At 40.3% G+C, this 124,474-nt stretch overlaps 12 protein-coding genes across 13 annotated transcripts in view; 5 read left to right on the top strand and 7 right to left on the bottom strand.

Annotated features, from left to right (window-relative positions):
* Window positions 1–233, top strand: part of kcnn2 (potassium calcium-activated channel subfamily N member 2) — a gene marked incomplete at both ends in the record, with an annotated part of 21,540 nt that extends 21,307 nt beyond the window's left edge. For both annotated transcript variants that reach the window (XM_080046405.1, XM_080046406.1), the window contains one exon: window positions 1–233. This exon is cut by the window's left edge and continues 43 nt beyond it. In XM_080046405.1, the coding sequence (XP_079902531.1) occupies window positions 1–233 (233 nt within the window).
* A 2,597-nt stretch (window positions 234–2,830) lies between these two features.
* Window positions 2,831–8,658, top strand: drg1 (developmentally regulated GTP binding protein 1). The gene is made up of 9 exons (XM_080046440.1): window positions 2,831–3,046; window positions 4,380–4,503; window positions 4,658–4,833; window positions 4,945–5,014; window positions 5,211–5,380; window positions 6,104–6,234; window positions 6,998–7,165; window positions 7,295–7,417; window positions 8,299–8,658. The coding sequence occupies exons 1-9, from the start codon at window positions 3,008–3,010 to the stop codon at window positions 8,396–8,398; spliced, it is 1,101 nt and encodes a 366-aa protein (XP_079902566.1). The 5' UTR covers window positions 2,831–3,007; the 3' UTR covers window positions 8,399–8,658.
* A 6,093-nt stretch (window positions 8,659–14,751) lies between these two features.
* On the bottom strand, window positions 14,752–24,611 carry stard7 (StAR related lipid transfer domain containing 7). The gene is made up of 8 exons (XM_080046169.1): window positions 23,707–24,611; window positions 22,976–23,139; window positions 22,796–22,845; window positions 21,653–21,763; window positions 21,008–21,090; window positions 18,887–18,986; window positions 18,701–18,785; window positions 14,752–16,970 (listed from the first exon to the last, which is right to left on the bottom strand). The coding sequence occupies exons 1-8, from the start codon at window positions 24,159–24,161 to the stop codon at window positions 16,810–16,812; spliced, it is 1,209 nt and encodes a 402-aa protein (XP_079902295.1). The 5' UTR covers window positions 24,162–24,611; the 3' UTR covers window positions 14,752–16,809.
* A 9,583-nt stretch (window positions 24,612–34,194) lies between these two features.
* Window positions 34,195–46,295, top strand: slc20a1b (solute carrier family 20 member 1b). The gene is made up of 11 exons (XM_080046888.1): window positions 34,195–34,462; window positions 35,640–36,353; window positions 37,193–37,333; window positions 37,786–37,871; window positions 38,183–38,279; window positions 41,614–41,733; window positions 42,970–43,218; window positions 43,310–43,931; window positions 44,097–44,282; window positions 44,418–44,502; window positions 44,690–46,295. The coding sequence occupies exons 2-11, from the start codon at window positions 36,002–36,004 to the stop codon at window positions 44,843–44,845; spliced, it is 2,094 nt and encodes a 697-aa protein (XP_079903014.1). The 5' UTR covers window positions 34,195–34,462; window positions 35,640–36,001; the 3' UTR covers window positions 44,846–46,295.
* A 183-nt stretch (window positions 46,296–46,478) lies between these two features.
* LOC307265242 (uncharacterized protein) lies at window positions 46,479–49,752 on the bottom strand. The gene is made up of 12 exons (XM_080046889.1): window positions 49,614–49,752; window positions 49,143–49,202; window positions 49,029–49,055; window positions 48,723–48,773; window positions 48,573–48,608; window positions 48,450–48,470; window positions 48,310–48,345; window positions 48,169–48,207; window positions 48,004–48,036; window positions 47,686–47,724; window positions 47,566–47,604; window positions 46,479–46,623 (listed from the first exon to the last, which is right to left on the bottom strand). Exons 1-12 carry the CDS (start codon window positions 49,666–49,668, stop codon window positions 46,610–46,612), a joined length of 450 nt encoding a protein of 149 aa, XP_079903015.1. The 5' UTR covers window positions 49,669–49,752; the 3' UTR covers window positions 46,479–46,609.
* Window positions 49,753–50,465: 713 nt separating this feature from the next.
* pcyox1 (prenylcysteine oxidase 1) lies at window positions 50,466–56,671 on the bottom strand. The gene is made up of 7 exons (XM_080046319.1): window positions 56,481–56,671; window positions 56,159–56,304; window positions 55,262–55,468; window positions 54,578–54,752; window positions 54,277–54,488; window positions 54,008–54,160; window positions 50,466–53,450 (listed from the first exon to the last, which is right to left on the bottom strand). Exons 2-7 carry the CDS (start codon window positions 56,268–56,270, stop codon window positions 52,780–52,782), a joined length of 1,530 nt encoding a protein of 509 aa, XP_079902445.1. The 5' UTR covers window positions 56,271–56,304; window positions 56,481–56,671; the 3' UTR covers window positions 50,466–52,779.
* A 1,552-nt stretch (window positions 56,672–58,223) lies between these two features.
* fam136a (family with sequence similarity 136 member A) lies at window positions 58,224–60,288 on the top strand. Its single transcript, XM_080047336.1, has 3 exons — window positions 58,224–58,550; window positions 58,658–58,798; window positions 59,373–60,288. The coding sequence occupies exons 1-3, from the start codon at window positions 58,464–58,466 to the stop codon at window positions 59,559–59,561; spliced, it is 417 nt and encodes a 138-aa protein (XP_079903462.1). The 5' UTR covers window positions 58,224–58,463; the 3' UTR covers window positions 59,562–60,288.
* Window positions 60,289–61,847: 1,559 nt separating this feature from the next.
* gmcl1 (germ cell-less, spermatogenesis associated) lies at window positions 61,848–69,901 on the bottom strand. The gene is made up of 15 exons (XM_080046902.1): window positions 69,581–69,901; window positions 68,551–68,732; window positions 68,329–68,448; window positions 68,119–68,215; window positions 67,922–68,019; window positions 67,685–67,797; window positions 67,532–67,597; window positions 66,099–66,183; window positions 65,861–65,951; window positions 65,632–65,772; window positions 65,210–65,279; window positions 65,008–65,083; window positions 64,766–64,911; window positions 63,967–64,054; window positions 61,848–63,850 (listed from the first exon to the last, which is right to left on the bottom strand). The coding sequence occupies exons 2-15, from the start codon at window positions 68,728–68,730 to the stop codon at window positions 63,710–63,712; spliced, it is 1,512 nt and encodes a 503-aa protein (XP_079903028.1). The 5' UTR covers window positions 68,731–68,732; window positions 69,581–69,901; the 3' UTR covers window positions 61,848–63,709.
* A 2,483-nt stretch (window positions 69,902–72,384) lies between these two features.
* Window positions 72,385–79,017, top strand: ggcx (gamma-glutamyl carboxylase). The gene is made up of 15 exons (XM_080046875.1): window positions 72,385–72,566; window positions 72,835–73,035; window positions 73,138–73,296; window positions 74,502–74,667; window positions 74,735–74,813; window positions 74,911–75,017; window positions 75,113–75,276; window positions 75,381–75,682; window positions 76,033–76,164; window positions 76,476–76,627; window positions 76,708–76,877; window positions 76,980–77,110; window positions 77,206–77,353; window positions 77,724–77,928; window positions 78,033–79,017. The coding sequence occupies exons 1-15, from the start codon at window positions 72,542–72,544 to the stop codon at window positions 78,190–78,192; spliced, it is 2,301 nt and encodes a 766-aa protein (XP_079903001.1). The 5' UTR covers window positions 72,385–72,541; the 3' UTR covers window positions 78,193–79,017.
* A 31-nt stretch (window positions 79,018–79,048) lies between these two features.
* On the bottom strand, window positions 79,049–84,644 carry snx24 (sorting nexin 24). Its single transcript, XM_080046874.1, has 7 exons — window positions 84,464–84,644; window positions 83,197–83,280; window positions 82,595–82,699; window positions 82,236–82,330; window positions 82,051–82,080; window positions 81,786–81,850; window positions 79,049–81,645 (listed from the first exon to the last, which is right to left on the bottom strand). The coding sequence occupies exons 1-7, from the start codon at window positions 84,530–84,532 to the stop codon at window positions 81,575–81,577; spliced, it is 519 nt and encodes a 172-aa protein (XP_079903000.1). The 5' UTR covers window positions 84,533–84,644; the 3' UTR covers window positions 79,049–81,574.
* Window positions 84,645–85,090: 446 nt separating this feature from the next.
* loxa (lysyl oxidase a) lies at window positions 85,091–90,449 on the bottom strand. The gene is made up of 7 exons (XM_080047147.1): window positions 89,584–90,449; window positions 89,207–89,315; window positions 88,615–88,752; window positions 87,107–87,263; window positions 86,058–86,153; window positions 85,778–85,893; window positions 85,091–85,669 (listed from the first exon to the last, which is right to left on the bottom strand). The coding sequence occupies exons 1-7, from the start codon at window positions 90,209–90,211 to the stop codon at window positions 85,663–85,665; spliced, it is 1,251 nt and encodes a 416-aa protein (XP_079903273.1). The 5' UTR covers window positions 90,212–90,449; the 3' UTR covers window positions 85,091–85,662.
* Window positions 90,450–99,320: 8,871 nt separating this feature from the next.
* mpx (myeloid-specific peroxidase) lies at window positions 99,321–107,519 on the bottom strand. Its single transcript, XM_080047084.1, has 16 exons — window positions 107,473–107,519; window positions 107,254–107,319; window positions 107,024–107,111; window positions 106,631–106,806; window positions 106,303–106,435; window positions 104,666–104,795; window positions 104,366–104,572; window positions 103,909–104,272; window positions 101,762–101,922; window positions 101,391–101,649; window positions 101,131–101,301; window positions 100,784–101,021; window positions 100,292–100,500; window positions 100,095–100,132; window positions 99,865–99,918; window positions 99,321–99,461 (listed from the first exon to the last, which is right to left on the bottom strand). Exons 2-16 carry the CDS (start codon window positions 107,315–107,317, stop codon window positions 99,453–99,455), a joined length of 2,301 nt encoding a protein of 766 aa, XP_079903210.1. The 5' UTR covers window positions 107,318–107,319; window positions 107,473–107,519; the 3' UTR covers window positions 99,321–99,452.
* Between the last annotated feature and the right edge of the window lie 16,955 nt (window positions 107,520–124,474).

Genomic DNA, 124,474 nt, shown 5'->3' with positions numbered 1-124,474 from the left:
GAGGAGAGGACATGGAGAAGAGGATCGCGCTGCTGGAGACAAAGCTGGAGACTCTACTGAGTAACTTGCAGGCTCTGCCAGGACTCATCAGCCAGGTCATCAGCCAGCAGCACAGGGACTTCCTGGAGGTGCAGCTCCAGCCTTATGACAAACACAGCCCTGAGCGCTCACAGTCAGTGTCCAGACGGAGGTCGTCCTCCACAGCGCCGCCCACCTCCTCCGAGAGCAGCTAGAGTCCAAGGGGAATGCCTCCACTGAAGACTTTTGCCATCATATGGCCGAGTTGCATTTATCGTAAAGCCTTATGGTTTCAATAAGTATTATCCACATTCTGATGACAGAATCCAAGACACTGGGAACAATGCATTTTAATGGATAACTTCATGCTGTTATTTGTTTTTTATTACCTCAAAAGATGTTGTTATCCTTGCTCTGGTGACATGACCACAAATAACGGCGCTTCCCTCAGTAAAAACTAAAAAGGCCTATCGATGGGGGTACGACGACATATCTACTCCGTCTCTATGCAGAGAAAGCCAGTTTTAGGTGGCATGGTTACCTTGTGTGAAACTATTGCACTAAAATAGTGCTTCTCACAGACTTTGTGCTTCCGCTGGCTTGATTCAGCCACTGTCTTCCTCAAAGCAAACTGAGAATCCACAGAGAAATTAGTCAGGGAGCATGTGACAGTGATATTGAGGAAAAGTGCTGTCTTGGATGGACTGGAGTGAACTGACACCAGGAGGCAGATGAAAATCGCTCCCACACACTGTCACTCAGAGATAACTTAAAAAGCTTGTAATGAGGAGGAAAAAAAGCATATATCTTTTTAGGTTAGAAACAGCATCAACTATAGCGGTTTTCTTTTGCAGAGTGCCCCTGTAGAATGACTATTTTTGGGGTCGACGTTGCAAATAATTTAATCCTCTAGTCAAAATGAATGCATCAAAATCTGTACTTGCACTTACTTTTTAATCAATGCACTTCAATGCTGACTGACGTATGATATAAAGATGCGTTGCTCATTAAAAGAAGAACATTTGAGATGTTTGGGCATGGGTTTATTGTTGTCAATTCTCGAGTTGTGGATAGTGTTGATGAATCACGTCCAAGCCCCTTTTCTGTTTTCAAAACAATTAAGCATTAACTAAGGCCTGCAAAGGTCTATGGAAAGTACCATAAGGTCACAAACTCAGTAATTACCCCTTGTCTTGCTGTGTCTCACCTCCTGTCCCTTCTTCCTGTGCTATTTATGCTTGCTGTCACATCAGCTGGGCAAAGACAAATGCTGAACAACAACTCGCAGACACCTTATCTACCTTTTAAAAAGAAAATGCCTATTTTTATATTTTGATGGGGACAAGCACACCTCCATACAACTGAACAATAAAGGATGTATAAAGTGACAGATTCAGCATATCTAGCATATGGTTAAGTACTTCTTGGACCGGAGTTAAGGTACATACATAAAGTCGTCTATCGGGTTCTTTCATGAACTTAATTATAGAATAATAGAAATTGCATTATTCTTCAGATCGCATTTATTTTTTACAGCAAATGTTTTAGATTAAACTGTCAGCTGAGCTGGAAGAGCAATACTGGTGAATCTATCTACGGTGGCTGGCATTTATTAGGTTTTTAGTTTAAGTTTCAATGTTTAAAGTCAAATTAGGATATTTTAATGTGACTGAAATATCCTCCTTGGCCTTACAGTCGAACTCCATATCAATTGTGTGAAAAGCCCTGACAGGGCCAACCCTTTATACAATAATATTCACTATATTTGTTAATGCAGCCTTATCAAGGTTTACAGAGCATAGCATGAGTCACGGGAGAACAAGTCAAATCAGCAGCCCACTCACTAATAAGTCAATCGGATGGTCAACAAAAGGACATATGTTCACTACACAAACTTCAGCAACATAGAAACCAATGAGAGATTATAATGTATGCGACTTAAACAATAAACAATTAAACAATAAAAATATACAATTTGACAAGCCTGCATCCTTTTCATTGTGTGAAATTTTGTATTAATTATAATAATGATAATAATAGCTTGGATTTATATAGCGCCTTTCATGAAACCCAAGGACGCTTAACAAAGACATAAAAATTATGGCACGTTGAAATGTGTGTTTGTGTGTGCCCTACAGGTAAGAAGAATACATCGACATCTGATCTAACTGTAAGTAAAGGTGCATAAGTATTAATGGCAAAAAAAAAATGCAAAAAAAAATGTTCCCTGTCACAGACATTATTTTGTTGTTACAGCTTGTCGGTGTGTGTTGCTTTAAAGAACTTTATATACAGTTAGGTATCAGTGTAGTTAGTATTTGTGGGCTATTAGTGTGGTGTAGTATTTCATTGATTCCCAGCCTAGGGGTCAGGCCCATCACAGAGATCACAATATAAATCTGGGGAGCTTGTGAGATGACTAATGGGATAGGAAAGTGTAAAAAATAAAGTTATTGGGCTTCAAACTGTTATTTAGGCTATAAGAAACCACTAGAAAAGCAAAAAAGGGCTGTGTCGCTTTGATGGAACTATTAGCAACTAAAATATCTGAAACCTGTGATGATGAGGGCCTCCAACACAAGGGACATGAGCCAAAAAGGTTTTGAGCCACAGGTTTATGCAGTAGGCTACATTTCAAAATACGTCACCACTTCCTAGATGTAGGAGGAACTACCAACTCTGATTATGTAGCCCACGTTTTTATATTTGGGTTAATAAATAATGTTCATGGACGTATTCAGGCTGCAGCTGGATACTATTGGCAGCTGGACTCTACTCTGATCGGGAGCAGTGCGCCACGTCAAATTATGTTCTCGCGAGAATTCCAGCGAAGGGGCGCACAGCGTAGCGGCACTTGCGTGGTGTAGCCTGTAGCCTAGCCTAGCTGGTGTGGCTTTTCTAAACAACCATCTAACTCTGCCAACTTCCATGTAAAAAGCTGTCCAACTTTTTTTTCTTCGCCAACGTTGACACCAGAACCTCCATCATCATGAGTATACTCGCCAAAATAGCAGAGATTGAGAGTGAGGTAAGGTTTATTAGAAGTCAGCCGGCTAACCCAATGAAACAGTCACGTTTTGGCTAACGCTAGCCAACGTTAACCCAGCTCCCACAGCTGGGCCTCGGATAACGTTTTACTATTCCTTGACACATTACAGCATGTATTTAAAACGTTTGCTGTAGCTTAATTTGCTATACGTGGTCATTCTACTTATAAACCTGTTATGAATTAAATGTTAGAATTTAGAGTCTTGCTATCTCACATGGGATAGCACTAGCAGCATGGACACTAGGTTCACTCTGGTTGGCTAGAAATAAAATAAACAGTCACAAGTTTGCTGTTGTGTTAAATATCCTCCAAAACCTAAACATTTATTAATATGTTATCGTATTATGCGTGTTGGGCAACAACGTCTGTGTTGACAGATTCTTCCTTGAAAATCAAAATGTATTTATTTTAGTAATTTGAAATGTTAGCAATAGAACTGCAGTGTTGGAACAACTCTGTTAGAAATGGAGATAAGTGGCTTACTGTTATAGTTTAGATTATTTCAATATTTCTTTATTGATCAAACAATTGTTAGCAATACCATTTTAAGTCTCATGCTCTCTCCAACAATGAAACATACAAAAAAAATACTTATTTTATAAGATATTATTGTAAGACTGCTGTTGTCCAAGTTCAGCAGTGTTACATCAGTCTTTAGTATTTAAGTAGATATTTGTCCAATGCAAATTGGAGAAGCTGCAGATCAACTCTGGAAAAACATTTTGCACAGAATGACGATTTTTTATTTTTTTTTACTCACCACCTATTACATTATGAAAGGATCTCTTAATTGCCAGTATGGAGAGCAGGAATGATTACATGCCCTTAACATTTGGGAACCTATTTATCTACCTATTGTTTTAAGACAGACTTTGAAATATTGTGAACCTATTCTTGGAAGTGTCCCCTAGAATTGGTGACTGGAATGAATACCAGCTGAGATCCTTGTTCCAGTTCTCAGTGTTATACAACATTGTATATTTGAGTCTTTAATGACATCTTTAAATGTTCAAATAACTGCATATGAGCGATAATAATTGTTATGGCAACTATAATGGTAGCTCATCACATATTTTATTGAGATAATATTAATGATGCTTTAGTATCTATCTGTGTTATTGTGCTGAATTTTTATTGCAAAAAATGAATGGGAAACACCCATGACAATCTGCTAGTGTGCAAGCGCCATAGTTTTTCTCTGGTTATTCTTCTTTTATTTCTACCTGACTGCACTCACTGGTTCCTAAAAAAACTATTGTGTGAAGAACAAGCACAAAAACTAATGCTGTGTGTTTGTTTGTGTTATCTGTAGATGGCCAGGACGCAGAGGAACAAGGCCACATCTAACCACTTGGGTCTGCTCAAGGCACGTGTTGCCAAACTGAGGAGGGAACTCATCACACCAAAGGGAGGCAGTGGTGGTGCAGCAGGAGAAGGTAAGATCAGGATTTTTACAAAGTACAGGTTCTATTCTCTCCTGGGCTTCATTACAAACATGCTTTGTAACACCTTTTCTGTCATGTAAAGCATTGGAGTGGATATTTTGGGTCATTCATGTGTCTGATTCTTTCCTTTTATTTTGTGTTTTAGGTTTTGATGTTGCAAAAACTGGTGATGCTCGTATTGGCTTCGTTGGTTTTCCTTCAGTGGGAAAGTCCACGCTGCTCAGTAACCTTGCAGGTGTGTACTCCGAGGTCGCTGCCTACGAGTTCACTACTCTCACCACAGTACCTGGAGTCATCCGCTACAAAGGTGCCAAGATTCAGGTACAATAATTTTTTGCTATTCTTAAAAATAAATGAAAATGTGTTTTTCAGTTTGTTATGGTGGTTGGTTTGATAGGCGCTTATTTTACTAACTTGTGCATTCCTCCTCAGCTCCTTGATCTCCCTGGAATCATTGAGGGAGCCAAAGATGGCAAGGGCAGAGGCAGACAGGTCATTGCAGGTAAAAAAAAAAAGAATTATGTTTAGAGCCCATGATTATTTTGTTTTTTACCACTCTCAGAGCAGACAAATGAACGAGCTTGCCCTAACCAAGTTTTGATATCCCATTGGCTTACAACTAATACTTTAGCAAACACTGTATGCTGCAAGATTTTTTTCTTTAACCAATATCTGCTTCTCCATCTTCACTGTTTTAGTGGCTCGAACTTGCAACCTGATCCTGATAGTGCTGGATGTGTTGAAGCCTCTTGGTCACAAGAAGTTGATAGAACACGAGCTGGAGGGTTTCGGCATTCGACTAAACAAGCAACCACCCAACATTGGCTACAAGAGGAAGGACAAAGGAGGCATCAACTTCACAGCCACTGTATGTCTCACAGGGAATGACAGCCGTTTAAATACAGGAAATGCAAACTTCTCACAAGTGTCCGCCCTTAATGAGTCGCTGAATGATTTTTTTTAAATGTGTGACAGTTTAAAAAAAAATTGTTATCGGTTGTTATTATAGTGATTATTATAACGCGCTCCAACACTATGAACTGTCAATTAAAGGATTTCACTTTATACTGCCATTCTTCTTGTACTCAGGATTTTAGTTGTCAGGGATATCTGCAGTTGATTGTCATTTCGTTTTGATGATAGTAATTTTTCTGGCAGCTTGTTTTTAGTTTAAGCTAACACGTTAAAGCCTTTTTAAAACCAGTATGTGTATAAAGAAGTTTTCTCATAATTAGGACTCATGGATTGTGATAGCAGGGGGTGAAATGCTGCCCGCTCAGGTGGACATGCATAATATTACACTAAATAAGTTACTCCTTCACATTAATTCTTCAATCCTGCAAAATATTAGCATTTATTTAGTTTTGGGTAAATCCCATAAAATCATTGATTTTTATTAGTAAGTGATAATTTATAATATACTGTACTTCTTTACATAAATGATCCGTTAATGCAACTGTTTTATATGTAAAAAGTGTTTCCGTTGTCATTGTCTCTTTGGCTTGTGCATGATTGACATCATGCCTGTCCCCCCTCTCTCTCTCTCATTCTCTCTCTCTTCCCCTCCCCCTCCGCCCCCTACTCTCTCTAGTGTGCACAGAGTGAGCTGGATGGTGACACTGTTAAAAGTATCCTGGCAGAGTACAAGATCCACAATGCCGACATCACTCTGCGTGGCGATTGTACTGCCGATGACCTCATCGATATGGTGGAGGGAAATCGGTAAGCTGCTGAGGTGCCAGAATGGGCCTGCCTTAGTCATTTGCAGTAGGAGTGGCCTGTTGAAATCTTCACTCACATTTCCATTCCCACCACACCAATGCAGATACATTTCAAAATGCTTTTCATGTGTCATACAGGGCTCCAACCAGACTTGCTTTTCTGACCACTTACTATTTTTTTCATATAGAGTATGTGTGTAAATCATGAAAGACATTTTAGCAATGTCATACCTTTATTTCTCTTACTTAACAGCCTATGGCATTACCATTCGTCAATGTTATTTAATGTAAAAACTCAAGAAATGCATTCTAGGAGATTGATAATGTGGTCTGGGGCATGTGAAATGGGTCTCACGCTCCACTTTGTCATATGTCGGACAAGGATCTCACTTGGCAGGACTGTCTTTCAGTATTTTTCATTGCCATGCACCAGAGGTTGCAGCAGCATAACATCTCTGCATCTGTAGAGAAACGAAGCATTCACGGGGTCTCTCCTGCATAAATGCTGTTTGTGCCTTCTAAAGGAAAGGACCTGAATGAAAAGAGAGAGCATAATGCATACTAATATTACAATGCAATACATATAACCCTGTCAAAAATAACCAAAATATACCACTTCACACAGTTAAAGCTTGTAAGCATTAAGATGTTATTGTAAATGAAAACCGAAAAGACATTGGTGTGAATACTAAATACATCCATGTTTGCTGATTTATGTAGCAATTTCATGGACAGCAGCCACTTACAGTGTCTTTCCCTAACAGAGTCTACATCCCGTGCATTTACGTGCTCAACAAAATCGATCAGATCTCCATCGAGGAGCTGGACATCATCTACAAGGTTCCCCACTGTGTTCCCATCTCAGCCCACCACCACTGGAACTTTGACGACCTGTTGGAGAGGATGTGGGATTACTTAAAGCTTGTTCGCATGTAAGAGATTTTTTTTATACAGTCACCTATGATTAGCGTGAAAGGGCAGTTTGGAGGAATTAAATGGTGCATAATAATGAGTCAATGTGAAATCTGAATTTGACTGAGATTGTGTGTGTCAATTTGCAGCTACACTAAACCCAAAGGCCAACTTCCTGATTACACATCTCCTGTTGTGCTGCCTGACGAACATACTGCAGTCGAGGATTTCTGCTTGAAGATTCACAAAAGCCTCCTCAAAGAATTGAAGTAGTGAGTACAGTGAACTAGTTTGAAATCTTATCATTTTCTTCTGTGCCTTCTCTCCATGCTTTTCTTGTTCTATTTTATTTCTTAATGCAAATCAGTGACATTAGGATATGTCTTATAAAGAAAATGCCTGTTACCCACAGACATTCGAGAAATCAAATCATTGTTTAACGTGTTAAAAGGAGGAATGTTTAGTTATGATCATGCTGGCTTTACTATTTTTATAAATATATATAACTAGTATTATTGGTTCTTCACTTAGACAAGACTATTGTCAATTTAAAATGTTTCTGCTTCGGCTGGAATTGTGAATTTCTTTTCACTTGTATGTAGATCTCACTCGCACTCAAGTTCATTTATTAACAGTTTCTTTAAGGGTGACATGGCTTCTTTACCAAAAGGCAACGATAGATCACTTACACCAGAATGACAAGTGGTCATCAAATGGTTTAAAACAATGCTGTCGCTTTAATCACAGCCATCGCCTTCTTTACGGCAGGATACGCCAGATAAGCATTAATTTGAGTGTTTGAATTAGGATCTGAGATGATGTGTTGCACCACCATCTCCAAATGAGATCGTCAATCAGTCGATATGTTAGTGCTGCCGAGCATTACCTATCCTCCAGGGAATAAATGGGTCAAACGGTGACATGCGATTAGAAAGCCTTTGTAACTAAAGGATGCCATTTTACATTGTAGGTTACTTTAGCTTGAATGATGATAGTATAGATTGAAATCTGTATACATTTTCTGGTGAAATTTGAGGAGTGGATTGGAGCAATTTTGAGAAAATCTTGTGATTCTGAGTGTGGTGTAAAATTTAAATTGTGCATCCTGTTCACTGGCTTTATGTACAATCCTTTTGTTTCTGTTCTCTTTCAGTGCGCTGGTATGGGGAGCATCTGTGAAACACAACCCTCAAAAGGTTGGCAAGGACCATGTCATGGAGGATGAAGATGTAATCCAGCTGGTGAAAAAGTAAAGGGAGTCTTCACTGCATGGCCTGTGTTATCACAAAGTGTTCTGTGCCGTTACCCAGTAAATCACCAAACGTATCTATTAGAGCGTCTGCGTAACGTGGCTCACAGGTTTCTTGCTATAATTAAAACAGCTAAATGAATTGAATGTAAGTGTCACCTTCAAAAGAACCTACCATACTTAACACCATGAATAGTTCATATTGAATATCGGTTAAGGCTTTCATTGAATTATAAAAGATCTGTACGTTCAGAATAAAGAACATTAAAGAATCTTGCTGTTTGTATTCTTGTGCAACATTTTAATTTTCTTTTTCTTTATCCAGCTTTATTTCCTCCCTCCACATGAATGTTAGCTTGTGTGTATCAAGTGTAGCATTCACTTATTTTTCACTTGTTTAATGTGCTACATGTGGTTTGGTCACAGAAATGTTGCATCATTGAATCTTATGCTCCATCACAGTTACACAGTGGTCTTCCTTAGAAACACACCAGCACTAAGTAAAAGCTTTAACTGCGGCCACTTCAGAAAGAAAAGTCAGAGGAGAGGGGAAAAAAAGTCTCATTTGAAAGCCCTGTCCAGCTAAGTGATTTATGTGACATTGATGATGAAGGCAGTTATTCAGGCTGGTGGCCCACCCCCTCTCTCTGCTAGGGACGGCCACTCAGGTTAATCAGTTCATTCACTCAGACGCAGTCTGGGGACATCATACCCCAGCTGTTCGTAACTAACAAGACTCCACTGAGCAAAATAAAGAGCATTTCATCAGAGCCATGAGCACTTCTTTGGAAGCTTGCATTATCTGATGTCGATATGTTGCGGCCATTTTGTTTCTGAGCACCTGATGCTAAGCAGTGATTGCAGTGGATGGCGCCAGCGTGTGCACAAGCATATAGATAGACTATGGTATGATCTAGACAGACTGGAAATTTGAAGCATAAAAACTACATTTCATAGATGCTAAATAACGCTGCATACAATTCAGTTTAGCCTTCCTAAAGGTATGAGTCTGTTTCATAGCATACAAAAGCCTAATATAAGGTACTGGCATTTAAAATTCAAGCTTTGGTCATGTTACCCGACCCTTACATTTTTGATAGACAAAGATACTCAAAAGATACACAAATGTTGAATGAAAAACAGCAGTTTCAACAATATGTATCAATGACCAAAAAGAATAATAAAGCATACAGTGTGCAATAGAAAAGTAAAACGTTCACTATTTGTTCCCCAATGTAATAAATCTACTTTCAAGGAGAAAGAAACAAAAAATTATCTTTTCCGCTCATACACAACATTTAATTGTTACAAGTGCTATTGTTAATTATTGGTGTCTGACCGAACAACGTTAGTCTTAGATGTTTAACAAGGATTTAGATATGTAGATTCAAATTAAATGGACATATACAATGCTTATGTGCAACACTTACTACAACACTATAATGGTCAAAGAGCATGCAATTTAGTTTATTTGATGATTATAGACTATGGTTCTGAAAGAATAGCTACTTTTTAGGAATAGCTGCAGTGGTTGGGGGTATAGGCTCGTGCCTCCCCGTCCCGCAGCAGAAGGATCAACCCTCCTCAGACACCAGCTCGCCCCCAGCCCCACCCTCCTTTACCCTGTAAATTATAGCAGCACTTTAGCTAATGAAAGAGTTGAAGACCGGCCACTAATAAAAGCCATTAAGTGAATAAAGCACTTCCCCCTCTAACAAAATTAAAGAATCTACCCATTTGGAGAGGGAGGACTCTGTATTAATATTTATGAAATGCGGAACCCAGTGGCCCCCCCAAACTCCCCAACCCACGTCCAATCCCTGCCTGACCAAGTCCTCCTCGCCGGTGCACCTATCCCAAGAGAACATGGCTAACCCCTCCTAGCTGGAAGGAGGGGCAGGAGATGGGGACTTGAAGGGTGCTGAGGACGCAGTCAGGACAGTCTGCCTCCAGTAGAGCAAGCTAGAAGACCACCAAGACAGAGCTCAGAGCAGAGCACCCTCCGACGCCTTCGTCACCCACCAACGGGCAGCACCTTACATCGACCAAGGGGCCAACAGATGGAAAGGTGGGTTCATCTTGGAAAGACCAGAAGTGTAGAAGTGACTTTCCAAAAACAGCAGCTTGAGGTAGAGTAAGTTATAACTAAGTCTGAGATTTGTAGAGATGTTTGTTGGGTTGGTCACTGTGACCTTTAGTCTTGAAGAATATTTGATGTAATTTATTTTCTTTCTTTTTCATTTAAATGAAATATTTTTAATAATAAATTAGTAGAACATTGAACCCTTTAGTCAAATAGAGGATGCGATTCTGAGATGTTTGAGTTTCAACTGCAACTCTTCAAAGATCATGGTTGCCGTGATCCATGTCGATTTTTGAAGAAACAGAAAAAAAACAAGGTAAGGATGCATAACTATGTATCACAATCATCTGTGCATTAAAACCATCACACCATCTCATCATCAAACTTCATCCCTTTGAAACATCCTCATTGTTCTGAAAAAAAGAAGTCCGCCAGCACCCACCATATTGACCGCCACCACCCACCATATTCACCCAAAGGACTCCCATTTTCGTGCCATTTGGTCAGTGCACATGCAGGGTTTCTCATTGGTGCATCAATATGCATTACGGTGTAATTTCATCACACAAAGTGGTTCAGTTTGCCAGAGCTCTAAGTTGATTATTGCGGCCGTACCCTCTAATTTTAGTTAGATGTCCCAGGGGAGCTGATAGGGACACAAGAGAAGGTAACGAGATTGTCAAACCATTTTGGAGAAACAGCTCTCTTTGCTTAAGGGTATGGTGACTCTCGACAGTGCACTTAGTGACCGTTAACATAGTTAGGACTGGGTTTTGGTCTTAACTCAGTGAAGACAACAAATGTCCTCAGATGGACAACGGCAATACAGAAATGAGTATCATTATTGAGCCCATTGGTATGCTTGGCCACCAAGACTTTTGTCTTAGTCGATCACATGTAACATTTCAGAGAGTGGACTCTGTGTGATGCTGTGGCTCCTAACAAGATCACTGGCGAATTACACAAACTCTGTTTCCATTGATAGACTGATAGAGAACTAATTTGTCTTAGCCTGCTGTACATTTTTTCGTGAAAATGTTTCATATTAAAGTTTTTGTGTCTTAAAATAGTGGTAGAATTTTCCTAAATCTTTTGGGAAGTCGTGTCCGCTGGAGTTGGGCGCGAATTATGGAAGGGTGGGGTTTGTCGCAGTTCGTGCGCAGTAAGGGAGTAGCCCATTTTTCCCGCAGTGAGTGTGACCTATGACTAATCGTTTTTTTTACTCTGCAGATGTTCTTAACTGGACCAATTCCTTTCAATTCATTATGTAAACCAATGGTGCAATATTACTAATTTTTTTCCTAAAAATCAATCCATGAGCACGGATCCCCTCCCTCACCCCTCTGGACTTTCCCGACTCTTGGACTGCAGATGCTAACCAAACCTTGGGATTGTCCTTCAACTACAAAAAAAAATACTTTGACGAATTACAATTTTTTTGAGAAGTTTTGATACTTGATGAAACAAAAAGACATATTCTGGTTAACCGTTTTTCTTCCATTTCCATTTACAACAAGTACCAAGGCTTACGAGTCCCTCGGACGCTTATGTTGGGCTGGGTTCCCAGTGATCTGCATTGGGTTTTGTCTGTCTTTGCCCAGGACCCCATTGTGCTTGATCTAACCATGCAGTGCATCTTCTGTCCATGGTTGTACCAAGCACCTTGGAGACTTGTGAGCACAATCTGCCTTCTGCTGTGAACTCCTAAGCAATTTTTTTTTAAAAACTCAATCAGACTAAATCATCTACTTCTGCATGTTTTAAATGTATAAATCTATATTAACTCAGCATTAAAATAGGGAAATCAAACCATTATTTAAAGGAAACTAATAATTTGGGATACGAACAAAACGAGCAACAACCAAAAGGTCATTCAAATACTTGATATGATAAAAACCTATGATAAAAGACCTGATAAGCCTTTGGCTTCTTCCGTCTCCCTTCGGACAACACAAAGTATGATGTATGAATATTTGCAAGAGAAAATTGTGTATTGTGTGGAATTGTCCGAAAGAATAATAAATAAATAAATAAATAATTGTATCACTTCCAGGTTTTGTTTGTGACTCTTATATTGTTCTATCTCATCATGTACTTACTAAGATGTAGGACTATGACCAATAAATATCATGTGAAAATCCTGTGTGTTTTATTGTTAAAAGTAAAAGTATGTTGAATAAATTTCAAAAATATATTGAGCCCCACTCTCTCTTGCATTCTCTTTTTCAAAGGGTTTTTATAGCATCTGTGTAGATAAAAGTCATTTTATACAAGCTGGTTGGTGTCGAGATGGCAGATTTGTGGAAATGATCAATTACTTTAAGTGGTCAATGGCTATTAAACATGGTTGATCATTGCAGCCAGTGAAGGTCATACATTAAAACAATGTGCACTCTGTTAAGACCGCGGACACGTCACTGATCTGTAAATCAAACCCTGAGACATGAAAGCCCATGTGTTTTAGAGTATACGTTCACACTATGATGGAAAAATCATATGAATTATGTTCCCATCTGTGCTTATCTACTTATATTTCAGTCTATGTTTTACTATAAGTCAAAAACCAAATTGTGCATTTAACTAATACATTTAAAATGATTTAACCACTTATTGCTTATTCATTGTGGCGTTCGTTAAAGCAGTTTTTACCAAGCAGATGAAAATGTACACATATAAAACATTGATGTCTTTTGGGTTTAAATCATTGTCACGAAGACCACTAATTGATCATGTCTTGTTATTTTGTATTGAATGACAAACTCTATCCAAGAGAAATATGTAATTATTTTAGTCAAATCCAGAATATATTTTCAGTGTTGGTTACAACTTTATTTTATAGGAATGAACTCTCACCGTGGATGAGGTGATGTCATTCTTCAAATGTAGCTGCCAACACGTATGCAGTTATTTTATTACTAAAAATAGAATTTATAAAATGCATTTAATTAAAAAATATCAATAACCCTTTTATTTATTTATTACAGGCGACTTTACATTGCACATTAATGCTTTGTTCTATTCAAGTGTCTCACATGTCAAAATACATTTCACGAAAAAGCCTTTTGGAGTCTTCTGTTGGACTGCACGGCATCTGAAATGACCATCAAAAAGACCAAAGCAACAAGAATCTGAGATGCAGACAATATGGCAGACATTTCTGTCTGGTAAGCACAGCCACACCTAACGATTAATGCTCGGTGAGCCAATTAAAACAAACCCTACAAGCAGACATTGAATAACTGGTAAAGCCAGAGTAACATACAGTGTCTACAGATCAAAGACAGTCATTTAATTGCCAAACAATGTTGTTGTGAGATAATTCTATATTTCAAAAAGTATCATCAAAATGCAATGCTATTCCAATGCAAACATTGCTAAACCTAAATGCCAGAACTGATTTTATAAGTAGTGTAGTGTGTGTGTACGGTTGATTTGTCCCCCACAATGCACTGCACAAATAAAATTAATGAGCTATTCACAGCCAGAGAAACAAATATGCTGTGTGGGTGGTGGTAAAACAACTCCAAAAAAATATTAAAAACATAAATACAGGTGCATTTATAAAAAAAAAAGTGAGTATCAATGAAAAGTAAATCTTTTCTGTAATTTAATTCAAAAAGAGAAACTTTTTATTGTTCTAGATTCATTACACATGAAGGTAAATTCATCTAGAATACATGCATTTTTCAAAAAGTCAAAATTTCTTTATTGTAAATCCTTTTTTTGACTGGTTTTATGCTAATATTTTGAGATACTGAATGTTTTATTCCATGAGCTGTAAGCCGTCATCATAACAACTATACAAAAGAAAGGCCTTACTTATTTCACTTTGTGTAATGAATCTAGAATATATGAAAGTTTCACTTTTTGAATGAACTTTTCAATGATATTCAAATTGAGAGATGCACCTGTATAATGTGTTTTGGTGACAACAGTTAAAATGGCAGTAGCCTTACAAGTTTGACAACCATACATCACTCATTTCCTCAGTATAGAATGTTGATTTGTGTGTACTCACTGACAAAACTGTATTATGATAGTAAATACTGTATTAAATTGATATGTGGTGGATGTGGCACACAGCTAGTTAGCTGAGCAGACGGTGCTTTGAGTAAGCAGTCCAGCCTGTCACTGACCTAAAGCCCAGATACAGAATACAGATTATCCTATTAGACTGGCTGACCGTGGCTGCACCAACAATGCCAATCTCCATTTTCTCTTCCAAGACAAGGTCAAAACCATTAATGCTCTACAATCAACTGCTGTACACGCTGTACATTACACACAAAGATCTGTTTATTTGATCTGACAAAACACAATTTATAATCATTCTTGAAATCCCAGGGTAACAAGTGAATTATTTCATATCCAAACAATAATTTTTCTTCAGTTACTCCACATGGTAGCTAATCACAGCAAGCGTATGCGACAACTCTTTTAGATTACTGCAGGTGGCACACAGGTGTCTACAAATGACAGATCATTAACATGTTACATTCGCAATCGAAATATGAGCAAATGCTGCATAATGTTTGATTGGGTTAAAGTCAAAATGATCTCAACAAGTCAGTTTTGTTTGACTTCACACAAGATTAACAAAAAAAGCATTTCATTTCCACCCACACACTTTCAACATATATCATGTATCTCACGTTGCCATTTATTTTAATTAGGAGGACATTCTTAACATAATAGGATTAGACACATTTTTGGAGATCCCATTGGACAGCTCTATCTTAAGTTACTGCAGCTCATTCACTCTGTTGTACCACCTACAACAAACATGACATAACGCTTTAGTACAAGATGAGATGTTTCCTAACACAAATGGATTTCAAGATATTTGCACCAGATCTTCAGGCTGTAAACAGTGTACTTTTTAATTAGGCGGTGTTTTATTCCACTTCATGTGGAGCTCCTTGTACATTCATAACACCTCCTGCAAACAGCTCAATACAAAAGAAACAAAGATGATTTGAAAAGATGAATTATGGACATTCAGTAGGAACCACATTAATAACAAAGCATGAAGAATTAAAATGAAGAAAAACATATTACAGAGCTTGTTGCAGTCTGAAGAATTGGGATTTCCAGTACTCAATGGTTTTATGAATGTACAAGATCAACAGTAACACTTATAGAAAACACAACTTGCATAGTGAAAACTTTAGTCTTCTACAACTATTGTGAACACTAGGATAACAGGAGCCGAAATGGGACATTCATATGAAATGCAAAGGGTTTGTGATGTGGCACAAGTAATCTATAGTTCTGTAAAAGAGCATTGGTTTATTAAAATGCTTGTCTGTAGGGTTTAGTATAACTAAACTAAAGCAAATCAGTACCATTCCATCTGAGTATGTATGTGGTTGTTATAAGACACTGCCCCTAATGCTGAAGGACTGGTTTATCTTCAGAAGGCTGCATTGTCACGATGCCAGTTTCGAACAAACATGGTGAGATGGATAGCGTGAAAACTACACTGTGCTGGCAGAAAAACAATGCCATCCCCACAACAACAAACTTTTCTATTTCAATCCTAGGGACCCATTTTCCAGTAATGGCATCATTTTGTTTTTTCATCCATCCATCCATCCATCCATCCATCCATCCCAACCCAGTCATTTAAAGATCAATAAGTCATGCTGCAAGGAAACAGGAAGACAGTTGCTTTAAATCCATGAAATGAGACAAATTTCAAAGTTCAGCAAAGACACGTCATTTCGTCATCTGTCCGTGCAGAAACATTGGCTGTGGGTTTTATGTGTCTGTGATAATGCCAACTAGAAGCCAGTCATGGTTACCGCTCTATGTCAAATAACATTTCCATACATCTCGTGGAAATCACACCACAGACTATATGATAAAGTGGCTGCTTGGGTTTGAACAGCGTTTAAAGTCTAGCCTTGTTAAACAATGGAAGAAAAGACATAGAAAGTTAAAAGCAGTGCTTTGGCAAAAGCACCTCAGGTAGAAATGTTGGCTTAATGGATAGACACGGTACATCTTTACCGAAGGCTGCAAAAAAAAAAAAAGCCACGTGGCATTGCCTGGCTAAGCACAAAATAGTTCCCATGCCAGCAGTCCTGATGAAAAATTCCATGGCAACATTTTCTCAAAAGGACACTAATTAGGTCACCAATACAAACCATCGTCCTTGTGACATCTCCTCTACAACCAACATAACCGTGTCTATGGATGGACATTTGATGGAGTTCAGAAGTTCCATTTGCAGTTCAGGCTATGTACCCAAACAAATTGGTTTTGGAGGGTTTGATTCAGGTGCAAGTGAAAACACACCAACATAATCCCTGGTCTATAAAGTATCCATCTCAAGCGTAGATCTGTCCAGTACCACTGAGGCGCTCCTGGTTCGACTGGCGGTTGCCTTCGCTGGACTTAATGACGACGCCAACATAGTCGTGGACCCCCACCTCCAAATTCTTGGCCCTCAAGGCAGCAGTATGCAGCTTCTCTAGAAAATCCGGCATACCTGCCAGGTACAAAGCGAGAGCCCCCTTATTATCAACACCAGGGTAGTACAAGTACAAGTCAACATACAAATTAATTAAATGCATATACATCTGAATGTTATAGCAAGCAGCTTTATTCCAAGCAGTTCCAGCTTGTGAGGATTGGCTGCTTAACCCATTGATGACGGCTGCTGCGCGATGCCACATTGTATCTCCTGCCTGATGCTGCGTAGCGCAGCATTGTTACTTTATCTAATTTTCATGGCGTGCGCAACATAGAATGCACCGTCATTGGTTCAAATACACCCGAGGTGGGTTGTTGATTTTTTAAGACCACGTGACCACCCAAAAGTTGTGTGGTTTCTCAAAAATCACGCCAATAAAATAATAATAATAATAATAATAATAAAATACGCCAGCTGTGTCGGCGATAGTGTATTACAGAACAGTTAGTGGCGTTCGGAGCGCAGAATCAAGGTCTACTATAGGCTACTGACGAAAATCACACAACACATTGCATCTATTTATTAACAATATTTATGAATTTAGGCTATATTTTGCTGCTCCAACTCAAATTCAGCCCAGCCAGACGATAGTTAAAGAGATCCTATTATACTACTTTTCTGGTCTTAATTTCTTGTTAAAAACTGCTATAGAGCAACCTGACACGAATCACATCACAAAAAACTATGTAGATTTTTGGGACACTCTTCCTCTTACCCTAGCCAGCACAGCAGTCTCTCTCTACACACTGCTTTGAGCTTCTCCGCCCCTCCCCCCCCTGCTGCAAACCCCACTCCGTTGTGATTGGTTACCTTCCTTCCAGTAGCGGGAAATTTCAGGAAATTTCCAGGAAGGTGGGGGCATGCAGCCGGAGCTTGCCTGAGCGGCAGCATTACCATACATGGAAACATGACAGAAACGACCCGAGCGTGACAGAGAAAACCCGGAAATTTGAACAAGTTCGGCTCGACCGGCTGCCATAGTTTTTAGTGCTCTGCATAGCCACCCCAGACGGTCAGCAGGGAATACGTCGAAATGCATGTACGTAATTATTTGATACTCTAGTATGGTTAAACATGACTATAAATCATTATAACAACGTTTATAGGTCATAAAAGTCAAAAAGTATCATAGGTCCCGTTTGGACCAGCTGATCGGCTCCCGACAGCAGCAGTCAGTCTACGTTCCAGTTGTACTGGGAAGTCGGATTTATGGTGCCAGTGATAACTGAACTAAATAAAAAAATAAAGCTATCTTCTCCTTCCTAAATCTGTCTATCTTTATCCCTCCACTGCACACTCAGTCACTACTATCCATGCTAAAAGGAAGCAGGATTATAACCTCATTTAGCACATTCATTTTAAATATTTTATATTATTTTTTTATTTTTTTCTCCCCCATCTAATTTTGACGATTTCTAGAAAAATGTGTTGGTTTGTAAGCGCTAAGGGAGCATGTTTAAATAAAACCTGTGAACCTTAACTTTTAAATGTATTTTATTTCATGTTTATATGTGCTACACAGGCTTAGATATTAAGGTTTTGGTAGACTTGACAATTCATACTATTTTTTCAGAAAACCCTCAGGCATTAAGGACATGCATCCTAGATTGCCATAGTCATCAATGGGTTAAGGCATATTGTGAATGGATTTTCTTTAGGTTTTGGACTACTGGTAGGACAAAAAATTATCCAGTTTTTTTATTCTAAATCATTTTATGCAACCTTAACCAGCGAAAAGAGCTCACCACTTGACACCATCCAGTTCACACAGTAACGGGGAAAGACAGTCTGAGGGTTGTCACTGTATGTCAGCAAATAATCAAATCCATTCTGTAAGGAAAAAAAAAAACACGCAAACTCAGTGTCTACAGAACACAGGACCATGGATGCAGATAATCGTATAGCTAAATTCTATCTAATTCAACACAAACCTCATCGAAGGACTTGTGAGGGCGGATGACCATCTTCGACTGGTACGAATGGACTCTTACAAAGTCCTGAGTCTCTGGGACTCTGGGATGCTGCACGGCTCTATACAACACAGTTACAATATTCAAGATAAAAACAGTCAGGTTACTTCTATAGTACTTCATCAAAAACAAAACTATATATTAGGGCTGCACAATTTATCGAATTTTAATCACAATGACGATATTGGCTTCCCACGGTAACATGTACATGAATGTGTGATATTTTTTAACGTGCGCTACGCTGCGAAGCAAATCAACCACTCCCCAAACCACTCGCTGAGCCTGTCCATGCGGCTCTGTCTCTCGTCTTGCCAACAGTACATGAAAACTCCAACCTGGCAACCCCAGGCTACCCGAGAGCTGTCAATCAAAGTCCAATGGCTCCGCCCCCAAAGTGTGAATAGCCTCGTTCGACTAGGACCCGTATTGTTCAGACCTGCGCAACTATGACGCGCGTCTTGCTGAGCGCACAACAAATTCTGCAAAAATTATGTGCGCTCAGCAAGCCGCGCGTCATAAATGCGCAGGTCTGAGCCAGACGGCTCCTAGTCGAACGAGGCTAATACCTTTCCTCCTGCGCAGAAAGCACTCCACAAGCGAGCGGAAGCTGCTTAATGCGCGAGCGAGAGCAGATATATGTGCGTGTGAAATCACATGCGTCCCCTCGAGAGTCAATTTCTTTTGTGCGCCTGATTTATAACCCGATACTAACTCTATACAGTCAGTGCCTATATCCCTACGTTCCGATTGCATAATAATAATAATAATAATAATAATTGATAGGTTTTATATAGCGCTTTTTTGCCTAGGCACTCAAAGACGCTTTACATTTCCTGGTTCATACTCTTTCTTTGTTTCTTTTTTCTATTCTACATACTACATCCAACGATAAAAATGGTCTAGTTAGAATGCAGTAGGCATACACTTGGGACATACTTTTACTTATTTATTTTATCCTAATATTGTGCCTTAATCTTGCCTCTTGCTTTTATATCCGTCGCATCCCCGTTTCTTTTCATATGGAGGCTCCGTCGATGTGACGTCACTTCAGGTGCGCACTAGATTGTGGGTCAGAATTGCCCAAATAGGATACTGTTTTTTAACACTAAAAATCTTGGCTGGATGTAGTATCCTAAATCTGGCCACAAGAATCAGGACATCCTAAATCTTTTTTCTACCATACTAAATAGTATATATAGTATGGGTATTGGAATGCAGGGTATGTCACCAGAGTACACATGACCTGAAGCGAAGATGAAACCTTGCATTGCGAGTAAAGGCATGAGGCAGCAACGGTTAACTAACGTGGACTGCTGCTGAGTGTTGCCCGCCACTTCCTGTGTCTGCCCTTTCAAATTAAATTCTGACATGGTAGAGACAAGGCACAGCTCCTAATATAATTATTGTAGTTATCCATTTTGGGAACAATTCTATTTAGTTCAAAATCAAGTTTATTCACATCCATCACAAGGAAAAGTTAAAGCAGTGCTCTGTTGGTTCAATTTTGAGTTAGGTTTTGGTACAATATTTTGATTTGGGCGACTGTGGCTCAGGTGGTTAAGCGGGTTGGCCAACGATCCAAGGGTTGGCGGTTCGATCCCCGCCCGGCCACCTGTGTCATGGTTGTTGTGTCCTTGGGCAAGACACTTCACCGTGCCTTGTGTGAATGTGTATGATTGCTGTGTGTTTGAGGTGGTGGTCGGAGGGGCCGATGGCACAGAATGGTAGCCTCGCTTCCGTCAGTCTGCCCCAGGGCAGCTGTGGCTACTCTCGTAGTTTACCACCACCGGTATGACTGTGTGTGAACGAATGGAACCTGGAACCCTGTAAAGCGCTTTGAGTGCCTTGAAAAGTGCTATATAAATCCAATCCATTATTTATTATTATTATTATTAATTTATTTTGTTATGTTTACGTGACAGTCCAATACAAACATTTGTCACTAAAATTAATAAATAATCGTTGTAAAATATTGTGATCTTAATATTGATGAAAATAATTGTGATAATCATTTTGGCCATAATCGTGCAGCCCTACTATATATGACCCCATTCCATAAACACACTATTCCTAAAGTCTCACCTGGATACCAGGACCATCAGGTTGTTGTCTAGGTCAACATCATAGCGACGCACATACACATAGTCCCTCGAGTACATAGGATACTGTGAGGAGAGATTAAAAGTTAAAAAACAGCTTACAGTTTTAAATAAAAACTCACTTTAAGTGCACTATGCAGTTTCAGGGGAGGGGAATTTGTTTAGATATGCAAAGCCTGCAGTTAGTTTACGAAACATATTTACTTTACATGTAATTCTTATTATTGAATAATTCCATCATCATAAATAAAAAGAAAATTATTTTGAGACACTTGGAACCAAACATAAGATTAGAATATGTAAATAAACAAAACTGTTTGCCCTGCTGCTGTAAACAACAGCTCTCTAACTTCAGTGTTCCAGGGATCCAATGTTTCTGTAAGTAAAGTTTGTATATTCAGATATGAGAATAAACCTTTTACATTTTCCACTTCTTTGAACACCCAAAGTTACAGTGCACCTTTAATATCTCACAAATTGGCTTGCAGTAAGTCTTGACCAAATGATAAACCAAGGTTAATCATACTTTGCTTGAACAACAAAACAAAGAAAGGGGTGTGGTCCCCATGTATACACACTGTGTGGAACAAACAGCCTCTTCATATCATAGCAATCAACAGAAACTTACAGGAAAGTGTGTAGCCCAGTGCACAATTTCAGAGCCTGTATTGGAATCTCTGTCCACCACTTCAAGCTTGATAACCAGAGAATCCCACTTCTTCCTGTACTCAGTATCCAACTGGGGGAAAGGAGAAAGCATAAGTCAAGGGTAAGCTGCTAAATATAGCACACAGGGTGAGTGTTTCCGATGCTTTTGTGCTGCACATATACATTGCAAACATGTTGGTTGTGCAAGAGCAGGTTGGTACTGGAAATGATAAACAACCTGCCATAAACACAAACCACGAAAAAATATGAGACATTACTATTACATTTTCAACTAAATTACTACCAATACCAGTTGGATCCACTTGAAAATTGTAAATACTATTTTAGTATTATGAAGATTTCCCATGATTTATAAGTCAGACTTTAAGATCATTAAAAATTATGCTCACTTGATTGATTATGTGAACCTTAAAGTTTAAAATCGTTGAAGGCCTATGAAGGCATGGTTGTTGGGAGGTGGGGCAAGTTAGTCCACTATATGGCTTCATCCAGCTGTTAAGGCCTGTAACTTTCTGAAGCCTGAAATAAGCTGCATTGTCTTGGTTATATTTGGCTAAGTTTATGTATAATGATTGAAAAAAATATGAATTAAAGAATATGTGTTGGAGGAAAGCGTGTGTTCAGTCAGATCATGTGCATGCATGTGATCCCAAGGTCACACTACGTGTACAAATAGAAACACCTGCATAAAATAATTTAACAATGTAGCCACCTCCCTCTCTCTCTCTCCCTCCTCCCACAAGTTTGTTTTGTCCGTGCAATAGCCCCGTCCTTGTTATGTTATACTGTCTTTATATGGCGCTTTGCCACTGCATGGTATCAGCTCAACTCGGTTCAACTCGCATTTTTGGCGTTTCCACCGCGAAAACATGGTATCTGGTACCTGCAGCGGCTGCTTTTTTTGGTATCGCCTCGCTCTAGGTTCTAGTGTGTCATGGAAAATCTATAATTACATTAGGATGGTAAAGAGTGTTGCTACCTCCTCCCTCCTATTTTCTTATAGTAAAGCCCGTATCTCAATAGAGTAAGTTTCCCATTTCCCTTAATTCAGTAATTGTGACTGCGTGTCCATAGGAGCAAATTAGGATATTTGTATTTATACCTGAACATTGAAGAACTGTCTTGGGGTGACATCAGAGTACGAGCCCAACACTGCAAAGTGAAACAAATATAATAAAAAAAAAAGGTTGCCAACTTGACGAATCATACCGATATTATGAATGTGTCCTTGATCAGTGTTTCAAAGACCTGTTTACACATGTCACATTGTGATTTGGCTGACCTCTGTATTCATAGAGGGGACTGTCGGGTATAGGGCGCTTCCACACTTTGAAGTCATTCTTCTCCATCACAACTTCCCAGCCAGGTTCCATGTGTCCGGCAACTGTCCCCGAAGCTGTGATTACACTTTTCGCAGCGTCCAGTGCCTGCAGCTCAAGTCCACACCTTTTTAAAAAAGGAACGCAAATAACAGGACAGTTTGTTCAGCCAAGTGCACAGTTCACATTACAGATAACAGTCACAACAAAGGCATATTAATAGCTGCCTGCCACACACATAGGGACGAGTGAAAAATGTAAATAAAAACTATTCTAGTGTTTTAGTAAGGTGTTGCCAGAAGGTGCTGCCAGAACAGCTTGAATGCTCCTTTCAACAAATCTCTCTAATTCTGGGATGTGGATGAAGAGCATCCACAAAAAAATATTATCTTATTCACTGGCTGATGGTGGAGGCAAGAGGGCTGTCTGACATGTTGGACCGATATTCCCTGTAAGTGTTCAACAGATTTGGGATATGGTGCATGAATGTATATTAAAATGATGATGATATGGTTTCAGAATTAAAATTATGTGAATTGCTTGCTTTGGAAACTCATAAATTCATATTATTTAATTTTTCAAACCATGCAGTTACCATCCTTGCGCCAAAAAAACCTATAGCGTTTCACTCATTTATTCATCTTTTTAAACACACGTGCAGCCATTTTTGCGTTAGAAGAAATATTCTTCAAACCTGCGTATTTCCTCGTCTTGGATCTTCTCGTTCTCCCACATGAAGACCCCGACCAGGGCCGCCACGAGTCTCCCGTTGGGGGCATGCTTGCTCTGAAATCTGCGCCATATGTTTCCGACCAGGGTCCACCTGGTTCGCTCGGAGTACAGGTTGGAGTACAGCTCTGCGATCTGGCAAGCGCGCCGCAGCCTCTGTCCGGTCACGAAGCCGCAGTGGTCGGCGAATATGGAGAGCAAGCCCTTCCTCTTCGGAGCAGACCCCGCAGCCTCACTGGCACCCACACTCGCCCTCTGGAGCCAGGACAGCACCAGGCCCATGCTCCTGTCCAGCCACGGGAACCTCTCGAGCTCCCCCCTGCCCTTCTCTACTGCCCTTTTAAATGACTTGCTACTTTGAAGCCTCATTGTGTTCACGCCGATCTCGCAGATCGGACGACGAGGAACAGAGTGAAACATGACGGCTGTGTGACCGTGACAAGCCCCCAAAGACAAAATAAAGCCCAGCGAAGTTCAGGAGCTATACAAATTTGGCAGACAAGGCGTATTGTTTGTGGAAACGCAAACCATGCATAACCTTTAAATAGATTATACAACGGACTTTTTGTTAGCAAAGGTCATTATTTCTGGTTGTAACGTAATGTACAGAATATTTGAGTTATCGATAGGCTATGTCTACGAGCACGCGACATGGAAGGTTAGCATTAGCTAACGGTATCTATCTGAGTTGACTCCCTACTAGTGCGACACACGACAACCCAACACCGCCTAGCTTATTTCTGATTTGAAACTGTACTACATCTACTGTAGACTAAATCGACTACTGTAACACTAACATAAGTATCTACCTGTGTATCTTTCCTGAAGACAGTCGTTTTAGAACTCTTGCAAAACATTTGACCTCCTCCTGCTCACACGCCCACTCGGAAGTTCCGCCTTACCAACTGCACAGCGGGCGTTCATTGGACATTGGTATTACTACGGCAAATCTGATTGGTTTTAGCGGGTGTCCGCCTCGGCGCCACCTCTTAATATGTCCGTGTTCTCTGGGTCTCTACCTTTTTAAACTATCTATGGTCTCTACCATGGGGTCTCTATTTCTCAGGTGAACTCGGATCAGTGTTTGCATCGCTGCTGCTCAGGGTAACTGCTATGGTTTAGGCGGAGAGTGCAAGTTTTAAACTTCGTCCTGGATCAGTGTACAAGGAGATCCATACTGGGGAGGCAAAGTCAGTGTCGCCCCCCAGGGGTAGCCTACCTGCAAAAACTATCGATGGTAAAAACCAAAGTCACGACTCGCACGCTCGTGTTTGAGTTGGACAGTTAGAGAACATGCATTATTCGATAATAGGAGGTAGCCTACATTTCCGGGAGAAATCTCGTGACAAATTGTTCTTCATAAATTAAGTCTATTTGTTTTCAATGGGAAATTAGCACTTATTCGGTCTACTTCATAGTCTAGAACCTGATCAATATGAGATTTAGTAATAGGTTAAAAGGAAAAGGGGAAGAGGTTTGATAAAATACAATTAAGTATGCCTAGCCTATTAACTCTCACATTGGAATAATAATTATACAAAAACAGAGGCAGTGAAAGAAAACATGTTATACAAATGTAAGTACAGTTATCTACGCCAGATGACGCTGTTTAACTATCGAGAGAGAACCTGACACGATGTCGTAGATCAGTCTTTTTTTCAAGAGTTTTTTGTTTAAGGATAAAATAACTTAATTTAAGCTTAAAAATACCAGTGAATTATGCTCAATTGTTTTGATATAATATAGCCTATCCTACGCACTGCAAAAGGCTCCGTTCGTTTCCCTATTGGAATCTATGGAATCATCCCCAACCCTATCACTGAATCATTCAATCCGCCATTTAATCAGATATATTTTGCAGATTTACATGCCATAAACAATTATAAACAAAATAGGCCAGTGGTAATAAAATATCTAAATATTTACCCAAGCAATTTATTTTATTATAGCCTATCTTATCTTCTATCTTTTTAAACCACACTGTGATTACAAGTGTGTGTAACTATATGGGAATTACTTAAAGGTGCTGTAAGCGGAATGGTTCTTTTAGCTAACTTCCTGTCAGTTACTGCAGTTAGCAGTCCCCTCGCTCGTCCCTACGTCACCACATTAATGCATTGCGGTCTTCAAGCAGTGAGTTATCTAGCATCATCTCAGATCCATAAAGGTGCCAACACACTGCACACCGCCGCGCGGCGAGCTTACATAGAAAGTCAATGTATTTTGCGCGCCGCCGCGCGAATGGACGGCCGGCGGCGAGCGGTTCACGCGGCGCGGCCGCCGCAGGAGTTGAAAATATTGAACTTTTTGCCGCGCTGCGATAGCCAAACAGCGTTGAGCTCCTCCCGACGTCACTCACTTCGGGACGATGGACAGAGGAAATTAAGATGGATGAAAACATAATAGTCACAGTTTGCTCACATAAGTTCTGTGAATAGCCTATGTGTCTGTTGCCTGCTGTGTAGCCTACAGTTATCAGTTTTGCTTTATGAACCAAGTTAGCACCGGTTAGCTTGGGTAAAGCACCATCAGCACAGTAGACTGATGCTCTCAGCACCAGTTAGCACCAGCGCCAGCATATCCCCAGAGTAGGAGAAGGCTACTCTGGTCAGGCGGCCGGCGGCGGACACAATATGACCCAATATGATTCGCGCGGCCAACCACCGCGCCGAGGAGTGCAGTGTGTTGGCACCTTAAGTGTGATAAAACATGATAAAAACCATCAAAAGAGACTTTTCAGACATGAGGATTTTTACCTGCCCCGCCATTGTAGGCGCATACACATTCACCCATCTGTTGCTCTGGCGTGCACCAGCAGTGAGACCATCGAGTGTATATAGTAGGCTATATTTCAGTGAGATGAGTAGGCCTACAGGTTTGTAGCATTCTCTCTTCTGATTGGATAAAAATGTCGGGATACTACAATAAGTTTATTTGCCAATTACATGCAAAGCAGCTGACTGAGAGATCGGCTTTATGAATCGCGCACATTATGTAAGTGATCACTGTATGAATAAAGAGCGATTTTACACTTAAATTAACTTAAATAAACCGCTTACTTCACCTTTAATTTAACCCTTCAAGATCGATCCATTTTATCTGCGGTCATGTGCAAAGCGGTGGAGTCAGATAATTTCACCATCATATGACCATGACAACACATGTGGCTCGATCACAGTTTACAAAGGTTAAAAGCAAACAAAATCAATGTTTTTTTATGACTGCTTTGCTACAGATCGCCTATAGCTTATTCTACAAAAACAAACAGTGTGAATTTCAAGTTATTTTCAGACACTGAAAGTCCCTCGTCTGCTCTTTTATTAAGTCGGGATCACTCTTCTGCAACTGACCTGGAGTAAACAAGGAGATTTGAATTTACGGATTGAATTCGGGGAATGCGAGTTGAGTGGATTTGAAATGTAATCGCCACTCCTTTCCCCTGTGAAATCATGCATTCGGTTACTACGACAATTAGTCATTTTAGACATTGCCAATAGACTGGGGAATGAGGAACATTTTCCACGATCTTCAAATAGGTGACGTCACGCAGGGACAGATAATGGAGAGAGTGAGCTGCTCCTAAATAACGAGTAGGCTATAGTTTGATGTTATCACAGCATTTTCCCGTAGGCCTATCGACAAATCCCCTTTGGCGTTAGTGAATTCTCACTGTTATAGGCTAGGCCTACTCATTGCTGTCCATCGCATAACACGTTTGGGCTGAACTATGACACAACACAACCAAACACATTTGCTATGCTCATTGAACACTTCCTCCCACACCTCTCTCTGAACATAATAAAACAACAATCACCAAAGAAAACCATAGACATAATATTTATGTCTATGAAGAAAACAACTTGTGTTTAGAGGTTGAATGTTGTTATCATTTCCGGTCGGATGCGCTTGAATGAATGACAGGTCTACTGCAGTTAACTTTACCAACACTGCCCGGCTGTTTTCTTGCATTGTTTAGATGTAATGTTTCTTTTTATAGAAAGCACTAGCCCTATTATTGGGGTCAATGTCTCTATAGATAGTAGTGATGGCTAGATGAAGCTTTTTGAAGCCTTCAAGCCAAATGGTTAACAAAAAGATTCATATCTCGAGGCTTCATCAGGGCTTCATCAGGGGCACACAATACAAACCCCTCTGCTGGTCAAACAGTGTTAAACAGCCAGATCATTAACTCAATACTGTCCTGCAACAGTGCAGCCATCGGAATGACTGACAAGTAATGGATCAATACATCTTAATAAATGCATTTCATGTACTCATTCATATAAATGGGTATTTAACATGATAATGATAATACATGGAAATCTCATAAATCTATTAATACATATTTCATAATGATATGAAAAATTATTTTCAAACTGTCGCAGTGTTATAACAAAGTAAGGGGCAGTGAATGTGCTCGTGCAACTTCCTCATTCATAAATATGTCCTCATTGGTGTAAAATCACCTCTGCCAATAATCTGAATTATCCTCCTGAGCGGAGAATTACAAATATTAATATTACATTTTGTACATTGAGCAGGCAAGTCTTATGGAGGCATCCATGTTTTTGGAATGTCATCAGGTGCATTGTTTAGAATTTAGAATTGTTCTTGTCCTTGAAGGCCACTGCAGCTTCTGTTATTATTCGAAAGGGGTGGGGTCACCCACTGAGCGTTGCATTCTAGAACTTTCTAGAACTTTCTTGATGATGTCATATTACACAGTGCCCCTTTAAAGGTGCAGTGTGTAATATGACATCATCAAGACATTTCTAGAAAATTCGAGAACATTCTAGAATGCAACGCTCCCTGGGTAACCCCACCCCTTTTGAATAATAACAGAAGCTACAGTAGCCTTCAAGGACAAGAACAATTCTAAATTCTAAACAATGCACCTGATGACATTCCAACCATGACGCTTCCAACATGGCGGCGGCTGTGCCTTGGTCCAAGGTATGGAGAAATATGGACTTATATGAGACCCTTTCTAAGGGGAAAAAAATAATTCTAAATTTTTATGCAATAAATTGAACGTACTTATGGATATTATAATTATTTTCTACAAAGTCTGCTAGGAAATAAAACCCAAAATTCTACACACTGCAGGTGTAAGGATTTGATTCATTTTATTGAGAAACAAAATGTGTTCCAATGTGCTGGGGTCTATGGCTGGGGTTCAGACAATTTCTCCTTTTGGAAACATCTTCTCCTTCTTTGGAGAACACTCTTTGACATGGTACAGATGAGGCAGGGGGTGCATAAGAAAGAAAGTCACAGCAAGTTGATACGACATGCACGTCTATATCACTCACAAACCAGCAAATCGCCAACACAAACCCGCAAAGTGCGAGTGGATCCACAATACCCGAAACACTTCTTGAACAAACGAGGCTTCGAACGTCATCAGTCACGTGATTCGCCGTAAACGATACAAGCCTCGATACCATGGCTCGATACTAGTCTTCCTTATACCAGCAAAATAATTTTCATACTTAAGTACTTTTAATATAACATAATGTTCTACTTTTACTCAAGTGATATTTTTTATAACTGATGATTATAATTGGTGACTTGTAAAAGAGTCAGTTCTCTGATGATGATACTTTTTTAAGACCACACGGCCAGGCTGGTGGAATTTGTTTTCAGTACATCTTCTTGGTACAGGTTCCAACTTTACATTGAACATTAAACATAGATACAGACAGGCACATTACATAATACAAAAGGGCCACGCTTAATCCTCAACGTTCAGATTTTAGAATGTTAATTGCAGTGGGAATAAAACTGTTTTTGAACTGGGTTGTTTTGGAGGCAATTGTCCTGTAACGCCTCACATAAGTATAGCTGGAAGGCATTGTGTGTAGGGTGAGTGGGATCAGAGATGATCTTGCGGGCTCTGCGTAGTGTCAGTTTGCGGGATAGTGATTCAAGGGATGGTAGGGGGGTGCCAATAATTTTGGATGCCCTGTTGATGCGCTGTCATTTCTTCCGGGAGAGTGAGTCGAGGCTGCCAAATCAGACTGATGGATGAGGTGAGGATGCTTTCAACGATGGCTGTATAGAAGTTTTTTTTAATAGATGTGTGATATTGAATCTCTACCATACTCATGTATGGTTTTCAGCTACTCTTTGGACCACCGATGGGCTGTAAAGCCCACTGTAGCATATGGTTATTTGTGATATTGGACTATATACAAAAACTGATTTTTTTTTGCATTAGAGCAAAGTTACAACAGCTGGGCAAGGGGTGTAAAAATGGTACTATCATGAGCTACTGTGGTCCCCTCTTCCACCCAAAACATTACTGGAGCCACAAAGTGTATTTAATCATTTAATTTAACTGTTGCACCTTAACATAAAGACCTGCTCTAAATATTTTATATAATATATGTATTTATATTCAAAATTATAGGCTATTAAATTAGTGTCTGTTTATAGATTGTATTTGTCCTCATTTGTCATGTATTCTGTTAATAACATTTTCAGTCTGTAGACCAAAATAAAATTAATATTTATTGCAAATACATTGAGTTTCAGCCCTGAGTCAACTCTAAGGAGACATTTGTTTCAGCTATGAGCTTCTTAATGCCCTCTCTCAGGTGCTCGGAGGTGATAATGAGAATCTGTTCAGCTCTGTTGGGGTTGTTGGACCAAACTGGAGGCAGCGAATTACGTGACTGAGCTCATCTACCGGTAGGCTATTTTAAGAGGGTATGTTGATAGCTGTTAGCCTAGCTCCTGGCGGTCATGCTAATGTTGCTAATTCGGTGTACATCACGGTACTTCAGCTAGATGGGAGTATCTCCCTCCCCCCAACCAACCCGGTATGCGTGCCCTTTTTTGGTACGAGAAAGTGAGGCGGAGTCAAACTCTGACAAGATGGGGGCCCGCATAAGCCAAGAAAAAGGGATGCTCCTCGGTGAACTGAGATCGGCCATGACGCTACATCCATTTTATTACACTATCTATGCTCGATACGCGCTTCACCAAAAATTTCCGGGATTACTCGACACACGCTCCGAAGCCTCGGCACGTTACGACCTTTTATATACTATCTATATGGTTACGACCCATCAGCTCTAGATCAGGGGTTTTCAAAGTGTGAGAGAGTGAGCCCCCCCTCAGAGAACAAATTTCAGCAGAGCCCCCCCAAACATTTTTTTTCAAAATCCCTGTGTGTTTTGAAAGATCTTTTCATTATTTTACACATTTTAAACAACTCTGTTCCTATTTTACACATTTTAAACATATATTTTAAACATTCTAAACATCTTTGTGCATTTAAAAAAAAAAAAATTTAAACAACTTTTTGGTTTTGCTTTTTTTAAATACATTTGAACATCTTAATCCAGTGGTTTAATCCTGCTTCCTTTAAGAATGGATAGAAGTGACTGAGTGTGTAGCGGAGTGAGAAAGATAGGCAGACAGACTTGCCCAATTTATGACGACTGTTAAATGTCATTCACACACCCAGTGTTTTTTCGCTAGTGCCTCCAATTTCCTGCTGGGTGAAAATAGTAGCCAGCAGAGAACCAGACCCTCCTGGGGTATGCCCCACCCCCCCCCCCCCCCCCCCCCCCCGCAGGATTTTTTTTTACCTTTTTAAAGTGAAACGCATGAATCTGGTGCACTTTGAGAGGAAAATTAAGAGGCTAAATCTGAGGAATTTTGTGTGAACAAATAATTTGGAGAAACTGGGTCGGATGAATTAGAAGCTATTGAAGAAAGACACATACATTTTCCATAACAATATTAATTAAAATAAAATATTATGCAGGGTCCTCTGGGATGGGCTTGGTGCTCTTTTTCTTTAACGAGACATATTTCTCTGTAATATAGTGAATGCATTTAAATGCAGTGAGAGGAACGAAGCAGAAGAACTCTTGTCCAGCTATCTGTATTTCCACAGACAAATCTGAAATAGGCTTTAGACTATACACAGTGCATGGGCAACTGAGGGCAGCCCCATTTCCAAATGTTTTTAAATAAACTCAACACGCACTGTGCATGGACGTGAATGTGACGTGATCAGTTAACCTCGGATTATGTCCCAGATTATCTGATTCAATTATTAGGTTATTAACTATCTAGACCAAAACATTGTATTCCTTTTTTTGTATGATAACTTACATTTGCTTAATATGATGTTAATATATCGACTGCTCTAGATAATTAGCGAAAGATATGTAGGCCTAGATATATGTAAAAATCTAGCATGGAATATGCTAGATTTGAGACACGACTCACACAATCAGTTGTAATACGCCACTATTCCCAATGTCTGTTTTTATCATGTTTTACCACACTTATGGATCTGAGATGATGCTAGATAACTCGCTGCTTGAAGACCGCATTGCATTTACTGTATGTGGTGGTGACGTAGGGACGAGGGAGGGGACCGCTAACTGCATTAACTGACAGGAAGTTAGCTAAACTGACCATTCCGCTTACTGAACCTTTAATCTATGGTACTAGGCTATGGCTTAGGTTTCAAAAGAGAGGTGTTGCGCTATATCAAGAGATAGGGTTGGGGTTAGAAGAAGTCCTTCTAATAATCTGATATGCAAATAAACCTGGACTAGCCATAAACCTACAATGCAAGTAAAGCTAGGCCTACGTGTAAGCCTAATATTTGATTTCTAAATGCTGTGGAGTAGAAGTAGAAACCTTCCTTAGCCTATACCAGGGGCGTCACTAGGTTTTAAGGACAGGGGGGCTTAGCCCCAAAGAGATGCACAGAATGTGAGCGAACGTTTAATTTCACCAGAGCCGGCCCAAGCCTTCAGGGGGCCTTAAGCGAAATATGATTAGGGGGCCCTTCTCCAATTGTAGCGCTGCTGAAACTATAGATCTTTGTTAAATATCATTCACACACCCAGTGTTTTCTGCTAGTGCCTCCACTGAGCAGCTGTGCGAAAATAATAGCCAGCTGAGATCCTTACCCTCCTAAGGGGGTCCGGGAGTTTGCCACCCCCGGGAGATTTTTTTTTAAACTTTTTTAGAGTGAAATGCATGAATCTGGTGCACTTTGAGAGGAAAATTAAGAGGCTAAATCTGAGGAATTTTGTGTGTGAACAAATCATTTGGAGACACTGGGTCAGATGAATTAGAAGCTACTGAAGAAGGACACATGGATTTTCCATAAAATATTAATATAAAATTAAATATTATGCAGGGTCCTCTGGGATGGGCTTGGAGCTCTTTTTCTTTTACGGAACATATTTCTCTGTAATATAATGAATTAATTTAAATGCAGTGAGAGGAACGAAGCATAAGAACTCTCGTCCAGCTATCTTTTTTTCCACAGACGAGGCTGAAATAGGCTATAGACTATACACAGTGCATGGGCAACTGAGGCAGCCCCATTTCCAATTGTTTTTAAATAAACTCAATACACACTGTGCATGGATGTGAACGTGACATGATCAGATAATTTCGGATTACCTCCCAGATGAACTGATTACATTTTTAGGCTTTTAAATATCTAGACCAAAACATTTTATCCCTTATTTTGTATGATAACTTACATTTGCATAATATGATGTTAATATCAAACACACAAACTAAAAAAATAATATATATATATATATATATTGGAGGTGGCCCCCCTGGCAGCATTAACAACAACAACAAAAGAAAAAAATCCACAGCTCCGCTCCCGGTACACACACTGCAGGTACCCAGGTACTGAGTGCAACCTAGGTTGCAGGGAAAACGTGGACTGGATTTCAGTGTAGGCGTGCTCTATATGAACAAGTGGAATGGACTGGATAACGACGAACTGACTCTGACTCTCTACCGCTTCCACTATGAAGTGAAGGGAAACTAAGATTCATGATCACATTTAAGTTAATAATAGCTGGTTTATTTATTTAAACTCATAGTCTGGACACATTATATTGATTTTTTTTTTATAAATAAACATACAATTATTTAGGGGGGCTTAAGAATATTTTAGGGGGGCTGAAGCCCCCCTAAAATAGGTCTAATGACGCCACTGGCCTATACTAAAGTAAGGTGGAATAACTAAAAAAAAAAACATGTAGGTAGCCTTTAATAGCCTACTTAAAAACTAACCTATGGGTAGCCTACAGTTACATTTCCCCAACTATGAACGCTACACCATACAAATGAAATGTGTACAGAGGGAGGCAAACAGTACTGTAATATTCCCTGCAGACTGCAGTAGGCAAATGTTGACTATGTACCGGTATAGATTATGCCCGGGTATCTACCTACATAATATGTTATGTATCGTTGTATAAGAAGAATTTGCTGTGAAATGCGATCTTCTGACCAGCACAACTTCCCATCCATGACGCATCTTGCATCCTATGACCTTTTATAACGCGTGCATCTTGCTGACAGCTGGGCGGTGCTTCCTGAAGGGTGTATCCAATAAAAAAAAAGATTGTCCTCCCCCCAGTTTACCGGCACTATACTTCTACACATGCGGCAGCGAGGCGCTCTATCAAACTGAGACGGTTCTGAATTTCAGAAGACGGATTTGTTTCACATCAGCTTATCGGAAATAGCTGTTTTTTGGTTGTTTTCAAAGTCACTTTATTTTTCAACGAAAGGCAGCTTTTGAGGAGATATAGATCTCCGAATAAGTGTAGTTTTCATTATCCCGCGCGCGCTCTAGTTGGTCCGTACGCGCGCTAATTAGCTTACTGGCTAGCGGGCGCTATTCTTCACAAGACTGAAAACTTCAACGTGTGGTGAGTTTAATCATTTAATCTCTGAGAATGTACAGTGACCTGTGGTGTATTCCACTGACATCCGTAACTAAGAAAACAATATCATAAATTGATGTAACCGCAAAGCTAATGTTAACGTTAGCCGGAGTAATATACCATTGTGCTTTGCGTTGAACACCATTGATAAGTGTACAGCTTGCTTGGTATTTTAAGCGACCTAACGGTGTTGTAGGTTAAACATCTTTTATTTCTAGGGTTATGCTACTTGTGTATTGTTAGACGCCGTTACACCAACGCTAGGTTTACGTAACACTTGGCTCATGCCAGGTTAACGGATTTAAAATAACTCCTTTACTTTAATGTTAAGCTAACGTTAGCAGTATTGACCATCTGTCCAGAAAACACTTGGCAGGTCATTAAAATTGGCTCGACACATACACACACGACAATGACTGCACAACCCATCAGCTTGTGTTGCCTAAATCGAGTTACATCCGGTTTCCTCCCCTTTTAACGAATAACTACGTCGAACATAATTGAAATTCAGCATAATGGACACATTTGCTATTATAGCGGCTATAACCTTTTTAAATAGGTCCATGGCAATGACGACAAATGTTATTGTTAATTTTGTAAGTCTAGACCGGTCGAGCTATTTCTGGTTTACGGTCGCGTGAAGCTATATGAACAGACCGCGCTCGTGCTCAGGGTTTGTGTTCTATGAATGGATGACGACACGTGTGCACACGAAAGGATTATAATGTCGCCTATTGATAAGGCACTACTTATCTAGTGAAGGCCTTTTAAGCCAAGGGTACACGGCAATAAAACGTGCAATAAGTGACATGCCTTGGTCATATTGTAGGACGTTGTTGTCATAAAACCTCTTTCTTTCCTGCGACATTTACCAAAAATGGCTTCCTATCGGGTATGGTTTTAAAGGAAGGCAGCTAGTAGAGGTCGTTCTTCCAGTCCACGCGTTAAATAGTGGTTCTCCACGTTGCTTTCGTGGTTTTTAACTAATTTGGTATGTAAAGAAGTGTATTTCCTCCTGTGAACCCCTCCAATCTAAGATCCGTGTATTTCACATGTTGTCAAATTGTTTTCTGTTTCCTTTTTTATTGACAGCCTCCACATGAAGGAGGGATAAAGTGAAATTGTTACTAAAGCCAGCCTTTTCTTTCTTTTGTCTTTTCAGAATGTACCCCTGCTCATCTGCAGTTACATTTGCACAATGGCAGTCCATTCACTCTGCTTGATAGCTGAGCAGCAAACAAACAGCAACAGATTTAGTATCATTACAGGATAGCAATACGCCCACACTATACCTCCGTTTACCTTAATTGTTTTCTGGTTACTGCTGGATAAACACATTACAAGTTTGCACTGCTAATTCTCAAATCATCCTGTTAACACAGGTTGGCCTAAAGAATAGCTAATTATTTATTTGACAATTTACCTCTTATTTTACTAGCTGCTGTTTAGAAATAGCATTATTCAATCTTGAAACCTATTCATTCCCTTTAAGATTGTGAAGCAATTCCTCTTTAGTCTGCAATCATGGTTTCAAGTACGACAGTGTCTGCAGTAATACTGGCCGGCACAGTAGCAATAGCAAAGCAGGGGCCCCTGACAGATTACATGTGGCTGCTGATTGTCGGCTTCATCATCGCCTTCATCTTAGCCTTTTCTGTGGGTGCCAACGATGTGGCCAACTCTTTTGGCACAGCCGTGGGCTCTGGGGTGGTCACCTTGAGACAGGCATGCATTTTGGCCACGGTGTTTGAGACACTGGGCTCTGTGCTCATCGGGGCTAAAGTGAGTGAAACCATCCGCAAGGGCATCATCGACGTGGGCATGTACAATGGCTCTGAGCACGTGCTGATGGCTGGATCCATCAGTGCCATGTTTGGTAAGTATCTCTCCAGCTTATCATGTACATACTGTAACTTCACCTGCTCTTATTAAACGCTGTCAACAGAACTTTGTTGCATGAGGCGCATGGCACTGTTTGGTTCTTACGGCTACTTAAAAAAAAAAGTTGATATTAAAACCACTGGCTGCAATACATTTTGTACATTATTGAATCAATTCACATTTATATTTGATAATTTAATTGAATGATGTCATTACTTTTTTGACAGATGGAAATGTTTTCAAGAAAATATTTCACATGAAATGTCTTTGTTTTTAAATGCAGTTTTACTGTGGTTGCGTTCCAAATCGCATACTCTTTCTCTTTTACTACATCCGACGATAAATATAATCTAGTTAGGATGCAGTAGGCATACTATTGGGACATACTTTACTCTTTATTTCATCATAACGTTGTGCCTTGATCTTGCCTCTTGCTTTTATATCCGTCGCATCCCCGTTTGTTTTCACATGGAGGCTGACGTCACTTAACGTGCGCACTGGATTGTGGGTCAGAATCGCCCAAATAGGATGCAGTTTTCAACACTAACAATCTTGGCCGCATGAAGTAGGACATCCGGGTACTTCTAACCATCCTAAATCTGGCCACAAGAATCGGGACATCCTAAATCTTTTTTCTACATACTATATAGTAGAAAGTATGCGATTCGGAACGCAACCTGGTTTTTTCCCAGTATGGAAACGCTTTCTAGGCCCCCTTTTTTTAATGTTTTAGCTTTTGCCGGTTTAAGACCGTTGTTTATAAATGTATGTAAACCTGAATAATGAGAGTCAAAATGTCTTGTCTAATGTGAGGATATTATTTATTATGATTAGGTTCTGCCGTGTGGCAGCTGGCCGCCTCCTTCCTCAAGCTCCCCATCTCTGGAACACACTGCATTGTTGGTGCTACTATCGGATACTCGCTGGTTGCCAAAGGCCAGCAGGGAGTCAAGTGGTTAGAACTCCTCCGTATCGGTAAGTCAGACACATGGAATGGACCGTACGGTTTGGTGGAATTGCATTGGGGACTATATTAAAGTTAAAAGCGGGTTGTGACTGCTAATGCATTATCATAAGGGCGGTGTTTTGTCTGTGCTGAGGACCTTCAATGTCCAGGTAAACAATCCAGTGTTAGAAATGTATGAGTGTGTTGGAGGTTTTTGAGCTAAATCCACATCATGTTAGAAAAAATTAAATAAAAAAAACACAAATTAATCAATCAATAATCGTCACTTCACCGGGGAAATTAATATAGTTAAAACGGTCTGCTTGCATAGCCTGAGCAGAAGCCGACGCAAAAATGCAATTGTATAGGGAAAAAAGCTGTAGTGCACTTACTGAAAGAAAATAATGTAGAAAGCTTTGGGTTTTTGTGACAATATATTTAATTTCCACTAAATTGCACTGCTCATTTCTTTCATTTGCAGTTGGTTCCTGGTTCCTGAGTCCTCTTTTGTCTGGCATAATGTCAGGGATTGTTTTCTACATTGTGCGCAAGTTCATCTTACATAAGGTAAACTGGCTGTAATCCAGCTGTGATGTGTGTTAGTGAGTGAAGATTCCTTCCGGAGTCTTAGCTTTTTAGGTCAGTTTCATCACCATACTAGTCCATTCTCAGAATAAAATTGAGGAAATGTTTGTTTCAAGGCAAGAATCAAGCCACTGTTCTCTGAAACAGTTCCTTATTCACAGCATACAGCAAGGTTTGAATTACCACATTGCCCTTGTTATGCCATCAACTGTAACCTGATGATAAAATAGGACAGTTCTTTTCATGCAGTGGAATTTGTATTTCTGATTCGATGCTCTGATTTGTCCCCGCAGAAAGACCCTGTGCCAAATGGATTGAAGGCCCTGCCTGTCTTCTACGCCATGACTATGGGAATCAACCTGTTTTCCATCATGTTCTCTGGAGCACCGAGTGAGTATCATTGTTTGAGTCATTTTCTCTGCATGCCTTCCCACAGCCACAGCTTAAAATAAACTGCTCCCTCAGACAACCGGATGCCCACACATATTCCAGACTGAACCAGACTGTGTTGACCATTTTCACAGAAGCCATTTTTGTTTTAACATGTTTTTTTGAGGGCTGTCTTGCTTGTGGTTCTGTGTGGGTCATAGCCGGAATGAAGTTTTAGAGTGGAGCTCAACAGGGAGATGGAAATAAGATTTCACTTTACTCTTGACGTCAATGTCTGCCCTTCAGACAAAGGAAAAGAGAAGTAAAGAGGGTGCTTGAAATGTTCTTAGTGTCGGCGGCCCGTAATTGCATTGCTCAGAATTTGTTTTGTATACTTGTTGGCTTAGTCTCCCAAAATCTCTTTATTAAATGAGCAACTTTTGCTCCTCTGTTTTCTTTTCTCTACAGGGCCAAACAGTTCAAGATGTTAGCTGGCCTGGGCCATTAAATGGCTGCTACAGGCCAGATATGGTGCTCTGATGTGTGCATTCACATCAGCAGCATACTCAAAGAGGAGATCACTTGGCGTTCCAGCATAGCTTGTAGCCCTGCATAGTCTGGCACATTCTGCACAGTTGTGTGAAGTCCGTCACACCTCAACACACTGTACATGAGGACCTGTACTTTGGTACCTCACATAAAAAGGTGCAGGATTGCATTTCAGACATGTTAACAAACTCACTGCATTTTGTGTACCGTAGAACAATGCAAATTGTCACCACACACACACACACACACACCAGCTTATTCTTAAAGCTTTAAGACGGCAGGATACACAATAATTTATTTTCACAATTTCATATAATGAAACACATCAGGACTCAAAGCTCATAAGTATCAAAATAATATTCAGAAATCCTATTTATTTCAGGCTTAGTTTTGGATAGTGTATTACACTGGCAAACATGACAACAGTTCATCATTGCTGATATATTATGCAGCAGTGGTATCTGCAGGCAACTGAGTACAGTATGTTTGGTTTCCTGTGTTGGGACTCAGTGTTCCTGTGATATAGATCCTATCATAGTGGTGCAATTGGACACCGGGCATCCCACAGCACATTCCTATACTCAATATGTACACCAGTGCCAGAGATCTCAAGCCAGCATGTGTATGCAATGTGAGCCAAAGAATCTGATGGTCAGCTGTCGATCCTTTTACGGATGAAGCTAAGTGTGACTTTACACCTTTTGTAATCAATCAGCTACTGTCACTCCAGTTCAGCCCTGTTCATTGTAAAATGAAAATCAACCAAGAAACATAATTATTATACAGTCCTACAGTCTAATCTGGATATGAAGACTTATGGCTTTCTAAAACGGAATACAATCACTGTTGACTCTTTTAGGCATCTCAGAGATGCTAGGAATTTTCCCTACATCCGCTGAATTTGCCCTGAAATACAATTTATATTGCTGGCCCTCAGATAAAAGCCCGTTTCAAATTCAAGTCCAAACAGGATGTTTGCATACCAGTGTGAGTGTCATAGTGACGGTACATTTTGATCCCCTGACAATAGCCTCAATTGAAGAATTTCAATGCCTTTAGCTGGATACCAATTTTCTGCCTGTGTTACCCTCTGAAAAGAAAAACAGAGTGGTGTTGTTTGCTCTGGGTACACCAAACAATATTCAGAAACATGAAAACTGATGCCAGAGCATGATAGTGAGCATGTCTTATTTCATTGTCTTCACAGGCTGCTTATGTTATGTATAAATACTTATTGTGAGGAATGAATGTTGGGCTTTAAGCATAATGTAGCTGTCAAGTAACCTTAATATTCATGGTAAATGCTACACTGGGTTCTAGACAAACGTGGGGATAAATAATCATAGGGCCCTTGCCAAGTGAGTCATAAACTGCCACTTTGACTGTCATTGTAATTGAGGCTGGTGGTGAGATGCACATATAGTAGTGGAAAAAAACAACAAACCATGTTATTGTGTAATGTGGGCCACGGGATACAGAGGTTTCAGGGAGGGGTGTGGAACGCAGCTGTGGTTGACTTCAGTTTCCTGTGATGTCCTATTCATCCCACTGCATGGCTGTGGTATAAACCCACCCTTTTGTGTGGGAGTGTTTATCAGACTGCCAGACATAGGCTAGTTCATAAATCCCCTTTTATTTTATTTTAACTTATTTTAAGAAGTTCCCTTAACACAAGTCACTGACAGAGTATTTTTGTGAATGCTGTCCACTTTTTTTTATTTTGTATTCACCAGTGTGTGTTACTGCACATCATTTCTTGCTGAATCACACCTTTCTCTGGATGTCCATCAACATGTGAGCTAATATACACCAGTCAAAGACAGCCACCTTCCTAGTTTTTCCTTTTGAGCCTCACCAGACCTGGAGCATGTGATCTTCCATTGCGTAACTAAATAAACAGTTAGGTGCTCTGCAGTCTTATGCTGCAGCGTGACTTGGTAGAGAGTGCACTGTGGACTCTGTCCTCCAGAATGAACACAGCGACCGAGACACGTATCGCTTTAGCCTTGGGCCTAATTTCCTCTTGTTTACCTTACACTTCCCAAACCGTCCCAAGCTAGTGTACATGTTGTTTTTTAAATCACTATGCATGGCCAGGGTGGTGGTGTTGGCCTTTTGTTTTTGTTTTCTCCTAACCACTGCTGACTTGCATCTTCTGTATGACAAAGATTACTGCTTCTCCAAGGAAATTCGCAATAGTTGTTTCTCCCAATATGTGCTGCATTGTATCTACATTTTCTGCATCAGCTTCACTGCAGTCTTGGCAAGAGGTAGCTGTTATTGCTACAGCAAACAGCTCCTGTGAATGACTCCCCCTTGTCCCTTTTTCCCCCTTAACAAATGTCGCCTTTTAAGGAACTCGTTGACCATTTGCAGTGTTGGCTGGACATTTTGGGGTCATGTTGACATCTTTGCTCTTCCACCTTTTTAGGTGTGTTGCATAACTGTTCACATCTAGGGGTACACATGCTTTCCATATTTACCTAATGATAAGACCATGCTGTCATGCTTGTAAGGTGAACAATTAGAGCCAGAAGATGACACACATGGCCAGATGTCAGTGAAGTTATTGCTATTTCCCTAAAGTTAATTTTCATGCATTGGTGCCATTCATTGTTTAAATAACAGGAGTGTGTTCCTCTTTTAAATATCATCCTGATATGACTTTACTGATCAGTTCAGTGTTTTAATGCAACTTTCTGTTGTCCACAAAGAAAGGTAGCACCAGCTGCCTTGTTTTTTAAATCTGCCTTTCTCCATTTGCCTTTGTCTGTGATTCTGTCCGTGGCACCTGGCGTTTCTTCAGTGCTGGGATTTGACAAGGTCCCTTGGTGGGGCAGCCTGCTCATCTCGTTGGGCTTCTCTCTGGTGACCGCCATTGTGGTCTGGTTTATTGTCTGTCCTCGCCTCAAGAAGAAAATTGAACGTAAGTCCCATTTTTATATTTTGATTTCTGGCAACATGTTTTCCAATCCATGACACTAGTTTCTGCTGACGACTGAAATCATGGTGTCCTCACTAAAGCCATCGGACAAGCAACGGATTTGGCATTGTACATGTAACCTCAACCTATTCACATGGAGGGCTCATATTAGTCACACTTATCAAAATCATGTGAAAATATTGTCACCAGTTTCTTATATAATCCTATATTTTAAAAAAAGTATAAATCCTAGAGTCCTCTATATTTACAGTCTAATGGTGTGCTTCAAGTGCAGACAGAGACATTATTAATTTTAAACTTCAGTAAATCTTTTATAATTCCCTCTGTTGTTAATAAAATAGTGCTTTTGTGTTAAGTTGTCCCTTATTATGCCATTAGTCTAACCCTCGCTGTGTTAACAACCTATTAAGGCAGGTAGCAGAAAAGCTGTATCTGACACCACCTCGGACATAGGTCCACAAATGTAATTCCAATTAGTTTCAAATAGAACCTTCTACAAAAACTTTGATTCAAAACTTTATTTTAAAAACGTAGATCTTTTAGTTTTCCCTGCCTGTTGCAATAATGATAGTTTTCTTGACAGAGATGGATCTAATAATATGTTTTGAGATATATTTGAACACACCTGTCAAGTGTCACCTCTTATAGGAGAAGCAGCGGGTTTATTTGACCAATCATGCTCTGTGTAGCTCAGCCACCATCCAGTAGACAAGCAGCCTAATTGGGTCATAGTGATCCAGTAATTGGTTTTTACCTACTTGACCAAAATAAACCTAAGTTAAGTTGACTTAAGGTATTGAGGTGGCATTTACAGTGCATGAATGGGGAGAAGGCTGAGGGTGACTGACAGTTCTTGTGTTATCCAGTTTTGATGATGTAATGTGGCCAGCTGGTCAGACAAAAAATATTTTATTTGCAAGTATCAGATTGACTTAAAAACCACAAACAAATGTGATGTAAGCCATTGGCAGTGTTATATTCTTTCATAAATTAAGCTCCTAGCCGTAGTGTAAATATATTCCTTGTAAGGTCATAATCCATTTATCTGATTATGTGAACACAGCAGCTTACTTTTGGAAACAGACATATTGTATTTATAGAACAAAGGTAGGTGACTCTGCTTATGCAATTTGTACAACTGCATGTCGCTTAGTTTGAAAAAAACTAGTATGTGTTGACATGACCCAGGCAATATCTCACTCTCTCTCCCCTTTTTAGGAGACATCAAGTCTTCCAGTCCCTCTGAGAGCCCCCTGATGGAGAAGAGGGAGCCGAGAGAGGCCCACTGTCCAATCCTGAAACCAACTGCCAATGAGACCTCTACGCCTACCACCCCAGCTGTCAATCAAACCCCCTCTGCTCAGCCCCAGACTGCCCCTGAAGAGCGCAGAGTGGCATTTGACATTGGCGATTCTGATGAAGTTGACATTGGAGATGCCGATGGCACAGACGACAGCAGTGAAAATGGTAAGTGCCCAGAATCAGTTCTTATAATTTTATGTAAATAAAATTATAAAGATTAATATAACTTGATATTTAATTTTCTCATATTCTGCAGCCCCGAAACAGGTTCAAACAGACAGTCAGGTCCAGCACAGTAATGGCTCCACAAATGCTGCCAATCAGATAAAGTTCAACAATAACCAGGCACAGTTTAACAACAGACCAGCACAGCTGCCAAGTAACGGTTACAGCCAGTACCACACGGTCCACAAGGACTCCGGCCTCTACAAGGACCTACTGCACAAGCTCCACCTGGCCAAGGTGGGTGACTGCATGGGTGAGGGGGGTGACAGACCTATTCGGCGAAACAACAGTTACACTTCTTACACCATGGCCATCATCGGCATGCACGGAGACTTCAAGTATAAAGAAGGTGACTTCCGTGCCAGCGAGGATAGCGAGAAGGCCCCAGGGTCAGGCGGTCAGGAGAGGAAGCGTGTGCGTATGGACAGCTACACAAGCTACTGCAACGCTGTGGCAGAGCACACTACCCCCGAAGGTCTAGGAGAGGGTGAAGTCACTCTAGACATGACAACAGAGGTCGCAGGTCGCAGCCAAAGCTCTCTAGATGAGGACGGGCTCGAGGCCGACAAGCCAGAAGTCTCAACTCTATTCCAGTTCCTCCAAATTCTCACTGCCTGCTTCGGATCCTTTGCCCACGGAGGCAACGACGTTAGGTATGCAAACTCCTTGACAGGTTTTTTTTTTTTTTTTTCCCCATCATCAGGTTGATGCATGGCAATTTAGTTTCTCTGGCATGTTGTTGGGGACATTTTCAAGGTTCAAATCAAAGTCAGAATATTTGCTACTGTTGAAATAACCTCATGTCTTTTCCTCTGCAGTAATGCCATTGGACCTTTGGTAGCGCTGTGGCTGGTTTATAATACCAGCAATGTGTTTTCAAATGAGCCCACACCCATTTGGCTGCTGCTGTATGGAGGCGTCGGCATCTGTGCTGGTCTGTGGGTGTGGGGCCGCCGAGTGATCCAGACCATGGGCAAGGACCTTACCCCCATCACCCCCTCCAGGTATAGAGCCTACAGACCGCAGAACCTGTTTGTCCTTAGTCACCAAACCACATCCTCCTCAGACATTACCATCCTGTGAATGCAGCAGGCATGCTCAGACACGGCTAACTAAGGGTTGTTTTTATTCCCCTGCAGTGGTTTCAGCATCGAACTGGCCTCAGCCCTGACTGTCGTTGTTGCCTCTAACATTGGCCTGCCTGTCTCCACCACCCACTGCAAGGTAGGCTGCTTAAACACTGTGGTCTGGAAATTAGACTAGACACGGGGAATGAGACATACAGTAAACAGGAACCCAGTCTGGTAGAATGTCCAAATGTGGGGCAACTTTCTCCTAAAACATTGTTGTTTAGCCCTGCCTACATCTAAGAAAGAATTTGGATTTGATCTGACATCTGCTGTGCTTCCAGGTGGGCTCTGTGGTTGCAGTAGGCTGGCTGCGATCTAAGAAGGCGGTAGACTGGCGTCTGTTCAGGAACATCTTCCTGGCATGGTTTGTGACTGTGCCCATCTCTGGCCTGATCAGTGCCGCCATCATGGCCATCTTCATCTATGGCATCCTGTGAGCCTTCGGCTGCGCCCCAAGCAGGGGAGGAGAGAGATACCGCTCCAGTGCGCACCAGGAGAAGAGTTGGAAGGCCAAAATATATTGCTTACCTTAAGCCAACAACTTCGGAAGGGAAAAAATGGAAATGTTTGAAAGCACGCGATATGGGTCTGTGGTTCTTGGCTGCATCATTTTCAACCTAGAATTTGCGGTTTGTTCCAGTTGGGCTTCATTTCTTTCAGTGGGAAGATTGCATTTCTTTGTTCTGACTTGCTTTTGCATATCATCATTCTGTAAAGAGTTTTATCTAAAAGCATCAACTGATTTTTATTTATTTTTTCTAATTCTCATTCTTCCATTTTTTTTTTATTACTTTGAAATTATGTATATACATCCATGCTGTTTTAATCTTGTGTTACTAGTTAGAAAGAAATGAACAATTAAAATGCAGTATTAGCCTTTTTGCAGATCTAGTCCTCCAGTCATAACACTTGCTGAAAGTAACAGATTGTGAGTATTCTTAGGTAAAAAGAAAAAGGGTTTTGGTGTGTGTTTTCCCTTAATTTTAAGTATTTGGTCTTAATCAATTTGGCTTCCATGTACACCCCCCTAAACTGGAACCTTTTTTGTTTTTCCTCATTATAGATCAAACATTGCTTTTACCACACTGTAAATTCAGGTCGGTGACAGTGTTTTCTGCTATTCTTAAAATTTATGTGATCACGTTCACAGCACTGCAGTCCTGTCTTCATGACAGTATCTGAATAGTTTACAATGGTGGAAACACTAATTTGACACACTGGCAGAATGATTTGTGAAATACTGTATCATTAGCATGAAAGTCAGCACACAAGTCTGTGGATTATCTGCAATCCAGTTCTTTCACAAGGATATCCTGAGTCTCTATTCTTAATCAGTGCAGATATGGCTGCCTGAAATTACTTGGTTACTTGAATTTGCAGAATGTCAACTAATGGAAAGGCCTGCTCTCAAACAAGACCTTAAGTCTCCTGTTAAAACTTGATAACATCATCAATGCTGGTTAAATGCTTTAGTCCTGCTTCAGCCTTGTTTTTGTAATTCACCGTGTGTTGGCTACTCCCCGGTTTGTTTTTTCTGTGGAATTTGCACCTGTCCCGACATTTGGGTCGCTCTAACGTTCCACTTTCTCTCGGCCTGTGGAGCCGAATAAGGTTATACATCACGACGAGCAGGAACCTAAAACTGGAAGATATCTAACGGGGTTGGTTTGGAGCTGATCTGGTCTCTTGTTTGAATGAGGGTGGACACATCACATTTCATACAACAGGCATGTGGTCATTTGGCTGCAGAACTAAATGCATTTCAGACCTATAGATGCTGTAGTTGCCTTAATTGTTTTATTTTCCCTTAGGTACCAAAGAAATGTTTTTTTTAATGCACATCAACATACTCTAGTCCACATCTGTGGATAAAAAAAAACAAACAAAACAGTTGAAAATAAAAATGGGAAAATACTTGTGGTGTTTTTTTTGTTACATATTTAAAAAAAGGTTTTGTATATAAAGTATTGGAAATTCATACCGATTTAAAACTATTTGGTGAAATAATGCCATCGGAATTGAGGACTAAAAAACAGTTCTGAAAGACTACAAAAGAAGAATTATAGCACATGACATTAAACAAAAGAGGACATAGTTGGTACAGATAGGTGGAAGAGATCCCTTTTATTAACAGTAAGCTCGGTGCAGCTCAGGCACCGGGTGATCAGTGGGCGTGTGGATCCGCATGCTTCGGGGCTTCCTCACTCCAGTACATCTGTGACGCAGGGACAGACAGAGACAGGATTCCTTTACGCTAGCTTTACATTGAAAAACACCACAATTCAGTAGTTTTCCAGGGGCACGGCACATAATCACATAGAGCTTTTTCTAACGTGACTCACTCACTCCCACTCCTGATGAATGACTGCACCATTGTGTGATGTTATTGCAGTAAAGCACAAAGCAATGCCTATCTATCCCTAAGGATTTTCTGCTACACATAGATTTTTCAGCTCAGGACAATGAGTTTTCTGACCAAAGATAATCAAAACATTGACCTTTTATCACTGCTTTTGTAAACCTTGGATAATTTGATCAACTTTAAAAACTGTTTTTCTGCTTATTTCCTTGGTCCTAAAAATAACCAGAAGCAGATGATGCTGTGTAAATCAAGCACAATAGGGCACCTGGGGACAGACATCTCGGTGTGACCCGGATTCTTGTCCTAGTTTTACTAACAAAAGGAGAAGTGTGTTCAAATAAACAATACCCAACATCTTATTTTTGAGGACAAGCAGAAAACCAACTTATTTTGTCACCTCTAGTGTGACTCATATCCCTGTAAAACAATTGTTTTGATTCTGTACTTTAAACTGGATACACAAATACTTGTAGAGTTTTTACAAGCTTGTAAATCTGTAATTGCTCTTGAGGCAATTTGAATGTTTACTTGATGTTGAACCCCACCCATAAAGGTTTTCAACAACACTGTTTAAATCTAGCTAGACTGCCTCCGACCGGCTCTGTTTTTTCACTCCACTTCTTATTACATAACCTTCAATTTAACTTTCACTGTGTTGCTCAAAACAGTTCACCACATCCATTCTAGCCTGAGGTAGGTACTGGGAGTCCGAAAAAAAAATGTAATCATTGTTAGATCCGATCATTATTATAGTATGTGTGGAACATTTACAAATTCTTTTTTCAATTATTTTACCTTGATCCTGATCCTTGGTTGAATCCTGAATGACTTCCTCTGCACAGGAGAGACAAAAAGGGGATTTAAATCAAGTAGTTATAGTGAATAAAGTTAGTTTTAAGTGTCCATTTAACTTACCAGAGCTGCTCACAGTCTCTGCCTTTGCCTCGTGGTGCTCTGGGAATATCATTTAAATGATAATAATAAAATAAAAAACCAAAAGTCATTTGGAATTCATGAATATAAGGATAACGGAAAAGATCACAATCGCAGTATTATTCAAAGCTCATAATGTAGTGTTTGTTTGTAGTGCTTGTGTAGATTAGATTCACATTACCTACCCCGTCTCTGTCTCCCTGTCAAAACTAAATAAAGACAGAAATTGCCTTTGACAGTGACAAAAAAAAGATATATACAGCTTTAATGTGCTGGAAATAAACAAAGTCACAAACTCACCATCTGCCTCCTCAGAGGACTCAGACTCTGGCTCTTTGGATTACAAGGTGGAGAGAAACATCAGTCACAATACTGTGGTATTTGACATGTCAGTGTGATCTTTTCAGACCATCTCTAAACTTTATGTTGTTGCCATCTACAGGCTGAAAGTGGAACCTCTCATACCTCCACGAGCTGCTGCGTCAGAGTTCCCAACTCCCTCTGCTGGAGGAGGATTTCACAGTTATGTAATCTCAGATACACAAATCTCACTTTAAAGGACACCAGGATGTTTTTTTTTGTTAGTTTTTGTTTATTTGTACGCACCTGTATTGTTTTTCCCAGCTTCAATTCGCTCCTCCACTGTTAGAAACATTTCAACAGGTGATTTTTAATTATTTAACACATCATCAAGATGTGTTCAGGTGCTCATCATGTGATCAACTCATGAGTCATGTGTAACTCACCAGATCCATTTTTAACAGCCTCTGTGTGTAAAAAAAAAATGTAATGACCAGTGTTACCAACTGTGCAAACCCAGAATCAGTCCATATTAGTTTTGAATAAGGTCAAAGGTCACATGCTCTTACCAAGGTAGCGTCCCTCCTCATTCTGCTCCTCTGTGACTTGAGAGGGGAAGAAAAAGGTAGAACATTTGATTTACACACAGTACTGAACAAAGCAGCTCACCTCATTTGTTATCTTTTATGGTGACTGCGTTTGACTTTAGTGAAACTAACCGTTCATCTGAGCGGCCTTGTTCTTTTGAGCGGCCTCAAACTCAATCTGATCTGAGAACACAGAGAGATGCAGTGTGCAATAAGGATACGGTGAAGAAATGTAGATTAAACATAATTCCAAAATAAAGGGGGGCTCGTAGGTGGCTTGAACAAAGCAGTCATTCTCTGCAGTCTCAGTGAAAGCTGCTTTTCTTACAGCCAGGTGAATAAACAAAGGCCCACAAACACACACAACTACAAAATACAACAGTAATAAAACATCAGTTTCAAATTCAGCTGATTCTCAATCGTTTCATTGCACTCTACCTATTTTCTGCAGTTCAGTCAGTCCATCTGCATGTAGAAAACATGAATTACATCAGTTTTGTGGCACCCTTTGATAATTATTATTGATAATTGTTATCAATATAAATTCCTCACCCTGCTGTGCGACTACCGGTACTCCCTCCTTCTCTGCTGATTCCAGAGATGCTGAGAGAGCTAGAAGTCATCACAAGTGCATCGGTTATGCTTCAAATAAATGCACAACTGAACATCACATGCAGTTACTCCTTCAATAAGCATTAATGTGTTTTACGTACAAAAAACAAAACAAAAATCTATTTACTATTACATTTGATGAGAAAGGTGACAAATATATGCATTATTTAAGACTTATCTAAAGAACTACATTGGATTATGCATTCTTTATGATTATTCGTTCTTCTTTATTTTTAGCCCCAAAATTAATGAAAAATTATAAACAAATAAAAACCTGGTCAGAAATAAAATGTATCCAAGATTTTGACCTCCCAGCCTCTATCAGTGTAGATCAAAGAGTTTCAAACGATAGCCACGTTTAACTTTTCTTGAAAATAAAAACAATAGGACAAATCTAAACTATATTCTTACCAGTGTGAAACGCTGACACGGCGAGGAAAACAAACATGGGCACCAGGAACCTCATCTCTGCTGCTGGTTTTGGTCGTGGAAGATTTTGGTTGTCTGTCTGAAATTGTGTTGTGTTGTTGTCGGCTTACCGCCTCTTATATCTTCAGTCACATCACATGTCTTGCATGGACAGGCGGCTCTGGTACCATTGTCCCTCCCTACCTGTGAGGACAGCTGGGTGGCACATCAGCACACAGACATATCCTTATTCGACCCGTCAATGCCACCCATTGTTGGCTCTCCAGTCACACGGTGCCTTCATTTGGGATGTTACTGTGGGGGTTTGATGAAGAAAAAAAAAGGAAAAAAAGGAAGTCCTTACATCCAGGCTGAAAACAAACAAACAAATGCGGATTTATCTTTTAGGAATGGAAATGGTGATGTTACCGCACATCCTTGGCTTATGAGCAAAGCTTCGCAAGGTCACTCAGTGAGACAATTCCTCAATTAATCAGTGAGAAAGCAAACAAGCTGTAGCTATTAACAGTTTTACTGGTCTCCTCAGTCTTTAAAAAGGACATTACACTCGTCTCACCAACTTTGACAAATCAAAAAATCCATTTTAGATGATACTGTAAAAATTAAAACAGATTTGAAAAGGTAAAGGTAAAGATATAAAGAAAGAAAATAAATAGATTCTAATGTAAAAACAAGACTTAAAAGGTCATCAGTATCACGGTCAGAATAAGTAAGTTTGCAATTCGGTTCTTAGAAAGCTAGAATACTACGATATGCCTTGAGAAGTAATTCAAAGAAAATTTAAATAAGACTACGAGGCAGACTCAGACTCATCACTTTATTGTGATCCTGGGGATGTCAGTGCTGTTTTGAAATCAGATTAGACCCGATTTCAAAAGTTCAGATTTGTACATAAAAGTCTTCTTTGATTTGTGAAGAAGAAGCTGATCTAAAAACTCCACATTATTGTTATAGTCTTTTGCAAAATATACATTTTTTAATTATTATTAATATTTTTAAATACAGTATGATCCAAATCGAAATACTTCTAGAAAAAATCTAAAAAAATACCCTTCTAAAAGTGCTTAGGAAACAATTAGCAAACTACAGAACATTGGAAGTGATTTAGGAGGGTACAGTTTAAACGACATGATGTGATGAATCTCATATTTTACAAAGAAATGACAGAAATTCATTATATTCTTTACAGTTTGGTCCCGGTGGCCTGGCTCTGATGACACTTTGTCAAAAATGACACAGGAACAGGGAAACCTGAAGGACAAATGATTTCTAAAATCATAGGGAGACTTAGAATTCAATTAAGACTTTATCCGATGACACCGATATCTTTAAGGCACAAGCAGTTATGAACGCTAAAATCATACATATGTTACCTTGTCACTGTGATCAAACTGTCCAATTAAAGTCTTATTATTATCATCGGTATTATTAAATTGTAAGAAAAAACACAGTTAATATTTCTTCATCAATTACTGATCAAATCAACGGAGGACATAAAAAATTAGTTGATAAAAGGACATCTTTGAATTAGCGAAGCAAGAACTCGGCTAAAGGGTAACGCTGATCTCTTAGATTTCATAGCTGTACCGTGTTCACAGTAGCAGCAATGCACAATTTAAAAAATAGATATTTTCAAGACACTCAGGCAAACAGAGGAACACTTATTAGGAGTGTCCTTCTAGCTGGCAGTGCAGCATGGTTCACAGTGATTACAAAACTCGGCATAGCACAATATTGATCCACCTTTCCATTTAACTTGTGCTGCTATTGCTGGTGAATAATGAACTGTGGCTTTTATAGGTGCGATTAAAGTCAGCGTTCCTATTGGTTGTATTCACCAAGGTAAAAGCTGAGATCTGGGAGAGCAGAGGCTAAAAAGCTTAAGTGGGATGGTGGAAAGAGACGTGAGTGATAAAAAATAATCGTACAAACGAAGACAGACAATGAACATATTACGACTTTAAAATACTACATTTAAAGTAGTAAATCTGTCTGATTGTCCGTCTTTGTCGCCCCTTCAACACTTCTTTGCGTTTCCCTAGGTCTCAGCTAATGACTTTGGTGAGCAAAAAGATAGGAACAAAGGCCGAAAATACCACAATAAAATATACACTGACCGGCCACTTTATTAGGTACAGCGGTTCAAATTTCTTGTTAACACATAACTAATCAGCCAATCACATGTCAGCAACTCAATGCATTTAGGCATGTAGACCTGGACAGTACAACTTATTGAGGTTGAAACCGAGCAACAGAATGGGGAAGAAAGGGGTTTTAAGTGACTTTGAACATAGCAATGTTGAGGGTGCCAGGAAGGCTGGTATGAGTATTTCAGAAACCGCTGATCTACGGGGATTTTCACTCTAAACCATCTCTAGGGCTTACAGAGAATGGTCCGAAAAAGAAAAAATATCCAGTGAGCGACATTTGTGTGGACGTAAAATGCCTTGTTGAAGTCAGAGGTCAGTGGAGGATGGGCATACTAGTTTGAGATGATAGAAAGGCAACAGTAACTCAAATAACCACTCGTTACAACCAGGGTATGCAGAATACCATCTCTGAACGCAAAACACGACTAACCTTGAAGCAGATGGGCTACAGCAGCAGAAGACCCCACCGGGTGCCACTCCTGTCAGCTAAAAACAGGAAAATGAGGCTACAATTCACACAGGATCACCAATATTGGACAATAGAAGATTGAAAAATCATGTCTAGTCTGATGAGTCTCGATTTCAGTTGCGACATTCAGATGGCAGGTTCAGAATTTGGCGTTAACCACCTGAAAGTATGGATCCATCCTGCCGTGCACCATTAACCATGCCATGTTCAAAGTCACCTAAACCTCCTTTCTTCCCCATTCTGATGCTCGGTTTGACTTCAGTACATTGTCTTGACCACGTCTAAATGCATAATTGCATTAAATTGCTGCCCTGTGATTGGCTGATAAGCTTTTTGTTTTTATAAGCCATTGAACAGGTGTACCTAATAAAGTGGCCGGTGAGTGTAAGTTGTAATAAACTGCAAATTGTCCTTGGGATCAGAGCACCCCCCCAGATACCTGAAAGAGAGTTGGGATTTGCCCTGTGTTTAACGTAGTGCAGCAGGAGTGTGGGCGTGGCTCTTATCTCCAGTAGTCCTCCCTCCCTCTTCAGAGTTCCCCTCTTAGTCTGGTGTGCAGGTCCTCCTGGTCTATCTTGCTGGCCAGTCCGTGCCAGTGATGATGTGCAAGCAGGGCAGCGTTCCGGGCAGAGATGGCGCTCATCTCCATGGCACTAGCCGCCCACTCCAGGGCGTTGAGATAGTACATGCGGTTGTGCAGGATGAAGGGAGGGGTGTTGCGGTGAGGCGGGCGGTACGACGGATAAGCCAGCCATGGAGTCTCGGACACCGAATCCCAGGAGAGGAACATCTCCCCCAGCTGCTCTTGGGTCAACGGCTTCGGGCTGAACACCTTCCAGACCGTCTTCTCACTGGCAGGGGGGCGCTTGTAACCCGGAGGGATGTGCACGGGGTCCAGAGAGCTCAGGCTGTTGATGAAGGAGTCCTTGCAGTCGGTGGTGAGGACGTCGGACACAGTGAATTTGGAGGCAGGCTGTGCGCACCCGAGGTAGGACATGTTTAGCTTGCCGTGGACCAGTGTGGTGACGGTCTGGTGGTACCGCCCGGGGAAGTGAGAGCGAATCGGAGGGGAGAAGCCTGAGAAAGTGATGTCGGACTTTCCCTGGTGAAGCGCCGTTGCTATGACCACTATGTCGTACAGAGAGTGTGCCGAGCCCGAGTCGCCAACATAATTGACCTCGTAGAAACTGTTTGTGGTGCCTGAAAATTGAAGATAAAGAGGGAAGTTGAGACAAAATATTTGATAAAAACAAAAAAAAATTAGCCTGGTAAGACTAGCCTTATCTAGCCCAGATTCACATTTGTTTCTTTCCCACAGATCTGTGTGGACTTCTGCAATCTTCGTGGGGAGAGGAGTATGGTCAGAAAATGACTGAGCCAATCAGGGCCTGCTTTCAGACCTAACATTATTCCATTATAGTGGAAGGCAGCTTCTGATTGGTTCTTGCAGCCTTGTGAGACCAGCCATATCTCAAGAGCTTATTCGTCTAACCATGTTGAAGTCAACGACAACAAGAACCAATCAGAGGCTGCCATACACTAACGGATGGAAAGCGGGGAAGGCCCAGTCCGACTGGAGGCTGGATTGACAACTACATGAACCCATCAGGGCTGCCTTTCACTCACAGACTCCTCCCTATGGAGATTGGAGAAAGGCCAGACTGATCTGTGGCAAAGATACAAATGTGAAGCGCAAGATCAGGCTGTTCTCACCAGGCCAATAAAAATGACCAAAATGAAGGAATATGAAAAGGTACCTGTCTTGGATGGTCGAGTCTTGTATGAAATGGAGGTGACTTTGGCAGGGATGAGCTCACTTTTGCTGTGGTACAGCAGTCCTGAGCACACTCTCTTATTGCCTCCATCTACTGCCCACAGGCCTGATTCTGCTCCTGCTATCGACACTACCCCTATAAGACAAGACATACATTCAATGTTACCTCTACTTCACAGCCATTTCAACAAAGGCCTTTTATTATTAGACACATGGTGAAACAATGCAAACATTTACATAGTTAAAACGTACCCACAAAGCCATTAATGCGTACGCTTTGACCGTAGTTGACCCGAGTGATGGGTGCGACAATATCGTTGAGGAAGACCTGTGAAAACCCTTCGGCGAGCATGGCTTCCTCCAGTGTCTGATTAACCAGGGTAAGAAAGGTATCGCCTCCCATGGCATGCAGAAGCCTCTCCACATTGGAGAATGAGTACCCAAACTGCTGATACTGGTACGTCCTAGGAGCAAAAGGATTTACATGAGTATCCAACTCTTGTTTTGAAATAATGAGATAAAGGAGCTGTGACAACTACCTTTTCCAGCTCACCTCATGAATTTGTCCAGAAATCCTTCCACCCACATCCGCATTCGTAGAAGGTTGAACCCGAATCGCCAGAGCATGCGAAAGAAGTTCACTATAAACCAGTCACTCTCTTCAAAAGTGAGCTCCTTTCCATCAAAGATTGCCATTTTAGAAGGGACGTCTTTCCTCTGGGGAATACCTGGGAAAATGGAAAAAGAAAAAAAAAAGATACATTAGCTGGTTTCAAATATACTGGACTCCTTGATAACTGCAGTGCAATAAATAAAAAGTGAACACATGTTGATGAAGGATGGTTCACACAGCTTGTTAAGAGAGAGAGGAATATCAATAACTAATATTTTTTCTGGTGTATAAGGCACCACTAACCACTTACAACAATTTCAACTCCTTTATGAATACATCTGACTTGTACTTGCTTTTTAAAAGGTCATTTCTAAAGAGGTTTAAATACACATTTCAGATTTTTTTCATATTTAACTAAATCTGCCCAGTGTGTTATAAGTTTAAATAAGAGTCTCCGTCTGACTATGTGACTTTGATGAAGATCAAACCATATTTTATGAATGAATTATGAGTTAATGTAGGTCATTCCCAAAAAATTGTTAAGTATCTTTTCACCCACACTGTATGGTTTCAGTTACTTAGGTTTGTGTGCTGAGTCTGTTAAACTGAGGGTGGGTACGTTACCTAATCTCTCAATGAAGTGCTTCATGTGCAGGTTCAGAGGATGGATAACAGCACCTCCCGTCTCATACTCAAAGTCTCCGAACTTGTGCGTCGCTAGTCGCCCGCCGACATCTCCCGGTTCAAACACGTCGATCTTCACCCCGGCTCCAAACTCCTGCCTCAGGTAATACGCTGCCGCAGTGCCACCGATGCCTGCTCCCACCACCGCTTTAAAGGAGCAATAACAACAACAACACAACACAGTCAAGAATCTTCACAGCAGGCTCAGCTAGAATCATTCCAAAGTGGTGATTGGATCCAATTCACATCATTTTCCCTTTTCTAGCAGAAGGGGAGGAGGAACATTTTAATATCTCACCTTTGCCCTTTTTTTTTTTTTTAACATTTCACTTATAAGTGAAAGGTATTTTCCTGATTGTATTCCTTCTCATGTTTCTTTGTGAGCTATGTAGCTAAAATATACACCTCATACACACTGTATTCCTGTTAAACTTTTGTACTGTGGCTGCAAAATATATTGAATTTCACTATAGATTTAACCTATGTTAATTGGTTATTATTATTTCATATAATAGTTTCATATAAACTGAAAGATGTCCATTACATTTACCCGGAGCTTAACGTGATTTCTACAAATGGCTTAAGAAGTAAATGTTGGCATTGTTACTTAACAAATGACTTAAAAAAGGTATTATTATTTTATCAGACCTGTTTGATGATCATCTTATGACAATGCACATGACAATGTCTGATCATATCTTTGTTTTTTTCACTAAAAGTACATTATTAAAATGCCTGCTTGTATACATATATTTTAATTGTGCGAAAAGAGTGAGGTCTCCGTCTCCCCCACCAGAAATGTAATTTAAAACCTCACATGCACCCTGAATGGCTTACCTATATTTCTCGGCTGCTCCCTCAGCTCTGGGGCTGAGGCAAGGCTCCATCTCCCCGTGTGCCAGAGCCCCAGGAAGAGCAGGGCTCTAAGGGACAGGGTGTGTGGATTCATTGTAGGGTTTCTAGTTCTCAACAGCAAGGAGCATCTACACAGGAGAAGTAAACATGACCCACGATCAGTTCAGCTAATGACTTCCGTCTCTGACAGTCCTGGTCAAAGGTTACACTCACGCAAACAAAAGAATAACAACGAATATGGTGACATGACATATCGTACGTGTATGTAAATAGTTAAGTGGCACAGTGAACTGCGTGGACTCACTATTTCAAAAGTCACTACAGGAAGGCTGCTGTTGATCCGGAAGTAGCCCCAACAGAGTCACCGACACTCGGTAAATACAAAACTTCGCCCTAGATATTCAAATAGAAAAGTGAGCTGTTGTATAAAAAGGCCACATGAAACTAGAAGTGATAATAACCAACTCAACTTGTTTAACGTTTGAATTAGGTAAGAGCAGCGTCAGCAACGTAGAGAACGTTTTCCGGACTAGCTTACGTTCGAGTTTCAAAATAAAAGACCCCCAAAAAGTTAGTGTGACAACTGAGATAAACGTGTGCAATGTGTCTCCGGATGGACTGCATATAAGATACCCTATATTTCCCTCTTATTTTATATCACTTGACACTTGCTACTTGTTAGGGAGAGTGTTCTGAGATTGAGGAAGCTGCTCAGGTGCTAGAATAGGGTTGAACAAGACTCAGTACACTCCATAATCTATGTGATTCCTTTACTCTACACAGCAGAAGAGTAGAGTCTACAGTAAGTCCTTAAGACAAAATAAAAAACAAGACCAAATAAATAACAGTTAACATCCAGTACAATTAAGTTCTGCCTTGTGTCATGTCTATGTGTTATTCTATGTCCTTCTGTCCTGTGTGGATTCACTACGACCATGCAAAGATCCCAAATGGTCCTTGTCTAGATGTTTTCGGTCTGAGCTTGGGGACCTTTTGGGCCCCAAATCAACATGCCAGTATGCATGCAAATGAAAACAAGATACACATTTACACAGGCTTGTGAAAGCTCTAAAAATATATTAAACTAGATATGGATTGAAAGTAGCCTGGTCCAACCAGATCATCATACTTCATTTCATTTGTACAGAAGACTATACTGACTACTGAAGTGAAATGAAAATTGAGCGGAAGTAGGTAGGTGGGCGGAGCGAGGCTAGATTGAAAGCACACATGCCATTTGTCATATAAATGCAGTGCCCGTTTATCATAATTTCACACTTATCACTTCATTAATTGTATGACACACTTCCAATAGACATACTGTATTATCTTACAGTAATTTTCCTTTTTTAAAACTACTTAGCCTACTATGGCTGCAACTTCTATTTGTTTTAATTAATTGATTATTGTTATTATTTAATGTATTTATTTTTTGTTCATGTCACATCACATATTCCCAAAGCAACCGTTAATGTAGTTAATTTACAATAGTTGTGTTTGGTGTTGACCAAATTAATCCTTGATCAGAACTATTTGAAGTCAAGTAATTGATTATTTGAATCATCGATTCTAAAGGTGTTTAAAGGCTGACTGCAATTTTTAAAGGATTTGAGATTTATTAAAGCCAAATAACACAATATTGTCTAATGTATTAGTAGCCTTTGTGGGTTGGAACCTCTTTTAGTCTATGATTGGAACAATATATTATTATTATTGATAATTAATATCATACTATAGTTAACATTTTTAAATAAACATTTTGGTTCATCATGTTGTTAAATAGAAAATGCAGAAGCATATTATTATATAACATATAATAATAACATGAGAATATATTTTGGAAAATGCCCAATGACACTTTACTTTGAAAGGTCAATTGAAAAAGGAAGTTCTCATCTCTTTTGTCTTTTAATTATATTTTCTATTTATTTCCGGAAAATATTTTTAAAAACAGTGTGGCTGCGAAATCCGGGTTGTTTTGTACCCAATCAGATCAGTCTAAAATCGGGAAAATCGTGGGGGTCAATTCTAAAGTCCACATAAAACCATGGACCTATAAAGAGCATAAAACGGAAGATGATTATTTTTTTCTTTAAGCCGGTTGCGGAAGTAAAGCGGAAGTCTTCTCCTATAGAACCATGCTTGAATGGAGGTGACCTTATAATCCAGTTGTAAAGTAAACCGTCTAGTCTAGAGCTTTGGCGTGGGCACAGCGTGAGTCTGGCGGTCTGGTTTGGATGCTGAATTCGTTTAGAATTTCACTGAAGACGTTGCAGACTGAGCAGATATGGCAGAGGCACATCAGGCACGCATGCAATCCCAGGTGGAAGAAATGGTCCAAAGCCTGGAAAGGGACCATATCCGTAAGATGCAGGTAGGTGTATTATTTGTGCAAATATGAAGCGTGTGTTTCTATCACATGTATGATCATAGATGGACTGTATTATGGTGCTGATCTGTGTGTATCTTCTCCTGCTGCAGGGTCGCATGTTCAGCTGCAGCGCAGACTGCTGCGAACGCTCCTCTGACTCCATGTCCCAGGTGCACCACTGTATCGAGAGGTGTCACACTCCTCTGGCCCAAGCTCAGGGACTGGTCACCTCTGAGCTGGAGAAATTTCAGGTGAGCGTGGTGGTGGTGAGGTCTTCAATGTGCAAACTCTGTCAATAATAAGAATGAGTGGGACACCTCACAGGTCTTTTTGGCAGTCAGGTCAAATATTATATTTCATTCTGACATTACAATAAAGGTGGCTTAATTGCCTTTATCAAACCTCAAACATACCACAGCCTTGGTCCCTCAAGTCTACTTGCATCTTTTATTTTTAAGGTTTGAAAATATATAATATATTCAAAATTGCAAACTTTGCATGGAAAATAACAGGGATTTATGGGAATCAACAGAAATAAAACTGAAATGTTGGGGGTAATCTATACTACCTGTATTTACTTGTCGTATACAGACAAAAATATAAAACATTTTAGTAGTCAGATAGGCTAGTAAACATTTGTAATACACAAATTTTAAGTTGCATTTTTTGTTCCATATATTTCCATATAGTAGAACTTTAATGGATTATTACATTAAACAACAAAATAACATACATTTTGAATTAAAACAAATGTATTCTCTGAACCCACCCCAATCTTTCTGTTTATTAGTCAAGCCGTGTTTTCTCTCCCCTCTGCCGCCTCAGGATCGCCTGACCAGATGCACGATGCACTGCAATGATAAGGCCAAGGACCTCTTTGACTCCGGGGCCAAGGAGCCAGAAGTCCGCTCGCTGATGGAGCGCTGCGTGGGAACCTGTGTGGATGACCACGTCAACCTCATACCCAGCATGACGCGAAGACTCAGAGAGAATTTGGACTCTATACCACAGTGAGGAGCTCCTGGAGACAGCCTGAGCTCATTATACACACAAACACACACGCAGCAGACAGCAGTGTCGCTCAACTCAGCCAGTTCGACCAGTAACAACAATGAATGAAGGGCTGGAACATAGACCATGTGATGCAAAAGGGAAAAAAGTTTTACAGTCAGTGACTCTGAATGTTGGTGATGCCAAGATTCCAAACTGTTCACTGTGAGATTTTTTTTTTATTATTGTACATGTTAATATCAACAAACCTTAACCTCCCTGGAGACATGCACCTGGAAGTTCTTGGCTTGTTAGATTTGACTTAATCTGCAACAAGAAAGAAATCCAGTGATGCAAATTTCTGGTGTTGCATGTGTAATTTTTTTTTTTAAATAAAAAAGGAAAAATTTAAAATGCAGAGTATAGCATCCAGTCAACATGGTTAAAGAAGCCCCCCCCCCCCCCCCCAGTATGAGCCCTCGCATCCCTAATCCTCCTCATTTTACTGTGAGTTTTGTGACCGTATGACCTCCGAATGTTGAGGTATATTTATATATCTGGATTAAAAATACTGTAGATGTACCTGTTTGTGAACTGCATTGCTTCCATAATATCAGTCACACAAGCTCTACCTCCAAGCACTGAGACAGGTAAATGACAAATGCCTGTCATGCTTATGTAACACACGTTTTAATGACCCCAAATTTAAGAAATATCTTAATACTGCTACATGAAAGGCAATAGGTGGCATTCTGAGTAACAGAAGGAGGACAATGTATGGAAACAGATGAAGAGCTGATCATCAATGTGCATTAAAGGTCCCATATTATGCAAAATGCACTTTTTCAATGTTTTTAACATAAATATGGGTCCACGGTGTACCTAGAGACTGCCTCACCCTCCCCCTTTCTGAAAGGCTCTCCAATATACTCCAGTCAGAATTCTCGCCATCTATGACATCATAGACGGCACAGCCACCTCCCCCCACATTAGTAACCTGAAACTTCCACCGTGCAATAGTCTATGATAAATTATTAGCTTTGGGACAAGCATCAAGATTTTGCTCATAATAATCTATTTGTATTAACCGCAGTAGTCTAGTAATGCCTCGTTTTTAACAAGACACAGAATTGGAAGCTAATAGTGTAGTAGTCAAACTTTGAAGCTAATGTTTTCAGTGGTATTTTTAGCCTTTAGCTCCCGAGGTAGCTTCGCAGTAGCCTCCATCTTTTGCTGCATTTTGATTGTGAACATGCCGTTTCCATTAGCTTGTGGCTGTCAGTGCATCTGTATGAACATAGTCTTTCATGTAGACAAGGATTGGTCATGTAAAACTGTTCAAAGTATGGCTGAGCTTCTGCGTTAGCCATTTTGGTTATTCACGGGAGGGTAAACACTGTCACACTCCGCAGTGTGGCTCTAGTAACCAATCACAGCAGGTGGGACCACAGGTTGCAGACACCAAAATAGGCTATCCTGAGATGAGCTGAAAATCAGGGTAGAGAGGCTTGCTACAATAAATGATCTGAACGGGGTTTTCAGCAAACAGCTAAAAATAATTGTATTAGGGACCACTAAGACCATATAAAATAGACAGAAAAGTGCATAATATGGGAGCTTTAAGCTAAGTGTTTTAATGATGCAGCCAATGTGGTGAATAATACTAATTCATGATTTAAAAAAATGCCTATTGAGAAGTACATAAGTGCAGGAAGTCAAAAAATAAAAAATATATCTTACATGGAGAAATCCTGAGAATAAAAGTCAGCAGATGGAACAAGGTTAATAGTGTTATGTCAATATATATATATATATTTTTTTTTTTCAATTAAAGTCAACTGGACTAACGGATGTATGATAACCCTTGACATAACTTTCGAGACTAAATGATTGTTTAAGCACCTTCACATATAAACAAGGAACAAAGGGGGAACAGCCTTGAGGCACACATTGACATAATTCAGTTACACCTTACTGAAACCCTGTGTAATTCTGAGCCGTTTAGTGGGAAATATATTGTGTATGACTAGTAATTGAAGTGTACTACATGCATGCAAGAAAGGAGTAATCATCACAGGATGAGGCATGACTACAAAAATATGATATTGAGCAGTGAGAGTAGTCTGAGTGAATGCATGTGACACTATCACTGATATTAATAGAATAGAACTGCCACACAGCTCCATCAAGTAGGAGATGATCGTGAGGGCCAAAGGACGCTATATTCTGTTTAAATAGTTACAGAAGCATTAACACATGGACAGCTGTAGTTAAAGACCTGTATTGGAAAAAGAGACGGGATCGTGTGATAGCACCACAGCCCACGTGAATGGGTAGTTTTATTGGCTGTCAACAATTGTATATTTTAAGTCTCAAAAATAGGTCATAACAAATACAAATGAAGTAAAAAATAAATAAATGTCAAACAAAAACACCTGCGACTGAACTTCATGACAGTAACACTCGCAGCTATACAGACAAGTCATACTGACTAGAATGAGCTAGCAGACACTGTCCGGGTTGTTGAAAACAGCATGAGGTAACAAGATTTCCAAAATTGCCAAACAAATAATGACCTAAACAAAGTACAAAAGTGTGTATAACATACTGTAACAACTTAGTGTGGTGATGGGAGAAGTTTGTCACACAGGGTCAAATTTCCCTGCACAGGAGAAGCAGTGGACTCAGTTTAACAGCAGTAGATGGACAATTGATAGTACAGCTGGTGAACACTGCACAAAGTCCCTCGATCAACCTTCATGTGAGTTTCAACATTTTGCTGTGAACTTTAGAAAGCTGGTGTGAATGATCGGACGTCCCACTGCAAACTGGCGAACGCACTAAGACATTGTGTCTCATGAAGAAAGTCACATACAGACATGCAACTTTAGCATGGTTTATTTTGAATATGCTAGATTACTTGTATCGCCTGAATGTTACATTTTCTGTTCATATTGGGTTTAATAGATTTAATTTTTCAATGAATGTTATTTACAGAGTACTAGAGATACTTGATACTAGGTATAATCTGAAAGTGGTGATGCTGTTTTCTCCAGCTTAGTGAAAGGGTGATGGACTTGCTGATGTGAAAGCCTTCACGGAAGCTGCTCTTATGTACAACAGGACAGGGACGTGTCAAAGACTGAGTGAGATGGACCTAAATGGGTTTAAGAGTGCTTAAACACATGCTGAAAATCCTCTTATCGGTTTAAAAAAAAATTAATTAAAAAATTAAATCTGTTGGGTGTAGACATTGGCTGCGCTCTATTTGTTGGAGAGCAGGTGGTACGACGAGGCAGCAGGTATGACGTTGAATCTATCAGCTGATAATCAAACGGCAGCAGGTGGCAAAGATGCTGTGTCAAACTTTTAGTTCCTCGTTTAAATGTTTACAGAGATAACACAGCACCTTCCCCATTTCAATTCAGCAACAACGGGCTGTGTGAAATGTGTGTTTTTAAGTAGTTTGTTTATGACAATGTAGTTGTGCGTGGTAATGCGTTTGCTTGCTGCACGGATCCGTCATTTCAAGTATGTACAAACGGAGGGTGCCGTTTTGTGTGTGCTGATTAGAAATGAAGTGAAAAACATGTCTTTCTAAGTCTAATCGGCACTGTGCTGGTCGAGTTTATGATAGCACAAGTCAGTGGAGGTCTAGCTTCACCCTCTGGTGCTCATGATGTTCCCATTTTCCAGGTTGATGATGCTCCAGTACACACTCTTGTGTGAAGTCAATCTCTTGCATGATCTTTACAGTCACAAGATTAAACATTATGTAGCCATTAATCAAAGTTCTGGAGCACAAAATCCAAAGAATATTTTCATTTTTCCATCTTGAAAAATGGACTCCAACATCCCAGTGCAGACAGTTCATTGCAGAGGTCCGAGGTGTGAAGCTGCTCCCAGGTCAAAGGGTGACCTAATCCCTCCTGGCAGTAATGTGTTTCTGATATACTGTAAACCCCACAGACACATTGCCCACTCTGAATGTTCCAAAACACTTAATACATAGATACAAAATGTTTCCCTTAAAACACCTCACTGAGTTAGGCAGCATGCAGATGATATTTCATAGTGATGTTAAATGTGTCGGTGGATTGTACATACAAGCTTGTGTCGGTGTCTTAGCATTACCAGAGAAAAATGAGCAGTTACTGGCTGTTGAATGGGCATCAAGGCACGCTGCGAGCAGTGCTTTCTTGTTCAGGGCAATCTTGACAGAGGCCCATCTGAGGTGACGTATACATGAAGTTACAGCACACGTAGAGAGGGAATGATAACAACCGGCTGTCCAGATTCATCACCACATACTCCTAAGTCATTGAGGAGAAGGGAGGAATGAGAAACAAGTCAAGAATAGCATTCTAGTACAAGGTAATGGCATGACAATAGAGCCATCTGTATCTAGATATCTACAGTGCTCACTGACCTGGTCTTTCTCAAGGGTGAGAAGCTGGTAACCTGTGGAGCGGCTGCAGACCAACTTTCCACGGCTATCGAAGGAGGCCAGGCGTAACCTGAAAAAATAAAATTGTCAACGGTAGGTTTAAGAATTTGCAAGTGAACTGAGCATACATACACTTTTTATTTTACTGTGTTGCCGAGAGTTACACAAAAAGACTGATCAAGTCAAACATAGCCTGTACATAGCATGTCTGTACAATTAATACGAAACTGCCCCGTGGCTAACGTTGCTTAGCATAAAGACTGGAAACAGAGGGAAACGGCTAGCCTGGCTCTGTCCAAAGGTAACATGTAAATCTGGGGAAGGCGGCAACTAATTGCATTTTCAATACGTCACACAATCCTTTTTAAAACATATAAACATCTAGTTTTCTTTACACCAACCAAATAAGCTCAGTTTAACAATTCTAGCAAGGGTTTAAATGAAAAACATGGTTTCTATTGTAATTTCAGTAAAACAGATTAAATAGTATAATAAGTTATTGGAATAAAAACAACATTAAATTATCCATTTCTTCATTATTCGACAAATAAAACAACTACTTGTTAAAATATCAGATAAAAATCTGTACACAGTCAAATAGTACAAGATTACGTTCTCCCATTTTTGCACTGTCACTTCCATTCAAATGTTTTAACCACACCTTTGATAGTCTAGTTTACAAAATGATCCTCTTAGTTTGTTCATTTTTAAGTATGTGATGTGGACACACAGCTGCCGTCAGCATTGAGATAAATGTTCGTAAATTGAGTGCACCACAGACCTGTATGCCAGAAACCGTCGTGGTTGTAGGCTCACAGCGCCCCCGCATGGCTGACTCAGAGTGTTTCTTTTGAAGACTATGAAACGGTTTGTGTAGGTCACCAGCAGGTCAAAGCCAAAGTTAAAGCCTGTCCACCGCCAGCAGTACTGAAGGGAGGAACATATATATATATGTATGTAAAAATAAAACAAAACACATTCTACCGGACAAAAAGAAAGCAGCAGAGAGACAGTTGGACTCACATCTCCATCTTTAGTCAGTTTCCTGCCACACCTCATACTGCTCAGCTCAAACTCCTCTTTGTTAGCTTCCTGGGGACTAATGACAGACAGTTGCCTTCGTTATTCAAATAGCAGCCAATTCATATTCTATGCATAAAAAGTTTTTTGTGATCGTATCAAACAGTCAATTGACATTACAATTGTTCAGGTTGTGGTTTCTCACCCGTTATCATTGTCGAATTCTGTCCGGAGCAAAGCAAACCACTGGTTTTTGTACACCGACGTTAACCAATCTGCAATGAGTTTGAACAGAAAACATTAACAGTGCATAAACATGTGTACATCGTTTATTCTTATTAGTCATTCCTAGAGATGTAAATGTTAGGAGAACAAAGGTGATGCTGCTTTACACCTTCTCTGCAGGTTTTTGTTCAATTTAAATGTGTCTCTAACACTTTATATCACTTACAATACAACTTATACAACCGATTTAAGCGCAAAGATGTAAATAGAATATTGGAATACATAACTTTAAATTCATTAAACAGGGCTTTGTAACCAGATAACCCAATTAAATATGTATTTTTTTCAAGAAAAAACATGAAGCACATTCCTGATGAAATTATGTCAGTCAGTTATAAGTACCTGGGGGCAAAATATTGTCTCGCTCCAGGATGCGTGCAGAAGCCAAATCGTTGATGATGTACTGGAGACGAACATATTTGAAAATCGAATGAAAGGGTGCACCCTCCTCTGTGTTCAAGAAGGGCTCTTTCTCACACAAGTCTGTAGAGTTGGAAACAGAGTCAAACATTTGTGTGTGGTTCCGGAAAATTAAAGAGGGGCAATTTTGCTGTGTCTGGCCTCACTGTACCTGTCCTCCGTTTGCAAATCCAGGCGTCGGCATCAGCCAGAAGCTGCTTGATAGGGCCGTCCCACAATGGGTTGAGCTGCAGAAACATCCACTGCGCGCGCGAGAGAGGGATAGAGAGAGACATAGACAGAGACATAGACAGAGAGAGACGGAGAAAAGAGAGCTCTTAGAAACAGGTCTGATGGTACAGTGAGTGAGTGGATCTGAGGGTTAGAAAGTATAAATTTTTTCCAAATACCTTTTTCAGAGCAGTGTATACATCCATCTCCACCTGCATGACAAACAGGTCCGAGGACTGGATGAGCTGATCCATCACCTCTATACTGTAGATGCAGAGCAGAGACAAATCTCAAATCTGATTGTCCTTATTAAAGAAGTCAGGTCATTACTAATCAAAACATTTTCAATGAAGCCCAACAAAGTTATCATGGGCACAAAGCTTTCTTCAGAACGCTCTTAACCCATTGATGACGGCTGCTGCGCGATGCCACACCTCATGTGTATCTCCTGCCTGATGCTGCGTAACACAGCATTGTTACTTTATCTAATTTTCATGGCATGCACAGCATAAAATGCACCGTCATTGGTTCAAATACACATGAGGTGAGTTTTGTTGATTTTTTAAGACCACGTGACCACCCAAAAGTTGTGTGGTTTGCCGAAAATCACGTCAATAAAAAAAATAATAATAGAAAAATTTAAAAAATACGCCGGCTGTGTCCGGCATAATGTATTACAGAACAGTTAGTGGCGTTTGGTGCGCAGAATCAAGGTCTACTATAGACTATTGACGAAAATCACACAACACATTGCATCTATTTATTAACAATATTTATGAATTTAGGCTATATTTTGCTGCTCCAACTCAAATTCAGCCCAGCCAGGCGATAGTTAAGTTTCAGTTTTGTTTGGTATACAGCCGTTTGGACGGTTTGGACCAGCTGATCGGCTCCCGACAGCCAGAGTCAGTGTGCGTTCCAGTTGTACTGGGGAAGTTGGATTTATGGTGCCAGTGATAACTGAACTAAATAATAAAATAAAGCTATCTCCTCCTTCCTATATCTGTCTATCTTTATCCCTCCACTACACACTCAGTCACTACTATCCATGCTAAAAGGAAGCAGGATTATAACCTCATTTATCACATTATTTTTAAATATTTTATATTATTTATTCTTTTTTTTTCTCCCCCATCTAATTTTGACGATTTTTAGAAATATTTGTTGGTTTGTAAGCGCTAAGGGAGCATGTTTAAATAAAACCTGTGAACCTTAACTTTTAAATGTATTTTATTTCATGTTTCTATGTGCTACACAGGCTTAGATATTAAGGTTTTGGTAGACTTGACAATTCATACTATTTTTTCAGAAAACCCTCAGGCATTAAGGACATGCATCCTAGATTGCAATAGTCATCAATGGGTTAAGAAGGCTTGTGAACCGTGTCAGTGTTTATTTATTGTTTATTTATTTAATTTAGGAAAATGCTTATTATATTTTGGGTTAAGCGCTCCACCGAGAATTTCCATTGTTGAAGCGCAACCTACTGTTTCAACATATATATCATCGTTATTTCATGCAGAGATAAAACTTGTTTTGAAACCTCCATTCACAAAAAGAGTAACTATAAGAAAGGGTGTAAAGTCTAAAGTGGTAAGCTGAGCAAACGTACCCAACTTCTTTCATCAGGTCGACATTTTGGTGGGTCATCAGATTGTTCAGAAGCCACTCGAGACACCTGCAGACACAGACAGTGCCCAGCATTAAAGACTGATTAACCCAGTAATAACTGTTTTGAAATAATTACAGTGAATTCATAGCTGACTTTTTCATGACTGAATCCAAGCCATAGATATTGGCACAGGCATAGTAGCCACACACAGTCTTTGCGCTGATGTTTTCCTTCATTGTCTCTCCACACTGCTGGATCAAGCCATCCTGCATACAACAACACACCGTAAGACAGGATTTGGTTTTGTCTCAAGTGACTGCATATACATATAAGAGCCAAGATGGTCATTTTACATTCAAGACAATAGCTGACTTCATTCAGTGTACTGACCAGCTGTAGCATACAAGCAGCAGCGAGTATACTGACAACTCTGCTGGGCTTGATCAGGACGTCATCCCGGTAAAGGGATCCAAATACGACTTGTAGAGCTACACACACAGATACATGCGCACACACACACAATGTCAGTAAAATAAACAAAACACATTCAACTGCTGCTGCTCTCAGTTACTGAGGTTCCTCTCTACCTTCAGTGTCGATGTTTTGGTCAGGGATCTCCAAGTTGATTTCCATCATGTTGGACTCCCTCCAAGACCCGCTGAACATGCTGGAGAAATACCCCGACTGCAGAATGCGAGAAGGAAGGGGAAAGGAGTATTAAATGACTGACAATGATCCACATTAAAAGACACGTCGATGATGATCTTTGTGGTGTATTTGTATCCATGTGTCTTTACCTGGCACAGATAAACTTTATGGAGGTTCCAATCCTGCCCCAGAGCACAGATGCGAATGTCACTGTTCTCCCCATTAAGGAACAAGGTCTGATAAATGTAGCGTGACGTGCTCTTCAATTTCTTCCTGCACGAGTTTGAAAAAAAAAAAACGTAAGAATGAATTTTGCTGACCTTAATATATTTGACAATGGTGACATTTTTCATCTTTTTATTTAACCAGACTTGCCTGCGAGGTGTATCTAGTAAGGCATCGTCCTCCTCCTGTTCACTCTCACAGTCACACTGGGCATTTCGTTTCCTCTTCTTACAATCACATCCGTGTTTTCGGCTGGTGCTCGTGCCCTCCGCAGCCTCCTCTGGTCCCTGAGAGGGGGACTGGAACCTGCTGCCCAGACTTCCCATCTCTACAAAACATAAAACAAACAAAACAATCAGCGGAAACAACAGGCCAGCTGTACTGTATCTTCTTCACGTTGCAACATGGCCCCGTATAAATCAATATAATAACAAAGTCACAGGAGCAGATACTGTTAGAGACTATGGCTTCTGCAGTATTATGATATGGCTCATGTTGGGAGTTTTTAATTGATTAAGGGCTTCAACGAACAATAAATTGCATACATTTCCAGATTAATCTGTTAATAAATTTTTCTGTGGAAAATATCTGCTAAAGGCAGGTCAAAATCTAACAGACCTAAAATGTAAAAACTGCGAACAATTGTGAATCCGCAAATGTTTGTCCCTTGTTGCTTGATAAATTGCGATTGATCGTCAACATTTATGCTAATTAATTTACATTTAGTCCATCAACTTACAATATATTTTTAGCACATTTTTACTGCTGTATTAGAATTCAGCACTGAAATGTAATTTACTTATTTGACTATCTTGTGAAATGAATGTAACGCTTAGGTATTTTAAAAGTACTAGTAATCATCTATCTCTCTCAATATAAGCACAACACATGCAGTGCATAGGTATTAGGCCTATGTAAAAAAAAAAGAAGACAGACATTAAGAGTGTGGATTTCGCCTTGTCTTGGCAACTAAATAACCACAGTATAGATATTCAGCAAAAATGGCTGTATCTAGATAAATGTTCAAATATAAAGCAAGAGACCAAGAGATTAGCATTTACTTGCATTTTCGCTTAACAAAACAAGTTTCAATAGCTTCACTTGTTTGAAACAGAGTCCAGTACCAACAGGACGTTTTCAGTATGTTGAAGAGAATCTACTCCTTAATTGACCTACCTGCTGATTAGCAACGGGTCGACAGACGGTGAGGTGTCGGGTTAATTTGGACGGTAAACACGGGCTGATTATCTCTGCTCAGACGTTGACGAGCCAGTTCAACAGGAGCTAACCCCGGGGCTAGCTTAGCTGCCTAATTCACTGACGAAAACAAGTCTGGAAACAATAACAGCGCTGCTTGTGACAAGCTTGTGACAAACTATGCGGAGGCCCCCACACCGCGAAACTATATTTGGTCCCAGTTACATTTTAACTAAATTAAAGCAAATGTGAAACACATACAGATGCAGGGGGTGATGTGGACTTGCCCTGAAATCTGTGGCTGGCTGCTTTTGTTTTTCTTCTTCTTCTCTCGGTCGTGACTAATGGCCGCTCAGCTCAACGGCGCCCCTTACCGTGAGACGTACCGATAAGCAGCCAATATGCTGATTACACAAGCATTCTTTTTGTGTCTGTAGGCTATTTGAAATATTAAATATTTTAAATATCTAAATATTTTAAATATTTACTTCATACTACAAAAGTAACTTAGATTTAACATAAGGCTTTAACATATTGTGGAAAACAAAAACAGGAGGACCAATCCACATTTTAGGCTCTAGGCTACTGAACTCTATTGACCAGTCTATTTGGTCCTTTTGAATCCAAAGGTTACTGCCAAATCAACAGTGTTTAGTCAAATGCGTTACCTATGATGCTTATGTCAAATGCAGACTTACTCTGCACTGAAACTTTTGAAAGGAAAAAGGTAACTATTTTCTCGACCTCATAGGCCTAGATTAATCTGATAAGCTAATTCAATACCAATTAAAAGTTTACTTTATGTTATACAATGAATATAAATAGAAGCACTTTACCTTTTGAATTAAGCTAAGCTTAAGTTATTTCTTGAGTAATTTATTTAGTCTCACTGTAACTATTTGTAATGCATTGGTAGTGTAGCTGATCATTCAAGATTGTGAAATCCATCTGGTAAATACGCAGCTCAACACGTGTCAAGGATTATGTTTCTAGCTAATGAATTATCAATCATGTCATATCATGAATTATCATGTGATTATGTATCAGGGTTTTTAATTAAGCAGGTCTTCAAGATAATATATTTATATCATAAGCGTCAAATCATTCAGTCTTACACTCTAATGTGCCTGAATGCTCCACTGTGATGTTGAAAAGCTTTATTATGTGGTACCAATGGCAACCAGCGCACAAAGGTCCTTTTTATTTTTGCCTGGTTCACACCACTTCAAAAACCTCTCACACCCAAACCCACTCACATCTGAATAACCCACACAGGCAGACTAAAATCTCACTGAATGGAACAATGTCTTGAGTTGGACAAAGTGTTTAGTCTACAATCATCTGCAGGGGCCAAAACATACCACTGGTCAGAGGTGGTCACTCTCCAAATACTATAACTAAACACTTTACTCTTCTTGTCACTGTGAAAGAGAGGATACTTAAATATGGAGAGGATTCTTTATTTTTAATCAAAATTCCTATTCAATAAAGATCTTCTACTTGTGCACATAATTCATACATCCTTTTAATGGTTAAGTAACAGTAATGTGTACAATGTGTCTGTGGCTTATACTATTCTGAAGAGAAAAAAAAGTATTTTTCTTCTGGTAAGACACAAACACATTAGTTGTTTACATAAAACCGTTCTTTAAACAGGATAATCTGGTACTTCCCTCTCTCTTCTAGCTGCAGATAAAAATAGTCTTTAAAATAAAAAAACTTACTTACTTCAAAGACTCTGGATCAATAAACAAACAGATCTGAATATGCCATATATGAGTGCCCTCCAGTGGTACCCTGTGGTACTCTAGTCATGACAGAAATACTGTAGGAGAAAATAGTCAAACCAAACAAAAACTTTAGGAAGATATGTGTTGAATTATGATCGTATGAACATAGTGTGTATCCATAGCACTGATGGAAATCCAGGAAATTAAATGCAAACAAGAGTTGGTCAGATGTCATGACCAGAGTTAATGAAGTCACCTGCCACAGTCCATCAGGGAGAAAGGTTCAAGCATGCAAACCCTGCTTATAGTATTCGCAATCACATCAAGAGGTCACAATGGTGTGTGTGTGTGTTTGTGTTTGTGTGTTTTTTTGTGTGTGTGTGTGTGTGTGTGTGTGTGTGTGTGTGTGTGTGTGTGTGTGTGTGTGTGTGTGTGTGTGTGCGTGTGTGTGTGTGTGTGTATGAAGGCCTAAGTTAATCACCTGTCTGAAATAATGGCAGTTTTTTCTCTTCTTATAAAATTATAAAATGTAATAATAAAATGATCAATTATTAAAATTAACATTTTAAATATATCATATATGTATGTTATATATTTATAGATAGATAGATGGATAAATAGATAGATAGATAGATAGATAGATAGATAGATAGATAGATAGATAGATAGATAGATAGATAGATAGATAGATAGATAGATAGATAGATAGATAGATAGATAGATAGATAGATAGATAGATAGATAGATAGATAGATAGATAGATAGATAGATTATCTAATTTTTATTTACAATGTTATTTGTAATTTTTCATAATTATTATTACTACCAGTAATTGTATTATTTCCCTACCAATGGTTTATGAATTCTGATGTCAAGGGAAATGTATGAAATATATCTAAAATAACAAGGCAGGATATGACGAATGAGGGTGTCCCTCGGTGGGCGTGACTACTGGAGGAATCAGCCAATAAACGACGAGCAACTGTTTCACAACATTCCATCCTCCTCCTCCCCCCCTCCCCCGCCTCCTTCTCGGACCAGCCCGACCAGCCCCGTGTGTGTGCGACGTGACACGTATCTTTTTGTCCCTCTCAAAGACTGGACCAGGCAGGACACCTCCACCTGGGACAGGGAAAGCAGATAGAGGAATTTTCTGCCCCCACCCCTATCCTAAACCAAAACCCCTTTTTATTCTGAACATTTTGCAGCAATGGAAGCGAGGGACGCAACTGCAGGTGAGGTTGTTGTTAGCAGTGACTGTATGTGTGGCGCGGTGTTGTTATTTGGCCAATTTAAGAACTAGTTGAACCAGCATAGGACTAGCTGTTGGTGTGCAAATAAAAGCTGAGTGTTTTTTAAAAATCATGCAGGGATGTTCATGTTTTATAAATAAAGCGTAAGAAGTTTGTTGACATCGTGTTTAGTAGCCTACAAATATCTTGCACTTTGTCATAAAACTAGTGTCACCATTTTTTGACGTTTATGGTCCTGTTTAAACTATAGATGCTCTCGTGAGCAGTGAGGGAGAGGAACAGACTGCCAAGAAGGATGCAGCTCCTACGAAAGAGACACTACAGAACCAAAGCAGGATGGAGAAGATATTTGGGTTCAGGAGGGAGGAGGTGAGCTCATGGAGTAGCCTGGTGGCCCTCCTGAACCGCCCCACTGACCCTGCATCCCTGGGTATCTTCCGCTGCTTGTTTGGTAAGTTAAGACGCCATGTGTGCTCAGACTGTGTGACTTTTTGAGATCTAAAATAAAGTGAAATGAGTCCGTCCAACTCCACCGTGTGTGTCTTTCACGCAGGCTTGCTGATGGTCATCGACATCACACAGGAGCGTGGCCTCAGTCACCTGGACTACAAGTACCTGGATGGCGCCCCTGTGTGCCGCTTTCCCCTCTTCAATTTCTTACAGCCACTGCCACTGGATTGGATGTATCTGGTGTACGTTGTAATGTTCTTCGGTGGGTCAACATTCCTTAATTTAATGCTAGAATCTTGCAGGGTGAAAAGCCCACGCCTCAGCGTTTACCGAGGTGTGGTAAGGAAAAGCCCCCCCCCCCTCCCACACACACTTTTTTAGTTTAAGCTGATGCAATCCCTTTACAGTCGACAGTCTCTGTGGGGTGTCTGTCTATGAAGACGGGGAAAACACACACAGAGACTAGACCTGCAATTTTCCCCTTTTGTAATTTCCCCCCAAGGCATCCAAGTCATGCAGGGGGTTTGTTCGAGTGTCACAAAGATATGGACAACTAGTGCAAATGGAGCGTTCAGCATAGGTTAAACAAGAGCACAAACAGAGAGCAGGACAGCACAATGACAAAATAAATCAATACTGATAATACATCATGAAGGTTTCAAAACTTAGTACTTTACCAAGTGGACACACCAGGCTGTGTACTTATCCATGTTCAGCTCACCACACTGGGCGATATTTGTTTTTCTTAAACATTCAACTTGATTTCACACCAGAGGGATTTCAAGGCCACTTCTTTGTTTTGGTCAATGTCAAACATAATTTCCAACATAAAACCACCTATAAAAATATTTATATACAATAATATGCATGGTTTTGTATGTGGCAATTATATAGCCCGTTTGGATATGCTATTTGACATTAACAACTTTTATTTTTATATTTGTACATTTTCATTTATACAAGTAACATCCATTATAATGCTCACGATGCATTAACAGTGGCAATAATCCAAAATCTAAAAAATAAACAAATATTGTATGTTAATACCATTTTTAATGTTATCTTACAATGTAAATACAGTTTTCTGATTCTTTAGTTTATTCACCATAGTTTATTTACCATCATTTTTAACTATTTTGTTACATATATCTCAGTAGAATGTTTTGACTTGCGAAGTCAAGGTTGAATATCCTGACTTATAGCTAACATAGGTAAAACTTCAAACTCTTACAATGCAATACTATAATATATTTTTGCCAGACCTTTGCTGTCTGGTACATACCTACATTTGTCATACTCCAAACCAGTATGTAAGCCAGACTTCTTTAAAAGTCATGGTGAAGGTTACTTTATCAAACTCCTCCAGAGCCACAGAATACATATTACAGCAATTTTCACCAGTAGGGCCCCCCGTGGACTAGTCAACAGATATTAATTAAAGTTATGTGTTCATGTTTTTCTTCGAAGGTGCCTTTGGTATCATGCTCGGCTGTTTCTACCGTCTTTCCTGTCTCATGTTCATCTCCACATATTGGTACATCTTCTTTCTGGACAAAACTGCCTGGAACAATCACTCGTACCTGTACGGCCTCATCGGCTTTCAGCTCGCATTCATGGACGCCAACAGATACTGGTGAGTAGATGTCTGTGTGTATGTCCCGTCAATTGAGGAAGACCTTAATGACTCCGTCTATTTGTAGGTCAGTGGATGGATTGCGGAGGCCTTCTATAAGAAACGCCCATGTGCCTCTGTGGAATTACACTTTGTTGAGGACGCAGGTTTGTGCAACAGTGAATGCTGTATATTGCTCATTATTCCAGAACATTCGGGTGTCGGTGTTCTAATGATATCAACACATTTTTTTGTTCCTCAAAGATATTTATTGTATACTTCATTGCTGGTATCAAAAAGCTGGATGCTGATTGGGTGGAGGGATACTCGATGTCCTACTTGGCACACCATTGGCTGTTTGATCCTTTCAAGTAGGTGTTATTTAGCAGCTCGGTCCAGAGATGTGTTATGTGTTGTATCCCAGTATTCCCACTTTGATGTTGCTGCGCCACACGTTATTTTCCAGAGTGATCCTCCCTGTGGAGATGGTCAATGTGCTGGTGATTCATGGAGGCGGGCTTGTTCTGGACCTGACTGCTGGCTACCTGCTTTTTTTCGATGCCACGCGGCCTTTTGGGATTTTCTTTGTCTCTTACTTCCACTGTATGAATTCGCAGCTCTTCAGCATCGGTGGGTCTGTTGTTGACTTTGTCTTGTTAAGCACTTTAAACTGCCTTTCATTTGTTATATGTCATTTTATCTTCATCTCATGAGAACGTTTATCCTCCACAAAGGGATGTTTTCCTACACAATGCTGGCCACCAGTCCTCTCTTCTGCTATCCGGACTGGCCGAGAAGATTCTTCTACCGTTTCCCAGCATTCCTCAGGGCAGTCCTGCCATTCACCACACCGGACTCTCAGCACAGCACTTCCTGTGTTTACAGCGAGGTCCACAGCACCAGCACCGAACACCAGGAGACCCCGCCTGTCCCCAAACCTCCCAAACTGAGACTTAAGCACAAGCTCAGGGCCATTTTCGCGATCGTCTACATAATGGAGCAATTTTTCCTGCCTTACTCCCACTTCATCACACAGGTACATCTGCCTTACACAATGTCCTTCGGGTACTTATTTTCCACACAGAGATTCCATTTTTATAAGATTGTACTCTTCTGTCAGCAAAAGCATTTTAAGCTCTCTCTTGAGTCACCACATTGGTAGTTGCTCAATCAGAGTCAACAGTCATTGATCCACAGCAAACATCAGCTCAGACGGTTGTTTCAGCAAAAGGTTGAAAGTAGATACTCATCATTCAGCCTCTGATATGAACACTGGTTCTTCATAAAAGTAGAGTGGAAAAATGGTGAATGAGTTAGAAATCTTTTACATTGAGATTTTTTTTTTTTATTGTCGTGGAGTTATTCAAATATTTAGTTTTAATGCAGGGTTACAACAACTGGACCAACGGCTTGTACGGCTACTCATGGGACATGATGGTTCACTCCCGCAGCCATCAGCATGTTAAGATCACGTATAAGGATGGACAAACTGGAGACATTGGATATCTGAACCCGGGGGTGAGCTAAAGGACAACACCGTACATTAAATATATAACTTTAGCGCAGTTTGTTCTGATTTTACTGTTGAAGGATTTTTCCATTCGTTACTTTTGTTTGATTGAAAACAAAAAAAACACATTTGAAATCAAAATAAGAAATGTTGAAAGATAGGCTTTCAGATAATTGGTGGCAAGGTATCGCATTTTTACATATCACTGTCATATCTATTCATGCCTCCTTCTGACTTGACCTTCGAGGTCGGGATCTTCTCTTACACTCTAATAACTACTAATAATGTGATATCTACACTGCCTGTCTGTGTACTGAAGGTGTTCACACAAAGCCGGCGCTGGAAAGACCACGGAGACATGCTGAAGCAGTATTCTACGTGCCTTAGTCAGTTACTTCCCCGCTACAATATCTCTGAGCCTGAAATCTACTTTGACATCTGGGTGTCCATCAACGAACGCTTCCAACAAAGGTATTTTTTTTTTTACTTTCAGAAAAAGGTGCATGAATAATGTAATGACAAATGAGTAATGTTCTGTACCTTTCTCTAAGGATATTTGATCCACGTGTGGACGTTGTGAAGGCCGACTGGTCGCCTTTCCGACCAAACACATGGCTGATGCCTCTGCTGGTGGACCTCTCGCCTTGGAGGACCAAGTTCCAGGAGATCGAGGGCAGTTTGGACAACCAGACTGAGATCGTCTTTATCGCAGATTTCCCAGGTTACATTCCTCCCCTTGTATTATATTTCATTTTGATAGAAAAATATGTCTGTAGTTTGTTGTTTTGTTTGCCCTCAATCATTCTTGCATGTTCCCTTGTAGGCCTCCATTTAGAAAACTTTGTCAGTGAAGATCTGGGCAACACCAGCATCCATGTGTTGCAGGGAAAAGTTAACGTTGAGGTGGTGGAGGAGAAAAAGAATTACACTCTTCAGCCCGGTGAACAGATAAAGGTACCGCAACAAACTGTCACCACTGTTGCCATTATACTGTTTAACCTGGACACACTCAAGCAGTTATCATAATTTGCTGTTGTGTATATGTGTAGGTGCCAGCTGGGGCTTACCATAAGGTGTACACAGTCTCCGAAAACCCGTCTTGCTACATGTACGTCTACGTCAACACCACAGAGGCAGCGCTACTGGAGAACTTCACTAAGCTATCTGAGCTCCAGGAGCGAGTTCGCAATGGAACAGGTAAAAATGTCATAACTGGAAGTAAGAGGGTAGCACTTCAAGGTTGAGTCAGCAATTCTGGCGAATGCTTGTCAAAATTTTTTTTTGTCAAAATCGGTGAATATCTCCTCACAATCCACTACCTGTCCGTACTGTGTGTGCGTTAAAAACAATTCCAGTGTTAATACACAGCCTAGGCTCTGTTAATGAGCATACTAGCTATGTTGGCCCCCCTTCGTTTATATAACCTTTTGTTATCTAGCATTCTCCAGAATTGCTGACTCCACCTTTTTAATAGTAAACCACACGTTATTTGTATAAATGTAAAGAAACTTGCTCAAGTACTAGAAAAACATCCATCAGATTCTGATTGGACGGTCTCCTCCCACAGAAACCGAGCCCCTTCCTCCTGAGCTGCAGCCTCTTATGGCCGCAGATGGTGAAGAAGGTTCGGAGGGCGACGCCACCGACCCAATCGTGCAGCTGTTCCTGAAGAGGCAGCGCCGCATGAAGGAGGTGAAGAAACGCAGGGAGGCTGCCATGCTCGAGAGACTGGAGCGCTTTGCTGTGAAAAAGTACTATGCTGTCCGGAGGGGGTAAGTGTCGTCATAACGTGCCATGGTTTGGTTGTATCTAAAAAAAAAAATTAATCTGGGAATGAATTGTATCTCATTAACTCGGTCCCCTTTTCGTCTTTTAGATTCTTGATGACAGCCATTGCTATGAGAAACCTGGCGGTGGGCCTCCCTCCTCTAGAACAGCTGACAAGAGAAGTCGCCTTTGCCAACATGAAAGAACCTCAGGCCGAAGGAAACCAGGACGAACGGTTGAAAGATGAAGTTGGTCATGGAGAACTTTAAAGCTGCCGTCGGGACCAATGCTATTCTGTCGAATATCGTGCTGTTGCTGGATCACACACCACGGGTGTTTGTTGTTACTACTGGACTGTTACTGGGACATCGCTGCCCAGAAATCAAAAGGATGTTATAATTTTTTATGCTTTTAAAGTATTTCGCATTTCAGATTATTTCTAAATGGAAAGCCAGTATTTTTTTGTTTACGGATCTGAATTGTATGCACATGACAGGTTTCTGTTATAGCTGCAGGCAAAACACAATAATGTATGTTAGCAAATATGCACTACTTTGCTGCGTGAGATTACGTTTCCTTCTCATTCAATTTAGCAATTTTATAATTGCCATTTACGGCTGGGTGACATGACCAACATTTTTTAAATCAAGATCAATAAACAGACAATTTATTTAAGAAATGCTGTATGAGAGATGAAGTTTGCATTATATGATCTTCTTGAAGATCACATTTGAAATTTGCTAAACTATTCAATTTCAATTTTTATATATTTTTTTAATAGAATAACACTAATGATTTTGGCGAACACACTGGCAATAACAGGATCAAATTGGCTGATAAGTCGAGCTCCAATTTCCATCATTCTGGCTGTATCATAACAAGCACATTTAGAAATATACACTTGGACATGTAGAGGTTTACTGTTTTCACGTTAAGTGCTTCTCTGAACTGTTATGATAACCCTATAATGTGATAAAAATTGATAGAATTACGAAAACGATTGTTTGTGTCAATTGACAGCCTTTTCTTGTCAATTTTCTAATAAAGAGCTTGTGTGTCAATACATGTGATATTTTAATAAAAGATCAACTTGAACTTTCAGTATGACAAGTTAACTTTGTGGAAATTATGCATTTTATTGGTGTCAGTACTTTTACATGGCGACCATCTTAAAGTTCTACAGTAGAATTCCAGTGATCACTGTAGGTTGACATTATGGCACATAAATGAAACGTTTCACACAGTTCAAAATATTACAGTCTTACAAAGAATACATACAAATCTACAAGATGGATTTCAATGAAATGATTTACTTTGTTAAAACATAAAATTGTGTTCTAGTTAGTTGTTTAATCGCCCAGGATATAAATATGTAGCTGTCACGGTGCTGTAGTGGAGGTCCAGTCACAAAATGAAGTGTTCTATTATCAGTTATCAAGGTGCAACATCATTTTTCACAAAAGTTATTTCGAGTGTTTTGTTAGAAGTTTCACAGACATTAATTCACAAGGAACATTCTAAAGACAATCTCTACGTTATTTAATATTGCACAGTGTTTTAATGGTTTCTAAGTCTTTCAAATCTCAATTCCATTTCACACGTGCTCTAAAAAGCAAAACATACTTTTCATCCCTTTCACATAACAGCTGACTATCTAATAATAACCACAACTGAATAAACTGGCCTTCTATATTATGTGTAACATTAAATGTAACATGACTGGAGATAGTGTTTGATACTGGCATTTAACAAGTGTTATCACGAGCCCTTTTTGTCCTTCTCGTGTATGCAAATCAAAACTAGAGCGACCAAACGTGCGAGTGCGCATAGATTGAGTTTTTCATGGGATTCAGGACATTATATTTCTGCTTTGATTTACTTTAATTTTTTTCACATTTTGCACAAACTGGAGCAATTGTCAAAGGAAGCACTAATTAGACGGTAGGTTACTTTGTCCTGGTGGGAAAGTGGCCATGCATGGAGGATTGGGGCCATGCATGGGGATTAATGCACATTTTGAACCCAATGACATTCTCCTGCCATGCTGTCAGCCCTCATGTCTCATCATTTTGTGACCTATACAACAGGACCTTTGGAAGGAGGAGGAGAAGCAGGTGAAGGAAGCAAAGAAGCATACAAATACATAAATGGAGAAGCACCCTCGAGTTTGCCCTTATCCTATAGCCTAATGCTTAATCATTGGAGTACTCTTTAAACTGCTCTGCCCATGTCTGTTTTTTACAATGCCTAAAACATGTCTTACCTCGCTCATGGGATGTGCCACATATTACCACACTGTCCTGGTTCAATTTCAAATTGTCTCCTTGATCAAAACCTCAAGCTCTGACCCAACCCAGCTAATCCTCCAGTAGAAATACTGTAAACACTACTGCGCTCATTTACAAAACACCCAATGCTCAATAGTAAAAGGTCCACATTACAACCACAAACTACCTATAAAAATCAAAGCATTTGCACCCCAACATGTGGCACGTCAACAGGCAGAATGCAGCTACCAACTGATTCCAAACTGTCCCAATGCTCTCTCTCCCTTTAGAGAGCAGCTCAGGATAAATTAAAAACAACTTTGTGCTGGAGCTACAAAGGGAGTGGCACCTCCATGTTTACGGGCCGTGATCCAGCTGCAACCACCCGCACTGTGCTTTGTTTCCTCACAGGCCTCCTCTCTGTCTGACAGACCAACCTCCAGTCCAGCTTACATCAGCATTAACTCCCTGCTTCCCCTGAGTCGCAGCACCATTCACAAACTAACGAACACACTGCACTCCGCGGCGGTGCTAACTTGGTTCATAAAGCAAAACTGATAACTGTACACAGCAGGCAACAGACACATAGGCTATTTACAGAACTCATGGGAGCAAACTGTTACTATTATGTTTTCATCCATCTTAATTTTTTCTCTGTCCGTCGTCCCGAAGTGAGTGACTTCGGGAGGAGCTCAACGCTGATTGGCTATCGCGGCGCGGCCGGCGGCAAAAAGTTCAATATTTTCAACTCCTGCGGCGGCGCGTGAACCGCTCGCCGCCGGCCGCCCATTCGCGCGGCGGTGTGCAGTGTGTTGGCACCTTCTCTCTCAAAAAAAAAAGGTACTTCCTCTTCCTTGACCTGGCTCTTATTTCTATTTCCAGTTTATCCTGTAGGTTTAATCCACAAATTATTTTCTCAAAAGAGGGGAAAATATTTTTTCATTGACTATTGTGTCAATTGTTTTAGGCTTTATAATATCTGAAATAATATTAGTCTTTACTTTTTTTGATGACATGATGAACAAATAGTTCGATTACTTTGTTTTCATAGAAATATCTTCCCAAAAACTTCACGTATTGTTTCCATTTTATAGCTGACAAACGCTGTTCTTCAGGATTTAAATTAATCTAAATGAGGGTGAATATACATCTGATGGTAATGATGTAAGGTCAATTGATGTTTTCGGATCTAGTCAATTATTGAGAGATTAGGCATCCTTTTCTTTTTTTTCATGTATGGACTTTTTAGTTTGAATGCTTTAGGGAAAATGTAAACAGGGCTCAGCATATCTTCACATGTAACGTCCTTCCTGTTGCATGCCAACGCTGGCGTGCAGTGTCTGTTGGTAGAGTCGTGCTCTTCAGATTCTGCTCCGCACCACCCCTACCTTGGTTGAAGGTCTGGATAGAAAATTCCGTGCACCACACCTTCAATCACAACATTTGAAAATGCGTCTGAAATGAAAGGAGATTCAAATGAAAAGGCGGTAAGAATAAGTAGTCTTATAGAGATAATATAGCATACATAACTAACCTTTTCAACTATGCTATTGGAATGATTAAGTTCTGAAACAGAATCGGGATCCTGAACTCACCATGTGCAGATGGCATCAAGTAGGGGTCTCTCAGAAACAGCAAGACTGGCTGATGTGAAAGTTTACTGAGAAGAATAAAAAAAGGAGAAGTGAGAAGGGCTTGCAGGCGGCTACATGCTGCATATAAACTGACAGGATGAAGAAGTGTAGGCGCTGTGACGAACATGTGGGGTGAAGTTCAAGTGCAGAGAGCAAATAGTGACTTGAGTTCTTTATCAGGTTCAAATTAGTGCAAAACTGATAACAGTTAAACAAAACTACTCACCTCGACTCCTCTGATTCTGTGTCAAAGGACCTTAAGAGAGGAAACATTTAATTATGCCACATAGCCTTCCACCATAGCCTGTGAAGTCTTAGAACAAACTCTTAAGTAAAAAAAAACAACAACATGCCAGAAATCTTTTATAGTCTTTTATTTTATGAAGTAACTTGAGTTCAGTTTCAACTCACCCGCAGCTTTCGGTTTTTGGCACTGAAGGAAAATGGCGGATGTTCAGGAAATCCAGGAATATCTTTGGAAGAACCCCATTTTCCATGATTATAGCCTGACAAAAAAACAGACAAAAGAAAATTACAATGTGCACATGAATCAGCGGCACTCAAATGAGGTGACCTGCGTGACCTCTCTCTGGTGACCAGTCTCAAATGTGTTCAGTCTTCCTAAGTTAAAGTTTGTATGTGTTTGATTTGGGTTGGACGAAATTTGAAAGGAGAATCTGTGGTGCTGACTTCATACACGTCAAGAAATGCCTTGCTCCTTTATCTTAAGCAAAAAGTCGCAGCAGACGGAATGAAATGTGTCCGTGTACCTGAAGGTAGAGCTCCAGCCCGTGCCTCCTCTGCTCCAGGACTTTGGGAACCCAGTTTCTCACATGTTTCGATGGGATCTCGGGTGGCTTTATGCTCTTTTTTAGCTGTACGGATTCAAAAACATCAATTAAAAAAAAAACAATATTCTGTATATATAGAAGATCAGGTGAGAGAAAAAAACAAACCACAGCCATCTAGTAAAACTCATTTACACCTCTGCCTTTGACACTGTGAAAAGATGTCAATATGTCATCTGTTTGAATCGCACTGAACGTGTAGCACTGAGCAGGGCAGGAAGAGGAACTCATTTGTTACAACCTCAAACAATCTGTATGGGGAACGCGGTTAACCACAGACCACCACAGAGCACATTCATTATTTATTGGCAGGTAGTAATTTTGCATTCATTAATAGGAGTTGCCTTTCCCTAAACAACTAATTGTTTAGTCTAAAATGTAAGACAAAAAGCTCAAAGTGTCATTTTACTATTAATGTTATTTTACACAACAACATACAAGAACTTAATGTGATCTGATTATAAAAGGAGGACTTTATAAATACTCCAAAACAATAAATGCTCATAAACTGCAATGAATCTCACCATTTTGTGCAAAGTGTGGAATTCACTGTAGCGTTTTTCAACCGTGTGCTGCCTGCCGTTCATCAGCACGTCAATTCTAAAGACCTGAAAGAGAGAAAGAGAGACATAATGGTGAGTTAAGTTGTTGAGGGGACCAGGATTTATCACCAGAGGCCATCAGCCACAAACGTCCCCTCCCAGTGCGTACTGTGGCTGACTGCAGACAGAGCTGTCAGTTAAAGTGTCTATGTCAGCTAGTTACCAAGAGGAAACATCTGGCTGCTGTTGACGGGGGAAAACATATGAAACAAAATGCATCTGTCAGAGTCAATGTTAACATCCCCAAACAGACTTCTGCTTCCCTCACTTCAAGCTGGACTCTTCCGTAAAAAAAAAGGTTGGTCAGCAAATACAATAAAAAAATAAAAAATAAAGACAGTTTCCACCAATAGTTACATTCCCTCATTCACATTAAGCAGCAGACTCAGTTTAATTGTGAAGAATGCAGAATTTAAAGGACATCTTGAGATATAGGGTTATTTTCTGTAGCATAGAGACTGGAAATAGGGAGAAACCGCTAGCAGGGCTCCAAAAAATGCAAATAAGTGGATTTACCCCCCATTAAAAATTCCAAATTATTCCTTTAAATTTGAGAAATTGAGAAAGACATTGACTGGGAATTGGAGCAGATTCCCTGAGTGGAGACATTGGAAATTGGCAATCATTTATGAAAGATAGTCAGCGTTTAAATGCATGGAGTAGGGTCCAACCAAAAGGCTATTGAATGCATTATGGCAAATGTAGGGTCTAACGATTTTTGGAGGTTGGCCTACATTGAAATTTAGTGTGTCAGTATTTTTGAGAAAGTTTTAGAAAATTAATCTCTCTCCCTGAAAGGTGAAATGTAAGGGGGGAGGGAATCATTGTATAGGCTCATTGATACAAGTTCCCTATACAGTGATTGAGTGTCGGAAAGCTTATTTAAATCAGACTTTATTTATGTTGGACAGCTGACATAGTGACAGGTTTTTCCTCTTTAGTTTCTTTGATCGTCTGATTTAACTACAGGCGTCGTCACTCGTCACCAAACATGTTAACATTTACTTTAAAGAGACATTACGCAGCATGAGCCTGGATGTCAAACGGACGATAGGCCTAGATATTCTTAATTCAAGGGGACAGAAATATCATCTCGGGTATAATGAGAATGTGATGACAGCAGCAGAGCAGACAAGAAGGGAGACACACGCAGAGACACACAGAGGTTACTTATTATGGAGCAGCTTACCGTGTATCCTTTCTCGATCGAGTTGTTTTCTGAACGAAACGAAGGGATTGACACTCTGACCGGATGCATTTTGATGTGAAAAACGAGCAGTTTCTTACAGGATATTTGATCAAATGGCACCTACACGCACACTGTAACAAATACGTAAATACACACACACTCGTTCTCTGCTGGTGGCTTACTCCAGTTTCTCTGGCAGCCTGATAAAAATCACTGAGTTCATACAGGACGAATAGTCTCAGTGACGCCCCCTGGTGCAGCGGAGGACACTGACAAGTGGTGCTGATGATTAAATACATAACAGAAATAGAGCCATTGCTTCTTCTTTTTTATCTGTTTTATATTTATGTGAAGGTGTTGGTTTGTGTTTTTGGAACTTGCTTGTTATTTTTCATTATTTGCTGACATTTGATCAACTAAGTTAAAAGATATAGGCAAAACATTAATAAACTTTATTTACTTGGTGTATGTCTTCAATCGTGATTCAGTGTATGTGTGTGTGTGTGTGTGTGTGTGTGTGTGTGTGTGTGTGTGTGTGTGTGTGTGTGTGTGTGTGTGTGTGTGTGTGTGTGTGTGTGTGTGTGTGTGTGCCAGTGGCAAAGTTTAAAGACTGCTAGACACAGGGACTTCAATTAAACTTTTATCAGCCAATAAAAGTGATATCACAACAATTTATTTGACTAAGTTTCACCAAAAGCTTTGGAGTAAATAGTTTCTTCTGTGACATATAAATATAACAAATACATTTTCCTCTAAACAAATGGTTTGTTTTAAAATTGCGATATGATTGATATTGACTCAACAATGAAGCCAAGTGCTTTGCATCTGTTCCGTAGGCTTATAAATTGCATGGATTTTATTCCTCAACTATTTTACAAGAGGTATGAAACACAAGCATACAGTACAATGTCATAGAAGGAAGGAGACTAAAGTATTATAAAGAAAAGATGAGACAAGAATATACTCATCAACAGTAAGGAGAAAAGCTAAAGAAATTCAACATTACACACTGGCACTATGAAGTCAGATGATTCAACTTTTTTTCCTTTCTTTTTTTTTAAACATTTAAATCAGGAATTTATAAAACATACATCAATTTAAAATTAACTTCATGATGTTTTACGCGTCTTCGTATGCAGTCCTCTTCATTGTCATTTACAGAACCTCTCTGCTGAGATGCTGTGAACGTCAGTCATCTGTTAATACCTGGGGGCGGGGGTGGGGGGGTGGGGAAGAAAGAAAAAATAATAAAATCACCATTAAAGGATTAACGGAGGACACAAGTAATATCAAAGACACAAGTGTGATACTTACGGAGACATGTGACAACCTGACACGCCTGCGTAGTTGCCAGTGTAGCGAACATCGCAGCGCACAATGTTGTTGCTGTAGTCACTTTCTGGAACTTGATAGGACGGATTTACACTGACCTGTGGAGAACAAAAATGGAAATATATAGGAATCCATAACACAGCAACAACGATTTAAAAAATAAATAATAATAACAGCACTCTTGTAGACTCTAATGCAGGTGAATGCAAAGAAGTTTAGTGTATCAGGTGGAAGAGGAATGTCATGTGGCACTTTAACAAACCTTGAGGGTATAGTGGCCAGGTTTCACATCTGTGATGTCGATCCACTGGCAGTCGATGTCTGCGTTGTAGGTATCATAACATCCTGGACTCAGGCCCTGCACAACGGACGGCATTAATACAAACATTATATTAATGTTTTACTACACTGGTAAGAATAAAAACCTGAAAATAACAATCTGTTTGGCAAAAATGTGGAGAGCTGTCTGGAAAAATAAATCATATGCTAAACAACCGATTACAGATGTTCAGGCAGGTGGGTCATCTTACAGGAGAAACAGGAAACCATTAAATCATCATCACCACTGGCTCATGCAGCAAGGAAATAATAACGCTGTTCTCCAAAGGACTTAAGGAGCACTTGTTTTTCTTGGCTACACTCTAATTTTTACCAACTAAAGAGCAAGTCAGGAGCATCAGGATCCCCCAATGTTGGTCTGAACACACGAAAATCATAGTGCCTCCTTAAAATTCAGTTACAACTTTGATTTTTCAAGACATTCATGTCACAGTTTCAAAAGCACATTAACTCGTTGATGGCTGTATTCATTTTGCTGCATCAGTTTCAGGCTAATGGTGTTGTTTGTGGGTGATTTACTGCCATGGCTTACTGGGACACTTGAAAATAACTGAGCCATTGTCAATGTGATTAGGAACACCTGTGCTTTTCCTGCATGCTACCACATAGTCAAAACATCTGCTGTGAAAAAGGCCTATTTGTCCCACCACAGAATACAATTTGTAGTATGAAAGGATTTTAGTCACTGTGGTTAGAATCAGTTTTTAGCTTTGTTTTTTGTCTCCAGCAGCTCCTGAGGGAAATAGCTGGCTCTTTAGCTGCTAAATGCTCCACTACCTTCACTAGCAAAGGAACACAAGACCAGGTGATAATCCCCTTTTGGTTTCACACAATGAAAGACCCCTGATGCCTTTCATAAGAACTATTTGGATTAATTTGATAACACAGACTTATACAGACAGAAGATAAGAGCAGCTTTAAAATCTGTAAAACAGTTTTGACGGTTATGTTTTAGGCAGAAATCTGTGAGACCTGGGTATGTCTGGTGCAGGCATACCGCCTGTAGTAGCCGTAGTCGCAGGAAGTGTCCTCCAGGCAGAAGCTTGCCTTGTGGCCCTCAGCCACCGAGTGGTGCGTGCTGGCATCCAGCAGCTCGTAGTGGCTAAACTCATCCATGCTATGGAAATGCCTGTGGATCAGCAGCAGCAGAGTTCAACCACATGTTTAATCTAAACCGAGCGAGTTCCACATTAATCTGGGACTTTTTAAAACAACCAGGCGCTGTCTGTCATGTGAGGACTCAACAGGGACTCGTTTCTTCTTGAAACACATTTAGGCCTATATACTCGCTGGGTAAGATTTAAAATACATTTTGTTGGACATTTCCTGTGGTTCCTTCAAACATATCCTGTTGTTCTTTCAAACGGCTGCCAAGTGTTTTCATTTATCATGAAGGCAACATGTAGAATTGTAGTGAATCTGTATCTGCTTTCATTGTGTTATCTGAAGGAGAGAGTTTGTTTAAAGACTTTCAAAACACTGCCAACACTATACAGTCTAAATCAACAGTTTATTTGATCTCTGCCAAATGTTCTCCATATTGGGCATTAGCACAGTGGATTTGTTGCTTCACCACATAACTATGGACTGAGGTAGTTTCTGTAGAATCAAGGAAAATTGGGCACTCTCCCATAAGCTTAGTAAAGGGACAACATTTACCAGTACAAAACCTTATTTTACAATGTCTAGCTTTGCAGTTTTAAATGACCTGATTCCAAAGGTTGTATGCAGTTCAGTCATATCATGTCTGGAAAGCCTAAAGCAGCACTGTTTGCTTAAATTTTAAATATTGAAAAACATATTAAATTGAACTCATGTTGAGATGTCAGTCCTGATTTCATAATCTCTGCAAAGCAATAAAACATAAAAAAAAGAAAGAAAAGCCAGAAGTAACAAAGCTTGGGTTCAAAAGGGGGTGCCATACCACAACGACAGACTGGAAAGATAAAAGAAGATTATGTAGTGACAAATAGCACCACTTGGAAAATGTTTCTACAATTTGCAACTGCTAAACAAAACCACTACACAGTTGTTGTTCTTTTAGGTTTTGAGTTACAGTATATGAATAAAAAAAGTTCTGTCTACAGTTCAAACACTTGAACTTGTGGGAAAAACATGTGGACAATGTGACTGTTTTTCATCTAGATCGGATTCAAACATGTGTATCCAGAATTTCTCATTTTGCATCCGAAGCAGAGCAGAACAGACCAGATCTGGTTTAAGTAATCACTCATGAAAACTATGTGCAAATGACTCTAATCGATGCCAGCGTATTGGCTAGTGAGAACCAATGATGCAACAAAACAGACACAATAGACTGTGTGTGTGTGTGTGTGTGTGTGTGTGTGTGTGTGTGTGTGTGTGTGTGTGTGTGTGTGTGTGTGTGTGTGTGTGTGTGTGTGTGTGTGTGTGTGTGTGTGTGTGTGTGTGTGTGTGTGTGTTAGGTGAGGTGGACAGCACTGACAGGACTCTCTACTCACTGGTGACAGCTGTGCCACTCCCAGGAGTAACGTGGCCGGCTGGGGAGGAAGTCTGCTGTCCCCTGGTTCTTGACTCTCTGAGGAAACCTCAGCAGCACGCGTGTGTCATAGTCTCTAACATCGCCTCTGTAGGCGGAACTGCAAACACGAACCAAAAGAAAAGCGTACGTGAGTGAGAAAAAAAAGAAAGAAGCACAGGTCATATTTGGACACGATTACGTCACTGAGATTGTTTTTCCTGCTACATCCCCCTCCTCTGAGTGGAGCAGATTTCTCAGTCTCTGTGTAAAGGCTGGGTGGTGGGTGGAAAAATCGTTTTGAGGCACAGGGTTGTTTGGGTTAGTTTTTTATAATGTGTTTACCATCCAGGCTTTCTGTCCTTCGGGCAAACTATGATTAAACTTTACAGAAATCCACAACTCCACCCCATCAGTGGCAGGATTTGGTTAATTTCCCCTCATCACATGGTCCCACAGGCCAGCCCTCGCCCACATGCACTTTATGTGGTTGTTATGGCTCAGAGCTCTCTCACACTCAAACTTGACTCCAAAAACTGTGAGTTTGTTTTTCATTCTCCCTGACAACAGTCTACCTTGACAAACAGTTTTCCTCAGCTGCACATCGCAGGTTGTACATGGGGACCCTCTGGACATAAGCAGAGGCTTGAATGGAGTACGGGTCAGGTACGAGATCAGGAAGACCTAAAACAACAAAACAACCCTATAATAGTGATAATGGCTAAATATGACATTACATAGAAGTGACACATGAAAATAAACCAATCAATAAGTGAATATGTTTCACAAACACTTTACCTGTGGCAAACAAATGAACAGGAATTTAGAGACAGGCCAGACACACTGTCTGATAAATTGCTTAACTTTGTTGCATCATAAACACTATTTTATGGGTCAAATGTGTCTCATTACTGAATTGAATGCTGTTTTGAGAACTCTCCCCCACTCTTACCGTACTGATGATACCTTGTGCCATATCCGGGTCTTGAGCTCTGCCTCGGCCTCTCGTAAACGTCATAATGATTGTAATATGGATTATCACTATCACTGGATTTATAGGGATCGTATGGATCGTCGCCGACCATAATGTCTTCTCTCCCAGGTAGAGACGGGCTGACAGTGACCTTTTCCTGGGTGCCATTGGCTCTGCTACTGTTTTGCGTCTCCGCGCGCTCCCCGGGGCTGACATGGTGCCCTCTCAAGAGCCTTTGTAGCGGCGGCGGGAGGCTTCGGGGGCCATTCAGGTTGGATGCCGGCAGGGGAGGCTGTCGCTGCTGCTGCTGGCTCGAGGAGTCCACACGACTCACGTCCGCATCACGAATGATGGTGACAGGTCGCGCCTGCACTTGCTGCGGAGGTGCGCCCCTCCGCCTCGCGGGCTGATACTCCGAGCCCTGGCTTAAAATGCTAAAGATCTTGCCGTTGTGTGACCACTGTAGCGTCTGGCGAAGAGCCGCCTTTTGGCTACCTTCTTGTTTTGTCCCCGGATCCCTCTGAGACTGGGCATCTTGCAGGATGGAAACAAAGAAATAGACGCATGCATATGCGTAAAGTGGCGTGCCAAATATGCGTAATCCCATTATGAACTCAATTAACGGTAATTAAACGTGACAAAGCGAGTATTTCAAATGAGCCAGGCTTGACACTTGCCTTTAATTTAAAAAGCATGCATCTCTTTTTGAAGGATATTCAGTGAGCAGAGAAGAAAAGCTAAGTTTAAATGTAACCGTGTTAACTCATATCGCTCTGCTCCTGCAGCCTGCAGATGCGCCCAGTGAGATGATGTTGAGGAGGAGGAGTTCAGCATTTGAAAGTTTCTAAATCTGTTACACAAGTCTGGCTCTCTTGCTCATATAACCAATGGATGGATACGTGATGTCTGACCATGCCCAGCAAAGGGAGTTTGATAACAGCTCAGTCTTGCCCATTGAAAGACGGTTCATATTAAAAAGTCAGGTGATTTTCTTCATCCAAAGTAATGGATGCATATGTTGATTCATGACAGTAACTTTTAAAAAACAGATACAATACAATTGCAAACTTTCTGCGTGTGTGAAATCCATGCTATTAGTTATGACAGCATGCGGTATATGACCCACTTCCTAGGAACTGTTGTATTTTGTTTTCATGTTTTCTTTCTCTGCCAGATCAACACAATCTCATGATACTTTTTTTCCCCCGACTGTTGGTTGAACTCCCAATGAAATTGCAACATGCTCTGCCAGAAGTCTCCACACATACAAACTTTCTCATGGGAGGCTCTCAGAAACCTACACAACTCTTTGATGGCCCTGCACCATTTTCCATTCATTTATTTGTCTTTTTCTTTCTTTCTGGGAAACCATCTCCCACAAACACCCATCCACCCTTAGCTGCGCCTCAGTCCTGTCTGTGTTTGAGCTTTTCTAACAATGTGAAAGCAAGATCACGTGTGTCTCACTTCAATCTTCTATAAGGTCATACTTAGTCTGGTGTGAGCAATAAACAAAATGAGGCTGTGGTGATATTTGATATCTGCAGTACTGGTGTGGTGGCAGACCGGTGACCCCACGCTCCTCTCATGTTAAATCTAACTCATTTGCTGCAGCCCAATCAAATCACTGCCCTGCTGTTAACCCTAGAGGGATAATTCATAGCTTGGAAAACTTAATCCAAGGTTGGCATTTTCCTCTGTCTGGCAAACATTTTTCACAAGGACTTTAAAAGATAGAGTCTCCCTGACTTCAAGAAGCCAACAAGTCCATGCTTCACAGTCTTTATTGATTCATGATGGAGCTCAAGATAAATGAAAATACTTTTCCAAACATGAAAAGGGTAACTGTATGTGACAGATGCAGGGTAAAAGATGCATTACCGAATAAAGTAAAGATCTTCTGTGACCTATTAACAAATCAATTACTGTCCCGTATCCTGACACTAGGGGGCAGATGACAGAAATGTATATTGGAGTGCTGCATGCAATTTTCTTATCACTACCTGAGGGAAGTTTAGGACCCCTTCTTAGAAAAAACTATATTCTTATCTTACCTTAAAGCTATAATGCATAAGTTGTTTATTTGAATGAATGTCAGTTACATTCAAGCCATCTCCCAAGGCGGTCTGAGTTCTTCTAGCTTTAGAGGGGTCTGAGTCCCTTCTGAGTGTTCACATTTTAGCAAAAAGTCCTGACTAACAGGACTGAGTTCTTTTGGATGGCTGAAAGGAACCAAGTGTGAAAACACCTTAAGATGGTATAGGTTTTCTCATCAAACCCTTCTCCAGAAAATGAGTACGTTTATTTCACAAAATGTTGGAGTATTCCTTTAAGGTGTCACTATGCTTCTTCCAATGTGCTTGTCGGATTGTTGAACAGCGTCTGAAATCAGGAGGCCAGCATCCCACAATTTCTATAGCTTTCGAAAACCAATGATACGCGATTCATTTCCGCTGTAGACAGTGATTCTTTGACCGCGTGGAAGCGAGAAAGTAAACAGGGTCAAGTGCGACAGTAGGCATGTCTTTGAGGATAGTGTTATCCAAATCCAAACCATGATCCAGAGCAGCTTCAAACACCTTTCATTCACATGTGGTGAGTTTTGGTTAGTACACATGGTTGTGCTATTTCTTTCTTTGCTTGTCACACAAGGTGGTGTCACATGCTAAACCATGCACCAATCAGAGTTAAGCATAATTTTAAATAAATCTATAGAGTTGTTGGTTTGTATTGTTGACAGTTATATTTGCTTTCAGTGTTACTCACCACAAGTTCCATGGTCGAGGCTCAAGACTAGAGGTGATCGGGGCTTCTCCACCAGGGCGCCTCGGCTTTGGAACGACCTGCCCGCGTAGATAAGGCTTGCTGAATCAGTAACCTCTTTTAAATCACTTCCACACTTCACTTTCACTAAAACACATTTTTATAGACTTGCTTTTACGTGAAGCCGTCCTTTTTATTCTCTTCCTCAATGTCTTTTTACCCTAGCACCTATTAATCTCATTTGGTTTATTGCATTTTGTGCCCAGTTTTCTTTTCTTTTTCCCCATAATGTGTATGAGTAAATGTGTAATTTATCTTATTGTATGTGTGTTTTTGATTATTATGTATTAATTTGATTTGTACTTGTATGTTTCTTATGTCAAAGCACTTTGTAAACTATAGTTTTTAAATGTGCTATACAAATAAAGCCATTATTATTATTATATGTATCTCATTGAGGTCTAACAAACTGGTTGAGTTGAGTTATTTTAAAATATTTAAAAATACCTGTATTGCTGAAATACATGTTTGCTTTTTGGCAGTGTTTTTCCTCCCTACCTTAAACTGCCTTACCGCTGTATTGTTACATTTCGTTGTGCATTAGCACCCAAAGATCACCTGTAGATCATTGTAATAGTGTTAACCACTGACAAAGCATGAAAACAGTGCTGCATGACGCTACTGTTGAAAAACTCAACAGGGTATCTTTCAACTTCATTAGTGCACATTAAAGGTGAAGTAAGCGATTTATTTATGTTAATATAAGTGTTAAATCGCTCTTTATTCATACAGTGATCACTTATATAGTGTGCGCGTTTCATAAAGCCGATCTCTCAGTCACCCGCTCTGCATGTAATCTGCAAATTAACTTTTCAGGGATCCCGAAACTGATATCCAATCACAAGAGAGAACGCTACAAACCGGCACCCGTCTCACTGCCGGTGCAAGCGCGACAGATGGGTGAATGTTTATGTGCCTACAATGGCGGCGCAGATAAAAATCCTTCACAATGTCTGTTTTGATGGTTTTTATCATGTTTTATCACACTTACTTGTCTGAGATGATGCTAGATAACTCGCTGTTTGAAGACCGCAGTGCATTAATGTGGTGACATGGGGCCGAGGGAGGGGACTGCTAACTGCAGTCAGGAAGTTAGCTTAACTTACCATTCCGCTTACTGAACCTTTAAGTTAAGAATGTTTAATTGTATAGAGAATTACTCCAGATCATACAAAGCTTTTCAGGACCTTTAATAACCACAGTGTGATCAAGAACCAAAAGCAGAATCATTTGTAGTCTGAGAATGTTTTTTATTTAATTGTAGAGTAAATTGAATCCTGCTGTAAATTACAGTCTAACCAGTTGTATTGTTCTTGGATAAGGGGGAGCACACATCATCGCACAGTCACGTGAGGTTACATTTTAAGCTTGTGTAAGCTGTGGGGCGAATCAGAGCCAAGTGGAGTTATATGAGCTTCTGAAAACGATCCTCCCTGCAGACAGTTTCTGTGTTTGTATCAAACAGAAATTGTAGACATGTCCCAATCACAGCATCATCAGCAATGAATCTGGCTACTATTGTTAAAGTTTCCTTTTTGTCCCAGTTTCTTTTCCCCCGACTGGATTTGGACTTTTGTTATGTGTTTCCAGAATTGAACAGCTATGGGTGTACTTTTTTTTTAACCAATATAAGATTGTGTTTGTGCTTTGAGGATGCCTAACATATGAGTGTGATCGTGCATACCAACAGTTCCTCCAGAGAGTGAAAACTATGTGTTTATGTTCCCTGGTTGACTCATTTCTCTTCTCTTGAAACCCAGACAGGCAGTCAGAACCAGCTGTACTGGGTCACCACTGTTTTTTTTTTCTTCTTTGCTCGTAATTCATTGAACTCTCTCCATGCAGAGTACTTTTTCTCCAGCGAGGGCAGCACAGTGTTCCCTCACGCAGCTCACAGACACATCTGCAAGGAATTAGCCGAGTTCTTTTGTCCACGTTGCTGGAATTCATCTCCATTCCAGATTTTTTTGGGCACTCAATTGAGCTAAACGAATTTGAATAAATCCACGTCTAAGTTGCAGAATGGGGAGGGTAAGTAGTGACGAGGTCTTCTGCAGGAGACATGTCATTGAACGAAGAAGTGGGGAAAAAAAGGATCCCCATCCTTTCATGAGGCTAAATTTACCATAAAAACCAACACAGATCATTCAGTGCCATCTCTGTCTCTGTCAACATCTGGCAGACATTTGCATCTTTGCATGAGATGTGAAGCCTACATTCATCTTTTTGTCTTGGAAAAAACCCAGCTTCCGGAAGAATGAACATAAGAATGATTTTCTCAACTACTGATTAACCCTTTTTTCTTAATTTGAATTTTATTATGGATTTTCACGCCTTTGTTATGATCTCCTCTCACTGAAAGTGGACCACACACTTCTCTCAAAACAAGCCTCTGAAAGGCTCCCAAGACTCTTCTCTCACACCCCTCTTCCTGAACCCTACAAGTACATCTCTGCTTCAGCTATTGTCCTTAACAACTTTCTACAGAATTACATTTATACTATTTAATTTCCTTCCAGTAGTAGATAAATCACCCGTTTGAAAAAAATGAAAAAAAGCCTATTCAAATAAGCTCAAAATTCCACGACACTAACAGATCAATTCAAATAATTTCTCCTCTTTCATAAATACTAGGTTTCCATTACTCTTGGAGCACTATGTTTGGGCTCGCACCACACACGCACGTACACACACACACACACACACACACACACACACACATGCACACACACACACACACACACACACACACACACACACACACACACACACACACACACACACACACACACACACACACACACACACACACACACACACACAAGGCACAGAGGCACAGAGGCAGTCAGTCATCACACACATACACACACTGTCTGGTGGACTACGTGGCACTCTGCACATGCACTATAGACTCTGCAACCAGGAGGAGGAGCGCTTTATCAAGACACAGCCCAGACAACTTTACATTGTGCCATGATTCTTGCTTTTGTACGTTTTTTTTTTTTTTTACTCCCAATGTCTCTCCACATCTCACAACCACAGAGACGCGATCCCATTTAATTCATTGATAAAGAGTTGTACTTTGATTATATTTTCAGCAGTGATTTATACATGTATACGTCCCAAGACAATAACAGAGTAGACTGTGGGGGGAGCTACAGAAGTTAATCACACTACAAGTCAGTAGTGTTCACTGGAATTGATTTGGGATGTTGACACTGTACCTATTGTAGTAGTTAAAATGTCAGTTACAATGTGTAGTTATTGGCCACCTGGGGGCCACGACAACACGCTGTAAACACACTCACAAATGATCACCATCTAAACTTTAAAGACTAGGCAAATATGTCGGCTGGCTTTCTGCTGCAGAGTTGGATGAGAATAACAAAAAAACATGATAAATATGGATCTATAGCCAGCAGCAGCATAGCTTGGCTTAGTTTCCACAAAGACTGGAAGCAGGGGGAAAGAGTTAGCCAGGCTCTGTCACAAGCTGAATAATCCACCTACCAGCATCCCTAAAGCTCATTTTGCTAAGCTAACCGGGATGTTAGCTGTATATTTATGTTAGGTGTATAAACTTGAGACTGGCATCAATCATCTCATCTAACTACTGTAGAACTCTACAACTCGAATAATCAGATTTATCAAAAATGTCGAACATTTTAGACACAAGCACTGGTTAACAACTCTCACTTCTTAGCAAGAAAGTCCTTAGTTTAAATCAGGAGTGTCAAGCTCATTTTCACAAAGGGCCACACTACGAATCGAGAATCGCACTATGGGCCAGACATGTAGTTTACTGACATGCTTTCTTTTTAATCTAAGAATAAAAACAATATATCTAGGTATATAACCTGTGTACATACAGGGGCATAGGCTAGGTTTTGTTTCAATATTTTGGGGGAGAATATGGGTGTGCTCCCCCAGAGGTTTTTGAGTGTCAAACACTTAATTTCCTGCATTCTGGTGGATTTTTATCCACCAATCTGTGCCTTTTCTGCATCAATTTATGGTGGACATGTCTATTTTTCTGTAAAGGAAAAGCCAACATTCATGTTCCTGGTGAAACAATTATAATGGAATAAAATGCAGTAAAACTCAGATATTCAGGATTGAGCCACAAAATTTATTCTCCTGGATTTTTCAAAACTTTCTGCACATTCAAAACATGGCACGTCTGGAGACAAGGCCTCGGAAGAAGCAGGGACGGAGGGAGGGGGGACCGATTACTTTTTTGGTCATCACGCTATCTCTCCATGGCTGACTACATCTTTAACCCCCGGACCTTCATGTATACTGCTCGGCCCAAAAAAAAGTTGCCATCTTTTTACTGAGCAAATAGGCAAGAGCCCTCCATCGGTCAAAAACTGCACTGATTAATATGTTTCAGTTGGCAACAAGTTATTTAACCCTTTTTGATGCAGTGTATAGCTTCCTATTTCTTTAACAACCATGTCAGAAGACATATGCCGTGATTTTGGAAAAGATGTAACTCTGTTTCAGAGGGATGAAATTATTGGCCTGCATCAAACAAAGAAAACTACCAAGGAGAAGATGAAACTACTGAAATTGTGTTAAAAACGGTCAATACATTAATTAAACCTGGGTAGATAGGGGTGAACCCTCATGTGTTCGGAAAAAAATATGTAATGATCATGACAGGAGATCACTTAAAATAAATAAAATTATTTAATGCAATCAAAATTTAAAATATCGACAGAAGAACTCATTATGTTTAATAGTGAAAGTAAGAGCATTTCCACATGCATAATGCGATGAGAACGCAAGGGATATGGACTAAGCAGATGTGTAGCCTTAAGAAAATCACTAATCAGTGGGGCTCATCAGGATACAATGCTACAATTTGCTAGGGAGCATACAGATTGGACTCTGGAGCAATAGAAAAAAGGTTGTGTGGTCTGATGAGAACAGATTGACCCAGTTTCAGAGTTATGGGTGCTTCATCAGGGTAAGAACAGAGGTGGATAAAGTGATGCTCCCATCATGCCTAGTGCCTACTGTACAAGCCTGTGTGGCAGTGTACAGTATGATCTGGGGTTGCTTCAGTTGGTCAGGTCTAGGTTCTAAGCAACCTTATGTGCCAAATAAAGCTTATCAAAATGTGCTATGGCAAATATGTAGCCTACAGTAATCAACAAGATATTTAAGTGTGTGACTTTGTTTTTGGGCGGGCAGTGCAGTTTGCATGTTCACCTTCCTTTCCTCTGGACGCCTTTTACAGCTTGAACATAGCCCTGGTAGGCCGAAGAATATACATTTAGATAACCACAGACGTTAATGTTAGTGTGTTAGTTTGTCAGTCCTTCCCCATGCTCAATCCATGGAGGCCTGAAGCTACAGGCCATAAACTTTTACATGTTGAAGAAAATGGATAGGAGAAAAGCAACCTTTAAGGATATAAAGGTGTACAGGTAAACTGGGTTTAACCCAGTTTACCTGTACACCCTACATGAAAATGTTTTCTTTAGGCTGAGGTTGCTTAAGAATTAATTAAAGACCTGGAAATAGCACTACAGGGTTCAGGTTTGTTACTAGGGACTATTGACTTAATGAAAATATCAAACTTTTTTAGATGCTCTAGTCTAGAGCAGTCATTCCAAAAGTGGGGATCGGGACCCCCTTGGGAGACGTGAGACACAAAAGGGGGGTCACAAGATGCTTTCAAATATGGCTATATGGCTGTTGTTCTTTTGTGTTGTACCTTGTTTGCAAAGGCCTAAGTGTGCGTGGCTGTGCACAATATGATATACCACCTCCAGGGTCAGTGGGGTCCCCATTCTCTGGCACTTTATTTTGAGGGTCGCAGGCTGAAAACTTTGGGAACCCCTGGCCAAGAATCTAAAAGCCTCCTTGTAAGAATGAACAGCTTCCTTCACTACAAGAATCATGTTTATATTGCTTAAAAGAACGATGGCTCCATCTACAGGAGGCTTCCATTTGGAATTCTGAACTAATAACTAAGTTGTTTCTTTAAGTTTATTGTTATTGCATAAAAGAAAGAATATTCTTCAAAGTATCCAAGCTTGATCTATAGTTCTGGTCCAGCCAAAGTGCGAAGGAAAAACTGCATCTTCCCTTTCTTAACAATCGATTGCCGATGAGCGATTGTCGTGTACTTAAACACCTGGCTTCACAATTTCTCATGTAGACATACATACAACATCAACACGTTTTTTCTTTGCTCAGTTTATTGATTTTTTAAAATGCGAAATACAACAGATATATACGAAAAGTTACAGTAAAACAATCATCATGCACAAAGCAAGACACAGCATTTTAAAAGCAAGCTTAAATGTAATCAGAGTATAAAATATTCCCAAAAACAATTATTTTAACATTTAATTACGCCATACAAATGTTCTACTGATTAATTTTGTTCTAATAGACTGTATGCTGTAACAGAGTTTGGCAGATTGGCTACTATCACTTGAAAGTTCAATAGTCAGCTTGCTAAAAAAAAAAATTTGAAGTTCAGTGCAGAGAGAGTGAGTAATGAAAGCTGATCCTGAAGCAGACAGACTTTTGGTCCATTAGAGGGATGCAGTTTAGTACGGAGTGATTGTGTCACACGGTGAAGAGCAGGTGTCCCGAGAAGTAGCTTCTGGTACTTAGGTTGTTGTTGCTGTCGGTTGACTGCAGCCACACTTTGTCCCCCGTCTCCAACCGGACCACCACGTCCCCCGATGACATGTGGCGACCCCCCTGATAGACCCTGAAACTGCGCTGCAACACCTCGTTGTTACACCTCAGGTCCATGCTTCCTGAGCCTCTGAGAGATGTGCAGAGAAAGCTGAACTGATAGACACCAGGGATGATGCAAGTGAACATGCCCGTCTGCAAGCTGTAATGGTTCTGTTTGTTGTAGATGACCTTATGGAAGAGAATTACTTTCCCTTGGTATGGACTGTACCTGCCCAGGAGGATGGAGAAGGCAGACAGTGTCTGCGAGGCATTCATGTTGAGTACTGACAGTCCAGGAGGGCCTCTCGGGCCAGAGGGACCTACACCACCTGCAGAGAATAGTTACCAAAAAATGCTTTTATTTATATATTGTAGGCTTATACTTTGATAAAATACAATTGGCTCTTGTGCTCTGTTATGAAGTATCCAGATTTTCCCTTGTGGACCTTCATGTCTTTTTAAACACTTTTTGTTAAAAGCTGCAATGCAAACAAACTGCTTTACTTTGTGTTCATGGCATAAAGCATTTTAAAATCTATGATGGTTATGCACTGTTGCACAATATGGATAATTCACCAAATTGCCAGCTAATTTTGTTTTTCTGATCTCTAAAAATTACAAATTAACATTGATTAAGCCTGTGTTGACAATTTAAACATGTTGAGCTTTCAGCACTATATACAATGAACAAAAAGCTTAACAGAGAGAGTGTATTATAACTGATTGAACTACCTCGTTGTCCTCGAGGCCCTGGTGGTCCACGGGGTCCTCGGGCTCCGAATGGGTCTGTATATAAGGTAAATGAAGAGGTTAAACTTATTCATTTTCACAAAGTGCTTGTATTAATAAACGATGTATGGTTTCTTTGGAAGGGCACCACCACAGAGATGACAAAAGGTTCAAACAACAAGGAGATGTTACTTCTAAAATGTGACTACCACTTGTTAGTATACAACACCGACCTCTGGTTCTCTGACACCATTACAGCTACCACCCGGCCCTGCAAAATCAAACACCACATATGAGAAACGCTTGCCATACGCACCGTTAGAGAATAAATAAACACCAGGTTAAACTCAGAAGATGACAAAATTAATTCAGAGCTGAGAGTTCTGCCCCTTCCTCTGAGGTCAAAATGTTTAGTCCCATCCTGTTTCACCTGTGCAGGCTCTTTCCCTCCAGGCAGACAGGTTCAGGCTCCTTAGTCTGGAGCAGTTGACAAGCCGGTTCTGGTTTGAGGTGACTTCGAAGGCCTTAGAGGGGACGGACGTGATACCGGTGTTGTCACAAATGATTCTGGACAGGGTGACAGCGGACAGAGCGGCCTGCTGAGTACGAGTGAAGACGCCTGGTTTCTCCCACCACAACCTGATCATTTCAGACAAGAGGAACAGAGGAAGGAATTAAAGTCAACTGAGACTGTTTTTAAAATGTATTTAAATGTGTCATTTTACAGATGACCTTATTAAATTGAGAAGCTACTGTTTAAAAAAAGTCTCTATGCCTTCATGTTTTCAGATAACTGGACTGAAAGCAACACAGACTGCACGTATTTACATTGAATCTTTCATTGAGCAAAAACAGAATCCTTCAGAAGCCCACGCCTCCATCATAAATACCTATGACTGCATGTATCCACACACATACTGACCTGTCACCCTGGCGGATCCTCTGGAACTGTGTCGCGATGAGGCAGGCAAACAGAGGCCCCACACGGCCCCCTTGGACAAACGGCTCTGACACGCCTCCCATCCAGATGTCGATGTTGTTGGGCGTACCGTAGAGCTGCAACAGCCGGCGGGCAAGGTCTGCGTTGTTCAGAACCCGAGCAAGCTCTGCCTGGTTCCTAGGCTGAGACAGGCCGCATGACCTGCGCCACGCGTTGTAGCCTAGAGGAGTGAATGACACGTAGACAAAGAGAGAATGAGGTCCATTGAGAAGGTAATAAAACATTAGGAAGAAAAATTCAAAAGACTGAATTTTGATTAAGGGATCTACCAGGCAAGCCATGGTCACGTCCCCTCTCCATGTTGAGCGAGCCCAGGTCCAAAGCCAGATGCATCACAAACTGGAACAACTTCTCCCTGATAGCATCCACCATCATGTGATCCTGAGTGTTCAGCTTAGCAGGGCGGCCAACCAAACCACGGAGCAGAGGGTCAATGCCACCTGGAGAGACAAAAGTCAAAGTTAGGGGAGACAGTTTAAGACGGAGTGAGACACCAATAAGTTACCAAGCTTCTCTCTGTATGGCTTACCCTCGAAGACGATTCTCCAGGGAGTGAAGAAGGCTTTGAACAAAGGGACGCTTGGGAAGCGATTGTTCTCCCTGTAGTTTGCATCCAGACGAGATAAGAATGGCTGGATGGCCAGGTGGGCAAAGCGGTAAGCTGCGGTCGCAAAGACGTTGGAGATGCTGGGATTAACTCTGGGATTGTAACCGGGGTAACGGCCAAGCCGTGTGCGCATCTCGTTGTCACCCACAATGTGTGGCAGATAGTCCCTGAACACAAACAACTGAGAGAGACAGGGAGAGTCACTTGAAGTTAAAGACAGTGAGTGTATGAAACATGCTCTGGAGATGTAAACATATGAATGTGAATGGTGACTGACTCTTAGGTTGAGCTACCTGTGTGTAAGCACCCATGATCTTCCGGGCCTCTTGGTAGAGGGTCTCACTGTCCCAGTGTGGGTTTATTCTCTTCAGTGCACGAGCCAGGCGGTTATGTTCACGCAAAAACAGTGTGTGCACTGACGTCAGAGCGATGTTCTCGTCCACACGGACATCACCTTAAAAAGAGAAATTTAAACATTATATAATTGGATCAGTTCTGTCTATCAGGGGTCCATGAGTGAATAATGGTTAATAAATGGCTTTATTAAGGCTTTAAAAATCATAAATAATACACAAATAGGAACAGTTAATTTATAGTTGCTTTCCTTTTTTAAAGCAGCTCCGAGTAACATTTAAATATCTTTTTAACAGCCTCATGTTTCCTCTCATAATCATAAATTACCTTTAACAGCAAACGAGACCATCATTGCAAAGAAATACGTTTTTATATAGTTTTTATTAATGCTTTTGGTCTGGTCGTACACCCAGTCCGATTTTCGGTTCACGCGTGCATGCTCTATGGTCACATATTCGTATTGGTCGCAGATTTCAGTTTATCGCAGCAACGCGATTTGAGAAGCCTATCCCTCCAGGTGAGGGAAGGGGAGCGGGAGCCTTGTTTGAGACAGTTATTTGTCATCATAATGACTGATAACGGGGCTGAATCATCAAAGAAAAAAAAGAAAATGCAATGAAGAAAAGCTAAAAGGGAGAGTGATAGGCGGTCGGGAGGGCGTTGCCAAGCAACGTATACACAATTTCACGGGAGCATGGAGCGAACCAAGACTGCAGTGTTTACTCCTAAATGAATGAGCGGTAGCCTACTAAAACAAAGTTTACTTTGCCTCACCAGCATCATCAGATGACCATTATTCATCTTAAATAGTCATTATTTACAACAACATAAACACATTACCTCATCGTGATCCATACTAACTGCCATCTCTCGTTCATTCGCTTTCTGTGAGGACACGTAATCTTTCAGCTCCGTGAGAGGTGACACTGCATCAACTCATTGCAATCAGGTGTGTGTAGCACTGACTGGCATTAGTTGATGCTGTGTCAATAACCACTCTCACGGAGCCGAAAAGAGTCTGGTGCCCTCACACTTTCAACACACGGACATGCACTATATTGCTTCCTGATCATTTGAATCTCGCACGCCCGGCACGAGCTAGAAAACAGCTTCACGACAGCTGGCGTCGTAAAAATACTACCGATTTTGTCCAAAGGGGCCGCCAACGTGCCATGTTACTCGTAGTGGCTTTAAATTATGTAAAAATACTTTTAATGTCCTGATTGTTGTTCACATTTTTAAATAATCAAAATAACATATGCAATTAGGGCTGGGTATCGTCAAGGACTTTGCGATACGATACGTATCACGATACACTGGTCACAATAAGATATATCACGATATATCACGATATATTGCGTATCTTGATATATCACAATATATTGCGATATTTCATAAACAAGTTGCCTTGTCAAACATAACAGCACAATATATTGATAATTGCACAGACAAATGAAGTCAAAACTATTTCATTCACAACTTCCTTTACTGTTTTTCTTCCTTTTTTTTGGTTTTGGCAAATGATCAAACACTGCTGCAGTTGCCATAACATCAAAAAAACAAATCCAATTCACTCTTGTACTAACTGTACAGGACACACTGAAAATGAAAACACATCAGTGTGCTTTTCTGACACAGTGAATCTTAAGTATTCTTATAAACAAAATTGATCCAACTTCAATACTCAGTATCCTAGAGGCCCAGGCCTGACAGCAGACATGGGTTTGAATCTGACATTTCATTCCCTCTCTGCCCCATTTCATATATGTCTCTCTGCACTGTCAATAAAGCCCTGAAAAGATTTTTAGCTTTTTTTTAGCTATACAAATCGATACTGATATCGCGAAACTAAGTATTGCGATATATCGCAATATCGATTTTTTGACACAGCCCTATATGCAATGCATTTCTGTGAGGTTTGAAGTCAGGCTGCACAGTTATGATTCTGAAATGTCACAACCTTTGCAACCCAAAATTCTTATTCCTACTCCTACAGCTTATAGCTGATCTATAAAGCTCTAAAATAAAGGAATAATCAACCATTTACAAAGATATCTGTTAAGAGTTAACCTGCAAGATGACCAACCTGCGATGAAACAGGGCACCTCTCTGGCGTTGGTGTCGTTAGTGACTCTTCCGCGAGTGGCGCACATGTTCGCCTGGAGAGGGCTGAAGGGCAGCAGCTCCCTGCCGTTGTCTCTGAACTCTGTGTTGACGCGCAGCAGGCCGCCATCATTACTGAGGTCGCGAAGAGACAGAGCAAGCTTCTCCTCCGAGCCGTACACCTGGCCAAGATCCAGGAAGGCCGTCAGGGCGTTGATCTGCTCTCTCTTGTTGGGTTCTCCGCCGAAATTGAAGGCCGAGACTCCTGTACCGCAAACAGGGGCGGATCTGAACGCAGGGATGCAGCTGTCTGGGCCGGTGGGCAAGCGGGGGTCGCCAGGAGGAATCTGTTTGTTAGAAAAGGAGGCCAAAGGTTACGGAGAGAATCTTTTACAGAAAAACATTTTCGCAATGTTTAGGTTTGAGGTTTTGACACCAACCGGGATGGGGATGCAGGGCTCAGTTTGCTCACAGCTCTCGTCGCAGTTGATCCCGTTGCTGAAGGAGCGGATGCTGGGGGAGAAGGGCGTGAAGCTGAGATCGTGGTCGTTCCACTGCCCAAAAAAGGTCACCATGTGAGTGAATTCCCTGTCGTTTACCACGCCTGCGTCCATAGTACTCAGTATGTTGTTGGACACCTGTCGCACCTGAGAGCGAAGGAAAATTGTATAGCATTCATTTTGAAATCAGCGTTTATGTCAATAGAATCAAAGAGAGTGTATGGGATTTCAATGTTGTACCAGTGGGAGCAAGAAGTTGTTGAATGTTCGGTTTCTGTTCCAGCCTTTGGGTAAGAAGATGCCATCGTCATATTCGGCAGGTAGCCAGCGGGCAAAGGGGGTGTTGGTGGCTCCTTGACGAGGGTTATTTCTAAAAGCAAACGAGAAACGCCCGTGTTGGTAAACGCTACTTGAGAAATCCCAGGGAAGTGTACACATCTTCTGTGGCGTGTGGACTAAGATGTTCGGTTGGATTTCACAAGCATTTCCTCTGAATGTAAGCGACACTTGATCTCTCTCTCACACACACACACACACACACACACACACACACACACACACACACACACACACACACACACACACACACACACACACACACACACACACACACACACACACACACACACACACACACACACACTTTCCATTAATTCAACCCTGTTTTCTTGACATAACCCATACAGGCAGGGCTGTACAGTGCAACAGCTTTTGATCGCATTTGCTACTGAAATTGATCACGTGCGATGATGAATACAAGTCGCACTAGTGCTAATGAGGAGAGGCTGTCTTTGAAACACAGAAGAGCGCTGCACAACACTGCTTAGAGGGCTCTACATTAACACTGTCCAAATGGGGTCTTAGGCGAGTAAGTTATTGAGTCCACCCTCCACTTTGGCTGGTGAAAGATATATGTAAGGAGACGGCACATTACCGCAGTTAAGTTAGCGGGTGTGCAAAGAGAACATTTCCTGTGCGCCTTCACATTAAAAGCCTATTACTAGCCAAACGTGAGTTGACTTTTATTTTGAAGCCGGTAAGAACAGGAAATTAGCGCTTTACAGCACTGTAGTGCTCTAGCTTGAAAGGCAACTCATTCAGCTGCAAAGAGCAGTCAACAATAAACAAACAAAGTTTTAAATAAGCCACTGAAAAGCTACTCCCAACACATTCACAACAACCTATTTAATTTATCCTAAGTTGTACCAATATGTATACTTATTTATTTAATAGGCTATGTTTAATGTTTTAAAGTTTGGTTTTAATTAACAGAAGGACATTTTCTATTATAAATATAATAATTATATGTATATACAAAACATATTTAGATATAGATATTATTTTTATATTTTTACGGGGAGAAATAATTCAGAATCAGCAAAAAATTGCAATTGGCAGGTTAGATTCTTTTGTCTAAATTGCAATCAGTGCACCCCTATCAATTATTCTATAATTATTACTGCACACACTAGGATATAATATGAATTGAGAATCTCAAATGAGACCAAGATGACATGCTCAAAGGTAATTAGAGCGAAATGCAAGGGATAAGGTTATGCAAGTTTTCGATCATAGCCTACTTTGTGTGCTACCAAATTTATTTTTGTGCTACTGAATTTTTTTGCTTGCTAGCACCAGTGCTACCACCTAAAAAAAATGTATCCCTACATATGTGTGGGACAGTTCATCTTGAAAGCATAGAGTAAAAAATAGATAACAAAAGTTGATGATGCAGATATTTTGTTAAAATGTGCAATGATAAGTTCTTTGAGGAAAATGACTTAATTGTGAGATATATTAACAATGTTTCCACATGTTCACATACTGCCACTAGTGAAAATGGGTGTAATAATCTTGTAAAGAAGCGTTTGCCTTACATGTTGTTGCAGACGCTGGTAGCTGTGCGATACTTGTCAAGGTTTGGTGTGGTGCGGCATTGTGGAAGAGCGACTTGAGCTGAACATCCACTTATCTCTGCAAGCTTTTCCAGGTCCTCTCTTGTGAGCAAATCTGAAAAATGTGAGAGAAACATTTCATAAATCCTAAATGTGTGTCTGTGTTTCATTTCATTTGTTCACGTCTAGTCCTTCATTACAGCTCTGAAGTTCTCCGCTACACACACATATTAGCAGGTAAACCACAGGCTCTCAAACAAGACAAGGAAACAGTTGTCCCAAAAGAATGTAAGCGTAATGCATGTCTGACCTGTTGCATTGAGCGAGCGTTTGTGCACATGATGCACCCTCTCCTGCAGCAGACGGAGAGTTTGTGCCATGTAGTCTGCAGATCTCACAGCAGAGCGGGTGCCAGCTCGAGGCTGCTTCATCAAGCGAAGAGCATCATGAGGTCTTACCACGTCCTTGCGGACTCGTCGCAGACTCCTGGTATTGGAAAAAGTTACACAGTTGAGTTGAATAATAAAAAGCCCATATTGTGTCTTTTTTTGGGAGATTCTATAATGTTATCACTTTTACTTAGCTGCAAAGATAGTGCATTAAATGGCTTCCATTCAAAATAAATTGTTTATCAGTAAAAATTCTTACAGAATTGGTTTGACAGATAAAATAATTCATGAAGTAATCCATAAAATGAACTCACTCTTCTCTTGAGTACTTGTACGCATCATCCACGATTTTCTTTGCTTCTCTAAAGCAGTCTTGAAGGAGAGGACTGCCGAGATATTCTCCTGCAAAGACGAAACAAACTTATAAAACTGTCCATCAGTTTGGACCAAATGATTTTAAACTAGACAGGCAATGCAGCACAGACAGATTGAGGTATTAAAAGGGAGTCAGAAACGGGTCCACAGTGTGAAGGATGTTTCGTACCTGATGGTTTGGAGTGAACAGGCACCAGGCAAACGCCCAGCACAAGGAGGACGGAGAGCAGCATCACTGAAACAAATAAAGCATAAATCAGTATAAAAACTAAATGTATTGAATTTTTCAAAAACAATTGTTTCTTAAGCATCATCTGAGATATAAAAAAAAAAAAAAAAAAATCATCAAATAATAATTTAATTTTTTCTTTAATTTAAATCTTGTTACCTGTGTTAGCCAAGATAGCTGTGAGGATTTCAGTTGCTCCTGGAAGATTTAAGTTAGCGATGTTGTGGCAAACGTTGTCACCCTCCTTATATCCAGTGTGAGGCCCTGAGGCCTCGCCCCGGGGTTGTACTGGTAAAATTACTGTCAGTAAAACACATTTCCTTCTTCCTTCTCTACGTGCTGAAGGAAAGCAGTTATCAGTTCTTATGAAAACTGATAATCTTATCAGTTATCCATTCTAGCCAGCTGATATTTAAAAACTCTCTAGGGTGACATATATTATACTGGCATTATCAGAATTTGTACATGGCTTTTTGGTATTTTAGTATGAAGCTTCTTGAATACATCCCCCCCCCCGCACAAACTCTTCACTGATGTTGCCATGATTTGGCTGATGGCCTTGTTAGCACACAGAAACTGATTGAGAAAGTCTTTCAAAAAAGGGAAAGAAATGTACACCGCTTCCAGATGATAAGGAATGAAGAAAAAACACTACAGATTTAAATACAAATGTATAAAATAAACAGTGTAATCACATTTTGCTTCTGTATGAAACGTGAAATCACTTATCAGACTATGCTGAAGTCTGGAAGTCAAACCCAAGCCTTATTAACTAAAGGTGTTAGCCACAGAGCTAAAAAGGTAAATAAGTAATGTGTTAGTAATGTATTAGTGAGACATGGTTGTCCAATGATGAAAACAAAAGGCAGATAAATTGTTAAGCAGGGCCTACCTTGAAACTGTATGAGTGTGGGTGTGTGTGTTTAGGTGGGGAGCCCCATGGCTGACGTACAGTACACAATGGCCTTCACTACCACACACAGCTCTGTTTAGATTGAGTTATTATTAACTTAGACTGCTCCAAATGCATGTTTTCAATGAGGAAATAAGATATTTGAATCCTAAATCATTCTGCAGATTTATTGATTATCCCACTGACCAAACAACAACATTTTTAATTTTACAGCTGACCTTTATTAAAATTAAGAAGCTACTGATAAAAAAAGTTTCTATGCCTCCCTGTGTGTTACTTGATGAAATTCATGTTGTCTGTGAGGAAATAAGGTATTTGAATCCTAAATCCGTCTGCAGATTTATTTATTATCCCACTGACCAAACAACAAAGCCTTTGACCATTGTTTTAATTAATTGAAGCATGAAAATCTTCTGAAATTCATTTTTAAATCAAAAGAAAAACAAGTTAGATTTGTCTTTATACAAAATGTTGACCTAAAAGGTCTTCATCCGATAACCTTTCCTGCTGTTTTTGTCTTGTTCTTGCATCCACCTGGAGCTGTAGGTGCACACTTGCCATCTCATATCCTTTTAAAATAATGTGAACACAAATCTTAACTTGTATGGCTTGACTGGGTAAAATAGACACTGTGAAAAGGTTGAGTAATAGGTTATGTGTTATCCTTTACCCACAGGAAAGTTGCACTATTCATGTCCCTCTCTGAAGGAAGTCAAAAAAGCAGAAATAAACAACAATGGCAAACACATTGTTAGTCAACCTCAGAGTTTAGCAAGAAATCCTAGCTTGGTTTGTGAGCTGACAGGTTCTTCTTTGTGTGTGAGAAGATTGGGAAACTTTGCTTTTACAATCAAGCAACGATTTTGCACAGTCACAAGTACAATAGGTTCAAATTGATCGAACCAGGTTTTGTAGGCTACAAAAATGTGTCGTAGGTACTTTTGGGATAGCTGTAATTCCCCACAGTCCAGGAAGCAGATCTGTTAACGACAGCGCATGAGTCATGTTTGCCATTTATGATAACAATAACTTTCTATACTACCAAGTTGCATAAAACCGACCTCACCTCTTTCCAGTCTGACAATAAGGAAGCAAAGTCATTGGTACTGGAGACAGTAATGTCAAGGCATCTTTCCCCAGCCTTATTACGCTAAAGGAAAGTTCCAGTATGCAGGAAATCCATTTAATAAAAATAAAAGTTATATAGCCTATACATGGTAAAAGCTAGAGAACAAGTGCAGGAGCTTGTGTCTCCATCCATGTGCGAAACTGAGGGTTTTATGAACATATGCCTTGTTTGCACCGAGCGGAGACGCTCATGTCGATTCTCGAGATGTAATGTTTGGGTTGGCTTTTACCAGAAAAATCACTTTTCTTGTGGCGCTTGAGGATATTTTTGAAGGAAGTCCACTTCTAGACAGATGTTAAGTCATTCTTAAAGCTCTCCATTTGTAGATGATTTGCCTCACGGTGGACCGATGGAGTTCAAACTTTTTTTAAATTAATTTATAGCTGTCCCCAGACAAATGTGCAACATCATAACTCTATTCCTTAGATCCTCTGAGATTGTTTTCCCCTTTTGGCATGTCTGACCTGTATGGGTTCACTTTGGTGAGCCTAAACTGACCTGGTTTTTCCTTTGTTTTACCTTGTGCCACCCAATTTCTTCCCTAAAGATCTCTCATTTTATTGGTCTATTTCATCAATCAGTTTGGCCCACCTGATTGTTTTTACCTGTTTTAAGCAATGCAGCTCAGGGTTCACAAACTTTTGCAGATACAACAGTTGGCAAATCATTTGTTTTATCTCTTTTAACAATTGATTTCTGGAAAAGACAAATGTTGAATTGATAAACAAACATCTGTTATTTCATATAAAAAATACTGGTATTGATACAAATGAATTAATAATGGTTAAACACAATACAATTAAAAAATGCTCAAGGGGTTCACAAACTTTCAGACAGCACTGTAGATGTAACGTGCACAATGCAAATAGTTGCAATATGGCACCATACAACATCAGCTCAGCAGCAAACGGCCACGGATATAAGAAATAAGAAAGAATGGAAAATAAAAAAAGGGAAGGAAAAGAATGCCACCCTCTCGTTTGATATCGGTCTGAGTTTGCCACAGTGACAGTTAAAGTGAGCATCGTCCGTGTATCTGCTGGAGCACAAAGAAAGGTTGTAAGCCCTTCTAAGCTATTAAATGAACAGCATTCCTTGTATTTTATTTGACCTCAGTGTAAGGTCAACAACTGTGTTATCTTATTGTCTCAGTGGCCTCAGTATCTTTAGGCCCATATGCTCCTGGTTTTAGAGACTGCTCAAGGCTTTTGTATTGTTTCAAACTTTTACATATATTTTTTTGATGTATTCTTCGGTGTGACTAAGCCAAGCTCCAATGTGAAATGACTGGTTTCTTCCTTTCTTGTCCTTTCTTTAAGCCTGGGCAGCAGAGCGACACAAGGGTCACTGCATTTTTGTTTCCTGAATAATTCCCAAGCGATTGGTAATGATTAAAGGATTGGTTGGAGCAGTTACACTATTTACCCTAATAAACAGCAGAGGGGTCAAGAGAATTAATAGTTGATAGGTTTTATATAGCGCTTTATTGCCTAGGCACTCAAAGATGCTTTCCAGGGTTCCTGGTTCAATTCGTTCACACACAGTCATACCGGTGGTGGTAAACTACAAGAGTAGCCACAGCTGCCCTGGGGCAGACTGACGGAAGCGTGGCTGCCATTCAGCGCCAACGGCCCCTCCGACCACCACCTCAAACATACAGCAATCATACACATTCACACAAGGCAAGGTGGGTGAAGTGTCTTGCCCAAGGACACAACAACCATGACACAGGTGGCCGGGCGGGGATCGAACCGCCAACCCTTGGATCGTTGGCCAACCCGCTTAACCACCTGAGCAAGAATTATTAATTATTTATTATTTAATAATTATTATAATTAACACATACTTATCGGCCCTGAACTGTTTATTTTATAAGCATCTAATGAGCTGTGGTATTATTGAACATAAAACATGTTATATTTACAAAAAAATGTCTACAGATATTTTTGTGCGAATCTGGCTTGTGGTCGTTTTCTGCATGTCATTCCCCTCAATGCCCCATTTCATCTCTGTGTCTCCTAAGCTGTTTATTTGATATGATTATAGCATGAAAATGCCCAAAAAAATTATCCTGCAAAGAAAGAAAAAACACGTAGACAAATTGCAAAGCCTTTTCTATGTAATTGTCTTTCAGGACCTCATGAATCTGTTTTTACTTCCTCGTACACAGTTAGCTTCCCTTACTAAGTGCTCAACAGGAAGTGCAGCTCTATGTCGTAAAAGTTCTAGAATAACCGACATCAAAGTGGCAATAAAAGATCAATCTTTTTATTTCACTGTTTACTTCATATTACAGTTTAAAAACACCAAACACTGATCCGTGACCTGCTGCAGAGTTATGAATTACTGGAATGACACACTTGTGCCACCAGAAACAACTGGTCATAAAGATAAGCCAAGAGACATGTTTGGGAAACCATTCAAATCAAGATCAATAGTGATTGAGCAGCATTTACATAGTTATGAAGTACACAGTAAATGTAGGTCACCTATATTATATCACCGCACGATACCAGTTCAACCCAACCCTTATCCTTCTTAACAACTGACAGTACACAGCAGAACAATACAAATATACTTATTCCTGCTAGAACTTACACCCGGACTAAAGGGCTAAGTGGGGCCTTAAAAATAGCTATATAAAAATAGTGATTTCGCGGATAGTGTCGTTTGCTGTTAAAGGTCCTTAATGATCATCAGAGGAAAAAATAGACAGTTTCATTAACATTCATAACAGCTCCTCATTTAACAATGATGCTGAAGTCATGAAACTCTCCACTATAAGTCTCTGATCCTCCCTGTGAAAAATGTAACAACTTTGGACAAAATCAAAAGGGTTTCACAATCTGTACAGCATATTTTTCATTCATTTTCCTTTATTTAACCTCGAAAGATCAATTGAGGGGTGACCCTCTTTTACAATGATGTCGAGTTTGTACAGATACACAATATACAATGAGAATACATAACAAGTTTTTACACACACACACACACACACACACACACACACACACACACACACACACACAGACAACAACAATTTAAAACATTCAGATCAATTGAATGAAAGAGACAATAGTCTAATTAAAACAGTTACAAGTGTAGAGGGGCTGATTCAAAATAATAATTTTAAATTGGTTAACAGTTATGAGTGTATTTATTTTAATTGTATGTTGTAGGCTGTTCCAGGAGTCAGGGGCACTATGGCTAAAAGCGGTTTTACCAAGCTCAGACCGGGCATAGGGAACATATAACATGAGCATGTCAGTTGAGCGGGTTTGATAAAGCCCATCTGAAATAAGCAGCATTTCTGTCAAATAGAGTGGTAGCTTTCCAGTCAGAGCTTTATATATAAAAATATGCCAATGTGCATCACGTCTCTCCTTAAGGGAGGACCACCCAACCTTTTCATATAAAACACAATGGTGTGTATCATAAGCATCTCCTGTAATGAATCTCAAAGCAGAGTGAAATACAGAGTCTAGGAGTTTAAGGCATGAACGAGATGCATGCCGATAAACCACATCACCGTAATCAAGGACAGACATAAAAATAAAACCTATGACACTGGTTAAAACAATTCATACAATGTATGACTGAACATCTCTTTTTTCTATTATTATTATCTATTTTTGTGTTCCAACATGTACTCCAAAGGACAATTATCAGACAATTTTTGACAAAGCAAGCAAAATATAGCAAAAGGTAGAACAAATAATTATGACATAAATAATAAAGGTTATGTACATATGTGGCTTTATCTATTTGAAGATCATTTTGTGTGGCATGTGGCGTGTGCACGATCAGTCATCTAGTTAATACAGTCCAGGAATGGGGTCCATGTGTTCATAAATTAGTCTTGATGTCCAGCAAGTCTGGATGTGACTCTTTTACAGTTTTCTACAGTATCAGTATGTTGGACATAAATTCGATCCAGTTTTCAAAAGATGCGTTTTTCAAAAGGTGTGACTGATTTCCATTGTCTCAGAATGGTTCTGCATCCTGTAAACACTACCAGTTGACACCATGATTTTTTACTGCCGTACATCTTGTGTTCACAGGAGATTATTCCCAAGTGACATAGTGCTGGACTTTTAGTCAGGGAAACATTAAACAGTTAATTTATCAAATATATTATTTTACTCCACAGGTCCCTAACCATATCACATTCATACAACATGCACCTTTGTTCCAAATGTATTGTATCAGTGATTCTTGAGGACAAAAGGCCGTCTTCCATATGTAACTGCTGTTATTTTTAAAACTAAAAATATTTAAAATTGTAGATGTTATTAGGGATTAAAAATAGAATATCTGGAGTACAATCATCCCCTTAAATTTAATTTTATCATTATTATGTCAAATATATGACACTAGTTATCTTCTCACAATGTCAAAAACAGTGTGTCCTCAGAGAAGGTGGTCAATCTTTCATATGCAATAAAACGTATTAAAAATGTACTTTAATTATTAAAAAGAGCTTTTTTCATCAAAAGCAACACTAAATAATATCTCCTATCAATAAAAACAGTTTTTCTACAACACATTCATGTTTTATAAGGATTCTAAGTGGTGGAACAACTTTACTATAAGTCAACACCGTCAGACATTTCTTTATGTAAAATGTAATAAAATCAGGCAAAATAAGGGGCAGCTTTCACTTTGAAGGACCTCTTGTCAAATTCCACCTCTGCAGAGTACTTTAGAGTCAGACAGGCTCGGAAAAGTGTTGTAGTTTTAGAATATTTTACAATCCGAATCTTGAAAGTCCTGTGTCACAACCATGATATGTCAACACCGACTTACAATTTCTGAAGAAGTTATTTGAAATGTTTTGATAATTTTATTTTCCTGAAGTAGTTCATACTAGCACCTAACATCAACAGAAAAACCAAATGGCTACTAGATAAATTCCATTTGTTATGTTTAAGAAACGTTAAATATGTCAACACCGTCAGACAGGAAATCTGACAGGGATGACATCTGACGGTGGTGATAGGCCAATGACGGTAAAAAAAACATAAGCTGGGAGGTTGTGTCAAAGCTTAGCTCAGTAGTTTAGTATATGTTGGATACAAACATGTAATTTAATTTGCTGAAACATAGGGTTTGTATTTTTTCAACATTGCACCCTGTTTTGTCCCACTTCTCAAGAATCACTGATACACTCACCGGCCACTTTATTAGGTACGACTGTTCAATGGCTTATAAAAACAAAAAGCTAATCAGCCAATCGTATGGCAGAAATGAAATGCATTTAGGCATTTAGACATGGTCAAGACAATGTACTGAAGTCAAACTGAGCATCAGAATGGGGAAGAAAGGGGGTTTAGGTGACTATGAACATGGCATGGTTGATGGTGCACGGCAGGATGGATCCATACTTTCATGTTGTTTATGCCAAATTCTGAACCTGCCATCTGAATGTCGCAACTGAAATCGAGACTCATCAGACCAGGCATGATTTTTCAATCTTCTATTGTCCAGTATTGGTGATCCTGTGTGAATTGTAGCCTAATTTTCCTGTTTTTAGCTGACAGGAGTGGCACCCGGTGGGGTCTTCTGTTGCTGTAGCCCATCTGCTTCAAGGTTGGTCGTGTTTTGCGTTCAGAGATGGTATTCTGCATAACCTGGTTGTAACGAATGGTTATTTGAGTTACTGTTGCCTTTCTATCATCTCTAACCAGTCTGGCCATCCTCCACTGACCTCTGACTTCAACAAGGCATTTTACGTCCAAACAAATGCCGCTCACTGGATATTTTTTCTTTTTCGGGCCATTCTCTGTAAACCCTAGAAATGGTTTAGAGTGAAAATCCCAGTAGATCAGCAGTTTCTGAAATACTCATACCAGCACTTCTAGCACCTTCAACATTGCCATGTTTAAAGTCACTTTAAACCCCTTTCTTACCCATTCTGATGCTCGGTTTTAACTTCAATAAGTTGTCGAGTCCAGGTCTACATGCCTAAATGCATTGAGTTTCTGCCATGTGATTGGCTGATAAGTTATACCTTATGTGTTAATAAGAAAAGGAACCGCTGTACCTAATAAAGTGGCCGGTGAGTATATATATATTAAATATATTATACATATATTATAATTTCTTAATTTGAGTCAAGACATTTTTGCTTGGGGTCCAGTAGGATTGATGGAGGATTTTATAATTTGTGAATTGTGTCTGGTCTTCTCGAGCAGTAATGTGCCAGCTCGATATGACTTATTTCCACTGTTGTTCTATATTTTCCCCAACATCTTTCTTCCATGCAAATTTGAGACCCCCTAGTCTTGGGGCACTGGAATCTCTAATGTAATTGTAGAAGAGTGATGCACCGCCTTTTTACAAGGCTTGCATGATGTAGCATGTTTGGGTCAGGTCCAGAGCTCATGACTAAAGAAAACAATGACGGAGCTGGAGGTTATTTCCAGAAATCTGTATTTGTCAGAATGAACGTCAATCAACGTGCCTCAATGCTTGCTACAGTGCCGGTGACAAATTTGAAGCAAAACTGAAGGATACTTTTGAAAGCCTGTTCCAATGGAAACTAAAACCCAACACAACAAAAGAAACTGTCACATTGTTATGTTTGGAAATCATTCAGAGGCTATGACTCGGTGTATTACTTAATAGACTGATCGGTTTCTTCAGGAAAATAACATGCAACTGGTTTGTGACGCTTTGCTACAACAATAAACATAATAATGTTTGGTAATCTCGGGAAGGGAAACTTTCGTCTGCACAAAGAGATCACTAACAGCAAGAGAAAATGTCAACATAGTTTCTCTGGCACAAATAATGAAGTGATACCTGAAACATATCAAGTGAAAAAAGCAAGGGGCGCAGCCCACGCTAGACGACCCTACAGTTCTTCCTCCTGTCTCCCATGTTATTGGTCACTGTCTTTTTATGTTTCTTGGACGGGATGTCATTACATTGCTCTGTACTTGTGACATGTGCATATGACAAATAACATTTGATTTGATTGATTTGATTTGAAGCTTACAAGTCAGTTACAAATCCTGGAGAGCCTGGGTGCTAAGATTCTTTAGACATGTTCAGAATTACTTATTTATTTATCGCAAGACACAGAGGCACCAGGCGGGTATGAGTAAAATTTGTTCAAGCAAAGTTTTTTTTTATAGTTTTTACTACAAATACAAATAAGAAAAAATAGCTGCAATGATATGCAGGTTTACAGCCTCATTAGAACTTATTGAACAAATGTTTGAATCAACAAACAAATGTCACCTCTGAGGATAGTGGATACCACCTCAATTCTGACTAATGCAGACTGTTGAAGCAGGGTAACGTTTGCCTAAAGTACCAATGTCCTTTTAAACATTTTTTTTTTTGTGTTAAGTATTTTGAAGGATCCATGCATAGATTGAATGATCCCAACATTTATATATGATACTTATTTTACCTCAATATCAATATAGTTAGAAGGCAAATTTGTTATGTCCAGTTATGAGGTTATTATTAATGTTATGCTTAATGTAAACTGACTGACACATCTGGTCCGGAATAATTTGCTGTTCTGTTTAGTTTCTAGTGTTTCAGTTTGGATTTTATTAACACTAATGCAGCCACAAATTAGTTTATTTTTAAGAAATATACTGTGAATGAACATTAAACTGATGTTTTCACAACAAGAATTACCAAGAAATAGTGTTCATAAATATCTCTCCCACGTGCAACAGCAAAGAATGAGGCACCTTATGTTACTAGAATTTAATTTGCCTTATAATTGTATAATATTTTAATGCTCAATACATGCTTTCTGCCTGTTGAACTTTGTCCCAGTAAACTTAAAGAACTCCAAAGTGTTTTGCTAAGACAAAAGTTGTTGTTTAGCCTTGAAGAGGAAAACTGCCTAATAAGATTTTGGCACATACAGAGGTATGACGCATTCATGTGCACAGTGTTTGTGCCACAGAGTTCAATGTGAGGTGAATAGGTGAATAGAATGAGCATTAATATGTTACACAATCATAGAGAAATAGATTTCGTTAACACCTTATGTTTTAACGTGATTAAATCAGATAAAAGCGTTTTGTTGCGTGACTTTATAGGCTTCACCCAAACATTTTTCCGAAACACAAGCACAATAGTCGACGAAACAATGGGTTGCTATTTGCTATTGGCAATATTTTTATCACTGTGTTTGAACACATTCACAACAAGTCAAAATGATAATACAATTGTGCTATCTTAATTGCTTGCTTAGCTCTCGTTAAAAAGCACTTAGAAAGCCTTGTCTTTCACCTGTTCTCTTATCAGATGAAGCACACATTCTTCACATTTGCCAATGAAAAAGTATAGGTGTGTAACACTCTCAATGTGAAAATGCTTCTTTCTCTCCTCGGTGCTATGGGACATGTGCAGTTCCCCTTTGCTCTGATTAGTGAAAAGTCGTAGAGAGCCTCAAGAACAAAATACACAGTAGTTTTTTTTACCTTCTCATGAAATGATTGTGACACTGTGATTTATTCTAGAGATAGATAGAGTGTATATCGTCTCAAAACTTTATTGATCAATCTCATCTAAATATATCAGAGTGAAAATTACAGCCATAATTAACCTTTTCAAACTGTGTTTTCAGGCTTAAACAAAATTGGGGGTTTTGAACAGTAGAAGAGTTTTGTTAAAATTAGTGCTGTCAAACGACTAAAATATTTAATCGCGATTAATCGCATTAATGTCATAGTTAACTAACAATTATCGCAATTAATCACACATTTTTATCTATTCTAAATGTCCCTTGATTGTCTCCCTCCCCCCCGGTAATGTTCAGTTTGAATTAACAGATACTTAACTGCGAGCCACATGTATAGTTTGTGGTGTTTCTAACATTACTAGTTGTTGCAACATCATGTGGAAAAACTACAACGTTGGTTAAGCCAAAAAGAACGTTAATCTCGCGCTAAAAACATTTACGCCGTTAAAATGGGTTTGGGTCAATTGAACACGAAACACAAATTTGAGGGTATTTCATGCATAGGAATGTCCAATACTACTCTTTCAAATTTCATTCACTCACTAATATTGAGTAGGGCCACTCCTACAGTCATTACAGCTTTGGCACTGGCGACATTTTGTCTTTATGGATGAGAGCCACTATATCCTTAACTGTATAGATGAAAGACAGAGGGTGTGACCATTTAGTGGTCTCTGTGATGAGTGAATCCAGGAAACCTCTCAATTGGTTAGTTGGTTAATTGTGGTTTAATGTTCACTGTGATATAATTGGATGAGATTGATAAAATAATTTTTTGAGAAGATATACACTTTTAGCGTGGTCCTTCATTTGTACAGAAGGTCTGGAACTGCTCTATTTGGCAAACGTTCACTCACTTGGAGGCGGGTGTCTGTTGAAGTTTAAAACTATTGGATCTGCCCAGTGCCACTCTGGATCAGCCAACCAATCGCATAACGTTTGGTCGTGACGTATGTCATGAGCCTGCTTCTGACGGTGCACTCCAGTTGTACTGGGAACTCTGAAATTTCCAACTACACTACATATTGTAGTCTATGGATCTACCGGTACCTAGCAACGGTAACTTGCTAGAGCCTAACGTTTAGTTATTTGGATGAGAAAGGTTGTAGGCGTCCATACTTTCGCGAGCAGATGCACTGGAACACAGACAGGTCGGAACTCGGAACTACCAAGTCGGAAATCTCCGAGTTCCGAGTATAAAGGAACGCAGCATTCAACTGAAACTGGAACGCGACTTCAACGTCATCGTTCTCAGCCACTCGCTCTGTTCACTGATTGGTCGGCAGTCAATTTTCCTCAGCTAGATCCCACTAATACACCCCAGCCCCCAGACTGACTACTGAAGGGAAAATTAAATTTGGGCGGAAGTAGGTAGGCGGGCGGAGCTAGGCTAATACACTTTATCAATCAAGAATAAATCACACTCATTTCATGTATTGCAACTTTTTGGGCGACCGTGTAAATCTCAAATTGCTGAATGTCTAAAAAATGTCTAAATAATTTGATGAACTTTAGTTGATCCTTTGTTCCATGTTTTTGTGGAATGTATTATGTTTGAGCTTTTTAGGTTATAAATGTTAAATCAGCTCAAAAACATTGAATAATAACATTAAATAACAAAAGGGCATTGTCCTGGTTAGTCAGGATAATTGCGCATTCTTTTATTAGGGCCCGAGCACCGAGTGGTGCGAAGCCCTATTGAAACCGCTAGGATTTTTTAGGGCCCGAGCACCGAGTGGTGCGAAGCCCTATTGAAACCGCTAGGATTTTTATTCTTTTTATTATTATTAGGGCCCGAGCACCGACCGGTGCGAAGCCCTATTGAAACCGCTAGGATTTTTATTCTTTTTATTATTATTATTATTCTTATTTGTAGTCATTTTTGGCACTTTTCACCCCCTTCCATTCATGCATAACTTGAAAAACTTTGCGTACCCATCAGACCTGCAAAAAATTGCAATGTATCAGTGGTTCAGGATTTGATCTCAAAAATTGCGCCCCCTATGGCCAAAAACAGTTTTTCAGGAAATGCATGCTCAAAAATTGGGCTAGAAGCCTGAAATTTTAGGACAACATGTAATGGCCCAAGGCGCACATAAATGCAATTTATATGTCATTAGCCAAAATCAACAGGAAGTCGGCCATGTTGGATTTAGTGCCTAAAACCGCCCAAACCATCTTTTCGCATTTCGACGAAAGGCTCCTAGAGTTTTCACGCCAGGGACGTCAAACCACTGCTCAAATACTCAAGACGCTTGCCCGATGGTAAATTGCGAAAAGATTTCTACAATTCCATAGTACCAGTGATCTATTGGGGGTCAAAGTTCGCGTAAATACGCACCTCATGAAACTTTAATTCATCATAACTCAGGCTGTGTTATACCTAGCTGCACCAAATTTCAAACCCAAATATATCTTTGCAGGCCCCACAAAAAAGCCTCTTGAAGCCCCGCCCCAAAATCAACAGGAATTTTTTTAAAGTGAAATATGTGAATAGGGGCGGGGCTTAATAACACGTTGGCCATAACTCCTTAATCGTAGGTCCTATCAACATCAAACTTGCTGGGTATGTGCAGAAGTCATGTGGTAGCAGATTAACCCATAGGGGGCGCCACAGGGGCGGGGCTTAATAACACGTTGGCCCTAACTCCTTAACCATAGGTCCTATCATCATCAAACTTGCTGGGTATGTGCAGAAGTCATGTGGTAGCATGTCCCTCGAAGCCTATCGCGATTAACCCATAGGGGGCGCCACAGGGGCGGGCCTTTCCACAAATTGGCCATAACTCCTTAACCGTAGCTCCTATCATCATCAAACTTGCTGGGTATGTGCAGAAGTCATGTGGTAGCATGTCCCTCTAAGCTTATCGCGATTAACCCATAGGGGGCGCCACAGGGGCGGGGCCTATCCACAAATTGGCCATAACTCCTTAACCGTAGGTCCTATCATCATCAAACTTGCTGGGTATGTGCAGAAGTTATGTGGTAGCATGTCCCTCGAAGCTTATCGCGATTAACCCATAGGGGGCGCCACAGGGGCGGGCCTATCCACAAATTGGCCATAACTCCTTAACCGTAGGTCCTATCATCATCAAACTTGCTGGGTATGTGCAGAAGTCATGTGGTAGCATGTCCCTCGAGGCTTATCGCGATTAATCCATAGGGGGCGCCACAAAAATCACCCGACTCTGATTGACTTGAAATTGATTACACATGTACAGCTCATGGTGCTCTACAATATAGCCTCATGGTCCTCTACAATATAGCGGCAACTTCCGCGCTTCCGGCGACAACTATCGCTGTGCCGCGCACCCCGAAGAGGAGGAGACCGCGGCGCGTTCTCTCACGCGGTCGCCCGGAGCGCCGAGGACGGCCAGCACGGCGTGCAGCACGGAGGTGCGAGGGCCCGGTCATCACTGCTCGCAGTTTTAATTATTATTCTTATTTGTAGTCATTTTTGGCACTTTTCACCCCCTTCCCATCGAAAAAAACCGGAAAACCTTTGCAGACAGGTCAGACCTGCAAAAAATTGCAACTTATCAGTGGTTTCGGGATTTGTGCATTAAAATTGCGCCCCCTATGGCCACAAACAGTTTTTCAGGAAATGCATGCTCAAAAATTGGGCTAGAAGCCTAAAATTTTAGGACAACATGTAATGGCCCAAGGCGCACATAAATGCAATGTTATGTCATTAGCCAAAATCAACAGGAAGTCGGCCATGTTGGATTTAGTGCCTAAAATCGCCAAAACCATAATTTCGCATTTCGACGAACTCGTCCTAGAGTTTTTACGCCAGGGACGTCAAACCACTGCTCAAGTACTCAAAACGCTTGCCCGATGTTAGATTGCGAAAAGATTTCAACAGCACAGTAGTGCCAGTGTTCTATTGGGGGTCAAAGTTGACGTAAACATCATAATTAACGAACCTCATGAAACTTTAATTCATCATAACTCAGGCTGTGTTATACCTAGCTGCACCAAATTAATAACCCAAGTGTATCTTTGCAGGCCCCACAAAAAAGCCTCTTGAAGCCCCGCCCCAAAATCAACAGGATTTTTTTTAAAGTGAAATATGTGTATTTCTGGCTCTCAAATGATCAAAATGTTCAAAAATTAATAACTCCTAGCAGGAACATATTTAGAAAAACGACCACTGTAGGGACACTCATCTATCATGGAATATACACCACAAAAAATGTTGTTTGATTCCGAATAACTATGACGAGATGGGAGCCGATATTCGCCAAAATGGCGCCAAAAGTCAGAACTCCACATTACTCTGCAGGATTGCAGAGCAAAGTGGACTCATAACAACTTTTTGTGCAAAAAAAAACATGATAGGGTACGTCCTCCGACATGGAAGATGATATACCCGAAAGCTTGTTTTATCCGGATTAACCGTCTTGCAGCACCGGCTCCACATTCGCCAACAAACATCAAAAACGAACCTCATGAACCCTTTGATTGATCATAACTCAGGCTGTGTTATACTTAGAACCACACAATTGTATACAGCAATGTACAATCCCAGTACAAACAAAAGAGCCTCTTTACGCCCCGCCCCAAAATCAACAGGAAGACTTTTATCTTGAAGTATTCGCCAAAAAACATCAAAAACGGACCTCATGAACCCTTTCATTGATCATAACTCATGCTGTGTTACACCTAGATGCTCAATATTTTATACAGAAATGTATAATCCCAGGACAAACAAAAAAGCCTCTTGAAGCCCCGCCCCAAAATCAACAGGAAGACTTTTAAATTGAAATATTCACAATTTTTTCAACTTTTCTCTACATGGACCTATAAAGAAAGGGCTGCACACTAGATGACAGTATTACATTAAGTAGGAAGACATTGCCACCTGCTGGACAATATAAATACTGCATGTTGCTGCATTTACCTACACATCCTACAAACTTGGATCAAATCAAACTCAAAGCAGCTCAGGGAGGTCTAGAGACAGCCACCATGATAGCACAGGAAGCTGGTTCCATTGGCTGAAACGCCTTCGCCGTAGCTTGGCGTCTACGCCACTAAACAGGAAGTCGCTGTAACTTCACTATTCTCCGTCTGATCATCTCAAAATTGTATATAGTTAATGAGACCCAAGGCCTGAGGATGCCCACACGCTAATATTCATATAAAGTGAGAGCGCCACCCGCTGGGCAAAGTAAATATTGCATGTTGGTTATTTAGCTATATGTCCGTCAAACTTTTATCAAATCAACCTCAAAGCAGCTCAGGGAGGTCTACAGACATCCACCGTGATAAAACCGGAAGCTGGTTTCATTGGCTGAAAGGCCTTCGCCATAGCTTGGCGTCTTATTCACTAAACAGGAAGTCGCTGTAACTTCACTGTACTTTGTCTGATCATCTCAAATTTCTTATGGTTAATGAGACCCAAGGCCTGAGGAAGCCTGCACGCTAATATTCATACAAAGTGAGAGTGCCACCTGTCAAAACGCCTTTGCCGTTGCTTGGCGTCTTCGCCAGTAAACAGGAAGTAGCTGTAACTCCAGTATACTCAGTCTGATCTTCTCAACATTTGATATGCTTAATGAGACCCAAGGCCTGAGTAAGCCCACACAATAATATTAAGAAAAAGTGAGAGCGCCAACTGCTGGGCAAAGTAAATATTGCATGCTAGTTATTTACCTTCAAGTCCTACACACTTGATCAAATCAACCTCAAAGCAGCTCAGGGAGGTCTAGAGACAACGATAACACGGGAAGCCGGTTCAATCGGCTCCATGGCCTTAGTAGTTTCAATCAGCTCCATGGCCTTAGTAGTTTCTCGGCGTCGTCGCCACGAAGCAGGAAGTCGCTGTAATTTCGCTATGCGCTGTCCCACGCGCTCCAAACTTCACCCGCCTGGTAAGAGCCCAGGCCCGAGGACTTCCTCGCATCCGCACCGAGCGCGTAGCCGCAACTTCCACGCTTCCAGCGACAGGTATCGCTGTGCCGCGCACTCCGAAGAAGAGGAGACCGCAGCGCGTTCTCTCACGCGGTCGCCCGGAGCGCCGAGGACGGCCGGGACGGCGAGCAGCACGGAGGTGCGAGGGCCCGGTCATCACTGCTTGCAGTTTTAATATTCTTTTTATTATTATTATTTTTAGTGGTTTTTGGCACTTTTCACCCCCTTCCCTTCATGCATAACTTGAAAAACTTTGCGTACCCATCAGACCTGCAAAAAATTGCAATGTATCAGTGGTTCAGGATTTGATCTCAAAAATTGCGCCCCCTATGGCCAAAAACAGTTTTTCAGGAAATGCATGCTCAAAAATTGGGCTAGAAGCCTGAAATTTCCGGACAACATGTAATGGCCCAAGGCGCACATAAATGCAATGTTATGTCATTAGCCAAAATCAACAGGAAGTCGGCCATGTTGGATTTAGTGCCTAAAATCGCCAAAACCATAATTTCGCATTTCGACGAACTCGTCCTAGAGTTTTTACGCCAGGGACGTCAAACCACTGCTCAAGTACTCAAAACGTTTGCCCGATGTTAGATTGCGAAAAGATTTCAACAGCACAGTAGTACCAGTGATCTATTGGGGGTCAAAGTTGACGTAAACATCATAATTAACGAACCTCATGAAACTTTAATTCATCATAACTCAGGCT

The sequence above is a fragment of the Ammodytes marinus genome, assembly GCF_949987685.1.
Source record: "Ammodytes marinus genome assembly, chromosome: 18".
In the NCBI taxonomy this organism is placed as follows: Eukaryota; Metazoa; Chordata; class Actinopteri; order Uranoscopiformes; family Ammodytidae; genus Ammodytes; species Ammodytes marinus.
This window is presented reverse-complemented; position numbering and strand designations above follow the sequence as displayed.

Bases quoted from the DNA above. Each gene is read 5' to 3' on its own strand.
- drg1 (XM_080046440.1), top strand. From the start codon at position 3,008: ATGAGTATACTCGCCAAAATAGCAGAGATTGAGAGTGAG. The intron at 7,166-7,294 runs GTAAGAGATTTT...GTCAATTTGCAG, and splicing joins TACTTAAAGCTTGTTCGCAT to CTACACTAAACCCAAAGGCC. The intron at 7,418-8,298 runs GTGAGTACAGTG...GTTCTCTTTCAG, and splicing joins CTCCTCAAAGAATTGAAGTA to TGCGCTGGTATGGGGAGCAT.
- stard7 (XM_080046169.1), bottom strand. From the start codon at position 24,161: ATGTTTCACTCTGTTCCTCGTCGTCCGATCTGCGAGATCGGCGTGAAC. The intron at 23,140-23,706 runs GTTTGAAGAATA...TTTTTTAAAAAG, and splicing joins CAAGACGAGGAAATACGCAG to GTGTGGACTTGAGCTGCAGG. The intron at 18,987-21,007 runs GTGAGACTTTAG...TGTGTTGTATAG, and splicing joins CTGATGGTCCTGGTATCCAG to AGCCGTGCAGCATCCCAGAG.
- slc20a1b (XM_080046888.1), top strand. From the start codon at position 36,002: ATGGTTTCAAGTACGACAGTGTCTGCAGTAATACTGGCCGGCACAGTA. The intron at 36,354-37,192 runs GTAAGTATCTCT...TATTATGATTAG, and splicing joins ATCCATCAGTGCCATGTTTG to GTTCTGCCGTGTGGCAGCTG. The intron at 37,872-38,182 runs GTAAACTGGCTG...TTGTCCCCGCAG, and splicing joins GCAAGTTCATCTTACATAAG to AAAGACCCTGTGCCAAATGG.
- LOC307265242 (XM_080046889.1), bottom strand. From the start codon at position 49,668: ATGAGGTTCCTGGTGCCCATGTTTGTTTTCCTCGCCGTGTCAGCGTTT. The intron at 48,471-48,572 runs GTAAGAGCATGT...TTTTACACACAG, and splicing joins TGAGGAGGGACGCTACCTTG to AGGCTGTTAAAAATGGATCT. The intron at 48,037-48,168 runs GTATGAGAGGTT...TGTAATCCAAAG, and splicing joins TGACGCAGCAGCTCGTGGAG to AGCCAGAGTCTGAGTCCTCT.
- pcyox1 (XM_080046319.1), bottom strand. From the start codon at position 56,270: ATGAATCCACACACCCTGTCCCTTAGAGCCCTGCTCTTCCTGGGGCTC. The intron at 55,469-56,158 runs GTAAGCCATTCA...GCTCCTTTAAAG, and splicing joins GGAGCAGCCGAGAAATATAG to CGGTGGTGGGAGCAGGCATC. The intron at 54,489-54,577 runs GTGAGCTGGAAA...TTTTGCTCCTAG, and splicing joins TTTCTGGACAAATTCATGAG to GACGTACCAGTATCAGCAGT.
- fam136a (XM_080047336.1), top strand. From the start codon at position 58,464: ATGGCAGAGGCACATCAGGCACGCATGCAATCCCAGGTGGAAGAAATG. The intron at 58,551-58,657 runs GTAGGTGTATTA...CTCCTGCTGCAG, and splicing joins ACCATATCCGTAAGATGCAG to GGTCGCATGTTCAGCTGCAG. The intron at 58,799-59,372 runs GTGAGCGTGGTG...CTGCCGCCTCAG, and splicing joins CTGAGCTGGAGAAATTTCAG to GATCGCCTGACCAGATGCAC.
- gmcl1 (XM_080046902.1), bottom strand. From the start codon at position 68,730: ATGGGAAGTCTGGGCAGCAGGTTCCAGTCCCCCTCTCAGGGACCAGAG. The intron at 68,449-68,550 runs GTCTGGTTAAAT...TCGTGCAGGAAG, and splicing joins TAGATACACCTCGCAGGCAA to AAATTGAAGAGCACGTCACG. The intron at 64,912-65,007 runs GTGAGTCCAACT...TCCTCCCTTCAG, and splicing joins AACTGACTAAAGATGGAGAT to TACTGCTGGCGGTGGACAGG.
- ggcx (XM_080046875.1), top strand. From the start codon at position 72,542: ATGGAAGCGAGGGACGCAACTGCAG. The intron at 73,297-74,501 runs GTGGGTCAACAT...TTTTCTTCGAAG, and splicing joins GTACGTTGTAATGTTCTTCG to GTGCCTTTGGTATCATGCTC. The intron at 77,354-77,723 runs GTAAAAATGTCA...CTCCTCCCACAG, and splicing joins GCGAGTTCGCAATGGAACAG to AAACCGAGCCCCTTCCTCCT.
- snx24 (XM_080046874.1), bottom strand. From the start codon at position 84,532: ATGCATCCGGTCAGAGTGTCAATCCCTTCGTTTCGTTCAGAAAACAAC. The intron at 83,281-84,463 runs GTAAGCTGCTCC...TCTCTCTTTCAG, and splicing joins CGATCGAGAAAGGATACACG to GTCTTTAGAATTGACGTGCT. The intron at 82,700-83,196 runs GTGAGATTCATT...GAATCCGTACAG, and splicing joins TCCACACTTTGCACAAAATG to CTAAAAAAGAGCATAAAGCC.
- loxa (XM_080047147.1), bottom strand. From the start codon at position 90,211: ATGGGATTACGCATATTTGGCACGCCACTTTACGCATATGCATGCGTC. The intron at 87,264-88,614 runs GTGAGTAGAGAG...GCTGATCCACAG, and splicing joins GAGTGGCACAGCTGTCACCA to GCATTTCCATAGCATGGATG. The intron at 86,154-87,106 runs GTCTCACAGATT...TCCGTTGTGCAG, and splicing joins CCTGCACCAGACATACCCAG to GGCCTGAGTCCAGGATGTTA.
- mpx (XM_080047084.1), bottom strand. From the start codon at position 107,317: ATGCTGCTCTCCGTCCTCCTTGTGCTGGGCGTTTGCCTGGTGCCTGTT. The intron at 106,436-106,630 runs GTCAGACATGCA...CACATTTTTCAG, and splicing joins ACGCTCGCTCAATGCAACAG to ATTTGCTCACAAGAGAGGAC. The intron at 99,919-100,094 runs GTCGGTGTTGTA...CCTTATATACAG, and splicing joins ATGGTGTCAGAGAACCAGAG to ACCCATTCGGAGCCCGAGGA.